This window comes from Jaculus jaculus, chromosome 8 (assembly GCF_020740685.1).
Source record: "Jaculus jaculus isolate mJacJac1 chromosome 8, mJacJac1.mat.Y.cur, whole genome shotgun sequence".
Classification (NCBI taxonomy): Eukaryota; Metazoa; Chordata; class Mammalia; order Rodentia; family Dipodidae; genus Jaculus; species Jaculus jaculus.
Window position 1 is genome coordinate 10,087,132 of NC_059109.1, and position 127,277 is coordinate 10,214,408.

Consider the following 127,277-nt stretch of genomic DNA (forward strand, 5'->3'; position numbering starts at 1 on the left):
CCAACATGCCCCATGACATGAGCGTGTTATCTTGGTAGATAAAGAGAAAGCAGGCCAGGTGACATAGTGACATATTCCTGGGATCTCAGCTTTTGGGAAAACTGAGGCAGAAAGATGAAGGGTCTGAGGCCAGCCACAGGAGGCTGAGAGATGTCTCAGTAGTTAAGGCGCTTGCCTGCAAAGCCCAAGGACCTGGGTTCAATTCCGCAGGACCCATGTAAGCTAGATGCACAAGATGGTACATGCGTTTGGACTGTGACACACCCATGCTCTCTCTCTCTCTCTCAAATAAATAAATAAAAATAAAATACTAAAAAGTCCTATTACTGGACCCACAAGTGTGTGAGCTTGTGACACTGCCACAAGCCTCCAGTGGTCCTTCTGCAAGGGTCCACCAAGCCTTCACATAGCCTTAGGGGGTCCCTCTCTCCGGTTGCCCCCAGCCCAGTTGCCCTACCTCCCGAAGGCTGCAGGCTGAGGGGCGCGAAGCAGTCAGGGGGGACCAGGATGAAGGGTGAGGGGCTCATAAAGAACTCAGGGTCTGGCCCAGGTGGGCAGGAAGCCCCTCCCGGCCCCCCGCTGCGCTCCTGGGATGGCTGCTCTCTGCAGGAAGAGGCGGCTCTGCAGTCCAAACATTGATTTCCTGCGGCGGGCCCAGGGCTGTTTTCTTTAGTGGAGCCTTGAAACCAGAGAGCTGAGCTGGCTGGAGGCAGGACCCAGGGAGGACTTCGCCGGGGGGCCCCCCACCCCGACACAAACACACCCCTCTTCACACACAGGCCCCTTCATACTCTCACCCATCCACACACCCCCCTTCCCATCTACATGTTCCACACACACCCCCTTTCACATACACCCCCCTTCCCATACAAATGCCCCTCACACGCCCTTTCACATACACACACCCCTTCACATATACACAGCTCTTCTGACACACTCATACACACATACTCCATGCACACACTGCACGTACGTACACCCCGTCACACTCACACACACACACACACACACACATTCCTTCACATCTATCCACCCACACACGCACATATACTCTCCTTCACACACACACCCTTCCACTCCCCGCTTCACACGCACACATCCCTCCAGCACACATGCCCTTTCGTGCACACAGCCCTTCACACACTCACAATCCGTGGAGTCACACTTGCGCTCTACACACTCACTCACCCCTGCACCACACCACGCAGACACCCGTACACCTGTCCACTCACTTATGGTACATCCCAGAGTCCAGGCTCGGTTCTGGGGCCACATCCACTCCCCCTGACCTCCTGCCTGCCCCACCTCCCCTCTCTATTTCCGGGGGTCCTGTCACCGCGCGAAGCTGATGGCACCCATCCCGAACGCCCCTACCCCATCCAGACAGCCTCCCCGGAAAGCTCCTACTTAAAGACCCCCCTCTTCCCCCTGGGACCTCGCCTTCGCGTCTCAGCCACAGGGGCCAGAGCCGGTGACAGTTCTCAGCCTGCCCCCCCCCCCCCCGTGGGACGCTAGGTTAGTCCCTGACCCTCTCGGGGAACTGCGAGAAGCTCAGCAGCTCCGCTCTCTGGGGAGAACCCAGGGAGCACCTGCATCTGATTTCCCTTCATCTTTGAGCAGCTGTCTGAACCATGTTTGTCCAGAGCACTTTCAAAAATATATATATTTTTTACTTGTTTGAGAGAGAGAGAGAGCAAGAGAGAGAATGAGCACACCAGGACCTCTAGCCACTGCAAACAAACTCCAGATGCATGCACCACCTTGTGCTTCTGGCTTATGTGGTTACTGGGGGATCGAACCTGGGGCCTTAGGCTTCGCAGGCAAAACTTTAACCACTAAGCCATCTCCCCAGCCCCCAGGCCACTTCTTGAAGAGGGTCCCCTAACCCTGAATTGTCCATACCCAGGGTGCCTTTCCCACATCTCTAAAAGGTAAAGTGACCCAGTCACCCAGGCCACCCAGATCACATGACTTTGGCCTAGCCAATCACAGCCCTCCATCCCCACAGTCAACCACCCTGTGATGAGCTTGTGCTTCAAACGGAACGGGCACCATCAGTTGAATTTAGGGCCTCTCCAGCGCCCAGACTGAGATGGTGGTGGGCAGACAATGTATGCATATACCTTCCCTTCCCACTCTGCCCTATAGTAATAAGGTCGTTACCCAGAAAAAAAGCAGGTCTAGAGCTGGTAGGAATTGGGGGATAGGGAGACGGCAACTGGGCCAAGAAAGGCGGTCAAAACCGCCGAGGCAATATGGTAATGGATGCCATCCCAGTTCCTCCTCATCCTCGAAAGCCAGAACTCAGAAAGGAGGGCCAGGGCTGGAGAGATGGCTTAGCGGTTAAGGTGCTTGCCCACAAAGCCTAAGGACCCATGTTCGGCTCTCCAGATCCCATGTGAGCCAGACGCACAAAGGTGAGGCCAGTGCAAGGTCTCACATGCCCACCGGGTGGTGCAAGTGTCTGGTGTTCGATATTAGTGGCTGAGGCCCTGGCATGCCGATTCTCTTTCAAAAAAAATTAACTTAATTTTAATAAAATTTCAAACAGGAAGAAGGATCAGAGGTAGGGGTCTGTCATCTGTGTTCTGGAAGCTCCTGCCTGGGTCCCATTCCTGCTTCTCCCATAAATCTGTGGGGAGGGGCGTCACTCATGGGGGTCACCATGCTGCTGGCTCAGCTAGAATGCAGTCCTTGTGCCTTCATAAGGGTCGGCAGCAGTTCACAGAGCCTCGGGAACCCTCCCCCAGCCTCACTACTGGCTCTTCTCCCAGGAGTTGGCAGAGGCCCCAGGACGTGACAGGCTATGGAAACGGGCAGGCTGGAGTGCCGCAGCTTGGTACAAAGATCAGTACAATCCAGTTAATGTGGGGGGAGGCCGAGGCATAGAGGATCACCCCACAAACAGCCCCTGCCTCTGTGGCAGCACCTCCAAGATATGTCACATGAGGTCCCTGAATGGTTCTGGCCAGGGATTCACCAGAACCTGTAGAATAGGAAGATGACACGGGCAAGAGGCTGGCAGATTAAAACAGTGGACACCGCTGTGAGGCCAGGCCACCACAGAAGGCTGTACCTGGCTGGTCAGAGTGCTTTGAACATCCCGTGCTTGGAGAAGAGAGAGAATCCATTTTGCATCGTGTTCCAGGAAGGCTGTCCGGGGCTACCGTAAGTCCGTGGATATCTTCCTGTTGTCACATCTGCTCTTGGTCACCAGGTGTAGATGGGTCCTTGTCTTGGTGTTGACCAGGTAGAAAGGGACACAGAGGACTGGAGAGATGGCTCAGCAGTTGAAGGCTCTTGCTTGCAAAGCCTGATGGCTCCAGGTTCAAATCCCCAGTACCCACGTAAAGCTAGATGCACAAAGTAGTGCATGTGCCCGGGGTTCATTAACAGTGGCAAGATGCCCTGGCGTGCCCTATTCCCCCTCCCACGCCCCACCCCTGCTTTCAAAGAAAAGGACACAGTTGATGAAGGGTTGTGACAAGTGACCACAATCCTTTCTAACTCCAACCAGCTCAACCGTGACAAGGACAGCGATCATCCACAGAGACAGAAACCCAGGAGCCGAGGGGAGATGGTGAGATGGAAAGAGCTAAGAAAGAGGCCTGGTGGAACAAGGGTGTGGGAGACGGGCTCTCGGGCAGGCCTCCGTTCCCCGCAAGGTCAGCCAGCATGGGCTGTTGGGGGCCGATGGTGCCCCTCGTTCTGGGTCCCTCCCTGGCGTGGAGCCTCCGCAGACCTGGGCAAGTCAGCATTAATTAGGGGTCCGGCTAATGGCTCGGAAGATTGGCCAGTTCTAGAGACACTGATGAATAGAGACCTTGGTGAGATTTATTCCTAATTATCTCATTTGTCTCCCCCCATTACTCTTTATGGCCGGGATTTATGGGACCATTAGGGGGGCCCAGCCAGGCCAGGGTGAGCGTCAGCCTTGAGATTCTCTCATAATAATAACAATAATAACGGGCACTGTGGCCAGATTGATGGAAGATTCGTCTTCTTGCCTCTCTCATCCCTGTCCTTGGGACCCCAGATACTCGCTGTCCTTATGCCCCGCTCTTTTCTGAGACACTGGTCTCCCAGCTCCGGGTTCTCATCCAACCTGTGGAGTTCAAGTCCCTCTCCCTGCCTGCCGCCCCACCCTTCCCTGGAGCCACCACCTAGGGGCTCCGGGCAGCAGCGGGGAGATTTTTATTTCGAAGGAGAAAAGGCCTCCGTTGATGACACATATAGCAAGCAGAATAAAACTCACACACCTGAACCTTAATACATACTGTCTCCTTAACCGGAAGTGCAGAGGTAGATGACCCCTCCACCATCACCACCACCAGGCTAACTGGGAAGCTGGTCTCCATCCTTACTCATGTTCAGAATGCCGTCCATGTCTCTCCTCCTGGTCAGAGTGGCTATTGTCCAAGCACCCTGGATTCACAACACAGCGTCCCGGAGGGGAGGTATTATCACGGTTTATTATCTATAATTATGGAAGTTGTCAATAAAAAAGAGGAAGTTTCTTTCCAGGCGTGGTGGTGCGTGCCTTTAATCCCAGCACTCGGGAGGCGGATCTTTCAAGGTAGCATCTCACTCTAGCCTAGGCTGACCTGGAATTCACAATATAGTCTCAGGCTGGCCTCGAACTTGTGATGATCCTCCTTCCTTTTCCTCCTAAATGCTAGGATTAAAGGCATGTGCCACCATTCCCAAACCCCCCAAAGTTTTTGTGTTCTTTTTATGGAGTGGGGGGTGGGTTTTGAGGGACGGTCTCACTCTAGCCCAGGCTGACCTGGAATTCACTATGTAGTCTCAGGATGGCCTTGAACTCACAGTGATCCTCCTACCTCTGCCTCCCGAGTGTTGGGATTAAAGGCGTGCACCACCACGCCCGGCTGAATTTTTTTTTTTTAAGGAAGAAGAAGAAAGAAATTTGTAGTAAGTTCAGGAAACATGGCATGTACCCAGCCTCAGCACCTATAAGAATCATTCTTCCCTTTTTACAGATAAGGAAATGACAGAGAGTTAATCTTCCCTTTTTCCTTTTTCCTTTTATTTTTTGTTTCAAACCGAAGTCTTTGTGTTATATTAGGCAAGTGTTCTCTCAGTGAGCCACATCCCCAAATCTTTTTCCACTTCAAAATAAAAAATGGTTTTTCAAGCTGGGCGTGGTGGCGCACGCCTTTAATCCCAGCACTCAGGAGGCAGAAGTAGGAAGACTGCCATGAGTTTGAAGCCACCCTGAGACTATGTACTGAATTTTAGGGTCAGCCTGGGCTAGAATGAGATCCTACCTCAAAAAAAACAAAAAAAAAAAAAATGGCTTTTTGAGGTAGGGTCTCTCTAGGTAAGGCTGACCTAGAACTCACTATGTAGTCTCAGGGTGGCCTCGAACTCACAGTGATCCTCCCATCTCTGCCTCCTGAGTGCTGGGATTAAAGGCGTGCACCACCACTCTCAGCCCCCCCTATTTTTATTGAAAGAGAGAGAAAGAGGGAGAGAGATTGGGTGCGCCAGAGGCCTCCAGCCACTGCATACAGACTCCAGATACATGCAGCTCCTTGTGCATCTGGTTTACATGGGTGCTGGGGAACAGAACCAGGGTGCTTTGGCTTTGTAGACAAACGCCTTAATAGCTAAGCCATCTCTCCAGCCTCCAGCTCCCACTTATTTTTTTTTTTAATTTTTATGCATTTATTTGAGAGCGACAGACACAGAGAGAGAGGCAGATAGAGAGAGAGAGAATGGGCACGCCAGGACCTCCAGCCCCTGCAAACGAACTCCAGACGCATGTGCCCCCTTGTGCATCTGGCTAATGTGGGTCCTGGGGAATCAAACCAGGGTCCTTAGGTTTCACAGGCAACCGCTTTACCGCTAAGCCATCTCTCCAGCCCTCCTGCTTATTATTTTGAGATAGGTTCTCAACAAGATGTCAAGCCTTGAACTCTCTCTTTAGCCCCTCATTCTCCCAAGTAGCTTGGGATCAGTGACCTGAGCCACCTAGCCCGTCAACCTGTACTGAGGAAACCTCCAGCCGAGTGCCACGTACGCCTGTTCCCAGGTCCCCTAACGCTGATACCGGGGCATGTTGCTCTTCGTCTGTCGCCTGTAGAGCAGAACGTGACTTGATCTTGGAGCCTTAGGTCCTGGGTCCTGATTTAGGCTTCCCGCGAACTTGGGCAGACGCTGTCTGTAACAGATGGCACTGTGTGCCCTGTGATTGTGTCTGATCTGGTTCATTCTCCACACTTGGTCAGTTTGGGGGAGGGGGACACAGGGTGGGGCAGGGCTCTGCTCCAGAGGTCTCAAGGCACCAAGTTCCTTTCAACACAGCGTCCTCCCACAGACCTCCCAAGGTTTAGTGCCGTGGTAACCACATTTCCAGACATCGTTCGAGGCCATCCTGAGACTACATAGTGAATTCCAGGTCAGCCTGAACTAGAGTGAGACCCTACCTCGAAAAAAATAAAAAATAAAAACAGAAATAAGAGCCTAGGGCTCATGTGAGATGTCTCTTGATTTATTTTTGTTCATTTGTTGTTTTTTTTCAAGGCAAGGTGTCACTCTAGCCCAGGGTGACCTGGAACTCACTCTGTAGCCCCAGGCTGGCCTCGAACTCCCTGTGATCTTCCTACCTCTGCCTCCCAAAGACTTCTGGGGCTGAAAGCGTGCACCACCACTCTAGGCTCAGACGTCTCTGAAAGAAGATTCCTGAGCAGCGTGGTGGCACATGTCCTCCTGGGAGGCAGAGGAAGAAGGATTGTCATGAGTTCAAGGCCACCCTGAAGCTACACAGTGAATTCCCTTTCATTTTCCTAACACGTTTCTGATTTAGCGGAAGCTCCTACAGCAGCCATGAGCTTTAAAGAGAACAGGTCCCACCGAGCTCTAGAAGAGGAAGTGCTGGAGAGGCGGCTCAGTGATTAAGGTGCTGGCTTGCAAAGCGTAACGACCTGGGTTTGATTCCCCAGTACCTACATAAAACCAGACGCACAAAGTGGCACATGCATCTGGAGTTCACTTACAGTGGCTTGAGGACCTGGCACATCCATTCTATTTTTTCTTTTATTAACTTCCATGATTGTAAACAATATCCCATGGTAATGCCCTCCCTCCCCACACTTTCCCCTGTGAAACTCCACTCTCCATCATATCCCCCCTCCCCCTCTGAATCAGGCTCTCTTTTATTTTGATGTCATGATCTTTTCCTCCTATTATGATGGTCTTGTGTAGGTAGTGTCAGGCACTGTGAGGTCATGGATATCCAGGCCATTTTGTGTCTGGAGGAGCACGTTGTAAGGAGTCCTACCCTTCCTTTGGCTCTTACATTCTTTCCGCCACCTCTTCCGTAAACATCCATTTTCTTTGTCTCTTCTATCTCTCTCTGCTTGCAAATAAATAAATAAAAATATTTTTTTGAGGCAAGCCCAAAAAACTGGCCTTTTTTTTTTTGAAAGAGAGCAAGAGTGAGAGCAATTGTGTGAGAGAGAACTGGCACATCAGGGCCTCCAGCCACTGCAATGGAACTCCAGACTCATGCACCACCTTGTGCGTTTGGTTCACATGGGATCTGGGGAGTTGAACATGGGTCCTTAGGCTTCCCAGGCAAGTGCCTTAACTTCTAACCCATCTCTCCAGCCCAAATAAAAATATTTTTAAGCCAGACATGGTATCACACTCCTTTAATCCCAGCACTCAGGAGGCAGAGGTGGGAGGATCACCATGAGTTCAAGGCCACCCTGAGAATACAGAGTGAATTCCAGTTCAGCCTGAGCTAAAGTGAGACCCTACCTTGAAAACAACAACAAAAAAAACTATAAACAAACAAATAATCTACCTCTACATGTCCACCCTGGAACGGTGGTAGAGTGTTTAGTATGTGGCCATTCTTTTAGTTTTTATTTATTTATTTATTTTTGTTTGTTTGAGGTAGGGTTTCACTCTAGTCCAGGCTGACCTGGAAATCACTATGCAGTCTCAGGTTGGCCTCAAACTCACAGTGATCCTCCTACCTCTGCCTCCCGAGTGCTGGGATTAAAGGCGTGTGCCACCACGCCTGGTTTATATGGCCTATTTTTTTTTTTTTTTTTTTTTTACTGAGGGCAAAGAGATGAAGACAGGGTCTCATGAAGCCCACACTGGCATCAAGCTCACTATGTAGCACAGGATGACCCTGAGCTCCCCGTCCTGTCTTGCCCCTCCCAAGTGCAGGTGTGACAGACATGGTCCTCCGCGCCCAGGTTATGTTGAAAGGCAGGACAGAAAATTTTAAAGTAAACTTAGTGAAGAAACAGCTGGTTGCTACAGCTAGGGGACAGCCTGAACTGTATATTCAGAAAGGAGTAAATCAAAAATAGGCTAAAAGATAGGCTGCGGGTGGCCCAAGATATGGGTTGGTTGGGTCAACCTAAACCTTGTGTCCCGGGAAGAGGATAAACAAAAATACAGTTGTTGTTTTTTTTTCAAAAATACAGTTTTGAGGGCTGGAGAGATGGCTTAGCAGTTAAGCGCTTGCCTGTGAAGCCTAAGGACCCCGGTTCGAGGCTCGGTTCCCCAGGTCCCACGTTAGCCAGATGCACAAGGGGGCGCACGCGTCTGGAGTTCGTTTGCAGAGGCTGGAAGCCCTGGCACGCCCATTCTCTCTCTCTCCCTCTATCTGTCTTTCTCTCTGTGTCTGTCGCTCTCAAATAAATAAATAAAAAATTTTTAAAAAAATACAGTTTTGAGAAAAACCAAAATAATAAAATAGTTTCCCAAGACAGCCTGACCAAGGACTTAAACTCTGGTTATGCACAAATAAGATATGTAGACATAACTGTACAAGCTTGGCAAATACCCTTGTGAAACCCCCTCCCCTTTCCCTTCCTTGCTAAAAACCCTATAAAAAGAAACACCCAATAGGGCTCAGGGTCGACTCCTCTGCCTCCTGCATGAGATACGTGTCGACCCCAGAGCTCTGGTTTCCTGAATAAAGCCTCATGCTTTTGCAGCAAGTTTGGTCTCCAGTGTGTCTTTGGGTGCGTGCTGTCTTGAGACTTGAGTGAAGGTCTCCCTCTGGGGGTCTTTCAATGTGATTGTCTTAAACTGCCTGAATTGCATTTTCGGATGTTTGTGGCTAAAACAATACTGGCTGTGAGAGGAATGGGACAGTCAACCCCAAATCTCCCTTTCTTGTCAAGGAATCCAGAGAATTGCCACACAAGTGACAGAAATCCTGTGCAAACTGACTTAAGCAAAAGAAGAAATCAATCGGCTCTCCTAGCCGGAAGGAACTCTTCATGAAATTAAAGCCAGTGCTTCAGTAATCACGTTGGGAGCTGGGGACTCAGTCAGGACTCTCTCTCTCTTTCTCTCTCTCTCCTTCCTCTGTCGCAGCTCCGGAACTCCCTGTGTGTAGGCCTCAGTGTTTCCTATGGTAGGCAAATCTTCCCATGTTGGTTCATGAAAAGACAAACGGGACCAGGAATCAAATGTATTGGTGACCCCAGGTGGAAAAAGTACCTTTCATGGATTAGGGAGATGACTCGGCAGTTAAAAAGGTGCTTGCTTGCAAAGTCTGACAGCCCTGGTTCAGTTCCCCAGTACCCACATAAAGCCAGATGCACAAAGTGGTGCATGCATCTGGAGTTTGCTTGCAGGGGCAGGAGGCCATTCTCTCTTTTTCTCAAATAAATATTTTGTTGTTGTTGTTGTTTTTCAAGGTAGGATCTTGCTCTTGCCCAGGCTGGCCTGAAACTCATTATGTAGTCTCAGGGTGGCCTCAAACTCAGGAATCCTCCTACCTCAGCCTCCCAAGTGCTGGGATTAAAGGTGTGAGCCACTATGCCTGACTAGCAATATTTTTTAAAGACTTTATTTATTTATTGTTATTTGAGTGGGGAGAGAGAATGGGTGTACCAAATGAACTCCAGATGCACATGCCACCTTGTGCAGCTGGCTTATGTGGATACTAGGGAATGGAACCTGGGCCCCTAACTTATATATATATTTGATTTTTCAAGTTAGGGTCTCACTCTAGTCCAAGCTGACCTGGAATCCACTATGTAGTCTCAGGATGGCCTCAAATTTGAGGCAATCCTCTTACCTGTGTCTCCTGAGTGCAAGAATTAAAGGTATGTACCATCACACCCAGCCTCCTATAGAAACACACACACACATATACATACATACATACATACATACATACATATATATAGGTTTTTCAAGATAGGGTCTCACTCTAGCCCATGCTGACCTGGAATTCACTATATAGTCTCAGGATGACCTCGAACTCTCGAACTCACAGCAATCCTCCTACCTCTGCTTCCCCAGTGCTGAGATTAAAGGCGTGCACCTCCACTCTCTGTCTCCTAAAAATAGTTCTAAAAGCATGCTTGCCAGTCGCTCTCTTAGACCACGTGCCATCCTGTGGGTGAATCATTAGTGCCAGGACCAGTGGACCTGACAAGTGGTCAGGCCTGGGTCATCTGCTCCACGTGGCTGGGAAGAACATCCACACTAGACACGGCTTGTGGGAGGAAGGGTTTCTTTCAGGCTGAGAGATGGAAAAGGAAGACTCATCAGTGGCGGAAGAAGCTGGCGCCCATTCATGAAGCCAAGCAGGGAGACAGCAGCCCACAGCCAGCCCCACAAGCAAGAGCAAAACCCGCAGCCAAGAGCCAAAGCCCGCAGCAAGCAGCCAGGACCCAGAACACACTTCCCGGCAGACCTTTGGCCTAGAATTCAGATCCGCCCCCAGTGACACTTAGGGCTGGGTCCCAGGATCCACCTCCAATGACACCTCCTCCAGCCAGGGAGCTGGTGACAAGCTTTAATAAAACCCCAGAGTCTTTTGGAGGCTTACATTCAAACTACCACACTCCCCAAAGAGAGCAGAAATCAAAGGGACAGGTTTGAGATAAAAACGGGAAGATGGGCTGAAGATGGCTTAGCAGTTAAGGCGCTTGTCTGCAAAGCCAAATGACCCAGGTTTGATTCCCCAGGACCCACATAAGCCAGATGCACAACGGGGCGCATGTGTCTGGAGTTTGTTTGCAGTGGCTGGAGGCCCTGGCATACCCATTCTCTCTCTCTCTCTCTCTCTTTCTCTGTGTGTGTGAGTCTGCCTTTCTCTCTTTCTCAAATAAATAAAAGTAAAAATAAAGTTAAAAAAAAAAAAAAGAAGAAGAAACGTGAAGAGATTCTGACATTTGGCCAGAGAGGCTTCTTTTGTGGACAATGGTAGTTACTGGGGAGACTCAGAACTCATCGAGGGGCTGCAGAGATCGCTTAGTGGTTAGGGTGTTTGCCTGCAAAGCCTAAGGACCCAGGTTTGTCCCTACCCCCCGCCCAGACGCACATAGTGGTGCATGATCTAGAGTTCATTTGCAGTGGCTGAAGGCCCTGGCATGCCTTCTCACTCTCTATCTAGCTGTCCCCTCTCTCAAATAAATACATAAAAATTAAAAAATGTTGCCTGCACAAAACCCACATAGTTCAAGGTCATCTTGGGACTACAGAGTAAGTTCCAGATCAGTCTGGTTAGAATGAGATGCTGCCTCAAAAAAAAAAAAACAAAAAAAAACAAAGAGATGGCTTAGTGGTTAAGGCACTTGCCTACAAAGCCTGAGGACCCAGGTTTGATTCCCTAGTGCCCACATAAAGCCAGCTACACATGGTGGCATATGTGTTTGGAGTTCATTTGCAATGGCTAGAAAGCCTGGCACACCATTCTCTCTCTCTATCTGCCTCTTTCTCTCTCATATAAATACATTTAAGCCAGGCGTGGTGGTGCACACCTTTAATCCCAGCACTCGGGAGGCAGAGGTAGGAGGATCACTGTGAGTTTGAGGCCACCCTGAGACTACATAGTGAATTCCAGGTCAGCCTGGGCCAGCGTGAGACCCTACCTCAAAAAATCAAAAAACAAAAATTAAAAAATAAATTAAAAAATAAATTAAAAAATAAAAATAAGCAGAAGGACTAATTAGAAAAAAGAAGAGATTCAGTGGAAAGGGAGGAGAAAAAAGAAGGTAGTGGAAAGGGATCAGCTGGGTATGGTGGCACGTGCCTTTAATCCCAGCACTCAGGTAGGAGAATCAGTGTGAGTTTGTGGCTAGCCTGAGACTACCTAGTGAATTCCAGGTCAGCCTGGGCAGGAACAACACCTTATCTCAAAAAACCAAAAGATGAAATAAAATTAAAAAAAAAAAAAGAATTGGGCTGGGGTGATGGCTTAGTGGTTAAGGCACTTGCCTACAAAACCAAAGGACTCAGGTTTGATTCCCCAGGACCCACGTAATCCAGATGCACAAGGGGGCGCACGCGTCTGGAGTTCGTTTGCAGTGGCTGGAGGCCCTGGTGCACCTATTTTTCTCTCTGTCTGTCTGTCTCTTTCTCTCTCTCAAATAAATAAATAAATAATTTTTTTGGAAGGTAGATGGCATTCACTGAGTTTTTCCTCTGGCCTCCACGTGCATGTGCACACATGTGCACCACCAGCCCCCCATAAACACGTATGCACACACATGCCAAATAACACTGGTCTGGAGAGATGGCTCAGCAGGTAACGATGCTTGCTTGCAAAGCCTTATGGCACAGGTTCGATTCCCCAGTACTCAGGTGAAGCCAGATGCAAAGTGGCACATGCATTTGGAGTTTGTTTACAGCAGCAGGAGGCCCTGGCACACCCTTCCTCTCACTCTCTCTTCTTGCAAATAAATAGATACTTTAAAATAATAATAATAATAATAATAACAGCATTATGGTGGACATCCTTGAAAAAGAAAGTCTTCATGCTCACGTTGGCAATTTTGTATTATTGGGGTAAATTCCTGTATCTGTATTTTCTCACCTGCAGAGTAGAGAGATAGCAACGGTGTCGGTGAATACATCTGTGTGTGCATGCGCACACACACAAGCAAGTGCTCACACACATCCTAGAACAATTCCCCGGCACAGCAATTCTGTTAGCACAAGCTGAATGGTTGCTAGGGAGCCAGTTGTCCCCACACCCTCATGGCGCTGCTGGCCAGTGGCTGCCGGAACTCAAGGACAGGAAGAGGCCAGCGAGCAGCGGGAAAAGACGGGGCGCAGACCAGGCTGGCTGTTACAAGCAGAAAACCCAAATGTTGTCATGACATAGTTCTCCCCCTCCCTCCTCCAATCCCCCAATTTTCTGCTGGTGGAATTACTGGCCAGTAATTACCTAGCAAATTAGAGAATCTACCAGAACCCCAATTAGGTACCTGAGGACATAAATGGTCCCTAATTAGAAAAAAAGTTGTCAAACGGGAGCAATTATCTCTGTTCTTCCTTTCATTTCCTCCCCTCCTCAAGCCAAACGTCCCTGCGTCCCCACCCCCATTGGACCCTCCTGCAGCAATCTACTTAGACCACTACCAGTGTCAGCCCCTGAGGTACCCCTAGAGTCTTTGCCTCTGTTCCCAGGACCCCCCGCCCCCACAAGGTGTTTCCCCAGGGGCCTATTTAGGAAATAGGACAGGACACTCATTTACCTCTCTGGTACCACGCTTGGGCCAGGGCGGTAGTTGGAATGTGATCGTTTGAATGTATGGCACCATAGACTCAGGTGGTTTATTAAAACTGAGCTTGCGGGCTGGAGAGCTGGCTCAGCGGTTAAGGTGTTTGCCTGCCAAGCCTAAGGACTCAGGTTTGATTCCTCAGAATCCAACGTAAACCAGATGCACAAGGTGACAGATGCGCCTGGAGTTTGTTTGCAGTGGCTAGAGGCCCTGGCACGCCCATCCTCCTCTCTTTTTTCCTTTCTTCTTTCTTTCTTTCTTTCTTTCTTTCTTTCTTTCTTTCTTTCTTTCTTTCTTTCTTTCTTTCTTTCTTTTTTCAAGGTAGTGTCTCGCTGTAGCCCAGGATGACCTGGAATTCACTATGTAGTCTCAGGGTGGCCTTGAATGAACACACAGAGATCCTCCTACCTCTGCCTCCCGAGTGCTGGGATTAAAGGCATGTGCCACCACGCCCAGCTCTCTGTAACAAAAAAATACAAATAAAATATTAAAAAAATAAATAAAATAAGAGCCAAAGGAGAGCTGGCTGGGAGTTAATAGGTGAGAGGAAAAGCCACCGAGAGCTATGCTATGCGGTCATCCCAAGTGCCTTCTTCGTGGAAGTTGGGGGCCTCACTCTTTAGCATGGCACAGGCAGACTGCTCTGCCCGCAGCCTCCGGACAGGAGAAGGGCAGCCAGGATGCCTCTGTACCCAGCCACCAGCTCCAGGCTGAGTAGCAGAGGCAGCTGCTACGGAAGGCCTGACAAAGCCGGCGCTTAGAGCTGCTGGAGAGTTCTGCTCAGTTTCTCTGGCCTGTCCTCAAGGGCTGGGAATCAAGTCCCAAGAAAAAGAGACTGGACATCAAGGTGGAGCTCAGCTGGAAGGCTCCTTCCTCTTGGCTAGCTGTCAGGACCCTGGAAAGACCTGTGCAGGCTGCTGGGAGAGAAAAGTCACCAATGGTCTTAACCAGGAGTGGATTTTCAAGTTTGACGGCTGGCCAGCCAGTCAAGCCAAATGTACCAGCTGGTGCAATGGTGGCGTGTCTGTTATGCTGGAAACCAACTGCTCTTTAATTGGACTTGAGGTCTGCTCTACAGGAGGAAATTCATGTCTGGTATTGAAAACCTAATGAAAGGTGTAAGGCTAGGGAGGTCATAAACCCTAGGGAGCAAACTCCTTTTTTTTTTGCAAACTACTATTGTCTGTCTAAATGGATATATTATGCTCACCACACTGCCTTCTAAATGACCTATGTTTATGTCCATTTATTCATGCTGGTTCTTTTGGCTTTGCAGGCAAGCGCTTTAACTGCGAAGCTGTCTCTCCAGCCCCAATAAACAAGCATTAAAAAAAAAATTTATAAGCTGGGCGTGGAGGTGCACGCCTTTAATCCCAGCACTCTGGAGGCAGAGGTAGGAGGATCGCCTTAACCACTGAACCATCTCTTCAGCCCAAGACCCTGTTTTAAAAATACAAAAACACAGCTGAGCATGATGGCACATGCCTTTAATCCCAGCACTGGGGAGGCAGAGGCAGGAGGATCACCTGTGAGGAAGTACCTTTAGGGCTGGAGAGATGGCTTAGTGGTTAAGCGCTGGCCTGTGAAGCCTGAGGGCTCATGTTCGAATCTCCAGGTCCCACATAAGCCAGACACACAGTGACACAAGCAGGCAAGGTCGTGCATGCCCACAAGGGGGCGCACATATTTGGAGTTTGATTGAAGTGGCTGGAGGCCTTGGCACGCCCATTCTATCTCACTCTTGCAATTAAAAAAGAAAAAGAAAACCAAAAACAATTATTTTCTTGAAAAAAAGAAAGTAACTTTAACCACTGACCCATCTCACCAGCCCGAGTAAGAGGCTTAATCACTAACACATGAGGTTATGGACGGCCTTTCATGTTTAAACTACCACAGGGGGCATAAGTCACTGATTCCAGAACAGGAGAAAGTGGGGGTGTCTCCATCCCCATTGTCTCTCCCTGAACCCACCTTCCATTCCAGCATGAGGGCTCTTTCAGGCTTCTCTGAAGAGGGGACTAATTAAACCTGAATTGACATAGCACTAATTAACTTCTTAATTACATGGAACCACATGATTAGCGACGCAGCAGATGCTAATTGTTCATTAGGAAACAGTCCCTCTCCCCGTCCCCGTTTCCCAGGCCCTGCGCCCACCCACAGCAGGCGGCAGCCCACCCCCACCCCAGAGAAGCAGCAGGGATGGTCTCGCTCGCTGTCCCTACCTGAAGTCAAACGTCCTTCCATGACAGTGATACAGATACGCCGCACCCTCCCCAGCTGACCGTGGTGGGGTCACTCAGGAGTATTTTTGCCTTTGAAAGTGATTAAAATGTAGAAATCCAGGGCTCGGTGGGTAGAGCGCCTTACCCAGCGTGCACAGACACCGGGCATGGTGGCACATACCTGTGTTCCCGGCACTTGGGAGGTGAAGGCAGGTAGAGCAGAAGTTCAAGGTTACATAAGACCCTGACCATCCCCCTCTCCCTCAAAAAAAGTAGGAACCAGATTTGTTTAATTTATTTGAGAGAGGGAAAGAGGCAGAAAGAGAGAGAAAGAGAAAGATAGGCATACCAGGGTTTCCAGACACTGCAAACGAACTCCAGATGCATGCACCCCCCACCCCACAGTGCATCTGGCTTACGTGGGTCCTGGGAAATTGAACAGAGGTCCTTTGGCTTATGCATACAAACACCTTAACCGCTAAGCCATTTCTCTAGCCCGTAGAGACCAGACTTTAAAAAAAAAAAAGATATATATATATATATATATATAAAATATTTATTTATTTATTTGAGAGAAAGCAAGAAAAGAGAGAGAGAGAGAATGGGCATGCCAGGGCCTCCAGCCAGTGCAAACGAATTCCAGATGCATGCACCCCCTTGTATCTGGCTTACGTGGGTCCTGGAGAATCGAACCTGGGTCCTTTGGCAGGCAAATGCCTTAATTGCTAAGATATCTCTCCAGTGCCTAGAAACCAGACTTTAATTTTTTTTTTTTTTAATTTTTTAGGTAGGCTGACCTGGAATTCACTATGTAGTCTCGGGGTGGCCTCGAACTCACGGTGATCCCCCTACCTCTGCCTCCTGAGTGCTGGGATTAAAGGCGTGTGCCACCTCACTCAGCTTTCTTTCTCTTAAGATTTATTTTTTTTCCTTTTTTATATATTTTTATTTATTTATTTATGAGAGAGAGAGAGAAAGTATGGGCATGTTAGGGCCTCTTGACACTTGGAGAAAATCTGCAGGCACATGTGCCAGGGTGTGCATCTGGCTTATAAACCACATTTTCTTTATCCATTGATCTGTTGATTTGACATCTTGGGCTGGTTCTATATCTTGGCTGTTGTGACTAGTGGCAGACATAAATAAGAATGACTTCAGGTATATAATCACGTCACGTGATAGCCTTGTTTTTATTTATTTATTTATTTATTTATTTATTTATTGTGTGTGTGTGTGTGTTTGTGTGTTGCACACACACCAGTCTCTTGCCACTACAGTTGAATGCCTGCCCTACTTGCTGTGGGTGGCTTAAGATTTATTTTTATTTATTTATTAGAGACAGAGAGAGGGAAAGAGAAAGGGTGAGTGAGAATGGGTGAGCCAGGGCCTCCAGCCACTGCAAACAAACTCCAAGTGCACGCATGCACCACCATGTGCATCTGGCTTACGTGGGACCCGGAGAATTGAACCTGGGTCCTTAGGCTTCACAGGCAAGTGTCTTAACTGCTAAGCCATCTCTTCAGACCTCTCTTAAAATTTAAAAAAAAAAATTTTTTAAATTATATAGACATATATATATAAATGCTGGATGTGGTTGCCAGCCTAGTCAGATTCCCCAGTAGGCCAATGGGGCGCACAGATATACCACCCTGTGCATCCTTCTAGAAGCAGCGGACTGACCCTACAGAGCCAGGTGGACAGACAGACATCTTGCTTCTCCCCAGACGGCAGTTAGCTGCTGTCCTCTTGTGCACAGCCATCTGGTCAGGCCATGGCTGAGTAACAGAGGCGGGTGTGGGTGGCCAGCTAGGGGTAGAAAGAAAAGGGACAATTACCACAGCACCCTCTTCTACTCAGTGTCCTGACTTGGACAGCAGAGGACAAGGACCCTCCCTCCCTGTCTTTCTGGGCTATGGTGGACTCCATCGGTTCCCATCCACGAGAATCCCCAGCTCAGGAGATTGAGGTGCCGTTCCCTCCCCAGTCTGATCAAAGAGGGAAAAGTGAAGGCCAGAGACTGGCACTGGCCTCGCCCCCACCAGCCGCAGGGATGCGGGGAGCTGATCTCACGTCCCCCGAGTCAGTGAGTAGCTCTGTCCAGACGGCGGCAGCACATGCCGGGAAGAACCAGCGTCCGTCAACGTGACCATAAAAGACAGCCGCCTGCCTGGCACGAAACCAGTCACCTCTATCCCGTCTCCCGGAGCCTGGGAGACGTTACAGAGAAGTAGTGACTTAAACTCAAGTGCTGGGGCTGAAAAGATGGCTTTGTGGTTAAGGCGCTTGCCTGCAAGGCCAAAGGACCCAGGTTCAACTCCCCAGGACCGACGTAAGCCAGATGCACAAGATGGTGCATGCGTCTGGAGTTCGCTCTCAGCAGCTGGAGGCCCTGTCATGCCCATTCCCTCCATCCCTCCCCCCCCCCCTCTCTCTTCTCTCTCATAAATTAATAAACTCGGGCTGGAGAGATGGCTTAGCGGTTAAGCGCTTGCCTGTGAAGCCTAATGACCCCGGTTTGAGGCTCGGTTCCCCAGGTCCCACGTTAGCCAGATGCACAAGGGGGCGCACGCGTCTGGAGTTCGTTTGCAGAGGCTGGAAGCCCTGGCGCGCCCATTCTCTCTCTCTCCCTCTGTCTTTCTGTGTCTGTCGCTCTCAAATAAATAAATAAATAAATAATTTAAAAAAAAATTAATAAACTCAAGGGCTGCTCTTACCGCTATCCTGACCACCTCCTCCAGGGAGACGGCTGTAGACACAGGACACTCAAAACTCATCAAAGGGCTGAAGAGATGGCTTAGTGATTAAGGCACTTGCCTACAAAGCCTAAGGACCCAGGTTCGATTCCCCAGAGCCCACATAAGCCAGATGCATAGGGTGGCACACGCATCTGGAGTTCGTTTGCAGTGGCTGGAGGCCCTGGTGCACACATTCTCTCTTTCCTTCTTTCTCTCTCTTTCTTTCTTTCTCTCTCTCTTAAATAAATAAATATTTTTTAAAAACTCATCAAAGCAAAAAATCAGATGGTACAGGGAGACCAACATGAAAGGAGACTTCTTTTTTTATTTTTTATTTAGTTATTTATTTAAGAGAGAGGGAGAGAATGGACACACCAGGGCTTCCTGCCACTGCAAACGAACTCCAGATGCATGTGCCACCTCGTTACATGGGTCCTGGGGGATCAAACCATGGTCCTTTGGTTTTGCAGGCAAGCACCTTAACTGCTAAGCCATCTCTCCAGCTCTAAAGGAGACTTCTAACACGCCCACCAAGGCTCAGGGAACATTGCAGAAGAGAAGGTAGAAAGATGATAAGCGCCACAGGGCAAGAAGGTATATCCCAAGACATTGTGATCCCTCTACCCACGCCCCACTGAGACTGACTGGTGCATTTTACAAATACGCAGTGAATACCAGCAACCCCACAGAGAAGGTCCGTCAGTGGAATGGGGGCTGAAGAGAGGGGACATGCATATATAATCCCATGGGAATATGACCAATATGTTCATACTATAAGGCTTATAATAGTAAAAAATAATTATTTTTTTTTTTAAAAGAGAGAAGGGCTGGAGAGATAGCTTAGCAGTTAAGGTGCTTACCTGTGAAGTCCGAGAACCCAGGTTCAATTCCCCAGTACTCACATAAGCCAGATGCACTTGGTGACGTTGGCTTCTGAAGTTCACTTGCAGTGGCTAGAGGCCACGTCGTGCCCATTCTCTCTCTCTCTATCTATCTGTCTGTCTGTCTGTCTGTCTGTCTCTCTCCCCATCCACATCCTTCTCCGTTACTCAGCCACGGCCTGACCAAATGGCTGTGCACAGGAGGACAGCAGCTAACTACCGTCTGCGGAGAAGCAAGATGTCTGTCCACCTGGTTCTGTGGGTCAGTCCGCTGCTCGCAGTAGGATCAACAGGGTGTCTGTGCACCCCATCGCCACCCCGGGGAAACCTGACCAGGCTTCCCTGGGATGAGATGATAAAGACAGGGCCACATACTTGGGGGTACAGCCTCAGGAGAGGGGGTGACATTCTAGAGAAATACAGGCCGGAAAGTGAAGAGCTGGGATGGGACTTAGCAAGCGGAGGCCTCAAAAGGCCACAGCGCTGTCATACTGTCCACCAGGCGACAGTGTGCCCGAGGCGGGAGCTGCAAAGGCAGGGCCGCAGGGGGAGGAAGGCTGGGGGAACCCGAAGGAGGAAGAGGAGGAGGTCACTGGTAAGGGGCAGTTATGTTGTCTAACTATGAAGTACTCTACCAATGGGAACCCAAACACTGAGGTGGGTGGGTGTGGGGTGTTGGGGAGGGGGACTTGACTTCTTTGAGAGAGTGCCCAGTGGATCAGCCTGTCCAATGAGGTCCTCAAAGGACGAGGTACCAGCTTGGGGATATCCGAACCTTGGTTTCCTGATCCCACAGATTGTTAGGCTGGGCTGATTGGGGGGCGGGGGGCAGAGATCAGCTCACCGTTCCCTAAACACCTCCTTCTACAATCCCATCCATGTTACCCCAAATCCTCTTTTAGTCCCCTTCTCCAGAGCCTGCCTAGCTCTAAGGTCCAAATGCTGGGTGACGTGGCCCTCCAGGTCCCTAGCTGGGTCAGCGTCCACTCTTGTGAAGGTAACTACAAGGCCTGTGAGGACTGGCTGTGGGTAGCATCCTGGTGTCCCTGCGGTAGCCACAGCCATCAGGTCACCCTGTCCAGATGTAGGGCCTGGTAGTCTCTGGAAGCAATGAACCCCACCTGGAATTCCCACCTCTCTTACCACCACCACCCCCTTTTGTTTTGTTTTGTTTTGTTTGTCCAGGTAGGGTCTCACTCTGGCCCAGGCTGATCTAGAATTCACTATGTAGACTCAGGGTGGCCTCAAACTCATGGCGATCCTCCTACCCCTGCCTCCTGAGTGCTGAGATTAAAGGGGTGAGCCACCACGCCCAGTTCTTTTACCCTTTTAGTCCCTGAATAAGTTACGAGTCTCTGTTTTCTTTCTTTTTCTCACCCTCTTTCTTCCTTTCTTTCCTTCTTTTTTTTTTTTTTTTGTTCATTTTTATTTATTTGAGAGTGACAGAGAGAGAAAGGGGCAGATAGAGAGACAGAGAGAATGGGCGCGCCAGGGCCTCCAGCCACTGCAAACGAACTCCAGACGCGTGCGCCCCCTTGTGCATCTGGCTAACGTGGGACCTGGGGAACCGAGCCTCGAACCGGGGTCCTTAGGCTTCACAGGCAAGCGCTTAACCGCTAAGCCATCTCTCCAGCCCCATCTTTCTTTCTTTCCTTCTTCCTTCCTTCCTCTTTCTTTCTTTTTATGTTGTTTTGTTTTTCAAGGTAGTGTCTCCCTGTAGCCCAGGCTGACCTGGAATTCACTACCTATATGAAAAAAGAAAATACCACGGGCACTCAATGCACGCACACCGACGTCGCACTTGCGTGCGCGGGTGTGCAGGGTGTGCGCTTGGAGCTCTGTGTGTTCACGGAGTGTGACACTACCACGTTTTGTGTGTGCGTGTGTGCGTGTGTGTGAACTCCGGGGATGCGCCCAGGCTTCGAGGTGAGCCTGGGGGGGGCTGAAGGGTGCAGACAGTAGTGGACTATCGGTGCTGCCCATCATAAGCAGGGAGGGGACTGAACCCCAAACCCTCATTCTGGGAAGTGCCAGCCTGAGTTGAGAAGCATGGCCAGGCCCAGGGGGTATCCCTGGCTGTCAATCCCCACCGTGGATGTGTGTTGGAGGGGGGGGGGGGCTCCTCCACTGGTGGTGCCTGAGCTCCGACTCTCCCACCAGACCCGCCAAAATACAGCGAGACAGCGTGTAATTACCAGCACTTACCGCAGCCATCACCCCCTCGCCCGCCGCGCGTGACACACGACCCGTCAGCCCCGCGTCGGCACCATTAAGGGGCCTCATTAGCATCCCGGCTCAGAAGCAAAATTACCCTCACTGCTCATTTCAAGATGTCATCAATTTTAATTTAGGGCCCAAAGATAGTACAATGGGAAGGGCCCTCCCCAGCCCGCCGCACACGGAGAAGGGGAGGGGAGGGGAGGGCTGGGGTGTCAGGGGGAGCAGGTGGAGAGGGGGCCCTGAGGGAGGAGAGGGACAGAGGCGGGCAGGGGGGGGGGAAATGCAGACAAGCAAGAAAGCGAGGAAAATGTCCCTCATCCTCCGGGAAGGATCCCACTGATGCCCCTTAAAAAGATGGGGGGGGGGGGCGAGGGAGCCGGGTAGGGTGGCGCACGCCTTTAATCCCAGCGCTCAGGAGGAGGCAGAGGTAGGAAGAGCGCCGTGAGTTCAAGGCCACCCTGAGGAACTCCAGGTCAGCCCTGGGCTAGAGTGAGACCCTGACTCGAAAAACCCAAAACGCCTAAATTAAACAAATAAGTAAATAAAATTGAAAAGGGGGAAAGAAAAGAATTGGGGACCTATGTGGGGCAGAGACCGTGACCTGCCTACGCCCCAATCACCAGCCCTCTAGGGCCACGTAGAGACCAGGGTGTCAGGAGCCTTGTGCAGAGTAAGAGGCGACACTTTAGCTCTTCCTTGGGCCTTTCTTTAATGCCCACGGCAACCTGGCAGGTCTGTATGTTACAATCCCGGGTAACAGATGGGGAAACTGAGGCACGGAGCAGCTCCATCACCCGGCAAGCCGCAGGGGAGCCCATCTTTAGCCGCGGGCGTGTTTGGCTTGGTTGCTAATCTGTGGAATGGTCGCAGGCGATGCCTTGGGGAGGGAGGAGGCGGAGGTGGAGTCACTGACTACAATTCCCAGCATGCCTTTCTTCCGCAGGGGCTCCCCCCACTCATCACACCTTTAACCTCTGTGTGTGGTCCCCCTTCTTCCAAGCACTGGGGCGGGGGGGAGGAGCCCTCCTGTCTGCCCGTTGGCTCAGTGTCACCTCTTGCCTTTTGCTGGCCGCACACTGAACCATCCCATGTCTGTGTCTCCATGTCCATTCTGGTCTAGCTCACAGAGGAATGGCCCTTAGCCATTTAAGGACCTCTAGAGCCCAGCCCGGACCAGGTTTCGGTGTGTGTGCTCTGGACTCCTCATTGGCCGGGTCCAGTGAGGCCCCTCTAGCCCAGCCTGCATCCCTGCCTTAAGGCTGATTGAAGTGTGTGTTGTGTGGGCGCCAAGGGACTGCAGAGGGCGCCCATTGTCCCTTGTTAATGGGTAGCTGGGCCTCACCTGCAGCCTGTCTCTGATGAAACCCGGTGCTGGGCCGTGAAGGTTGGCCATGAATGTATGACTGGGCACAGGAGTGAATGAACCACTCTCTCTGTGCTCAGATCGCTCCAGAACAGAAATCTAGGCTACCCCTCACCAGCCTTATAGTCATATGACCTCCCCTCCCCAGGTCCTAGGCACACGCCCACACCCGGGAAATAGCCACTTTCTGGGGCAGGAAGACCTCACGGGGTGCCCAGTAGCTCCTGTCAGTGGAGGGTTCTTCCAAAGGCCTAGCTTAGGGAACAGAGAGGTAAAGGAGATATTTCCAGCCAGTTCTGCCTGGAGGCTCTCCTCACTCAGGATGGGGCTCAGGCCAGATCATGCAGCTCTGAACTGGAGAAAATGGCTTAGCAGTTAAGGCTCTTGCTTGCAAAGCCTAAGGACCCAGGTTTGATTCCCCTGGACCCACATAAGCCAGATGTACAAGGTGGCGCATGTGTCTGGAGTTTTGTTTGCAGTGGCTGAAAGCCCTGGTGCGCCCGTTCTCTCTGTCTGCCCCCCCCCATCTCTCTCTCTCACACACACATAAAAAGATCGTGCAGCTCATGGGCCTAACTGTTCGTCAGGCCATCATCCCATGAGGTTTGATGACAGGACTGTAGGAGAGGGCAAATCTGGGGGCACGGGTTGAGGAATGGGGCATTGCCAATTGCTGTGCCCATTTCTGCCTCCTCCTAGGGCTAGCCAGCTGCCTCCCCCTGCTCAGCCTGGAGAGAGGAGAGCGAAGGACCTTTTCTCCAGCCCTGAATCAGGAAATTCACAGCAGCCAGCCTCACGGAAGACAGATCGCTCCCTTAATCACTCTGGAAAAGAACCCCAAGCCGATATAATATTATAATTAATTAATTCACTAAAAAGGTATTAAATTTCTCTCCCCCCCTGTGGATATTATCTGAATTCATTGACCTTTAGAAAAATCACCCTCTAATTGTAACCAGGTCCAAAAGCATTTGCAGCTCGTCCCTTTTACATTAATAATATCTTCCCGGACCTGGCTCTGGCTGCTTAAATATTGTATAAATTCCACTGCCCCCCTTGGAAAAGAGAGAGCAAAGAAAGAAAGAAAAAAAAAAAAAAGATGAGGCTGGAAGAGATGGGGGTGGGGCACAGGACAGGACCTTAGGTCTGGTGGCCTTGGGAGGTGAGGCAGCAGGGTAACAAAAGGGTCCTGTCCGGCTGCCCCAGAACATGGGCCAGGGTTCCAGAGGACAGGGAGAAGGAAACGGGCTTTGAGGTGGGGAAAGAGATGCCACTGGGAGCAGGAATATTGAAGTTAGGACTGTGTGTGTGTGTGTGTGTGTGTGTAAATCAGAGTATATGAGACTCTTATCCAAGTTAAAGGTCACAAAGAGTACAAATTCTGATTTAAAAGATTTTAGCTGGGGCTGGAGAGATGGCTTAGTGGTTAAGGTGTTTGTCTACAAAGCCAAAGGATCCCGGTTCGATTCTCCAGGACCCACGCAAGCCAGATGCACAAGGGGGCGCATGCCATCTGGAGTTCATTTGCAATGGTTGGAGGCCCTGGCGTGCCCATTCTCTCCTTCTCTCTCTCTCTCTCTCTCTGCCTCTTTCTCTCAAATAAATAAAATATATTTTTAAAAGATTTTAGCTGCGTGGATAACAAGAGTGCATGGTAGATTAGCATGCTGTGTCTATTGTTTCTTAACTGTTCCTTGAAGAATTGGAGTGTTATTTCTTTGAAGCCAGCTGTGGTGGTACATACCTGCAGTCCCAACACTTTGGACATAGACACAGGAACATCAGGAGTTTTAGGCCAGTTTGGGCTACAATGAGATCTTGGGAAAAGAACAATTTTGCCGGGCTTGGTGGCACACACCTTTAATCCCAGCACTCGGGAAGCAGAGGTAGGAGGATCACTGTGAGTTCAAGACCACCCTGAAACTACATAGTGAATTCCAGGTCAGCCTGGGCTAGAGCGAGACCCTACCTTGAACCTCCCCCAAAAAGAACAATTTTATTCTTAAGGGTGTATTTTAAATTTTTGCCAACCACCCTGTTAACATCTGAATGTAATGCTAACATGAGATATAACAGATAACCTAAGGTTTTGAAAATATCTATAATACATATTTGAGTGAAAAAAATAAAAAGAAATTTAGAGTCGGGCACACTGGCTCACACTTGAATCCCAGCACTCAGGAGGTAGAGGTAGGAGGACTGCCATGAGTTCGAGGCCACCCTGAGACTACATAGTGAATTCCAGGTCAGTCTGGGCTAGAGTGAGACCCTACCTCAAAAAAAAGGTGAGGGGCTGGAGAGATGGCTTCACGCTTAAGGCGTTTGCCTGCAAAGCCAAGGGACCCAGGTTCGATTCTCCAAGACCCACGTAAGCCAGGTGCACAAGGGGGCGCAAGCATCTGGAGTTTGCTTGCATTGGCTGGAGGCCCTGGCATACCTACTCTCTTCCTCCCTCTCTCTCTTTCTCTCTCTCAAAAAAAAAAAAAAATTTTTTTTTTAAATAGATAAGTAAAAAAGGAAGAGGAGGAGAAAAAAAGAAACTTAGGAAAAAAAAGAAAGAAAGAAACTTGGGGATGTGGGCTGGGGAGACAGCTCAATGATTAAAGGCACTGGTTTACAAAAGCTTGCTGGCCAAGGTTCAATTCACAATCCTCTCACATAAACCAGCACAAAAAGTGGCTCAGTAGTTGGTCATGGTGGGGCACACCTTAATCCCAGCACTTGGGAGGCAGAGGTAGGAGGATTGCCACGAGTTCAAGATCAGTCTGGGCTAGAGCAAGACCTTATCTGGAAAAAAAAAATTTTTTTTTTGTTTGCTTTTTTGGTTTTTTGAGGCAGGGTCTCACTCTAGCTCAGGCTGACCTGGAATTCACTATGTAGTCTCAGGGTGGCCTCGAACTCATGGCGATCCTCCTACTTCTGCCTCCCAAGTGCTGGGATTAAAGGTGTGCGCCACCACCCCCGCCCGACAAAATCTTAAATACACAAAAGAAATCAGAAATATATTGTTCATAGCAACAATAATCAACATTAAAAAAGAAAGGCGGGGGCTGGAGAGATGGCTTAGCGGTTAAGCACTTGCCTGTGAAGCTTAAGGACCCCAGTTAGAGTCTCGATTCCCCAGGACCCACGTTAGCCAGATGCACAGGGGGGCGCACGCATCTGGAGTTCGTTGGCAGAGGCTGGAAGCCCTGGCGCGCCCATTCTCTCTCTCTCCCTCTATCTGTCTTTCTCTCTGTGTCTGTCGCTCTCAAATAAATAAATAAATAATGAATAAAAAAGAAAGACTGGGCGTGGTGGCACACACCTCTAATCCCAGCACTCGGAAGGCAGAGGTAGGAGAGTTTCTGTGAGTTCAAGGCCACCCTGAGACTCCACAGTGAATTCCAGGTCAGCCTGGGCTAGAGTGAGACCCTACATCGAAAAACAAACAAAAAAATAAAAAGAAAAAAGAAAGAAAGAAATCAGGACCTTGGAAACGGAGGCAAAGCCAAGAGCCAGGTAGGACACGGAGATGCTGCTGTCCCCTCCCCTCCCCCACTGTCCCTGCAGGTGACTGGCAGATTCCCGTAGGACTCCAGTACTTGCCTTCTGTAGGAGCAGCAGGTACCAAGGAAGACAGTAACAGACAGACACAGGGACTGAAGGTGAAGACCTCCGGGGTCCCCCTTCCCAGCCCTGCTCTCCTGAGTTGGTGCCCCACACAGAACCTGCTGGAGTCACAGCTCGCTTGCTCTCTCTCCTCCTCTTTCTATCTTTTTTTTTTTATTTATTTGAGAGCGACAGACACAGAGAGAAAGACAGATAGAGGGAGAGAGAGAGAATGGGCACGCCAGGGCTTCCAGCCTCTGCAAACGAACTCCAGACGCGTGCGCCCCCTTGTGCATCTGGCTAACGTGGGACCTGGGGAACTGAGCCTCGAACCGGGGTCCTTAGGCTTCACAGGCAAGCGCTTAACCGCTAAGCCATCTCTCCAGCCCCTCCTCTTTCTATCTTTACCTGGGACCCTTTTCCCAGGCTGCATCTCACAACAGTTTGCACCTCCCCACCCCCGCCACCAGGCCAAAGACAGAGAGCATCCTCACTGAAACGAAAGGGCTTTCCAGCCCACTTCCCACTATGCCTTAACAAGAATCCCTCTCCCGTGGACAGCCCACCCCACCCCACCCCACCCCCGCACGTGAGGAGCAGGAGCGTCCACTTATTTGCCGGGGCTCAGTCATGAGCACCAGGTGGATGCCGACTCTGATGTGGGTCAGTCTCAGATACACTTCCTGGCAGCCTGTTGAAATGCTGGTAGTGGTAACTGGGATGGCTTTAACTAAAGTGATGGAAGACAGGACTCCCAGGCAGGCTGGAAGCCACCCAGGCAGAGAGCCTAGAATGTTCAACTCACTTGACTCCTGCCACCCCTGACAGCCAGAATATTGGGCAGCCACCAGGCCTGGCCCCAAGCGCCCCCGTGTGGGGAGAACTCCGCTCACGCTTGGGCCCTGTCCAATATGAAATCCAGACCATGGCCAAACCAAAGGAGCCCAGCAGGCAGGAAGCTATAAACCATGGGGAACACAGGTGGGGTGGGAGAGTGGGTGATCTTGTTATTGTTGTTGTTGGGTTTTTATTGATTTTTCGAGGTACGGTGTCATTCTAGCTCAGGCTGACCTGGAATTCACTAATGTAGTCTCAGGGTGGCCTCGAACTCACCGTGATCCTCCTACCTCTGCCTCCCGAGTGCTGGGGATTAAAGGCGTGCGCCACCACGCCCGGCTGTTGTTGTTTTTGAGGTAAGCTCTTGCTCTAGCCCAAGGTGACTTGCAATCAGTCTCAGGATGGCCCTCAAACTCACACAATAACCCTTCTTCCTCAGCCGTCCTAGGGCTGGCATTAAAGGTGTGCACCACCATGCCCGCCCCACGGGTCTTGAAGGGGAGCCTGATAGAGGTGGGGTGCAGGGTGATCTGGAGAAGCCATGTGAGAAAGTAGGGGGGACAACTCTCCACTCCACTCACCGAGGTGAAAATAAGGTTTCTCAAGGCACCTGGAGGACTGGCGAGGGAGTTCCTGGACCCCGATCCCTCCAAGGCCCTGCAACCCAGCCCGAGGCCCAGCTCAGAGGGGAGCTCCCAGCAGGGCAGGACCGAGGACGCCCAGGGAGACCTGTAACTAGAAGGAGGTACCAGCGTCCTGGCAGGCTCGAGCTCCCTGCAAGGTCATCCACGGCTCCATCTGACCTTGAGATTAATCCTGCAGCCCAGAGCCTCGTGCCCACACCGCCGCCGGGCCCCTTCTTCTCCCTTCCAACGTTAATTGCGCCAACATTGATTTGATCTCTTTTTCTGTGCAGGGGAAATTGTCCTCTTAGCCAGATTTTCACCCTGGGATTTTTTTTTTTTTAATTGGGTTTTCTTTGGCCTTTTTTTTTTTTTTTTTAAGGCCCTTTAAAGAGGAAGCCATTTTGGTGTAGAGGAACTGGGCAAAAAAAGAAAAGAAAAAAAAACCTAAGGAAAGCCCTGTCTGAGCGCCAAACTCATTTCCCCATCCTGAGTGAGAGCCTAACATTGGAGCAAAGGACACATTGAGGATAATGCCAGAGCAGACCCCACAGCCTGGGCCCATCTCCTCCGAAACTCTGCGGCATGGATCCCTTGCATCACTAGGAAGCTGTCCTACAGACCGAAACCGGAGAGCCAAGGCACCCCAGAGAAGCTGCCAAGGAGGGCAGACCGGGCTTAGGAGCAAGGCAGGCCCGCACCCCGCATCACCCCCCGCCTCCCGCCCCAGCGGGCGATGCGGATCAGCGGGGCTGCAGCGCCACCTCGCGGCCTCACGGAGACACGACGCCACCGTCTGCGCCCAGGAAGGGAGGGACCCCCCTGGCTAGAGTCTCCCTCTTCCCTAAAGGTAAAAAGGCTGAGAAGTCCAGGGAATTCAAGTTTCCTCTCTTCCCCACCCACCCGCCCGTGAAACCCCCTCCCGACCCTCCGGGGTGCCCTCAAAAGTCTCAATCCAGATGGGGTCCCGCGGGGAGGGGCCGAGGTGGGCACAGCATGGAGACAGGACAAGCTGGTACAAAGCACAGTGTTTACTAAAGGCACAAAGTGTGTGTGTTGGGGGGGGGGTCTGGAGAGGAGCTGCGCCTCCCAGCTGTGACCTTGCCCTCAACCCTGAACCCAGACCCCACCCCCTCTTCCGACCACCCCACTTCACCACCAGGGGAGAGCTGTTAGCACCAAAAGGAGGGAGGGGGTGGGTGCTCCACCTCAGGGGGAGGGGAGTACCAGGCGGAGGGGACGGGGGTGGCGGGCTGGGTGCTGAGTCCCACAAAGGCAGGCCTGGGCACCCCCAGATCAACTGCTGTCTCACAGAAGGCACTTCCTAAACTTCCTCCCCAACATGTCCTTCACGGGGGGGGGGGGCTCTTCTCCACCCACCTTGCTCTTCCCCATCGCGATCCACAGGGCTGCCTCTCTCCCCCCTCCCCCCAAATAAAAGACGTGTTGAGGCTGGTGGGCGGGGACTCTCCTGGCCCCACTGGGCTGCCAGGTAGATGCTAAGTCCAAACAAGGGGTGGTGGTGGGGGGGGACGGAGGCAGGACAGGTGGCTAACTGCACACCCAGAGGCGGAAGGGAGGTGCTCCACCCTCCCAAGTCCCCAGGCTCCGCTCCGGCTCCCCTGGCACACAGGGTGGGCAAGCCAGCGTCACAGGACGTCGCCCTCCTCCATGCTGAAACTGCTTCGCCGGCTGCTGGCCTTGGAGGCCTCGGGGGACATGGTGGAGAACAGGGGGTCGGAGGCCAGCGGCAGCAGGGAGTCGTCCAGGAGCATGAAGTCCAGATCCTTCTTGGACAGGTTGGGGAACGGGGAGCCATGTTCTGGCCCCAGGGGGTCAGAGTAGCCCGCGGGGCCCTCATCACCGCCACCGCCCCCAAAGCTCAGGCTGTGGCTGAAGTCCAGGTGATGAAATGGGGACTGCGGCTGGGCGGGTGCAGGCTGCGGGGCCTGCGGAGGTAGAGCCGGCATTGGCTCTGGGTCAGGGACCTCGGCCCCCAGCATCAGAGCCTCGGCGGGGCCCTCTTCACTGGGTAGCTCCTGCTTCACCACCTGCTGCGCCAGCTCTGCCATGTTCATGCCAGAGGGAGAGGTAGTGGGGAGGCCGTGCACTCTTGCTTGCATCTCTAGCTCCTGGGGAGGGGGAGAGAGAGACATCTCTGGGGCACATTCCCATAGCACCAGCAGGCACCATTGGTACCCCTCCCCACACCACCCTCCGTGTGCCGCCCAAGACCACAGAATGTCTCCGCTGGAGGAGCGCAGAGAGAGAGAGAGAGAGAGAGAGAGAGAGAGAGAGGGGCTGGAGTCGAGACCAGGGATTCTTTAAGTGACAAGTCGTAACTGATTAGTGGGTCGTAAGACCACTCACTATAGTGAGTCTTGACCGGTTCTCTCTCTCTCTCTGGCAAAAGTTTAAATTGAAATAGACTTGTCTAGACGAGACAGGAATAGAAATGATCAAAATGCATGGCATCTATTAAAGATGGGTTTTCTCTCACGAAACTTCCACTTTTCACTTCGAGGGTCGTCTGTCTGTGCTGGGTGTTAACGTCAACCGTGTCACCTTCCGCGAGCAATGGACGTCTAAACGCTTGCGGTCCGGTCCAACCATTCTTTGTCTAGAGGTCCAACGGAGCACATGGCCCTCTGCACGAGGCATGACTAACACTCACAGCTCACCCCAAACGCGTCCATGTCTGCGGGCCACTTTCCCGTGCCCACTTCAGTTTTGGTATACACATGTGGCACCAGACATGGCGGCACATATCTATAATCCCAGCACGGTTGGAAGCCAGCCTGGAACACCTAACAAGTTCCAGGTCCACCTGGGCTACAAAGCAAGACCTTATCTCAAAAGAGGGACATTTGGGTGGCACACGCTTTTAAATTAAACCCAGCACAAAGGCAGAGGTAGGAGGATCGCTGTGAGTTCCAGGCCAGCCTGAGACTACCATAGTGAATCCCGGGTCAGCCTGGGCTAGAGTGAGAGGCCCTGCCTCAGAAAAAAACAAAAACAGAAGGCGGGTTTAGTGGCACACGCCTTTAATCCCAGCCCTTGGGAGGCAGAGGTAGAAGGATCGCTGTGAGTTGAAAGCCAGCCTGACACTTTATAGTGAATTCCAGGTCAGCCTGGGCTACAGTGAGAGATCCTGCCTCAGGGGAAAAAAAAAAGCCAGGTGTGGTGGCGCACGCCTTTAATCCTAGCACCCGGGAGGCAGAGGTAGGAGGATCGCGGTGAGTTCGAGGCCACTCTGAGAGTCCATAGTGAATTCCAGGTCAGCCTGGGCCAGAGTGAGACACTACCTCGAAAAACAAAACAAAACAAAAAAGAAGAAGAAGAAGAAGAAGAAAAGAAAAAAGCGAGATAGTTGGCTTTAAGAGCATGAACCAGAATGAGGGTCTCAGACAGAAGCTTCCTTCCTCACGAGCATCATTCCCAGGTCTCCAGCAACAGGGGTGTGAGCCCCGCCCCTGGGGTCAGAAGAGGCCCAGGAAAGCCACGCTGGGAGCCCGACCTGGATGCGAAGCCACAGCTGCTTGTTGGTCATCTCCAGGCGCCGCGAGTGGCTCTCGAGCTCCCTGGACTTCTGAAGGTCTTTCTGCATCCTGCGGATGTAGTCCACCGAGGCCTTGAGGATGGTCCCCTTGTTCCAACGAACGTCCCTACAGCCGCCCAAACCGAGCAGAGTCAGAGGGGTCCGCCCGGGGGCGTGGTCATGGCCTCGCCATCATCCTGCTGGTTTCAGATCCTAAGCTACCTAGAACCCCCCCCCCACCACACACACACCTGACTTCCCACGTCATACAGCCAAGGCTGGCATATCATTGCCCCCAGGGGAGGCTGGTCTCTCTCACTCCGACTCTGGTTTGCCCCCAACCCACTTCACTAACCCTAAGAAGCTGCTTTTAGCAGCCTCCCATTCTCACAGCCCAACCTCCAAACCCATCTTCCTCTCTCCTGCAGACGCTACCCCTCCGCCAGGAAGCCCCCCCGGACTGCAGCTTCCCACGGGCAGGTCACCCCAGGTCCACCCCAGGCCCCTGCCTCTCCCGCCCGGAAACCTGCTCACAGGTCATTGGCCTTGGGGATCAGCATTCCCAACTCCTTGATGCGGTCATTAATGTTGAACCTCCGTCTCCTCTCAACTGTAAGGGTAAGATCCCAGAGGGCGTGGTCAAGAGGACGAGGCCTCACCTAGAGGGCCCAGTCCAGGGTGGGCTTCTCAGAGACTACCTTCGCTTCAGAATAAAGGGGGAACCCCACAGTCTAGGACGGTGCGGGTCAAGGTGTGCTCAGGGCACAGGGTCAATAGAATTCAGTGGTGTAATGCCGGGGACGTGGTGGCGCGCGCCTTTCATCCCAGCACTCGGGGAGGCAGAGGTGTAGGAGGATCACCATGAGTTCGAGGCCACCCTGAGACTACATAGTGAATTCCAGGTCAGCCTGAGCTAGAGTGAGACCCTAACCTTGGAAGAATTCAGTGGCGCAGGCTAGCAGCAGAGCAGAGAGCGGCTGGGCAGCAGACTCCTCCCTCTCCTATGCCCCCAGGCCCTGATCAACTGGGAAATTCATGAATTCCTCTACAAGCAGTCCCTCCCACCCTCCTAAAGAGGCCTCTTGGGAAGAAGGCAGAGATCACCCCAACTGCCTTGGAGCCCTACAGATGGCCTCTGCCCGAGAGCCGGCCGGAGCTGGGGACAAGGGTCTAGGTGAGATGGGGGCGGGCAGGACTCACTGAGGTTGTGATTGTCTTTCTTTTGCCTCTCCTTGGCCAGGGCCCGGCTCTCAGCATCTGGAAGCCAGAAAAGAGGAGAGTTGCTGGGAAGTAGGGAGACGAGGAGTTGGGGTGGGGGGCAGGGTGGCGGGGGAACCCCAAGGGTGCAGGAAGGAAGCCGCTGTACCTGTGAGCTCTCGCTTCTGAGTCAGGTCGGCCGGACATGAGCTGCTAGTGACACCCACCAGGGAGGCGGTGACCTGGGGGTCGCTGCTGTACACATTCAGGTGGCTGCTGGACAGGGGTAGCTGTCGGGGGAGAGGGTGGCTTGGTGAGACCCCTCCGGGACCCATGGTCCTAGGAACAGCTCTTCTTGGGGACACCAGGGGGGTCAGGACTCCTACCCCTCCCCAGGAATTCAGTCAGCAAGGTGGCTGAGAAGTCCTCGGAAGCCCAGCCCTCCGGGGCCCCTGGCCTGGGCGGAGGAGGGACCCAACCAATGAATACTACAGTGATGGGATTACGTCCCAGTCGTAGAAACCCTAGGGAGGGGCTCCGGTCAAGTTGGGAGTTTCTGGGAGGTTTCCTGAGGGCATGGAATTCAACTGAGCTGCAGCTTTAAGGAGAGGCTAGAAAGGCATGGCAGGCAGTGCTGAAAAGATCTGCCTGTTCCCACCACGGAACCACGCAGAGCGAGCCACAGGCCCAGACACCCAGAGTGTGCGCTGTGCACAGGGTCCACTGAAGGGAGCAGGCCGCTTGCATGGCCCTCCTTCCTGGCTCCTTAGCCTCTGTTAATAGGAGGCCTTGGGCTGGAGAGGTGGCTTAGCGGTTATGGTGAATGCCTGCAAAGTCTTAAGAACCCAGGTTCGATTCCCCAGGACCCACGTAAGCCAGATGCACAAAGTGGCACATGCGTCTGGAGTTCCTTTGCAGTGACTTGAGGTCCTTGTGCGCCCATTCTCTCCCTCCCTCCCTCTCTTTCTCTTTCTCTCTCTAACAAAAAAAAAAAAAAAAAAAAAGTTTAAGCCGGGTGCCATGGCACACGCCTTTAATCTCAGCACTTGGGAGGCAGAGGTAGGAGGATAAGTAAATAAATTAATTAATTAAAAATTTTTTTGGTTTTTCGAGGTAGGGTCTCACTCTAGCCCAGGCTGAATTCCAGGCTGGAATTCACCGTGTAGTCTCAGGGTGGCCTCAAAACTCATGGGATACTCCTACCTCTGCCTCCCAAGTGCTAAGATTAAAGGCGTGCGCCATCACGCTCCCCCTACCCCGCCTCAAAAATATTTTTAAAAAAATAGGTTTGGGGCTGGAGAGATGGCTTAGTGGTTAAGGCATTTGCCTGCAAAGCCAAAGGATCCCGGTTCAACTCTCCAGGACCCACATAAGCCAGACGCACAAGAGGGCACATGTAACTGGAGTGGTTTGCAGTGGCTGGAGGCTCTAGCATGCCCATTTTCTCTCTCTCTCTCTCTCTCTCTCTGTCTGCCTCTTTCTCACTCTCAAATAAATAAAATATACGTTAAAAATAGCAGGTCTGGGCTGGAGAGATGGCTTAGCGGTTAAGCGCTTGCCTGTGAAGCCTAAGGACCCCGGTTTGAGGCTCGGTTCCCCAGGACCCACGTTAGCCAGATGCACAAGGGGGCGCACGTGTCTGGAGTTCGTTTGCAGTGGCTGGAGGCCCTGGCGTGCCCATATTCTCCCTCTCTCTCTCTCCCTCTCCCTCTTCCCTTGTCTGCCTGTTGCTCTCAAGTAAACAAATAAATAAAAATAAAAAGCAGGTCTGGACCCAGTGGGCTCTGGCTGGTTCCCGCTCAGCCACTTGGCAGTATCACCAGGGCTGCAGGCATTGAGACTCCGTATCCTAGTAAGTAGAATCTTTCCCTTAGTGGCGGGCTGGGCCCCAGATCAGGGGTCATACTCTACACAGGGCAACTGACCCCCCCCCCCCAAAATGGGGTGAACTCCGCTGCTCCACCTGCTCAGGGCAAACTCCTGTCACCCCATCTACAGCTGTCAATTTTTTACCCTTTCTAATCTTCTGTACATACACAGCATATCTCTGTTTTGCAGCTGAGGAGACCTGGGGGGAACAGTCAGAGTGGCTGAGGGACTTCTCAAGGTCGTGACAGAAGCCAGGCGTCTAGATTCCAGGCCCAGATGCTTCCAATCCCCCACTCTCCCCTGCCTGGGGGACCTAGAGAGCGGTTATACCGCCAAGATGCTGTCAGAGGGCAGGATCCTGCGCTTGGTGGTCAAGTCACCTCTACGGAGATGCCAGTCCTCGTGAAGCCCACGTCCCTACCCCAGCCCAGGAGTACCGTGTTGGGCATCTGCATTTCAGGGTTGATGTAGCCCAGCACATTGTCCAGACGCATAATGTTGTCAATGACATCATCGAACTGGAAAAGAATAAAAGTCCATCTGAGAAGGGGGCCCACCTGGAGGGGGGCAGCCGCTGACCTGGAAAGCCCATGACAACACCTCACTGAACCTGATCAGGAGAAAAAGGGGAGGAAATGGGCCAGGGAAGGAAGGAGCCACCCTGCCCTAGAGCCAATCCTAAATCCACGCCAGGCTCTTCCCCAGGAGCAGCCCTGCCACGGAGTCCACGACACACCTCCTGCCCACAGCTGGCCAGTGCTGGGCTTTCATTCGGTGACCTGGTCCTCTCCCCAGCAGAGTTTGTAAATGTAAGGATAGTGACTCCTCTCAGATTGGGGCTCGCTAAAGACTCCCTCAGATCGGGGCTCCCTGAGGACAGGTCGTGACTCCCTCCGACTGGGGCTCCCTGAGGACAGGCCGTGACTCCCTAAGTCCTGGGCTCCCTCCATAAAGACAGGTCTACCATTTCTAACATTAGCCTGGGCTTCTCCAGGCTGCAGCCCCCGGCACCCCTCACTTACCTCCTTCTCGGGGTTGGAGCTGATTTGCAGCATGGCCATGGGACTGTTGGGGGCGCTGTTGCCGGCCGAGGTGGACAGCACGTGCCCAGCTCGCACTCCGGGGGAGGCCGCTGGCGGAGGCTTCGGAGAGCCCTGGGCAGGGCTGATGCGGGCAGCAAATTTATTGCCGTAGGTCTCAGACAGGTACTCCCGGACCTTCTGGTGCTGGGACTGCTGTAGGTGGTAAGAAGTGGGGTTCTCCAGGTAGGATTGCACCTGGGAAGAGAGAAGGCGGTGGCTCTGGTTGGCAGCTTGTGAAAGTCAGGGTGATGATGATGGCTTCCCTCAGACTGGGGCCATCCATACCTTTAGCACCTCCCCGGGCACGGGCGGTGGCGACTGGAAGTGGACGGGTGTGTTGATGGCCGGGGTGGGTGGCCCTCCCAACTGCTGCTGCTGCTGCTGCTGCTGCTGCTGCTGCATGTAATGCATGACGGCCTGCTGTTGCATGCGCTCCCGCTGCTCCTCCTGCTGGGCCTGCTCCCGCATCAGCTGCATGCGCAGCCCGATGCGCGACGCCATGGCGGAGGCTGGCACTGGCTCCCTGTGGGCAAGGGCAGACAGGTCCATGAGGCACGTGTCTTCCTCATAGTCCTGAGTCTTCGGGATGGGCTGGTACAACTGAGGCTGCTCCCATTGTATAGGAGGAGAAACTGAGTCCAGAGAGAAGGGGTTGGCCCAAGGCCACTGAGCAAGCTGGCCACCAAGGTGAGCCATGACGTCCAAGTTCCCTGATGGCTGGACTAGAACTGAAGATTCGCGTTTCCTCATTCGGTGAGACCTGGAGACAGCCTAGACTCTGTCTGTCATCTCTGCATCCTGACGGGGTTTTCTTTTTTTTTTAAAGATCTAGCCTCAGTTGCACCCTGCAGTGTGCCCCTCCCCAGCCAAGCCTGAACCACGCCTCCTCAGAAGGCCCTGGGGGGGCTTCTGCCCCTCCCCCCCCACTGTCCTCACGGCTCCTACTCCATCCTCTTGTCCCGCCTTCTGCCCAGAACCCTCCATGGCTTCCAGTACAGAGTAAAAAATCCAAGTCCTTATTAAGCTCTAAAAGCCGCCCCCCGCCCCCCCATGGTCTCCTGCTCCCCCTCGGTCCCCTCAGACATCTCCCCCTTGTTCCCATCTACTCCAGCCACACCTCCAGCCTCTGCAATCCCTCCAACACCCCAGGCGCGTTCCTACCTACCTCAGGGCCTTGGCACTTGCTAGCCCCGCCTCCTGGAATGCTCTCTCCCCAGATAACCATCAACAGCTCACCCCTTCACCTCCTCCAAGTCTCCAGTGCCCAGCCAACCTTCCCATGATAGTTCAGGACCACTCTTCAAACTGCAAACTCCTGTCCCCAACCACAGGGCCTTGCCCACTTCATTTTTCTCGTCACCATCTCGAGCGCTGTGCATTTTTTGCCTTATTATTTCACCCAGCGTGGGTCCCACACTTACGGAGCAACGCAAAGGCCCCTGAGGGCAGGCATTAGTCTGTTTGTTTACCACTGAACCTTCGGCCCCTAGCCCCTGGGACTTGAGAGCGGCTAAGCCAATGTGTGAAGAGGAGGGATATTATTCATGAACCAAGCATTGTGGATGCAACCACAGCCCTGAGCTCCCAAAGTCTACAACCCAGACCGTGAGAAAGGCAGTTAGAGCCCTGCACAGAAAGGGCCTCTTTCTACGGCCAGGAGCCTGGGACCCGCCAGGCGCTGTCCTCCACAGGGCAGGTGGGGCTGACGCCCTCTCCCCCCGCCCCCAGGCCTAGGCTGGAAGGTAGGAGGACAGAGTAAGCCCTGTAGCTTGACCCACTCTGTCCTCCGCTCACCGGTATGACCCTGGGCAAGTTCCTTGCCGTCCACGACCCTCCAACTCCTTGGGCACAAAATGATGACAGGGCTGAGAGGTGCAGAGTTTGGGGGTATCTGAGTCCATGAGGGTACTAGTTAGACAAAGTGCGTGTGTGTGTGTGTGGCTGGAGAGATGGCTCAGTGGTTAAGGCGCTTGCCTGCAAAGCCTAACAGCCCAGGTTCCATTCCCCAGCACCCACATAAAGTCAGATGCACAAAGTGGCCATGCATTCTGGAGTTCATTTGCAGCAGCTAGAGGCCCTGGTACGCTCATTCATTCTCTCCCATTCTGTGTGTGTGTGTGTGTGTGTGTGTGTCTATAGCCATACCTCCCTGAACATGCTCAATCTCGTCTCTGTGTCTCTCTGCTTCCAAAATAAATACGTTATATTTATAATTACATATGTATATATAATAATACACACACACACATATGTGTGTATGTGTGAACTCCAGATGCATGTACCATTTTGTGCCTCTGGCTTTATGTGGGTGCTGGGGAATGGAACCTGGGCCAGCAGGCTTTGCAAGCAAGAGCCTTTAAATGCTGAGCCATCTCCCCAGCCCCTGGTTGGACCTTTGGCAGGAGACAGTAGGCCTTGGTGGAGGAGCAAGGGCTTTCCAACCGGCTAGACACAGGCTTGAAGCCTAATTCTGCCACCTCTCTGCTGTGTGACCTTGGGCCTCATCTGTGAACACCTTCTACTTCTGAGGATGCAAGTGTTCAATGAAAATCATGTGCCCTACATAGGGGGCATGACAAGAGCGAGAGACCAAGTCAGTGCCTGACCTGCAGAGTGAGCCGATCTGCTTGGGCCCCAGGTTCCTGAGAGTGAACCCCAGACTTCAAGGAAGACAAAGGGAAGCAGCAGTGTGGGTATTGGGCTGAGTCTAATATGTGGGGACAGGGCTGGAAAGATGGCTTACCAGTTAAGGCATTTGCCTGTAAAGCCTGAAGACCCAGGTTCGATTCCCCAGTACCCACGTAAGCCACATGCACAAGGTGGCTCATGCATCTGGAGGTAGTTCGCAGTGGCTGGAGGCCCTTGGCACATCCGTATTTTCTCTCTCATAAATAAAGAAAAGTTAGGGACAAGCACTAGATTACAGACACGCTAGTAACCAGCATGTATTTTGAGCATTCGCTGTGGGTTGACTGTCTCCCAGCACTGGCACCTCAATCTTTTCACAGTTAACAGTTTCTTCATAGAGAAGGGGAAACAGAGGCACGGGGCAGGGCCCCATCCCAGGCAGCAGGTCCAGTCCATGCTCGGAGCTGGGGGAGAGGGGCTGACCCCAGCTGTACAGTGGGTTGAACAACCACTCATGTGTCTGTCACCCAAGAGGCTCCCTTAATAGTGACAAGCCCATCCACCCCGCCCACCACCCAGCAGAAGGTGGTCTTCACCGCACCTTCCTCCCTTCTCAGCCCCACCCGCCGTGGATCGGTGACAAGGCGACGCCCCTCCCCCCGCCCCGCACCCAGAGCAATTGACCCCCGCCCCTCCCCCACCCCGCTGCAGCTGCAGCCGCCGCCCACTCCGGCCACCCTTAAGCCAGCTCGCACATAGGGGCATCCCTGTCTCCATACTGCCATGCTCCCCACTCCCACTGCTCACACTGGCCTACAGACCCCCCGACTCTAACCAGCTGCGGCCCACACACCCACCCAAGCACCCAGGCGCCTCTTCCCTAGGGACCATCTGGCTTCCGTTGGCCCAGTAGGGGCCAGGGGGCCTGGCCGTGCCAGCCGGCTCAGGGAGGGCTGATGAGAAGGAGGCCCTTGTTCCTCTGACAAAGGGCCGGGCTCCTGGCCTGGCCCGGGGTGTTGCCTGCCGCAGGATGGTGCTGGGCCCCCCGCACGGCCTCGCCCTGGCTGCATCAGCCTCAACTGTCTGTCTGAGAAATGGGTTCAGGAGCCCCACGCCTCCCACGGGAACCTCTTGGCGGGACGCGCCAACAGTGAAGTCTGGGTGCCAGGGGATGGAGTGTGAACAAGCAAAAGACGCTTTTCCCCACCCTTAACCCTCCCGTGATCACAGCTACGGTACCCCACATCCTCACGGCAAAACTCCAGCCTCCCCACTGCACCAGGGAGGATCTGGGGGCCAGGACTTCAGCAAGATTGGAGGGTACGGCGGAGGACAGTCCCCAGAAATCCTGGCCTGCTGATTCCTGATTCCTCCCGCCACCAGGCTTAGCCCCACGCCCTGCTCTCCTTCCATGCTGGGGAGCCCTCACCCCTCCTTCCACCACTGTCTAGCCCAGAAAACCCAAGGGGAGTGACATGGGAGGCTCTAAAGGTGGGCGTCCCTCCACCTGGTTCCTTAGGCCCACAAAGGGCCCTCAGTTTACAATCTCTAGAAGAGAGGGCCCTGAGGCCCCACTGCAGGATAAAAGCTGTTTCCTACCCCCGGCCAGATACCACCTCCTCCTGAGCGGCTCTGTGGCCCCAGCGAGTCGCCACCCACTCAGCTCCCGCTGGTAACAAGTCCAGCCTCATCTGCGTCCCAGAACCCGCCAGCCGATATTCCTGATGCTGCTCCGACACCGGCTTCTATCAGCTGACTCTGCCTCAGCCCAGAGCTGAGATACGGGCTTAGTCACAACCAAACGGCTTTCCCAGGCCTACAGACTGTCTGCACTGGCAGGGTGATCTTGGAACCTCTCTCTCTCTCTCTCTCTCTGTGCCTCACTTTTCTGTAAATGGGAACCAATAAAAAGTTGTTTTTTTTTTTCCGGGCTGTAAAGATGGTTTAATGGTTAGGGCGCTTGCCTACAAAGCCTGAGGACCCAGGTTCAATTCCCCAGTACCCACGTAAACCAGATGCACAAGGCGACACGTGCATCTGGAGTTCATTCGCCTTAGCAGGAGGCTCTGGCGTGCCCATTCTCTCTATCTGCCTCTTCCTCTCTCTCAAATAAAATTTTTAAAAAAGTTTCACTGGGCATGATGGTACATGCCTTTAATCCCAGCACTTGGGAGACAAGAGGTAGGATTGTCATGAGTTTGAGGCCACCCTGAGATTATATAGCAAATTCCAGGTCATCCTGGGCTAGAGTGAGACCTTATCTCGAAAAAAAATTTTTTTTCTCCTCCTAGCAGGATTATCATAAGAATCCAAGGAGACACAAGACTTCAGGCATTCAAGAATTAGAAGGTTGGGATGGAGAAATGGCTTAGTGGTTAAGGCTTTTGCCTGCAAAGCCAAAGGACCCAGGTTCGATTCCCCAGGTCCCATGTAAGCCAGATGCACAAGGTGGTACATGCATCTGGAGTTCATCTGCAGCGGCTGAAGGCCCTGGCACGCCCACTCCTCTCTCTCTCTTCCTGCCCATCTCTCTCTCTCTTAAATAAATACAGAAAAATGAAATATGTTTTAAATATTTTATTTTTATTTATTTATTTGACAGAGAGAAACAGGGAGAGAGAGAATGGGTGCACCAGGGCTCCAGCCACTGCAAACAAACTCCAGACGCATGCGCCCCCTTGTGCAGCTGGCTTACGTGGGTCCTGAGGAATGGAACCTGGGTCCTTTGGCTTTGCAGACAAATGCCTTCACTGCTAAGCCATCCTCCAGCCCAAAAAATAAAATACTTAAAAAAAAAAAAAAAAAGAATTAGAGGGTCAGTCCATCCTGGACTGGTGTAGGTTCCCCTGACATTCATGTATACCTTAGTAAGGATAAGCTGCTTAGATCTTTTCCTAAAGAAAGTGATGGGGTGAGGAAGGAACTGTGGGGAGAAATCAGGAGAGAATCTCAGGTCTAAGAATGAACATACCAAAGACATAGTGATAAAAACAAACAGCAAAATAAAATGTCCAAGCTGGGTGTGGCGGCACACGCCTTTAATCACAACACTGGGGAGGCAGAGATAGGAGAATCACCATGAGTTCGAGGCCACCCTGAGACTACATAATGAATTCCAGGGGGCTAGAGTGAGACCTACCTCGAAGAACAACAAAAAAAATGAAGGTGCATCTCTGAGCAGGAGCCCCCCTAACCGCCCCCCCCAACCCTGTTCAGGGCAGTGATTGTTAAAGCAGATAAGGGCAGTGATTGTTAAAGCAGATAAGGACAGGCAGGAAAGTCAACTCAGTTTCCACTGTAAGCCTCCACACACGAATCACAAACCTGCGGAAGATCATGTGTGTATGCACACCCGCAAACGTGTGGTTGTTTTTATTTATCGTTGTGTTTTTATTTTATTCATTAGAGAGCGAGTGAGTGTGTATAGGTTTGCCAGGGCCTCTTGCCATTGCAAACAGACTCCAGATGCGTGAGTCACTTTATGCATCTGGCTTTCCATGGGTCCTGGGGAATCAAATCAGGACCCAGCAGGCTCTAATCGCTGAGCCATCTCTCCAGCCCATGTGCTTGGGTTTTTGTTTTGTTTTGTTTTTGTTTATCTGTTTGTTTTCGAGGTAGGGTTTCACTCTAGCCCAGGCTGACCTGGAATTCACTATGGAGTCTCAGGGTGGCCTCAAACTCATGGCAATCCTCCTGCCTCTGCCTCCCGAGAACTAGGATTAAAGGTGTGCACCACCATGCCCGGCTTTTTCAGTTCTTTTGGGATAGGGTCTTACTCTAGCTTTGGCTGACCTGGAACTCACTCTGTAGCCCAGACTGGCCTTAAACTCTTGGTGATCCTTTGTACCTGAGCCTCCTGAGTGCTGGGCTTAACAGCGTGTGCCACTACATCTGGCCTCATGTGGTTATTTTTAAAGACAGTGTCTTACTACATATATATATATATATATATATATATATATATATATATATATATATATATTTCTTTATTTATTCAGGTTGGCCTCAAACTCTTGATCCCCCTGCCTTAGCCCCCTACATGCTGGGAGGTGTATGTCATCATGCCCATCTTCCTGGGGATTTTTCTTTAAAGAATTAAACCCATTTATCTATTTGCATGCAGAAAGAGAGAGACTTATTTGCAAGCAGAGAGAGCTATAAGAGAGAAAGACAGAGAGCATGGATACACTCGGGCTTCCAGCTGCTGCAAACAAACTCCAGATGCATGTGCCACACTGCTTTATGTGGGCACTGGGGAATCAAAGCCCAGTTATCGAGCTTTGCAAACATTCATCACCAAGCCACCTCTCCAGCCCCTTCCTGGGAATTTTTCTGCCTTGCATGTGATCCTTTCAAAATTGGATCACAGGTGTTGGGAGCAGCTGGGAATGTAGTTCAGTTGGTAGAGAGTGTTTGTCTAGCACACGTGAAACCCTGGGTTCGATTCCCAACACCGCATAAACTGGGCACGGTGGTGCACACATACTATCCCAGACTCCTGCCTCTGCAGGAGGATCAGAAGTTCAAACTCAACCTCGGCTAGTGAATTTGAGACCAGCCCTGGAATACATGAGACCCTGTCTCAAAAAACAAACAAACAAACAAAAAAAAAAAACACTACTTACACAAGACCATCATAAGAGGAGGAAAAGATCATGACATCAAAATAAAAGAGAGACTGATTGAGATGGGGAGGGGAGATGATGGAGAATGGAGTTTCAAAGGGGAAAGGGTGGGGGAATTATCAAGGGATATTTTTTATAATCATGGAAGTTGTTAATAAAGATTTGAAAAAAGAACCAATAATAAAAAAAATAAATAAATAAAAATAAAAATAAAATGAGCCCAGGCATGGTGGCGCACACCTTTAGTCCCAGCACTCGGGAGGCTGAGGTAGGAGCATCGCTGTGAGTTCAAGGCCAGCCTGAGACTAGTGTGTTCCAGGCTAGCCTGGACTAGAGAGAGACCCTTCCTCAAAAAAAAAAAAAAAAAAAAAATTGGATTATAAAGCTGAAAGCCCAAATACCTAGACTCAACAGAAAAGCATCCTAGGATGTGATGTTCCCAGCAGGACTAAGACAGGAGCTCAAACTGGACACTGGACACCACCCAGCGTGCACTGAAGGAAAATGGATTAAGAGGCGGTGTGCAGGCAGCCAGGCAACAGGATACCACTGGGCCCCGAGAGCTGCCGGCCGAGGTTCTACCCGCCACCCACAGCTCTCCCAGACGTCATGTGGCAACAGGAGCCAGACTCAGGAATTCTTGGAGCACCGTCTGCGCACAGGAGGTTCAAACCAAGCACAGTGCGTATTCTATGCTAGAAGTCAGGATCCCATTAGCCTTGGGGGAGTGCCTGGGAGGGAGGATGGGGGCTGGGCGGGAAGGGGACAGGAATGTTCTCTAATCTGTTGCAGGTGTTGGTGAGACGAGAGTAACTTGTTTATGAACATCTGTCCGGCTGCTCACTTACAACCGTCTGTTTTTAATTTTTTTTTTTTTTTTACTAAATCACATAAGAAAGAAGACAGACCTTAAACAGTTTAAGACGTAAGGAAACTGGCTTTACCAACACCTCCAACCCAAACATGCTCATACCCTGACAGAGGCCTGTGGTACTAGGTACCTTTAGGATGGCTGCTGGTTTACTCCTTGACACAACCTCAAAAGCAATTTGGCAACTGGGCAGGTATACTGGAATATTCCTGTAATCCAAGTCCTTGGTAGGCTGAAGCAAGGAAGAGGGTGAGTGGGAGGCCAGCTTGGGCTACATAGTCAGTCCTGCCTCAAAAACACACGTGGGGCTGGAGAGATGGCTTAGTGGTTAAGCGCTTGCCTGTGAAGCCTAAGGACCCCGGTTCGAGGCTCGGTTCCCCAGGTCCCATGTTAGCCAGATGCACAACGGGGCGCACGCGTCTGGAGTTCGTTTGCAGAGGCTGGAAGCCCTGGCGCGCCCATTCTCTCTCTCTCCTTCTATCTGTCTTTCTTTCTGTGTCTGTCGCTCTCAAATAAATAAATTAAAAAAAATTTTAAAAAAAAGTTTAAAAAACACACGTGGGGCTGGAGGGATGGCTTGGTGGTTAAAGTGCTTGCCTGCAAAGCCAAAGGAACCAGGTTCAATTCCCCAAGACCCATGTAAGTCAGATGTACAAAGTGGCTCTTTCTCTCTCTCTCAAATACATAAATAAAATGTATTTTTAAAAACACATGTGGGAGCTGGAGAGATGGCTTAGCGGTTAAGGCGCTTGCCTGAGAAGCTTAAGGACCCAGGTTCAATTCTCCAAAACCCATGTAAACCAGATGCACAAGGTAGCACATGGATCTGGAGTTCATTTGCAGTGTCTAGAGGCCCTGGCGTGCCCATTCTCTCTCTCTCTAATAAATAAATAAAATAATTTAAAAAAAAACACACGTGTGCACATACACACACATGCACACAAAGGCAAGCTGTGTGTAGTTGCACACATCTTTAACCCCAGCACTTGGGAGACTGAAATAGGAAGAGAACCTTGAGTTCAAGGTTCAAGGCCAGTCTGGGCTACAGAGCAAATTTAGGTCAGCCTGGACTACAGTGAGATTCTGGCTCAAAAAAAGAAGAAAAAAAAAAAGGAAAGGAAAAGCAATTAGGCAATATATGTTGAAGTCTTAAGAATTGCTTACTAGCCTGAGGAAGTAATCTGAAATGCAGAAAATGTTTGCATGCCTTAAGACACATTATACATTAAAGAAAAATTGATGCCCTCAAGATGGCATGTGTAACACACACCCATAATCTCAATACTCAGGAGCCTGAGGCAGAAGAGTAGCCAGCCTGGGCTACACAGCAAGGCCCTGTCTCAAAAAAAAGGGGGGGCAGGGTTGGAGAGATGGTATGGTGGTTTGATTCAGATGTCTCCCATAAACTTAGGTGCTCTGAATGCTAGGTTCCCAGCTGATGGAGATTTGGGAATTAATGACTCCTGGAAGCAGTGTATTGTTGGGGGCAGGCTATGGGTGTTATAGCCAGTTTCCCCTTGCCAGTGTTTGGCACAGTCTCCACCTTTTGTGGGCCACAGGGTGATGTCCACCCCTCTGCTCATGCCATTGTTTTCCCCTGCCATCATGGAGCTTCCCCTTGAGTCTGTAAACCAAAATAAACATTTTTTTTTTCCCCACAAGCTGCTCTTGGTTGGGTGATTTCTGCCAGCAATGGGAACCTGACTGTAACAGATGGCTTAGTGGTTAAGGCACTTTCCTGCGAAGCCTAAGGGCCAAGGCTCGACTTCCCAGGACCCAGGTAAACCAGATGCACAAGGTGGCACATGCGTCTGGAACTCATTTACAGTGGCTAGAGGCCCTGATGTGCCCATTCTCTCTGTCTCTCTATGTGCCTCTTTCTCTCTCTCAAGTAAATAAATACATAAATTAAAAAAGTCCTGGGTTGGAGAGATGACTTAGCAGTTAAAGGCACTTGCCTGCAAAACCAAAGGACCAAGGTTTGATTCCCCAGGACCCACATAAGCCAAATGCACAAGGGAATGCATGCATCTGGAGTTCATTTGCAGTGGCTGAAGGCCCTGGCACGCCCATCCTCTCTCTCTCTCTCTCTCTCTCTCTGCCTCTTTCTCTGTCTCAAATAAAATAAAATAAAAATAAAGAAAAGCTTTAATCACAGCACTTGGGAGGAAGAGGTAGGAGGATCGTCGTGAGTTCGAGGCCACCCTGAGACTCCATAGTGAATTCCAGGTCAGCCTGGGCTACAGTGAAACCTTACCTCGAAAAACCAAAAAATAAAATAAAATAAAATAAAATAAAATAAAAGAAAGAAAGAAAGAAAGAAAGAAAGAAAGAAAGAAAGAAAGAAAAGAAAAGAAAAAAGTCTTAATGTCCAGCAATAGGACCTATAAAACAGGAGAGTAAATTATGTTATATGCCTCCAGATAGAATGTTCTGTCTAGGGCTGGAGAGATTGCTTAGTGGTTAAGTCTTTTACCTACAAAGCCAAAGGACCCAGGTTCAATTCCCCAGGACCCACGTAAGCCAGATGTACAAGATGGTACATGTGTCTGGAGTTTGTTTGCAGGGCTAGAGGCCCTGGAATGCCCATTCTCTCCTCTCTCAAATAAATAAATAAAATATCATTTGAAAAGAATGCTATGTCTACATCATAATAGGAGGAAAAGATCATGACATCAAAATAAAAGAGAAACTGATTGAGATGGGGAGGGGATACGATGAAGAATGAAGTTTCAAAGGGGAAAATGGGGGGGGGTATTACCATGGGATTTTTTTTATAATCATCGAAGTTGTTAATAAAAATTTGAAAAAAAAATTTTTAATACAATGCTATGTCTATAATAAATAGCATGGAGTTCTAAGAAGGACAAAATGCATGGTGCTCTTTAAAGAAGTCTCCCAGCCAATAAAAGGTTCAGCAGCTGATCTCTTTCATGTAGCCCACGGCCCAGAGGGTGCCCAGGCTGATGGAACAATCTGGAATCTCTAACAAGGGAGAAGCAGCTACCCTTCCTCAAAGGGCAGAGCCAATTTCCTGGATTCCCAGAAAAGCACATGCCTGCCTGGCGGCTGAAACCACAGCGTGTGAGCCCAGCACCAGGATGCCTGTTTAAACCATTTGCGACACGCACTCCTGCCTCCATGGTCGCCGTCAGAAGGCGTCTCTTCAAGTCAAGTCTGATACAAGTGGGTCAGTCATGGAGAAACAAATGAACAAACTTCTAGGAAGTCTCCCCGAATGGTGCCCAGGAATGGGGAGGAAACTGGGGACACCCCACCACCACACACACCCCAGGGGCTACAACTCTGGGAAGGGAAGAGTGGGAAGATCACAGGTTGGGATGTGTTTGGTCTTCTCTGAACCCCCACTGCCTCAGAAAGGCCTGCAGACCCCCAAGACGGCAGGAATGTTCACCCAACCTCCATGCCTCAGACCAAGGCCACCTCAGTGACGGACCCAGTCAAAGGTGGGTCGTGGCCACAGGATGCCGTGGGAAGGACAGAGGGCTTGACGTCAGAATGCTCACGTTCAAATTCCAGACTTGAGCCTGTCTCAGTTTCCTCAGTTGGTCAGCAGGGTTTTCCAGCCAGAATCATCCACCCCAAAGACTCAAAACCCTACGTGGGAATGCAGGGGGTAGGAAGACCTTTGCAAAGGTGAAAGTGTGGCCAAAGAGAAAGCCTGGTCACCACCCACTGTCACTCTAAGCCTACTAGCGACATCTCGGCGCAAGCACTTTCTTTCTTTCCTTTTTTATTTTTTTAATTTTTTTGTTTACTTTTATTTGAGAGCAACAGGCAGAGAGAGAAAGAAGCAGATAGAGCGAGAGAATGGACGCGCCAGGGCCTCCAGCCACTGCAAACGAACTCCAGACGCGTGCGCCCCCTTGTGCATCTGGCTAACGTGGGTCCTGGGGAACCGAGCCTCGAACCGGGGTCCTTAGGCTTCACAGGCAAGCGCTTAACCGCTAGGCCATCTCTCCAGCCCAAGCACTTTCTTTCTGTTTCTCTTGAGTTCCCTTTGGTTGTTGTTGTGCATCTGGGTTTATGTGGGCTCTGGGGAATTGAACCTGGGTCCTTGGGCTTTGCAGGCAAGTGACTTAACCGCTTCCTTTCCATGGCTCATACAGCCACAGCTGCATGGGCTCTCAAAGAGGCTAGAGGAGAAATGTACCCAGCAACCTGGGCTCTGAGGGGACGTGGAGAAAACAGGGTTACCCAGCACAGTGCCTGGCACGCTGAAGACACTAATGCAGACTATAATTCTATCATCTGGCCCCACAGCCCGCGAGCCATCACTGCTGACATGAAAGGCAGCAGTGGACCCTCTAAGCTCTTGTCATACTGAAGAGCAGTGAACTGAAGTCACCTGGTACATGGCTACTATGTGGCTGGATGGTCCTTGGTATCTGGGCAGAAGTGAGATCAATGGTATGTGCTTTCTCACATTAAGAAAAACATAATTTTAGGGCTGGAGAGATGGCTTAGGGGTTAAGGCACTTGCCTGCAAAGCCAAAAGATCCCCGTTCGATTTTCCAGAACCCACGATAGTCAGATGCACAAGGTGGCGCATGCATCTGGAGTTCGTTTGCAGTGCCTGGAGGCCCTGGCACATCCATTCTCTCTTTCTCTCTGCCTCTTCCTCTCTCTCCCTCTCTCTCTCTTAAATAAACAAATAAATAAATATTTTATTTTTAATAATAATAGTGATTGTAGGGCTGGGGAGATGGCTTAGCTGTTAAGGCACATGCCTATGAAACTTAAGGACCCCGGTTCAATTCCCCAGGACCCACATAAGCCAGATGCTCAAGATGGTGCATGCATCTGGAGTTCATTTGCAGTGACTAGAGGCCCTGGTGCGCCCATTCTCTCTCTCTCTCTCCCTTTCTCTCTGTCTCAAATAAATAAAAATAAATCTAAAAAGTAATAATTTTATTTATTTGAGGGAGAGAGAAGGTATTCCAGGGTTAGACACTGTAAACAAACTCCAGATGCATGTGCCGCTTAGTGCATCTGGCTTTACATGGATACTGGGGAATTGAAACTAGGCTGTCAAGACTTTGCAGAGCCTTTAACCCCTGAGCACTCTCTCCAACCCTGCTTTTTCACATTCATAGTGTTTTTGTTTTTGCAAGGTAGGGTCTCATTCTATCTCAGGCTGACCTGGAAATCACTCTGTAGTCTCAAGCTGGCCTCAAACTCATGACACTCCTCCTACCTCTGCCTCCTGAGTGCTGGGATTAAAGGTATGAGCCACCACACCTGGCTCATACTCATAGCTTTTTGTTTGTTTGTTTGTTTGTTTAAATTTTTATTTATTTGAGAGAGAGAAAACAAGGGAGAGAGAAAGAGAGAATGGGCATGCCAGCGCCTTCAGCCACTGCAAAGGAACTCCAGACACATGCAGCCCTTTGTGCATCTGGTTTACGTGGGTACTGGAGAATTGAACCTGGGTCCTGTGGCTTTTCAGACAAATGCCTTAACCACTAAGCCATCTCTCCAGCCCCACTCATAGTTTTTAAACTCAGAGTTTGGGTCTTTTCCTCCACCCCCCACCTTTCTTTTTTCTTTCTTTCTTTTTTTTTTTTTTTAAGTTTACAAGATGTCTTTATTTATGATTGTTATGATTGTTTACTTTCTTATTCCAGAGCTTCAATTCAGGTGCCTGAAACAAAAGAACCCTTTCAGTCTTATGTCCAGACCTCAATTTAAATGGTACTTGGAAAACACAACAGAATATCAGATCTTTAATTATCATCAAGTGATCAGTGAGAGAGTTCAAGCTGGGGTGATCATCATGTATAGCTGGGGTGATCATCATGTATTCTTTTTTCTTTCAAGGTAGAGTCTCACTCTGACCAGGAACTCACTCTGTAGCCTCAGGCTGGCCTTTGACTCATATGATACTCCTTCAGTCTCTAGAGTGCGGGGATCAAAGGCCACAGTGACCAGCTGGGTCTTCTCCTTTTTGTTAAGACATCCTTGATTCCAGCAAAAAAACACAGATTTAGCCAGGCGTGGTGGTGCATGCCTTTAATCCCAGCACTCGGGAGGCAGAGGTAGGAGGATCACCGTGAGTTCGAGGCCAGCCTGAGACTACAGAGCGAATTCCAGGTCAGCCTGGGCTAGAGTGAGACTCTATCTCGAAAACAAACAGACAAACAAACCCCCCCACAGATTTGATGAACTTTTGTAAGTGTGCAAGCCGATGCCTGCAGTCAGCGGAAGGCTCCTTCAGGGCCCGCCTCCAGGACCTCTCCAGGCTGAGAGTCACTGGTCTCCGGGACACCTGGAGGCTGTCATGCAGGACGTGGCCTCCTGCACCTTCCATGTAATGTCATCGTTCGGCCAAGCGGCAGTACTTAGCACAGGCCTGCCTGACCCCTGCGTGTGACCAGAGCAGGTCCAGAAGCAGTGAGTGGCATATGTGGCCTCCAGAAGGGGGGCTCATGTGGCTGCCGGGAACACCTACGCCAAGGTCACCCTGCGAACCTGCGGGGAGCGGGTCCAGGGTCACAGCTGCAAGACGGCGAGGCGGTTGTAGGTAGCCCCAGGCCCGGGTTTTTGTGTGTGTGAGCGCTGCCTTCTTTCGTTGTTTTTGTTTTCTTTTAAGGTAGAGTCTCAATCTTGCCCAAGCTGACCTGGGACTCACTTTGTAGTCTCAGACTGGCCTCAAAGTCACAGCGATCCTCCTACCTCTGCCTCACAAGTGCGGGGATTAAAGATGTGTGCCGCCACGCCCAGCAGAGCATTTTTTTTTTTTTAATATTGTATTTATTTATTCTTTAAGAGATACAGAGAAAGAGAGGGAGGGGGAGGCAGAGAGAGAGAGAAAAAAAAAAAAAAAGAATGGGCACACCAGGGCCTCTAGCCATTGCAAAAAATAAACCTCCACACATATGCATCACTTTGTGCATCTGGTTTACGTGGGTACTGAAGAACCGAACCTGGGTCTTTAGGCTTTGCAGGCAAACGCGTTAACTGCTATACCATCTCTCCAGCCCCCCAGCATACTTTTTAACTTATTTTCCTTTGGAGGCTGGATCTCTCTAAGTTGCCCTTCTGGCCTTGAACTTACTCTGTAGCTCAGACTGGCCCTGAACTGGTGATTATCTTGCCTCAAACTGTGGAGAAACTGGGATTCTACCATCAGGCCCAGCCAGGTTTGTTCTTAAGCCTCGGAACAGTGGGAGGAAGGGAAGGGAGAGCGGAGGGGAGGGCAGGGCACGGCTCCTGGTTGGTGGAGGCCCATTAACCCCAGGTCCCACTTACATACCACAGGAAAGGGTGTGAGGCAGCGTGCCAGCCTGAGGGCCCGGGGGGAGCTGGGCAACTGCCACCCAGGGAATAGCTTCAAAGGTAACCCCAGACCAGAGATGCCTGACTGTCTCGTGTGAGGCCTGCCCTAGGACCGTCACTGAGAATGGCAGGACAGGGTTGGGGGAGAACAAGTACTTCAAGACATCCCAGGGAAGGGAGATCAGAAAGCGTAAGGTCAGGGCCTGGAGGGATGGCTTAGCGGTCAAGGCGTTTGCCTGCAAAGCCAATGGGACCCAGGTTCGATTCCCCAGGACCCACGTCAGCCAGATGCACAAGGGGGCGCACACGTCTGGAGTTCGTTTGCAGTGGCTGGAGGCCCTGACGTACCCATTCTCTCTCTCTCTCTCTCCCTCTGTCAAATAAATAAATATAAATATAAATAAAGCTTAATAAAGCTCTGGAAAGGTAGCTCAGCCCTCAAGGTGCTTGCCTGCAAAGCCTAAAGACCCAGGTTCAATTCCCCAGGACCCACGTAAAGCTAGATGCACAGGGTAGCACATGTAGCTGGAGTTTGTTTGCAGTGGCTGGAGGCCCTGGTGTGTCCATTCTCTCCCCCCACTCTTTCTCTTTCTCTCTGCTTATAAATAAGTTTTTGGGTTTTTTTTTTTTTTTTTTTTGCTTTTTTTAAAGTTTGGGTCTGGCTCAGCCACATGTAGATGCAATCTCTGCTGGCCCGCCTATCTCTGTCCACCTCTGTCCATCCCATCCTCCATCCCCCCCCCCCCCGGCACCCTACAGTCTCTCTCTGGGTTGCAGTGAGGAATCTGAAGACCTTTCCCTGCACACCCTCCTCCTGGGCTGTCCATCATTCCTATCTTCCCTGTGTACACTATGGGTTTTAGCATTTATTTTTATTGATTTATTTAAGACAGAGAAAGAGAGACAGAGACAGAGAGAATGGGCGTGCCAGGGCCTCTAACCACTGCAAAAAAAAAAAAAAGAACTTCAGACGCATGCGCCACCTTGTGCATCTGGCTTACGTGGGACCTGGAGAATCAAACCTGGGTCCTTAGACTTCACAGGCAGATGCCTTAACCACTAAGCTATTTCTCCAGCCCCACTATGTTTTTATTTTTTCCTCTCTTGTTTACTGACCACCTACAAGACTTCCCAGCTACAAGGAAGCTTCCAGAAAAAAAAAAAAAAAAAAAAACCTACCTTTTGCATTTTCCAGAACCTCTATCCAGCAGCCTTCCCAGGACTGAAGCCAAGCTCTCAACCACGCTGGGAAGGAATCCCACCCACGCTCACGCTCACGGGTCCCCTGTCCGCTCGTTCCGCAAACACTCCCAAGGTCCTGCTTGCACGCGAGGCGTCACGCTCAACACGTGGCCCCCGTCAGGGGTCACCCTCCACAGGCATCTCAGGAGACCAAGAGCAGAAGAGAAAACCGAGACTTGGAATCAGCAAGTGACCTGTCCACGGTCATGACGCTGGAACACAGGGAGGCGAGAACCCAGGTCTGGCCGAGCAGACAGCGGGAGACCGCGGGGAAAGACCCTCTGCGGCTGTCCCCTGCTCTACCTGCTCTGCTCACCCCCCAGCCCCCAGGGACACAGGCCACCCTTAGTGAACCCTGGAGGGAGTCCCCTTTTCTGCTCAGTAGCCAGAAAGAGCTGTGGCCAGGAGTCCCGGGTGCCATCTGTCTCGATCTCACCCAGTGGCTAATGCCTGCGGGATCCTCTCTAGCTGTCAGACAGAAATGTGATGACGTGGATTGGTGGCATGGGACATGGGGAGTGTGGGTTGGAACGGGGCTTCCAGCCCTCATATGGCTTCCCAAGCAGGAAACGGGACCTGAGGCCAAGAGAGGGGCCTCTAAAAACAGCAAGGCAGGTGCCCTGTCCCCCATCTGAGCTTCCCTCAGTCCCCGCGCCCCCTCCCCCCGTGGTGACAGGATAGCCACGTTCCCAATGGTTGGTCACTAAGGCCCTCTCCAAGGAAGACCCCAGTGATGGGTCACTTTGCGCCACCGTGGGTTTGGGCCTGACCGTACGTGGACCCTCTGGAGTAGGTCTGCTCCGTAAGGGCTTCCCCAAGGCCCATGCGACGGAAGATCTGCAGGCCCAAGCCCCCGGCTGCGTGACCCTGAGGGGCCTCGGGTCCCTATGCGAGTTGGATGTGGCCCTTGGCAGGCTCGTTCTGGGCCCTGTCTGGCACACAGAAGGTTCGGGTAGCATGGGTATGTCTAGGGCACCATCCATCCCAGGACGGGCAGGCCCACATGCTGCCAGCAGGAGAGCCAAGACCCTCTTCTACCGTCACTTCCTGGTGCTCGGGAGCCCCCACTCCAGAGATGGGGGGGCCTCAGGAATCCAGCCTGTCTTCCCCAGGCAGGAGAGCAGTGTGACTCCACACACACACACACACACACACACACACGCACACACACACACACACACACCAGCCTCTCTGGCTAGCTGCTCGGGGCTCCTCATTGATCACAGGGCGGCTTCTCGGCCTGGGTTCGAGGCCTGACTCCAGGTCCAGCCACAGGCCCAGGGCGCCCCATATGTGCCCTCCTGAGCCAGCTCTCAAGGACGCTCAGGGGTGCAGCTCCCGTCCTGCTCCTTGAACCAGGCCAGGGTTTACAAAGCACCCCTGTCCCCCCACCGCCTGGTTCCTACCCTGCTCCACACCCCAGCGTCCCCCAGTGATTACCGGCACCCACACACACACGGCTTGTTGACTGTGAGGCCTCTCATCTGTCTAAGTGCTTAGCAACAACAACCCCGTAACGGCGGCACCCAGGCACTGGAGGAGAGAGGGAGATGGACGAGGGAGCACCCATGAGCCAACATAGCTGCATAGCAGCGCCACCCTAGAGTCCAAGCCCCTGGCATCTCATCACTTCCCATACTAGGACTAACCGCGCATGGGCCATCTCCCCCCGCTCTTTCTCCCCACTCCCCGAGGTAGGGTCTCACTCTAGCCCAGGCTGACCTGGAATTCACCATGTAGTCTCAGGGTGGCCTCGAACTTACGGCGATCCTCCTACCTCTGCCTCCCAAGCGCTGGGATCAAAGGCGTGCGCCACCACGCCCCGTCTAACAAGCCATCATTTACGTTGCTGACTTACTCTCCTCCGGACAACCCCAGCCACCCGTAACAAGAGATATTATAACACATCCCCCATTTTGCGGAGGAGGCGCATAGAGGCTTGAAAACTTGCCACACAGCTGATAGGTGACAGAGCTGAGCACCTGGTCTCCAAGCTCGGACACCCAGCCATCACTCACTCACACGTTTGCCACCCTGATGTCTGGGAGTGAGTCTGGAACAATCCAGGGGAGGCACGTGAGGGGAAAGATACCCTCCCCACAAGCCCCCGCCCCGATCTGGAATGGCTCTCCCTTCAGTCCTTCCTTCCCCTCAGAGGCTGTTGTCCCACCCAAGGGCCGTGCAGGGAAGGACCACCCCCTGCACTGTAGCCCTCCCACAGCTTCATGAGACCCCAGACTCCAGATATACAGCGGTCTCAGGGCTTGTGCTGTGAACCTTATCACACCAGATTTTTTTCTTTGCTTTTCGAGGTAGGGTCTCGCTCTAGCCCAGGCTGACCTGGGATTCACTATGTAATCTCAGGTGGCCTCGAACTCACAGCGATCCTCTTACCTCGGCTTCCTGAGTGCTGGGATAAAGGTTGGGCACCACCACGCCTGGTTCACACCAGAAATCAAATCTGGCTTTGCCTCTCAGCAGGCAGGGGCCTGACCTCTCATAGCTTCAGTTTCCCATCTGCGTGACAGAGGTCAAGCATGCCACCTTTCTCTAGGTGGGCGGGGGGCAAAAGGAGCTGAAGAGGGCTGGAGAGATGACTTAGCGGTGGAGGCGCTCACCTGCAAAGCCAAAGGACCCAGGTTTGATTCCCTAGGACTCACGTAAGCCAGATGCACAAGGGGGTGCATGCATCTGGAGTTCATCTGCAGTGGCTGGAGCCCTTGGCATGCCCATTCTCTCCCCCCCCCCCCCCTCTCTCTCTCTCTCTCTCTCTCTCTCTCAAATAAATAAATTATATATATATATATGTACATACATACATACATACATATATACATATATACTAGCCAGAGGCCAGCTCCACAAATGAACTTGAGCAAACAGACCTGAATCTCAGGCCCCGGAGGCCAGAACACGGCACTGCAGGCCACTCTTTGCCAAGGGGCCTGGTGCAAGAGGACACACCCACTCACCCATAGACACCACTGCACCCCTAGACACTCCCTGTTGAATGAACGCATGCCATCCCAGACTTACCTCCCAAAGACCAGCTCCAGCAGACAGCTGACGCCCAGGCGCACAAGCTCGGGGCACTGCAGGCCTAGACATCCACTCCTTCCTGCGCACTGCCTCCCCGCCCCCACCCCGTCACCTGCCTACACCCCGACTCCATCAGAGCAACAAGGAACCCAGGCCCTGCCGCTCCCTTGAAGTAGGCAAGAACCCCACAATTTTTCCTGGTCACCTGCCTCAGGGTCCCTCATCCCAATATGCGGACAAACACACACCAGGTAAGCTGGGGGCAAAAGATTTGAACAACAGAGTGACATCTGACTTTCCCAGGGTCCCCTGAGAGACAGCCACACACAGTGGAGGTTATGTCAGTCTGCCAAGTGTATGTGTGCATGAGTGTGTGCATGCACACACACACACACACACAATGGCCAACTCACACAGCCTCCAGCCCATAGTGTTAGCCTCTCTGGGACATCGCTAACCTCCAGCACCCCCTCTCCAGCTCAGATACCCACACACCACTGACCTTTTTCACCCCTGTAGGCTGGGCTGCTGAGGCCCCCAGGCTCATGTGGGCACCATAGAAACCCCACAGTACAAAGCCAGAACCCAAGAAAGAGCCACTGATTAGCTGGGGGAGGGCGGGTGGGAGGGAGGGGAGGTCAGCGGGGGCTGTTCTAGGGTGTGTGATTTCATAGGTCTGGAAAGGCCCTTGGCCCCAAAATATCTACCCTCTGGGTCCGGAAATCCCTCCCACCCCTCTGAGATTCACTGCCGGGAGAAGCTCCCACCTGAAAGATCCTACCCCGGGAGCGACAGCTGACAGCTGGCCCGAGAGTGGTGAAAGATGTACCCGGGAAGGGGAGGGTAGTGCCAGGGCCAGAAGCGCTGGGCAGAGAGGAGGGCCGCCATCCTGCCAACTCCCACCGGGAGGGGGTGCTCTGTCCTCCAACACCCATCCAGCGCTGCTCCCCAAGACAGCAGGCTCTCGTAGGCAGGGAGGAAGTCTGGCCAGGGGAGTTTTTAAGTGCGCCTCCTTTCCCCACATCCAGGCCTGGGGAAATCAAGTCCCATCCATCCCACCCGTCTCCCGCCCCCCCTGCCCCCGAGGAAACCAGAAGGGGGCAGAAGCCCTGAGAAAAGGAGAGGTGGAGGGGCCAGAGGGGAATTAACCAGCTTCCAAAATAGCACAGTTGGTTCTGCCTCGCTTCACCGGGTACAGCGTCTGGCAGCTTCTGCTTTCGATGTGACTCACGCCTGGTGGGGGAAGGATGGGGTGGCCAGCATGGGCTGAGGCCGCCCGGACGACCTCAGGCAGTGGCCCAGAACCCCCAGCTGAGACACTGCTCTCCCCCTCCCCCCCGCTCCATGTCCTGTTCTCCGCCATGCCCAAGAATAGTGTTCCATGGGCTGGAGAGATGGCTTAGTGGTTAAGGTTCCTTCCTGCGAAGCCTAAGGACCCAGGTTCTAGTCTCCAGGTCCCATGTAAGCCAGATGCGCAAGGTAACTGCATGCACCTGGAGTTCATTTGCAGTGATTTGAGGCCCTGGCATGCCCATTCTCTCTCTCTCTCTTGTCTCTAATAAATAAATAAATATAAATATTACAGGGCTGGAGAGATGCCTTAGCAGTTAAGCACTTGCCTGTGATCCCAGTTCGAGGCTCAATTCCCCAGTACCCAACACGGTGCATGTGGCCCTGGTGTGCCTATTCTCTCTCTCTCTCTCTCTCTCTCTCTCTCTCTGTTTCTCTGTCTGTCGCTGTCAAATAAATTAATTAAATTAAATTAAAAAAGAACATATTTCCCTTAAAAAATAAATATTACAAAAAGAAATGATAGGGCTCCAGGAAAAGACCAGGGTGTACCAAGTCCAGGGAAGGACATCACCCGGGTCCTGTCCCAGGCTAGTCCCCTAGCCCCTAGGCTCGTTATTGATATTAACTGTCAGACCCAGAACTTAGTCTTGCTCCTGCTCAACCTGGGAACAGTGAGTGGCCTCTCCATCTGACCAGCCAAGGAAGCCAGAAGACACGTGCCCTGAAAGCAACCCTCTCCCTACACCAAGAAGAAATGACCTCTTAGAGCACAGTTACACTGCAGCCCCCTCCCAGGGCCACATGCAGGTATAAGAACAACAAGAAGGAGCTGGTGATATGGCTTAGTGGTTAAGGCGCTTGTCTAAGAAGCCTAAGGACCCAGGTTCAATTCTCCAGTGCCCACCACATAAGCCCAATGTTCAAGGTGGCACATGCGTCTGCAGTTCATTTGCAGTAGGTGGAGGCTCTGGCAAACCCATTCTACCTACTTTTTTGTTTTTTTGAGGTAGGGTCTCACTCTAACCCAGGTTGACCTGGAATTCACTCCGTAGTCTCAGGGTGGCCTTAAACGCATGGTGATCCTCCTACCTCTACCACCCAAGGGCAGGGATTAAAGGTGTGTGCCACCACGCCCGGCCATTCTATCTACTTTTTTTTTCTCTCTCGCAAAGTAAATAAATAAAATATTTAAAAAGAAGGAGGAGGAGGAGGAGGAAGAGGGCTGTAAATATAGTTTAGCACTTAAGGCGCTTGCCTGCAAAGTCAAAGGACCCAGGTTGGATTCTCCAGGACCCATGTAAGCCAGATGCACAAGATGGTACACGTATCAGGAGTTTTCTTCAGTGGCTGGAAGCCCTGATGTGCCATTCTCTCTCTCCCTGCCTCTCTCTCTCTCTCTCTCTCAAATAAATAAATAAATAAGGGCTGGAGAGATGGCTTAGCAGTTAAGGCATTTGCCTGCAAAGCCAAAGGATTCCCAGTTCGATTCCCCAGGACCCACATAATCCAGATGCACAAGGCAGCGCATGTGTCTGGAGTGTGTTTGCAGTGGCTGGAGGCCCTGGCATGCCCATTCTCTTCTTCTCTCTCTCAAATAAATAAATAAGTAAAATATAAACAATAAATAAATAAATAAAAATTCAAAAAATAACTACAAGAAGATTTTTTTCTTGCAAAATTTATGTAAGTATTTCCACGTCTTTTTGGCCCTTAAACACCACATAAAACCGTTTCCCTTCCCAGGCCAGAGAGAGAAGCAGCGGTCTGGAATGGGGGTAGGGCGGCAGTAGCTCTGTCTTGCCCTGTAATTATCTTTCCACACCTTTCTGCCTCCTGCACAGCTCTGAGCCATTCTGCTTTCCCTCACACAGTGAGACCCGGTCAACAGCTCCTCTGTGGACGCAAGGTGTTTGAGCTCAAACCTAAGAGTGGATGGTGGGCTGGAGAGATGGCTTTGTGGTTAAGGCACTTGCCTGAGAAGCCTAAGAACCCAGGTTCGATTCTCCAGGTCCCACGTAAGCCAGATGCACAAGGTGGCGCCTGCGTCTGGAGTTTGTTTGCAGTGGCTGGAGGCCCTGGTGCACCCATTCTCTCTCTCTATCTCTCTTTCTATGTCACCCTCTCTCTGTCTATAACAAATAAATAAATATAAATAAAATCCTTGGGCTGGAGAGGTGGCTTAGTGGTTAAGGCACTTGCCTGCAAAGCCAAAGGATCCCGGTTTGACTCCCCAGGACCCACGTAAGCCAGACGCACAAGGGGATGCGTGTATCTGGAGTTCGTTTGCAGTGGCTGGAGGCCCTGGCGTGCCCATTCTCTCTCCCCCTCTCTCTCTCACTCAAATAAATAAATAAAATATATTTAAAAAAATTGTTTTAAAATAAAAAGAATGGATGGAGGCTCCACCCACCATGACCCCCACCCCCACAACTGCACAAATTCCCTCTGTGCTCTGTCTGTCAGCCCTCAACGCCAACACCTGGGCCCCAAGTGCAGCTACCTTTCTATGCTACAGGTGAGGGGTGATGTGATGGGTGTGCACCCTGCTCCCCGATGGGGGCTGGATGCACCCAGTCAGCGAGAATGTCAGCCACTGTCATTGTCACAGGAGTGCTGTGACCGAACAGTAAGGTGGAGAGCATGTGGCAGCTGGAGAGACAAGTGAAAGCCTTAGGGATTCATTCATGTGGAGGGACTATGCGGCCAGCCCTAGCCTGAGCTCCTGCCGTTCCCCAACTCCACGCCACGCCACGCCACGCCACGCCCTCTTTTAGTTTTTTTTTTTTTTTTAACTTATTTATTTATATGAGAGTGAGAGATAGAATGGGCGTGCCAGGGCCTCTGGCCACTGCAAACCAACTCCAGATGCATGTGCCACCATGTGCATCTGGCTTATCTGGGTTCTGGGAAGTTGAACCTGGGTCCTTAGGCTTCTCAGGCAAGCATCTTTACTACTAAGCCATCTCTCCAGCTTCACTCCTTATTTTAAAAAATATATTCATTTACTTAGGTGAGAGAGAGAGGAGATGGAGAGAGATTGGGTGTACCAGCCCCTTCAGCTGCTGCCGACAAACTCCAGACGCATGCACCACCCTGTGTATCTGGCTTACATAAGTTCTGGGGCGTCAAACCTGGGACCTTAGACTTCGCAGACAGGCGCCTTAACCATTAAGCCATCTCTCCAGTCCCAGTCCCTCTTGTAACTAACTCTCTCCTTCCCTGGGATCTCCAGGGCAGAGATTGCTGCGTGAGGCTGGAAGGGACGGAGTGAGCAGAGATGACGTAATCAGAGACGAAGCTACTCTGAGCAGGCATGGCAGAGCCTCTGTCAGGGACACACAGGAGTGTCCTTACAACACTGATGCCCCCTTGCCTCCCAAATCACACCCTGTTAGAATGGACACACAGAGGGAATGCACCAGCAGGAGCAGCCCCCATCTGCCGTGTGACAGCCACAGCCTTGGGAAAGAGCAGAGACAGTGAAAGAAAGGGAAGTGAAGCCCGGGGCGTGGGAGGCAGAGGTAGGAGGGTCGCTGTGAGTTCGAGGCCATCCTGAGACTACATAGTGAATTCCAGGTCAGCCTGGGCCAGAGTGAGACCCTACCTCGAAAAAAAAAAACAAAACAAAAAAGGAAAGAAAAGAAAGGGAAGTTTTCAAAATGACCACGACAATCACAGCCCCGGGCCACTAGATTGAGAAGGGGACTGATGGCCACAAGCCATGGGCCACACGCCACGTCCACACCTCTTTCTAGGAGAGGATGCGGCACCTGGGATATCTTCCCAGGTGAGTCCTGGTGTGTTCAGGCGCCGAGGGGGGTCCTGCCAGCTTCCTCTCTTCTGGGCAAGGAACCTCCAGTCTCTCCCAGCGGCTGTTGAACATAGTGTGGTGACCGGCCCAGTGGGAAGGGGAAACCAACTTGGAGCCAGGCGGAAGGGGGCTGTGGGATGCCAGGAGCCCAGCCACATGCTCTGGCCATGCATGGTCCCAAGCCTGCCAACCTGAGCACCACCACATTCCAGGACCCGCCTCGAGGCCGGAGTCAATGGCATTACCACCCCGCCCCCAAGACCTTACCCAAAGACACTCCAGGTCCTTGGCTGCGTAACTAGAGTCCGTGCCACGAAGCCCCTGTGACATGGGAGCCAAGGGCACACCTGGTCCCTAACCAGCTTTTTATTCACTTCCCCCACTTCCTACTGGCCCAGGTATCCTCCAAGGAACCTCTCAAATAAACAACATGGGCTGGAGAGATGGCTTAGCAGTTGAGCGCTTGCCCACAAAGCCTAAGGACCCCGGTTCGAGGCTCGATTCCCCAGGACCCACGTTAGCCAGATGCACAAGGGGGCGCACGCGTCTGGAGTTCGTTTGCAGCGGCTGGAAGCCCTGGCGTGCCCATTCTCTCTCTCTCTCTGCCTCTTTCTCTCTGGCTGTTACTCTCAAATAAATAAATGAAAATACACACACACAAAAAAAAATTAAAAAAAAACATACAGCTACCGTTGTGTGTACGTGTGTGTGCGTGCGTGTGTGTGTGTGCATGTAGGTAGAAAACAACCTCTGACTTTTTAAAAATATCTTATTTATTTATCTATTTATTTACTTGAGAGAGAAAGAGTCAGAGAGAAAGGGTACACCGGGGCCTCTAGCCACTGCAAACAAACTCTAAACACACGTGCCACCTTGTGCAGCTGGCTTTAAGTGGGTACTGGGGAATCAAACTTGGGTCCTTAGGCTTTGCAAGTGAGCGTCTTAACCACTAAGACATCTCTCCAGCCCTGACTTTTTTTTTTTTTTTTTGAGTCAGGGTTTATCATTGGTCTAAAACTCAACAATTAGGCTGGACTAGCTGGTCAGTGAATCCCTCTATTCCACTTCCCAGCCCTAGAATTGCAGGTGTATAACACTTTTTTTTTTGTTTTTTTAATGTGAGTTCTGGGGATCAAACTTGGGTCTTCATGCTTGTGAGGCAAACACTTCACCAATTCGGCTATCTCTCCGGCCCCGACAGCCACGTTTTTGGGTCAGCCAGCAGGCATTCTGACCTGAAATTGAGCAGCTAACTGACGTTTAGAAAGACTGCCCCTTCGATGTCATGCTGGGCCAGAGTGACAGGAGCGGCTGCTCTGCAGGCCTGACAGCCAATCTCTGGGACCTGGTCCAGCCACGTGCCGCAGCCAAATATGCGCCCAGTGTTTTCCTCCCTGTGGGCAGTTAGGACTACCCTCGGCGGCAGAGAGTCTCAATCTTCTCAGGTGTAAAATGAGGACAACATACAACTTGGAGAGTTTCTTTTTTTCCTTTTTTCTTTTTTCAGTTTTATTTATTTATTTGAGAGAGAGAGAGAGAGAGAGAGTCAGAGAGAGAGAGAGAGAAGGAGAATGGGCACACCTGGGCCTCCAGCCACTGCAAACAAACTCCAGATGCATGCACCCCCTTGTGCATCTGGCTAACGTGGGTCCTGGGGAATTGAACCTGGGTCCTCTGGCTTTGTTGGCAAATGCCTTAACCGCTAAGCCATCCCTCCAACCCGCTTGTTTTTTTTTTGCATTTCATATTTATTTATTTATTTTTAATTTATTTTTTATTTTTTTGAAATATTTTTTTTTATTTTTATTAACATTTTCCATGATTATAAAATATATCCCATGGTAATTCCCTCCCTCCCCACCCCCACACTTTCCCATTTGAAATTCCATTCTCCATCATATTACCTCCCCATTACAATCATTGTAATTACATATATACAATATTAACCTATTAAGTATCCTCCTCCCTTCCTTTCTCTACCCTTTATGTCTCCTTTTTAACTTACTGGCCTCTGCTACTAAGTATTTTCATTCTCACGCAGAAGCCCAGTCATCTGTAGCTAGGATCCACATATGAGAGAGAACATGTGGCGCTTGGCTTTCTTGTTTTGTTTTTAATAGAAGGTCTCATGTAGTCCTGGATGGCCTCAAACTTGCTATGTAACGGAAAACATCCTTGAATTCCTGACCCTTTTGCCTCCACCTCCCAAGTGCTAGGACTACAGGCCCGCACCACCATGTCTAGCTTTGGATGAATGGTTTAAGAAAAAGGAAGGAGGCCGGTGTGGTGGGGCACGCCTTTAATCCCAGCACTCAGGAAGCAAAGGTAGGAGGATCGCCGTGAGTTTGAGGCCAACCTAAGACTACATAGTGAATTCCAGGTCAGCCTGGGCTAGAGTGAGACCCAACCTCAAAAAAAAATAAAATAAAATAAAATAAAATAAATTAAATAAATAAATAAAAAGGTGCAAGAGAGGGTGGAGAGTAGTTAAAGGCACTTGCTTGCAAAGCCTGACAGCCCAGTCTCAATTATCCCAGTACCCATGTAGAGCCAGAGGCACAAAGTAATGTGTGTGTTTGGAGTTTGCAGCAGCAAGAGGCCCTGGTGCACCCACACATCTCATTTTCATTCATTCATATCCCCCATCTCGGTGTCTCCTCACAAATATAAAAAGAAAGAATAAAAAGGTGGAAGAGGAAAGGGAAAGTTTCATTGCATTTGAAGAAATAGAGGAAGAAAATAACCTGAGAGGGCTGGGGGCATGGATCAGTGGGTAAAGGCACTTGCTTGCAAAGCCTGAAGCCCGGTTCAATTCCCCAGCACTCACGTAAAGCCAGATGCACAAATTGACGCATACATCTGGAGCTCATTTGCAGTAGCAGGAGGCCCTGGCATTCCCGTTTTCTCTCTTCCCCATCCCTCTCTGCTCACAAATAAATAAGTAAAATATTTGCTAAAAAGAGAGAGAGGAAAAAAAAGAATCCTGAAGAATCAAGAAAGAAAATGGACTGAGCAACAGAGAGAGGTCATTTCCTTACTCCACAGCCTTCGTTGGCTCCCCACTGCCCTTTTGAAAAAGCCCAAAATGGGCTGGAGAGATGGCCTAGCAATTAAAGCGCTTGCCTATAGAGCCTAAGGAGCCAAGTTTGAGTCCCCAGTACCCAAGTAAGCCAGCTGCTTATGTATGTGTCTGAAGTTTGTTCACAGGGGCTAGAGACCCTGGTGTGCCCATTCTCTCTCTCTCTCCCTCACTCTCTCTCTCTCTCTCTCTCCATATATATATATATATATATATATATATATATATATATCTTTTACTCTCTCTCAAATAAATAAATAAAATATTTAAAAAGGAAAGAAAAAGCCCAAAATGCGCTTACAAGGTATTCAGCACTCCCCACCCCAAAGACGTCCCAGATACAGGCAAGGGGGGGGCCTCCCTACTCTCACCCCCAACCCGACCCGAGCGCTCAGATGCTCCCCCGGTTCCTCTCCCCTACCCTGTCCAGGCTCCTTGTCTCCAGAAGCCCTGTGCCAGGACCTCCCTCCTCCGCCAGGCAGCTCATTCTGATATCACCCTCCTCTGGTTACCACAGCAGAGCCATCCGCTCCAAGCCAAACTTTGTGCCTGGCACAGGAACACAGGGATGAATGAGCTGGGGTGTGGCTCGGTGGCAGAAAGCTCGCCCAGTGTGCATGAGGCCCTGGGCTCCATCTCCCAGCCCCACAACAAACAAAAGCCAAACAAAAATAGCAAGGCAGCCCGGGCCTGCCTTTGGGCAAACATCATGAGCTGATAGCGTGCGTGGTATCTCTTCCAGGATGCCACCAGTAACTCCTGTACGAGGTTCCTGAGGGCTCCATCATGGAGTTCTTCCCAAGACTAGGATTCAACTGAGACGCTGGGCCACCAAGACGTTTCTGCCCAGCTTGCTAGCTTCCCAAGACCTGTCACAGGATATAGGGGTGTGTAGGGGCGAGCCAGCCTAGGCGAGCCCTTCCAGCTCCTGTCTTCCCCTCTCCATACACCAACTCAGCGTCTCACTAACTCACAGTCACTGCAGAGCGATGCCCTGTCCCTTTGCTAAGAGCACTCGGGTTGTACTGGGAAAGAACTTCAAGAACTGAGACAGACAGGGGAGCTGGGTGCAGTGGCGCCCACCTTTAACCCCAGCAGCTCAGGAGGCAGAGGTCGGGGGATCGCTGTGCACCGGGGACTACCCAGCAGATGCCAAGTCAGCCTGGGCTAAAGATGGACCATGGGAAATCAGAGAAATAAGCAGGGCGTGGAAGGTGAACCAGGAAGCAGACCTCGCACGGGGCACGTCTGGGGACCCTCGCCTTGAGCTTGGGCGTGAGGCAGAGGTGAGGGGCACCCAGCTTGGAGCTGGGATGCCCGTGTCCACTTCAGAGGCCCCTTCAAGCGAGAAACATGAGGAGGTGAGGCAGCTCGGGCCAGGCTCTCAGAATAGAAGCATCAAGAGGCAGCGTGCCCTGCCTCCGAACACAGCCTGGGCTGGTGAAGGTTAAGGGAGTCCAGGCTGGTCTGTGGAGCTCGGAAGAGGTGTCCGTGCCCAGCCCTGGCCATGCCTCACATCTACATCTTTTTTCCCCTACTGGGAGGCATGGGGGACATACAGTAGAAACAGAGGCATGCTCTGGCTATCTAGTCACTGGGACCATCTTTGATCATTACAGCATTTTATTTTTTATTTTATTTATTTACTTTTGTTTCTCAAGGTACAGTCTTGCTATAGCCCAGGCTGAACTGGAATTCACTCTGTAGTCTCAGGGTGGCCTCGAACTCACAGTGATCCTCGGACCTCTGCCTCCCGAGTGCTGCGATGAAAGGCATGCGCCACCGCGCCCGGCCGTGACAGGATTTTGCACAAGCAAACGGAGGCCCCTTCCCACGCTAGGGGAAGATCATTTATTTGTTTATTTATTTACTGTTTTTCAAGGTAGGGTCTCGCCGTAGCCCAGGCTGACCTGAAATTCATCATGTAGTCTCAGGGTGACCTCAAACTCTTGGTGATCCTCCTAAATGCTGGGATTAAAGGCTACCAGGCCCGGCTGAGATAAATTCTTTGAACAAAACCTGCTCTGCTCTCCGCAACGGGCTGGGGGAAGAAGCTATACATTCTCAGGAGCCCAGTTTAGAATCTAGGGAGCAGCGTGGGGGCTCAGGAAGCCTGGGTCCCAACCCTAGGGCCGCTCCTCATTGGCTAGGAGGCCTCAGCATGTTTTGGGCGCCCTCACTGCCCCTAGCTCTTACCTCCCAGAGGGAACAGGTTTCTCAAGTGCCTCCGAGGGCATGGCTCTACCCCAGGCCTCTCTGCCCCCATCACCAGTGCCCCTCCTTCCTCCTCCCCAGGGAGCTAAAAGGCTCAGGCCCTGGCAAGGGCTGCTGAGGAGCCGACGACGGAGCCACTGCTGTCGACAGAGCCTGTGCCAGGCCCACGATGGCAGGCATGAGGCCCATACACACAATGGGGCAGTGTGTGCACCCAGCGTCACCCTGGTGCGGAGCTAGGCAGGCCGGCATCTGGGCTCAGGCCAAGAATTCATTTCCCTGGAGGGAGCCGCCCACCCCTTGAGGGACAGCGTGGCTGTGTACATGGGGCTCAAGAGTGGACAGTAAGCGATCCGTCCAGTCCAAGCAAGCAGGGGACAGACAAGGTGGTGGGGGTGGGGGTGCGGGAGGGCGGACAGACACAGGGGATGGAGGCTCCTGAGTGTCCCCACAAGCCCCCTGCCGACCTGTGAGGGGTTCTGGATTCATTGTGTAACACGAGGTTGCAGCCTCCCCAGTGGACTGGAGAAGGGCTACAGGAGCCAAGGGAAGGGACAAGAGAGTGGCAGCAAGCTTTGCCCCGTGCAGAGGGCCTCCCTGCTCCCCCGCCCCCGCTCCCCGAGGCTTGAGGACATGTGAACTCTCTCCTCTGCAGAGGTTGAGGCACACAGGACTTCTGGATGTCCAGTCCGCCCTGGTACCCTAGGGAGTAGCTGGCAAGTCTCTGGGGGAATGAGCCACCAGCTGGCTGTAGACAGGATGAGGGTGGATGGGAGGTGGGTAGGTGGATCTGCCCGCTCCCTTCCCTAGCGGGTGCCAACCACAGTGTCCCAGCCTGGACCTCGACAAGCTACTTCCTGTGGGGCAGGGGTTGCCTGGTCCCTGGGTTCCGGGGTTTGATGCCCTCCTGGTCCCCCCACACTGTCTCCTCTAGTTGCAAGGGCTGTAGGGAACGGCAGCCATTTCCCCAAGGGAGGAGCAGGGGAAGAGAGAAGATGGCACGTGTGGGCAGAGAGGGCACGGAGGAAGTCTGATCACCTAGAGCTTGGGCTGTGGTCAAGGTGGGGAGGGCCCCTTGGCCGAAGTCACTTTCCAGTCTCTTCAGAGACTGGGGAAGCACCTGCGGCAGGCACTCAGGGCCCCTCCAGGGTGCGAGGGAGGTGTCCACTCTCTCACACAAATGGGCAGCGTCACAGGCTGCCGCCTACACTCCCCAAAGGTCGCATGCAAGTCACAGTGACAGCCCTTGTCCAGCAGACACAGTGGGATGACCACCCATCCCCTAATGGCCAGGGGACCCTATTGCCCCTGCTAAGCAACAGCTGTCAGCTCCTATATGGTGATATGTCTCAGAGAAGCCTAACTCTGAGGAGTCCTGTCAGCCAAGACTGCCTCACTAAATCCTGCTCTGTGTGTGTGTGTGTGTACACACACGTCTTGTTGGGGGAGAGGGTACGCACCATGCTCAACGTCCACCCCAAGAAATTTCCCATGCCAGCTGGGCGTGGTGGTGCACACCTTTAATTTCAGCACTCAGCAGGCAGAGGTAGGAGGATCGCCATGAGTTCGAGGCCACCCTGAGTCTACATAGTGAATTCCAGGTCAGCCTCAGCTAGAGTGAGACCCTACCTTGAAAACCCAAAATAAAAAAAAAAAAAAGAAAGAAAAAGAAAAAAATTGCCCATGTGCTCAAAGAACAAAGACTAGCGCCAATGGGACCTTTCATCCAAATCTTTCTTTCTTTTTTCTTTTGGTTTTTCAAGGTAGGGTCTCACTCTAGCCCAGGCTGACCTGGAATTCACTCTGTATTCTCAGAGTGGCCCAACTCATGGCGATCCTCCTACCTCTGCCTCCCAAATGTTGGGATTAAAGGCATGCACCACCACACCCGGCTTCCAAATCTTTTTTTTTGCTTGTTTGTTTTTCGAGGTAGGATCTCGCTCTAGCCCAGGCTGACCTGGAATTCACTCTGTAGTCTCAGGGTGGCCTCGAATTCACAGCGATCCTCCTACCTCTGCCTCCCGAGTGCTGGGATTAAAGGCATGGCGTTATATATTTATACATCATTTTATCAGGTGCCTTTCTGACCCAGTACCACCCCTCCTGTCTCCAGAGCATCCCAGCCCTGAAGAAACAAGCCCTACTGTGTCCCACACCTCAAGGGACCCAAGTAGATGGCACCCCCCAGAGTCACCACGCAGGGGGAGGTCACAGACCATCAGAAGACAAGGGTCCTGGGAAGTCACTCAACACAGAGCCCCAGGCTGATGGAAGCAACGGAACCTCATTTTCAGACACAGCCTACACGGAGCCCTGATAACTAAGTCACAAGCAGCATGCAGCAGCTCCCTGCGGAGATGAAATGCCGGGCCCTAGGGGGGCGCCCCCATGCCACACAGTTGCCAAGGCACCTCCCAGATTCTGAGAAGAATTTGAAGGCTACAGCTTTCTTCTTTTCCCTTGTTTAAAATAACCTCCCCCCCACACCGGAGGGGGCTAGAGAGGTGGCTTAGCTGTTAAGGCATTTGCCTGCAAAGCCAAGGACCCTGGTTCAAGTCCCCAGGACCCACATTAGCCAGATGCACAAGGGGCGCACGTGTCTGGAGTTCGTTTGCAGTGGCTGGAGGCCCTGGCGCGTCCATTCTTTCTCTCTCTCTCCTTCTTTCTCTGTCAAATAAATAAATATAAATAAAATATTTTTTAAAAAGCCCCCCAGACGAAGTGAGTGAGGTGGGCACTGTGTGGCATCAACATCAAACATCAGCGAAACTGATCGGTACAGCTCCCAGGGCAGGAAGACTCAGACCTGTGCACATTTGGCCCCGTGGCCCAGGTATTATAGGCAGGATCTTGCACATTCAGCAATGGATGTTCAGAAAGATTAAGTGACTCAACTGAAAGTGGCAAAGCCCAGATAACCACCCACGGATGTGTGGGACCCCTTGCCACCGCTAGGCCAAAGTCACCACCGTCATGATACTTCTTCTGAACCCATCCCAGCCTTCATTTGATCCAGAGAGAGGCAGAGACCAGGACTGGAGAGATGGGTCAGTGGTTAAGGCGCTTGCCTACAAAGCCTAAGGACCCGGGTTTGATTCCCCAGCTCGATTCCCACATAAGCACGTGGTGGCGCATGTGTCTGGAGTTCATTTGCCCTGGCGTGCCCATTCTCTCCCAATTTCTCTAATTCATTAATAAATTAATTAGATAAAATGTTGAAAAGAAAAGCAGAGAAGCCTTAAACCAAACTCACCCTGAGATGATGTGTATTGTCAGTTTGTCAGGACCTATGATCAGTTGTGAGGGAATTTTAATTAATTAAGGGGGGAAGACCCGCTGTGTTAACTGTGGGTGGCACTGGTCCCTGAGCCGGGGTCCTGGGCTGCAGACAGAGGAGAGCTGGCTGAGCAGCAGCGTTCCCGCCTCTCTGCTTCCTCACGTCACCGAATGGGATCCGCTGCCCCAAGCCGCTTCGGCCGTCCCTGCCCTGCCATGACGAACTCTAGCCTGGAACTCCAATCTGAAATAAACTCTGTCCCCATTAAACTGATTTTTAAAAAACATTTCAAGCCGGGCGTGGTGGCGCACGCCTTTAATCCCAGCACTCGGGAGGCAGAGGTAAGAGAATCACCATGAGTTCGAGGCCACCCTGAGACTCCATAGTGAGTTCCAGGTCAGCCTGGGCTAGAGTGAGACCCTAACTTGAAAAAAAAAATACATATCATATATATATTAAATATTTTAAAATATATTTATTTATTTATTTGAGAGAGAGAAAGAGGCACAGAGAGAGAGAGAGAATGGGCGTACCAGGGCCTCCAGCCACTGCAAACAAACTCCAGATGCATGCGCCCCCTTGTGCATCTGGCTAAAGTGGGTCCTGGAGAATCGAACCTGGGTCCTTTGGCTTTGCAGGCAAATGCCTTAACTGCTAAGCCATCTCTCCAGTCCATATATATATATATATATATATATATATATATATATATATATATTTGTTGTTGTTTGTTTGTTTGTTTGTTTTTGTTTTTTGAGGTAGGGTTTCACTGTAGTCTGGACTGACCTGGAATTCACTGTATTCTCAGGGTGGCCTCAAACTCACATCTATCCTCCTACCTCTGCCTCCCAGAGTGCTGGGATTAAAGGTGTGTGCCATCATGCCCGGCTTAAATATTTTTATTTATAATTTATTTGCAAGCAGAGAAAGAGAGAGGAGTCAGACAGCATGGGTGCATCAGGGTCCATCCACTGCAATAAATCCAGGTGCCTATCACCACTTAGTGCACCTGGCTTTACGTCGGTACTGGAAAATCGAGCCTGGGTCGTTGGGCTTTGCAGGCAAGTGCCTTAAGCGCTGAACCATCTCTCCAGCCCTCTTAAACTGATTTTATTTTTTTCAAGGCAGGATCTCACTCTAGCCCAGGCTGACCTGGAATTCACTGTGTAGTCTCAGGATGCCCTCGAGCTCACAGAGATCCTCCTACCTCGGCTTCCCGAGTGCTGGGATTAGAGGCATGCGCCACCACATCCGGCTTAAACTGATTTTTGTCAGGTATTCGTGACAGTCATCCCAAAGCATCTAACACACACCCAGCGGGCACAGGAAACCCTACTGTCACTCCTAATGCCACCACTTCCTATTTGGGTGCTTCATGCAGTATTACCTTACTTAATCCTCACAATACCCACTTCCATCTCAGAGTGTAAGGAAACTGAGGCACAGAGAGGTTGCAGAGTCGCCCACAGCCAGTGAGGAAGTAAATCGGAGCCAGGACCCCACCCCAGGTAGTCTGGCTTTACAGAGTCTCCTCGCCAAGCCACTGTGTTCCATCTCTCCCTATGACACGTGCCACCTACTCCGTCGGTGGCGGTGACTCCCCCGGGCAGCCTCACTCTGGGGCCTGCTCCATCCTCTGAGGTCCCTTCCCTCTCGGCAGGAGTTAGAGGCTGACTGGATCCTCTCTGAGCTACCTGGGAGAGCCTGTGGCATGGCCTTCAGTCCCCATGGATTACAGCTGATGACAACTCCACCCCGCCCCCGCCCCCGCCCCAGCCCCTAAGCGCTGGAGCCAGTGAAGATGACCAGAAAGCAACAGAGCACCTGCTGCATGCCCAGCTCCATGCCAGGGCAGGCGCAGGGCATAGGAGACCACCCCTGCTCTCCTGCAGCCCCTCCAGCGGCGTCCGCAGGGGTCTCCCTGCCACCCCCACCCCCTCCACACTGGCTGCACCCCAAGCTGGCAGCACTTAGAACCAGGGCTAAAAATAGAATCCGTAATGAGTCAGTGCTAAGAATAAACGGGCAAACAGCCCTCTGGAAGAGGACACTCTGCCAGGGAGGCGCCATCTCCTCCCTCTGCCCACCCAGCCACCCCCTGCATCACCCTCAGTGGACCTGGAGGAGCCCTTCCCCTATAGCGGGGGGGGGGGGCAAGCAAGGCATGCCCACGTCTTCCTCCAGCATGGGCCAGTGGCCAGTCACCCCGCCTGAGCGCTGAGATATATCAAAAGCTTGGGAGCTGCAGAGGTGCCCAGCACAGAGGTAAACTGAGGCACCAAGACGTGAATTTCCTCCCTCACTCTAACACCAACTCTTATAAAGGCACAAGGTTAGAGAACCTGGCTAGAATATCGCCTCACGTGTGAAGTGGGTCCCCAGTGCCGATCAGATGGGCCCTCTCCAGGGTCCATCGGGGAATGGAGACCAGACAGGAGCAGCAGTGCACACTACAGGGCAGATGTCACACTGGACATGAGTCCAAAGGGGGCTCAGCCATCTAGATCCCACAGCTGGGGGTCTCCTTCATGTCCTTATGGCCCCTAGAAATTCTAAGACTTTGAGACTCATGCACCTTCTCAGAGGGACTGAGAACCCTCAGAAGACACGAGGAAGGGATTTCTCACACGGGGAGGAGCCTTGGGCCCAGAGAACAGAAGTTTGTTGGGAAGCCCTGCAGCCAAGACAAAACCCTAGTGCCCACACATCAGCCTTTGAAGTGTCTCCCAGGAACCACAGGCCCGGAGCACGGGACACACTCTCATGCCTGGAGCCAGAGGGAAGGAAGGGGCAGGAAAAAGGCACGGAGCTCTGCGCACACACACTTCTCTATGAAGAGAGGAAGGAAGGAGATCCCAGGCAGACCCGATCCTGGCATCAGAGCCCTGGGCCCAGTCGCAATGTTCTTACATATAACCACATTTGTATAACCACATTTGGCCTTCCTCCAGGTTCTACCTAGGAATTAGGGCTTTAGACATCAGGACTTTGATGTCACGGGGCATTTCATGAGCACAAGGAGAACGGAGACCATGACCATTAGCATGTCAAAGGGTTCGGTAAGTCTAGCAATGAAGTCCCCTGCCCCTTATTTTCCTCATGCAGGGGAGCGCAATACCACCGAGCTACGCTCATCCTCAGTTTTCTTTAAATTTTTATTTTTATTCATTTACTAGAGAGAATGGGCACGCTGTGGCCTCTAGCCACTGGAAACCAACCCCAGACACACGCGCCACCATGTGCATCTGGCTTACGTGGGTTCTGGGGAATCCGACCCGGGTCCTTGGGCTTTGTAGGCAAGCGCCTTAACCGCTGAGCCGTCTCTCCAGCCCCACAGCGTGCATTTTGAAACTGCCAAGAGCAGAGCTGGGGAGACGGCTCAGCGGTTAAGGCGCTTGCCCGCCAAGCCTGACAAGCCATGTTCAACTCTCCAGGTCCCACATAAGCCAGGCACACAAGGTGACCCAAGCGTGCGGGATGGCACGTGCACAACCAGATGGCGCAAGCGTCTGGAGTCCAGCTGCAGTGGCTGGAGGCCCTGGCCCACGAATTTTCTCTCTCTCTCTCTCTCTCTCATAAAAAATAAAAATAAGTAAATAATAAAATAAATAAATAAAACTTAAAATGTCCACTATCTTGTTGCTTACTGTGCTCAGTGTACTGTGAAGATCCTACAAAAAAGAGTACTATTTTTCCTGTCTTTGAGGTCCCCATGTCCCTCATGAACATCATCTGTTTCCTTCATTCCTATTTTCTTCTAGGCTTAATTTAATTTTTTTTATTTATTTATTTGAGAGACAGAGAGAGAGAAGAAAAAAAAAAAAAAACCAGTCAGGTTTTTCAAGATAGGGTCTCACTGTAGCCCAGGCTGACCTGGAATTCACTATGCAGTCTCAGGGTGGCCTCGAACTCACGGCGATCCTCCTACCTCTGCCTCCCGAGTGCTGGGATTAACATGTTTATTTATTCATTTGCGAGGGGGAGAGGGAGAAAATGGATGTGCCAGAGTTTCCAGCCACTGCAAACAAACTCCAGATACAAGTGCCACTTTGTGCAGCTGGCTTTACATGGGTACTGGGGAATCAAACCTGGGGCATTAGACTTTGCAAGCAAGCATCTTAGCCTGCTGAGTCATTTCCCCAGCCACTGCTCCACCCCCCTTTTCATTTTTTTAAATTAGTTTTGTATTCAGTGAATGCAGTCAAGTTGGTACCATTGTTAGCTTCCTCTCCCCTCCGCAGGGACCCTCCTTGTTGGGGAATGCGGGTCGTGCATTGTGGGGTCCTGTTTCATTTTTGATCCCCACTCTCCTGAACCTGCTTGCCTATCACACTCTAGACAGAAAAAACAGGGTAGACGCGACCTCACCAATTCGAATGCTCCAGGGGGCAATGGGGACCATGATAACTTGAAGCAGAGCCCTGTAGTCAGCCAGCAGCCCTAGAAAGTTCTAGCAGCCCAAGGATTGCAAAAGGCTAGCTCTTCGGTTCCAGAGGTCTACCTTCCAGGCCACCCAGGAACTCCGACCCTCGCTGATCCTCAACTATCTGATGGAAAGGGGTGAGGAAGGGGTTAGCTGTGTAACCCTGGATCTCTGGAAGACTATATGCCCAGGAGACTCAGCCCAGAATGTTCCAGTGGGTCACCAGTGAGGGCAGGAGAGATGGTGAAGTGGACAAGAGACTTTGCTGCCCTTCCCTCATGTAAGTCTCACAACGCGGCCCTCTCAGGAAGGCACCCAGGAAGAAACCGAGTGTCAGAGGCATCCCGACACTTCCTGCTAATAAGGGGCACCACCCAGATTTGAGGGGCAGCCTGCATCCTGAACCCATGCCTTCAACCCAGCTGTGCCACTCACTAGATGACCAGATGACCTCAGGTCAAAGACACAAGTGCTCGGCCGGGGTCTCAGTTTCCCCATCTGTAAAACGGGACGATGAAAAGATGATCTAGGGGTGGATGTGGTTGCTCACACCTGCCATTCCAGCCCTTGGAGAAGGTGGAGGCATCACCAGTTTAAGATAATCCTTGCCTCAGCCAAAAAAAAAAAAAAAGGTGTATTAAGCAATTGTGAAGGTTAAATTTGCCAGTACACAGAAGTGCTTAGCACAGTGCTTCTTGCATACAGTAGGTGTTCAATGTATGCAGCCTTCCATTAAGCACCACTTTGTTCTATGGAGCCCATGCCTAACGCTCTGTGTTCAACAAGCTGCAAGCCACTTACAGCTTCCTGGAAACTGGACCCTCCCAGTCGCTCCTAGGCCTCTGCCCTAACATACACCTCAATCTGGGGTTCCTAAGGGGACTCAGTGCAGGTGGGGCTCTAGAGATTGGGGGGCTGCCAGACATGGTCTCACCATCTAGGGCCTGGCCACCTTCACTCAAGTCATGGATATTCCCAAGGGCCACGGTCACAGGCCTCTCCCCACGGCTCCTCCCACTGTCCTCGGTCACGGGGTGAGGAGAGAGGAGGTGGGAGGGAGGGGGCTCCCCAGAACAGACAGCTGATGTCCTCGTGATCTGCCCCAGTCCCTCCCAGCCCCAGAGACCACAACAGTAACCCACCAATGGCTGCCACACTTCCTGCCGCGGGTCGGTGCACCCGGGATCATAGGAAGGACATCACCGGGTTAGGGTACCCGCTCTGCAGATGAGACACCCCCAGGGAGGGCCCGACTGGATTAAGCAATGGGCCGGGCAGGGCCCTAGGAAGTAGGGAGGCTTCTGCCCACTCCTGGAGCAGGGCTCAGAGCTGAGTGCCAGCCACTGGCCATGGCAATGGACAAGAGGAACATTCCAGAGTTTGTGGAGCCATGGGAATAGGAGGAAAGGGCTGAGCACCCCATCTCAACCGTGGTTCCTGCAAGTGGGGCGCGGGGGGGATGGGCATCTGTAACCCTGAATCCTTCCTCTACCTCACCCCTCCATCCCGGAGAAACGGACAACACCCACTCAGCTCTTGGCTCTAACTCACGTGGCCAGGCCTTGTCCTGGTGGCCCTCCACCCACAGGAGTTTGGCTGCTTCTTGAAGGGTTCATTAACTTCTGGACCCTCCATAGGAACCAGTCTCCTTTCAACACCCCCACCCGACGCTACATGCATCTCCATGAAGCCCATTGTAACCACCACCCCCTACTCTCTGCTGTGAAGAGCTGGGACCTCTGACCCCCAGCCAGACTGTCGGGTTTTAGGACAAGACCAAAAATAAATAAATAAATACGTAAGCCTCTGCCCCAGCAGGGATGGGTGGGCCTTGAATATACATACTCAGCACGTTCCGCACAAACCCTGCACAGGAGGGAGGGAGTGGCCCCAAAATTTGCAACCACGACTCACAGAAAGATGCATTTCATTTGACCTTGGAGATTTCTACACAGGCACCCACAAGACAGCGATCTCCAATACAGCTCTTGTTCATACTGGGTACTAACACATTTGGGTATTCTCTGTTCTATTCATTTCTTTTTTTTCTGCTTTGCTTTTTTGTTTTTCAAGGCTTCAAGGTAGGGTTTCACTCTAGCCCAGACTGACCTGGAATTCACTCTGTACTCTCAGGGTGGCCTTGAACTCACGGTGATCCTCCTACCTCTGCCTCCTTAGTGCTGGGATTAAAGGTGTGTGCCACCACGCCCAGCTGTTCTATTCCTTTAAATTTTTATCTCATTATCATTTTTTATTTTATTTTTATTTATTTACTTGAGAGAGAGCGAGAGATACAGAAGTATGCAGGTATGGAGAGAGAATGGGCACGCCAGGGCCTCCAGCCAGTACAAACGAATTCCAGATGTGTGTGCTCCCTTGTGCATCTGGCTTACATGGGCCCTGGGGAATCAAACCTGGGTCCTTTGGCTTTGCAGGCAAGCACCTTAATCACTAAGCCATCTCTCCAGCTCTCATTATTATTTTTTAAACTGTAGGATCCGATTATTTTAAATTAAAAAATTTAGTTTTATTTGAGAGAGAGGCAAATAGAGAGGCAGAACATGAGCACATCAGAGCCTTCGGCCACTGCAAACAAACTCCAGATGCATGTGTCACTTTGTGCATCTGGTTTATGTGGGTCCTGGGGAATCGAACCTGGATCCTTGGGCTTTGCAGGCAAGTGCCTTAACTGCTGAGCCAATTGTCCAGCCCACCTTTTCATTTTTATGAGACTGACACGGTACCTACTGCACTAATGAGGCACCTCCTTTTTATGTTTTAAAAAATGGGACTGGAGAAATGGCTTAGCGCTAAAGGCCCTTGCCTGCAAAGCCTAAGGAACCAGGTTCAATCAATCCTATAGTACCCATGTAAGCCACATGCGCCTGAAGTTCTTTGAGGGGCTAGAGGCCCTGGTACACCCACCCATTCTCTCTCTCTCTTAAAATAATAAAATAAAATAAAACAAAATTAAAAAAAGAAGGATTAAAAAAATGTTCCTGATGGCAAGAATAGGGACCAAACAGTGGCCTGATCCACAGTCAGAAAATCACCCACCCAAGGCTATCTGTGCAGCCACGCCCGTAACCCTCTCTACAACAAGCACCCAATCACAGCACCCTTTGTCAGACACTCTGGGCTAAGCATGTTGCAACACTAAGTCACCTCCTCGTCGCCGTCACTTGAGCAGGAAAGGGCTATCATTACCCTTGCTTCAAGTCAGAGGGAACTGAAGGTCGGTGAGTGGCTCCCAAAGAGCTGAGCAAGCCAAGTGTGGCTGAAGTCGCGCAGGTACCACACGGCTCACCATCAAATAACCACCTACAAAAGCCGGGCGTGGGTGGTGCATGCCTTTAATCCCAGCACTCAGGAAGCAGAGGTAGGAGGATCGCTATGAGTTCGAGGCCACCCTGAGACTCCATAGTGAATTCCAGGTTCAGCCCAAACTACCTCAATAATAATAACAATAAAATAAAATAAAAATAACTACCTAGGTAGATGACTTGTCAATGTCACACAGCTAGAAGGCTGAGGGGCCAGGATTCCAACACTGAGAGATGCTCCGAGCCCGTAACAGAACTGGCATTTGCTATGGCCTAGGGTGCACCCTGCGATTTACATGACCTTCTCACTAGAAGCTCCAAACAAGCCTTGGGAGATGAGGAAACCCCGGCCCAACTCTGGCTAACTTCTGATTTCTGGTCATGCCTACCACCCAGCTCCTCCCCGCCCCCCCCCCCCCACCCTAGGCTTGGCACTTCCCTATATTCAAATCTGCATTCTATTGCTTGTTGGCTCCCAGCCTAAGCCAGGAAACTAAGGCAGGCAGATCACAGGAGACATGCTTCAAAAGAAAGTTATGGATCCAAAGGAATCGTCTCATTTCCTTAGAAGTACGTGCTCAACCATGTTTATTGATGCTCAATTTATAATAGCTGGGAAATGGAACCAGCCTAGATGTCCCTCAACTGATGAGTGGATAATGAAGATGTGGCACATTTATACAATGGAGTTCTACTCAGTGGTAAAGAAAAATGAAGTTATGAAATTTGCAGAAAAATGGATGGATCTGGAAAGGATTATACTAAGTGAGGTAACCCAGGCCCAGAAAGCCAAGCGCCACATGTTCTCTCTCATATGTGGATCCTAGCTACAGATTGGGCTTCCGCGTGAGAAGGAAAATACTGAGTAGCAGAGGCCAGTGAGTTAAAAAGGAGATATAAAGGGAAGAGAAAGGAAGGGAGGAGGGTACTGAATAGGTTGATATTGTATATATGTAAGTACAATGATTGACATGGGGAGGTAATATGATGGAGAATGGAATTTCAAAGGGGGAAGTGTGGGGGGGGGAGGGAATTACCATGGAATATTTTTTTATAATCATGGAAAATGCTAATAAAAATTTTAAAAAAAGGAAAAAAAGAAAGTTATGGGTTGGAGGGATGGCTTAGCCATTAAGGCCAGCCAAAGGGCCCGGGTTCAATTCCCCAGGACCCATGTGAGCCAGATGCACATGGTGGTGCATGCGTCTGGAGTTCATTTTGTAGTGGCTGAAGGCCCTGGTGCACCCATTCTCTATCTACCTCTTTCTCTGTCTCTCTCAAATAAATAAAATAAATCAATAATTTTTTTTAACAGGCTGGAGGGATGGCTTAGTGGTTGAGGAGCTTGCCTATAAAGCCAGAGGACCCAATTTGGAATCCCTAGGACTCATGTAAGCCAGATACACAAGGTGGCGCATGCTTCTGGAGTTGGTTTGCAGTGGTTGGAGGCCCTGGCACGCCCATTCTCTCTGTCTCTTTCTCTCAAATAAATAAATAAATGTTACAAGGGCTGGGCACGATGGCTCATACCTTTAATCCCAGCACTCAGAAGGCAGAGGTAAGAGGATTGTTGTGAGTTCAAGGCCAGTCTGAGACCACAGAGAGAGTGCCAGGTCAGCCTGGGCTACAGTGAGACCCTATCTTGAAAAAAAAATTTTTAAATAATAGAAGTTCAAAAGTAGTTGGGCTGGAGAGATGGCTCAGCAGTTAAGGCACTTGTCTGCGAAGCCTAATGACCAGAGTTTGATTACCAGAACCCATGTAAAGCCAGATGCACAAAGTGGTGCATGCATCTGGAATCCATTTGCCATGGCTGATGGCCCTGGCACGCCCACTGTCTGTCTCTCTTCTATCTCCCTCTGCTTGCAAGTAAATTACATATATATATATATATGGCTAGAGGGATGGCTTAGCAGTTAAGGCACTTGCTAGCAAAGCCAAAGGACCCAGGTTCAATTCCCCAGGACCCACGTAAGCCAGATGCACAAGGTGACAAGGTGTCTGGAATTCGTTTGCAGTGGCTGAAGGACCTGGTGTGCCCATTCTATCTCTCTCCCTTTCTCTCTTAAATAAATAAATTTTTAAAATATCTATCTATCTATCTACTGATCGATTGATCTATCCTGGCACTGGGCATGGTGATGTGCACCTTTAATCACAACACCAAAAAAAGTAGTAAGGGGGCTGGAGAGATGGCTTAGTGGTTAAGCACTTGCCTGTGAAGCCTAAGGGCCCCGGTTCGAGGCTCGATTCCCCAGGACCCACGTTAGCCAGGTGCACAAGGGGGCGCACGCGTCTGGAGTTCGTTTGCAGTGGCTGGAGGCCTTGGTGTGCCCTCTCTCTCTCTCTCTCTGCCTCTTGCTCTGTCCGTTACTTTCAAATAAATAAATAAGCATAAAACAAATTTTTTTTTAAAAATAAAAGAAGTAAGTGGTGGGGGGTGGAGTCACGCCCTTCAGTGGTATAGCGGTAAGTTGTCCATGCTCCAATAGATAAACCCCGCTTATGCTCAAGCAAGCAACCCTAATTTAACTCAGTGGATCACAAAAAAACAAACAAACGAAAACATGAAAGTTGGGAAGAAGGGATATAGCTGGAGTGAGATGGAGATAAGGAAGGGTGAATATGCTCAAAAGGCATTACATCCTTCTATGTGTGAAAGTGTCGAAATAAAATGAAATTTAAAAAGTTTCCTGAGCCAGTCCAGCCAAAGGAGGGGGGCTTTCCCCCCTACCTTGAAGACTGCCCACGGGCTCACACAGGGCTTAAGAGAGGAGCCCCCCCTCCGGGTGCTCCTGGGGGTGGGGCCTGGAACCACCATGCCTCCCCCTCATCCCCAGTCCGGTTCCTCATTTTCTCGGGTGCTCTCTGTCACCCAGCCCCCTCCAGCTCAGAGAGGAAGTTACTCAAGGAGCTGCATATGTGGCCAGGATTACTCAGGGCTCAGAGGCAAGCGTGCTCAGGAAGCCCTTCTCACACACACACACACACACACACACACACACACATACACACACACACACACACACAAGCCTACCACAGGCTGACCTGCTCCAGCCCCCCAGGCCCCTCCCCGGGCTCCCAGCCCTGCCCTCCTCCCGGATGGAACAGCAGCTGCCCCACCTGAGGGCACCTAGAAGGAGAGACACTGAGGAGAATTTCATCACCAGGCCCAGTTCCTCCAATCTGCACCCATCCTTCGCCCAGCCCCTCCCACAGAAAGAACTTCCCAGCTCACAGCCTGCCCCACTGGTCACACACCTGCGGCCTTGGCCTTGGGCCTCCAGGCACTCCAGCCTCTCTTGGAAAGGGAGGCCAGATGTCATCCAGCCAGGCTCTGGGGAGTCACCATGCTCTGCACTTGTGGGAAACTTTCCTTGCTTACCCATGTGATTTCCAGGGCTCCCTGGCCACTTCTTCAGAGGTGCGACAGAGCCTTCGCCGAGTGCTTCCGTCTCTGTGGTGAAGGGACTCGTGCGATTTTTGTTTTGAATTTTTAAATATATTTTATTTATTTATTTATTTGAGAGAGAGAGAGAATGGGCACACCAGGGCCTCCAGCCACTGCAAACGAATTCCAGATGCATGCGCCCCCTTGTGCATCTGGCTTACGTGGGTCCTGAGGAATTGAACCTGGGTCCTTTGACTTTGCAGGCGCACGCCTTAACCACTAAGCAATCGCCTCCAGCCTTTTTATTTATTAATTTTAATGTTTTGTTTTTTATTTTTATTTATTTATTTGAGAGCAACAGAGAGAGAGAGAATGGGCACACCAGGGCCTCCAGCCACTGCAAATGAACTCCAGACGCATGCGCCCCCTTGCGCATCTGGCTAACGTGGGTCCTGGGGAATCAAGCCTCGAACCAGGGTCCTCAGGCTTCACAGGCAAGCGCTTAACTGCTAAGCCATCTCTCCAGCCCTGTTAATTTTTTTTAAATATGTCTTATTTATTTGAGAGAGAGAGAGAAAGAGAGGACTCGTGTGTTTGATAGGTAACTCTCCTGTCTAGAAGGACCATGAAGCTGTCATCAGTCACTCCCGTCTCAGGGTGGAAGAGTTCACTAGGCCCCTTCCTGACACAGAGTGTTGCGGGGGAGGCTGGACCGGCTATGACTCCTGGAGAAGCCAGTGAGATGAGGAGAAACCCCAAAACAAGGAGGTCAAGAGGCTCGGGGAGGCCTGCCAAGACTCTTGCCGTTCCCTGGGCTAGAAACTCCAGAAGGGGGCTGGAGAGATGGCTTAGCGGTTAAGCGCTTGCCTGTGAAGCCTAAGGACCCCGGTTCGAGGCTCGGTTCCCCAGGTCCCACGTTAGCCAGATGCACAAGGGGGCGCACGCGTCTGGAGTTCGTTTGCAGAGGCTGGAAGCCCTGGCGCGCCCATTCTCTCTCTCTCTCCCTCTATCTGTCTTTCTCTCTGTGTCTGTCGCTCTCAAATAAATAAATAAATAATTAAAAAAAAAAAAAAAAAAGAAACTCCAGAAGGAACGAGAAGGGTGTGCGGAGCCCCCAACGCTGCTCTGGCCCTGCAGCAAGGCCTCAGATAAGGAGCCTGATAAGCGTCTCTTATCACTCCCACAGCTTTGGACTCCCAACTTAAGGACAAAGTCAGAGCAGTTTTGGCCAGGGCCCCCCACCCCTCCCAGGGATCCCAAGGGAGCTCCTGGTTTCCGTAGTCCCCGATCGAAAGCCTGGGGCCCTCAGGGCGGCGCGTCCAGCAGCCACTTGGAGAAGGAGGATCAAGGGACATCAGTCAGCTGATGCCTCCGGCTCAGAGGACAGGGACACAGTGCCCCGAGGAAGCGCAAGTATGAGAAAACCCTACCTGCCCAGGAACACAGTGGCCTCAGGGGCCCTCGCAGAAATGATTCCCCAATACCCAGGTCCTCATCCAACCCCAACACTCCCAGGCTGATGAAAGCCCCACGAAGGGGAGAGACAGTCACCCCAACACCCACGTTTCAAAAGAAGAGGCCGAGGCAGAAGGCACGTAAGCGGCTTCTCTAAGGCCATGTGGCAAGCCATAGCAAATCTGTTTCCTGCCTCTTTCCCTACATCCCTTTCTCAATCTCAGCACCGCGGACACTTGGGGCCAGGCAATGCCTCGTTGGGGAAGGCATTCTGCGCATCTTGGGACGTTAGCAATTCCCCTAGTGTCATCAGGCCCTGCCAAGCGTCTTTCAGGGCTATCAAACTACCCCTGGTCGAGGACCACCTGCCCTCGGAGCAGGTAAAAACCGGGCACCTGCCAATTCCAAAGGGAATGGTGGGCCAACTTGCTGAGGGGTCTGACTGCAGATTCGCCCCTCCTCCCCTGCCAGAATAATGAGGAAAACGTCTATACATGTTCAGTACAGGTTTGGGGGGTTTTTTGTTTGTTTGTTTTTTAGTTTTCTGAGGTAGGGTCTCACTCTAGCCCACGCTGACCTGGAATTCACTATGTAGTCTCAGAGTGGCCTCAAACTCACGGTGATTCTTCTACTTCTGCCTCCCGAGTGCTGGGATTATAAAGGCACATGCCACCATGCCCATTTAAATATATATACATATAATTTTTTTCTCAAAAATGTGCATGCCTTTAATCCCAGCACTCAGGAGGCAGAGGCAGGAGGATCGCTGTGTGTTCAAGGCCACCCTGAGACTATTCCAGGTCAGCTGAGCTACAGTAAGACCCTACCTCCAAAAAAAAAAACAAATTGTTTTGGGGCTGGAGAGTAAGGCACTTGACTGCAAAGCCTAAGGACCCAGGTTCAGTTCCCCCAGGACTCACATAAAGCCAGATGCACAAGGTGGTACATATGTCTCTAGAGTTAGTTTGCAGAGGCTGGAGGCCCCGGCATGCCCATTCTCTCTCTATATCTGCTTCTTTATATCCCTCTCAGAAAAATTTTAAAAAGTGTTTGGGGGCTGGAGAGATAGCTCAGCAGTTAAAGTGCTTGCGTGCAAAGCCCAAGGACCCAGGTTTGATTTCCAGTACCCACTTAAAGTCAGATGCACAAGGTAGCACACTCGTCTGGAGTTCTTTCATTGACGAGAGGCCCTGGAGTGCCTATTCTCTCTATATATTTGCCTTTCTGTCTCTCAAATAATATATATATGTTTTAAGTGTTTTTTGTTTGTTTTTTTTTTTTTTGTTTTTTTTTTCTGAGCCAGGGGCTCATGTAGTTCAAACTTATCTCAAACTGGCTCTGAAGTCCAGGCTGGCCTTGAATTCCTGATCCTCCTACTTCTATCTCCCAAGTGCTGAGCTGTCAAGTATGCACCATCCCTCCTGGCTTAGTAATTAATTTTTTTTTTTTTTTGAGACAGGGTCTCATGTAGCCCAGGCTGGCCTTATACTCTATAGAACTGAGGATGACTGTGAACTTCTGGTCACCCTGGCTTCACATCCCAGGTGCTGGGGTTTACAGGCATTAGTTACTTTCTGTGCCTGGTTGGAGGTGGTGCCAGCAATCAAATCTAGGGTTTTGTGTGTGCTAAGCAAGCACACTACCAACTTGAGCCACAACCTCAGCCCTCACATAGTTCTGATCAGAAGTTAGATGAATCCTCAGAAACAGGACTCATGGATAGAGGACCAACTATGTACACCAATGCACGAAACACTCTATACATGCAAACATATGCAAAAATAGATTTAGGGCTGGAAAGATGGCTCAGCAGTTAAGGCGCTTGCCTGCAATGCTACAGGACCTGGGTTTGATTCCCAGGACCCATTTAAGCAAGATGCACAAGGTGGTGCATGTGTCTAGAGTTCATTTGCAGTGGCTGGAAGCCCTGGCATGCCCATTCTCGCTTTCACTCACTCTGCTTCTTTCCCTCTCTCAAATACATATATATATGTATATGTGTGTATATATATATATATATATGAAATAGATTTAGGGCTCAGCTGTTAAGACGCTTGCCTACAAAACCTAATGACCTGAGTTTGACTCCTCAGTACCCATGTAAAGCCAGATGCACAAAGTGGTGCATGCTTGTGGAATTTGTTTGCAGTGCCTGGAGGCCCTGGCACACCCATTTTCTCTCTCTCCCTCTCTTTCCCTGGCTCTCTGCTCTCTAGCCCAAGTTGACCTAGAACTTACTCTGCGATCCCAGGCTGGACTCAGATTCACAGTTATTTTCCTACTTCTGTCTCCCAAATGCTGGGACTAAAAGCATGTGCCACCACATCAGGCCAAAGAAAAAGACAAATTTTTATAAAATGTGAATTCAGGCCAGAGAGATGGCTTAGCAGTTAAGGCACTTGCCTGCAAAGCCTAAGGATCCAGGTTCGAATCTCCAGGTCTCATGTAAACCAGACACAGAAGGTGATGCAAGCACACAAGATTGCATATGTATGCAAGGTGGCTCACACGTCAACCTGAACTAGAGTGAGACCTTACCTTGGAAAAAAAAAAAAAAAAAAAGGCCAGCCTGTTGGGCTTGTCTCAAAAAAAATTATTTTTATTTGTATTTATTAGAGAGAGAGAGAAGACATGCTAGGGCCTCTAGCCACTGCAAACGAACTCCAGATGCAGGCACCACCATGTGTATGTGGCTTATGTGGGTTCTGGGGAATCAAACCTGGGTCCTTAGGCTTCACAGGCAAGTGCCTTAACCACTAAGCCATCCCTCCAGCCTTCAAAAAATTTTTTTAAAGAATGAGAACTGTAACGTTGTTTGTACCTGTGACACACTCACCAGCATGACAGAAATTAGTCTGATAACACTGAGTGCTGCCAAGACTCCAGGGCACCAAGAACATCAAAGAATCACCAGGAACAAGCAAATTGGCACAAGCAGTTAAAATAATCAGTGAAGGGGCTGGAGAGATGGCTTAGCGGTTAAGCGCTTGCCTGTGAAGCCTAAGGACCCCGGTTCAAGGCTCGGTTCCCCAGGTCCCACGTTAGCCAGATGCACAAGGGGGCGCACGCGTCTGGAGTTCGTTTGCAGAGGCTGGAAGCCCTGGCGCGCCCATTCTCTCTCTCTCTCTCCCTCTGTCTTTCTCTCTGTGTCTGTCGCTCTCAAATAGATAAATAAGTAAATAAAAATTTTTTAAAAAATTTAAAAAAATAATAATCAGTGAAGGGCTGGAGAGAAGACTCGGCAGTTAAAGGTACTTGTTTGCAAACCCTCACAGGCCAGGTTCCATTCCTCAGCACCCACGTAAAGCCAGATGCCCAAAGTGGCACATACGTCTGGAGTTCCTTTGCAGCAGTGGCAAGGGGCCCTGGCATCCTGGCTCACTCTTTCTTTCTGTCTGTCCCTCTCTCTGACTAAATAAATGATTTTACTTTATTTATTTTGGCTTCTTAAGGTAGGGTCTCACTCTAGCTCAGGCTAACTTGGAATTCACTATGTAGTCTTAAGGGTGGCCTTGAACCCACAGCAGTCCTCCTACCTCTGCCTCCCGAGTGCTGGGATTAAAGGTGTGCGCCACCATGCCCGACAATAAATAAATATAAATTTAAATATATTTTAGTTATTTAGTTGAGAGAGAGAGAATGGGCATGTCAGGGTCTCCAGCCACTACAAACCAACTCCAGATGCATGTGCCCCCTTGTGCATCTGGCTTACGTGGGCCCTGGAGAATTGAACTGGGATCTTTTGGCTTTGTAGGCAAACAGTTTTATGTTTATTTATTTATTTAACAGTGAAAGAGGGACAGAGAGAGAGAGAGAGAGAGAATGAATAGGTGTACCAGGGCCTCTAGCCAGTGCAAACGAACTCTAGACGTGTGCACTCCCTTGTGCATCTGGCTAACATGGGTTCTGGGGAATCAAACCTGGGTCCTTTGGCTTTGCAGGCAAATGCCTTAACCACTAAGCCATCCCTGCAGTGTATACCCAGCGCACGAGCAGGCCACTCTAGTTCCATGCAGTGAAGAACAGTGTGCACAGTTTCTAGGAAGCACACCCAAGATATTCCTTTTTTTAAAATTTATTTATGAAACAGAGAGAATGAGCGTGCCAGGGCCTTTAGCCACTGCATACAAAAATGTTTTCAAGCCAGGCGTGGTGGCGCATGCCTTTAATACCAGCACTTGGGAGACAGAGGCAGGAGGATCACTGTGAGTTCAAGACCACCCTAGAATACATAGTGAATTCCAGGTCAGCCTGAGCTAGAGTGAGACCCTGCTTTGAAAAACAAAACAAACCAAAAAAAACTTTTAAAAAAGTGACTCTTAGGCTGGAGAGATGGCTTAGAGATTAAAGCACTTGCCTGTGAAGCCTAAGGACTCAGTTCGATTTCCCAGGACCCATGTGAGCCTGATGCACAAGGTGGCGCATGTGTCTGGAATTAGAGTCCCTGGTGCAACCATTCTCTCTTTCTCTCTCTCTCTTCTCTCTGCCTCTTCCTCTCTCTCAAATAAACAAAACCAGACATTGTGGCCTTTAATTTAAAAAAAACAAACAAACAAACTTATTTACAAGCAGAGAGAAATAGAGGAGAAAGAGAGAAAGAGAGAATGGGCATACCAGGACCTCCAGTTGCTGCAAACGAACTCCAGATGCATGTGCCATTTTGTACATCTGTCTTTACATGGATACTAGGGACTCAAACCTGGGTCCTCAGGCTTCATAGGCATGCGCCTTAAGTGCTAAGCCATCTCTCCAGCCCAAAAGTCACTTTTATACATGTACATGTATGTTCCTTTCAGCAACTGTTGTATTTCTCAAAATGAGGAAGAGAGCCAGGTGTAGGAAGATCGCCTTAAGTTCAGAGCCAATCCGACCTGCAGAGTGAGACACAGGCCAGCCTGGAGTGGAGTGAAACCTTACCTCAAAAAAAAAAATTTTTTTTAATTAAATGAGAGAGATGAGCTGTTGGCTCAGTGGGTAAAATACTTGCTATGGCAGTGTGTGGATCTAGATTTTGGATCCCAAGAGCCCATGTCAAACTAGGCTCGCCTCAGTAGCCGTCCTACAGCAAGATGGAAAGAAGGGAAGGGACAGGAAAATCCCTGCAAGGTGATTTAGTCCTGGCTGCCTTAAACAGAGGAGAGACCCTGCCAGGCGTGGAGCCGCACGCCTTTAATCCCAGCACTTGGGAAGCAGAGGTAGGAGGATCACGGTGAGTTCCAGGCCAGCCTGGGACTACATAGTGAATTCTAGGTCTCCTTGAGCTAGACGAAGACCCTGTCTTGAAAAAACAAAGGGAGAAAAGAAAAAAATGGAGAGGGCTGGAGAGATGGCTTAGCCGTTAAAGGCCTTGGCTGTGAAGCCTGAGGGCCCAGGTTCAATTCCTCAGGACCCACGTAAGCCATACGCATGACGTGGTACTTGTGTCTGGAGTTTGTTTGCAGGAGCTGGAGGCCCCAGTGGACCCATTGTCTCTCTCTCTCTCATAAATAAAGAAAACATTTAAAAATGAGGGAGAATTAACAAAAAAAAAAAATTGAAAAGAGAAAAAAAGAGGGCGAAAAGGATGAGATATAAATAAATGGTAAGAGAAGTTTTAATATTTTCTTCCTACACCTGGCTTTGAAAAACACTATAATTAGGCCCAAAACTGGATAATAACCTATAATTAGTCATAGGCCTGTGACATTGCTTAGAGTCCTCTATGGAGCCCCCTCCCAACCACCACCTCGTCAGGCTGGCCCAGGCTGCTGTTGGAGGTCTGTGAGCCAACCAGAGCCGGCCACCATAACCTCCCTCCTCTCCCACGCCGACCAGAACGTTCCAGCACCAAACACTTCTTCCAGGATGAAAGCGCTGGCAGCATCATCAGGCACCTGCACACCTGTCGCACCCTAAGCTGGCACCGCTCTTCTAGGCCCCTGGCAGCAGGACTCACTCTGGGTCATCCTCTGAACATGTGGAAAAAGAGAAGAGAGGCAGGAGAGAGAGAGAGAGAGAGAAAGAGAGGGAAAGAAAGAGAAAGAAAGAAAGAAAGAAAGAAAGAAAGAAAGAAAGAAAGAGAGAGAGAAAGAAAGGAAAAGAAAAGAAAAGAAAAGAAAAGAAAAGAAAAGAAAAGAAAAGAAAAGAAAAGAAAAGAAAAGAAAAGAAGAAAGGAAAAGAAAGAGGATGGAGGGTGGCGTGAGTGGAAAACAGAGCAGAAGAGGGCTGGAGAGATGGCTTAGCGGTTAAGCGCTTGCCTGTGAAGCCTAAGGACCCCGGTTCGAGGCTCGGTTCCCCAGGTCCCACGTTAGCCAGATGCACAAGGGGGCGCACGCGTCTGGAGTTCGTTTGCAGAGGCTGGAAGCCCTGACGCGCCCGTTCTCTCTCTCTCCCTCTATCTGTCTTTCTCTCTGTGTCTTTCGCTCTCAAATAAATAAGGAAATAATTTTAAAAAATGTTGAGTAGTAATAAAAATACCCCCCCAAATTAAAAAAAAAAAAAGAAAACAGAGCAGAAGAGAGAGACAGACACAATGAGCTCCATTAGTCCAGGTGTGGTGGAAGCAGACGTAGCTGGGGGAGTGAGGGGAGCAAAGTGGGAGAGAAGGTCCTGGAAAGGCGGGGAGTGGATGCGCTGGCCGCGGGCTTCAGGTGTCCACACTCCCGCGGCCATAGGGCTTCCAAGCAGCAGGTGGGTGGCCTGGGGGCCTCCGTTGCCACTGGACAGCCTCTAGAACTCCTAGAAGGAAGGACTCTGTCCAGGAAGAAAGCCTCCTGGGTTTGCAGAGGTGACCCAGGTGAGAGGAACTTTCCAGGAGAAACAAGCCTCCTGGGCAGGCGGCAAGAGGACCCAGGGCGCAGTGGAGCAGCTGGTCCTGGGGGCCCAAAGGTGCGGGTGGGTGGAGGTCTCGCGCCACAGAGTTTAGAGACCCCCCCGGGAGCCCGCTCACCAGGGGCAAGGGCCAGGAGTTGCCACATTCATGATTCTCTAAAAAAGTTATTTTATAATTTTGTTGTTGCTGTTTTTCAAGGTAGGGTCTCACTCTAGCCCAGGCTGACCTGGAACTCACTCTATAGTGTCAGGGTGGCCTTGAACTCATGGCGATCCTCCTACCTCTGCCTCCCAAGTGCTGGGATTAAAGGCGTGCGCCACCGCGCCTGGCTATTTTTTAAATTTATTTATTTGAGAGGGAGAGAGAGAGACAGATAGAGAGAATGGGCATGCCAGGATCACTAGCCACTGCAAACGAACTCCATACATATGTTCCACCTCGTGCATCTGGCTTACGGGGGTACTGGGGAATCCAACCTGGTTCCTTAGGGTTCGCAGGCAAGTGTCTTAACCATTGAACCATCTCTCCAGCCATTATTCTATTTTCTTTTATTTTTTTTGTTCATTTTTTATTTATTTGAAAGTGACAGAGAGAGATGGAGAGAAAAAGACAGACAGAGAGAGAATGGGTGCGCCAGGGCTTCCAGCCACTGCAAATGAACTCCAGACGCGTGTGCCCCCTTGTGCATCTGGCTAATGTGGGTCCTGGGGAAACGGGCCTCGAACCAGGGTCCTTAAGCTTCACAGGCAAGTGCTTAACCACTAAGCCATCTCTCCAGCCCCATTATCCTATTTTTTAAAAAATATTTTATTTATTTATTTGCAAGCAGAGAGATACAAAGAGTGAGAGAAAAGGAGAGAGAGAGAGAAAATGGGCACACTAGGGCCTCCAGCCACTGCAAATGAACTCCAGATGTGTGCACCACTTTGTACACCTGGCTTTACATGAGCACTAGGGAATTGAACCCAGGTCATTAGGCTTTGCAGGCAAGCTGCTGGATCATCTCTCCAGCCCAGGAGTTATTTGAGTCTATCCGCCTGTCTTTCTCTGTCCTCTGCTGAGATGCCCGGGCAAGGTTGGGCTGTGTTCCGTCCCACCTGCCCATTTGGCAAGCATGGAGCTGGACACCGGTGAGGCGTCCATGGCACCTCACGCCGGGTGACCCTGGTGAAACTGAAGTCTGAGCTGCTGGGTTTCTAGGTCTTAGGCTTCAACGTCCTCTTACCATGTATAGAAAGCGCCAGCCAGCTGCTAAGGCTCCAACCAGCCTGGGGCAAAGCCAGCCAGCGCCGCCCTCCCCAGACAGCTGAGCACACCTGGCTAGAGCCGGGAGGGGAGCAGGGACAGTGGGAGGGGAGGGGCGGGTGGACAGGATAGTGTGTCACCTCCTGGCCACTCTGCAATCCCTCGGGGACTCAAGGGGGCTGAGCAGGTGCTGTCCCCAAACCAACTATAACAAGCCAGAGGACAGGCTGTGACTTCCCTTGGCAAACAAGCTGGTGCCCCCCCGACAGAGACCCACTAATACAGCCAGGGGGTGGGGAGGAGATGGGGAGCTGCAAGCCGGGGAGACTGGGCCACCAGAGGGACAGGGCCAGGATCGCTGTGGCAGAGAAACAGGCCAGGAGAGGGCAAGGCAGAGGTACAAAGCTCAGGTCCTGGTTAAACTGTGAATTTGACCCTGGTATTGTTTTTCAATCTTTTTAAAATTTTTCTTTTATTATTATTATTTATTTGAGAGAGAGGCAAAGAGAAAATGGGTGTGCCAGGGCCTTCAGCCATTGCAAATGAACTCCAGACACACACTCCACCTTGTGCATCTGGCTTACGTGGGTCCTGGGGAATCGAACCTGCGTCCTTTGGCTTTGCAGGAAAGTTCCTTAACTTTCTCCAGCCTTTTCTTTGTCAAATATTTTATTTATGTGTGTGTGTGAGAGAAAAAGTACACCAGGGTCTCTAGCCAGTGCAATCGAATTCTAGATGCAGGCGCCACCTTGTGCATCTGGCTTTACATGGGTACTGGGGAATCAAACCAGGGTTGGTAGGCTTTGCAGGCAAGCACCTTAACCACTGAGCCATCTCTCCAGCCCAACAACCAGGCATAAATGTCAAAGAACCAGGCATAGTGGAGCACACCTTTAATCCCAGTACTCGGGAGGCAGGGGTAGGAGGATCGCCATGAGTTCAAGGCCACCCTGAGACTCCATAGTGAATTCCAGGTCAGCCTGGGCTAGCGTGAGACCCTACCTCGAAAAACAAAACAAAACAAAAACAAACAAACAAACAAAAAGTCAAAGAAGCTAAAGAAGACAGACCATGGCAATCCATTTATTAGGTTCTCATTTCTGGACATATGACAGGGGCTCAATGTGTGTTTGCTTATTCATTCCACAAAGCTTAGGCCAGAGAGATGGCTTAGAGGTTAAGACACCTGCCTGCAAAGCCAAAGGACCCAAGTTCGATTCCCCAGTACCCACATGAGCCAGATGCCCAAGGTGGCACATGCATTTGGAATTGGTTTGCAGTGCCTTTCTCTCAATAAATAAATAATAATAAAATGAATAAAAATTTAAAAAAAAAAAAACGAAGCTTGACCAGGCATGTACTATGTTGAAGGTTCTCTTCCAGGAGCTTGAGTTCCAGCATGAGACAGATCATGGGAAAAAAATTTTTGTCTGGGAAGAATGAGGTTAGACCCAGGCTTACACGTGTGTATGTGTGTGTGTGTGTGTGTAAGAAATCTGATTCAAACAGTGCGCCCTCTGCGGGGGGGAGAGAGGTAAAGAAAAGGTGGACGCTCGCTCCTTTTTTTTTTTTTTTTTTCCCCAACAATGCCCCTGGGATACAGCCGCTTTAGCCCCATCACGTGTTCTGATGACCTTCTAGGAAGAGCTGTCCCTTCCTTCACTCTGAAGCAAGCAAGCCAGCCGACACGCAGTGAGTATGGGCACATCAGGACCTCCCGCCACTCACTGCAAACAAACCCCAGACGCGTGCGCCACTTTGTGTGTACTGGGGAATCGAACCCAGGCTGTCAGGCTTTGCAAACAAGCACCTTTACCCGTTAAGCCATCTATCTATCTCTCCAGGCCCTATTTCTCCAGTTCTTACAATGAGGAATAGGATGCTAGAAACTTACTTATCTGGGGCTGGAGAGATGGCTTAGCGGTTAAGCGCTTACCTGTGAAGCCTAAGGACCCCGGTTCGAGGCTCGGTTCCCCAGGTCCCACGTTAGCCAGATGCACAAGGGGGCGCATGCGTCTGGAGTTCGTTTGCAGAGGCTGGAAGCCCTGGCGCGCCCATTCTCTCTCTCTCTCTCCCTCTATCTGTCTTTCTGTGTCTGTCACTCTCAAATAAATAAATAAATAAATAAATAAATAAATAAATAAATAAATAAAAATACTAAATGCACATTTAGAAACTTACTTATCTGACAATGGTGTTCAGTGGAAGGGACCACACCCAGCTCCAAAACTGAGCTTTAACCATTACTTCAGGGGATTCTTTTTTTATTTGTTTTGTTTTTTTCAAGGTAGTGTCTTGCTCTAGCCCAGACTAACCTGTAATTCACTATATAGTCTCAGGTTGGCGATCCACCTACCTCTGCCTCCCGAGTGCTGGGATTAAAGGCACGCACCACCACACCTGGCTAGGAAATTCTTTTTTAAAATCAAATCATTTATTTGTGTGTGTGCACATGTGTGCACGTGTGTGTATGTGTGTGCATGCCACTGCAAATGAATGCCCATCTGTCTTGAGAAAGAGAGAGACAGACAGAAAGAGAGGGTATGGCCCAGTGGGGTGGCGCACGCCTTTAATCCCAGCACTCGGGAAGCAGAGGTAGGAGGATCACTGTGAATTTGAGGCCACCCTAAGACTGCATGGTGAATTCTGGGTCGGTCTGGGCTAGAACAAGACCCTACCTTGAAAAACCGAAAAAAATATATATGTTATACATATATAAAATATCAGAGAGAAAGAGAACTGACATGCCAAGGCCTCCAGCCACCTCAGTAGAACTCCAGATAAGTGTGCCACCTTGTGCACCCGACTTACGTGAGACCTGGAGAGTTGAATCCGGGTCAGGCTTTGCCAGCCAGCACTTTAACCACTAAGCCATCCCTCCAGCCCTCATAGAAAGATTTTCTTTTTTCGGTTTTTCAAGGTAAGGTCTCTCTCTAGCTCAAGCTGACTTGGAATTCACTATGTTGTCTTGGGGTGGCCTCAAAGTCACGGCAACCCTCCTACCTCTACCTCCGGAGTGCTGGGATGAAAGGCGTGAGCCACCATGCCCAGCTTCAGAGAAAGATCTCGGTTGGAGGGTGTGCTAGGAGAAAGCACCTGGATGAATCAGGATTGTGAGAGGGGCACATGACGTAGCTTTCTAGACAGGGAGTCTGTTGTAATTCTGGATCATCCTCCACAATGTTAGCTCCTACTTTGGGATCTCCATTGTATATGACGTAATTGCCAACAGGGTGGCCTGTCCCCAGCAAAATGGGTACGACATGAAGAGAACGGCCTTAGACCTCACTTCTCCTCTTCCTTACACCCGTGCTTAAGAGCCGAGATGGGACCGGAGTGTTGATCAGCCAATCAGCCCAGCCCGTAGAGCGCTTACTTAATACGCGCAAGGCTCTGGGTTCCTCAGCAGACGACCCCCCCTCAAAAAAAAAAATAAGAAAAGAAACACCATGGGACAGAAAGACAGGATGCCCTGCCCACAGTTTCTACCCATCTGACTTCAGATCTCCCCCACTGACCTGCCACCCCGCCACCAAGCATTTCCAGTGGGCATGATAAGCTTCTCCCTCCACCCCTATCAGCAGCACTTTATCTCTGCCCTCAGGGACGTCAGGGCCAAGGGGTCGGGTATTTGAGGGACTGCATGGAGGGGGAGGATGAGCAGTAAGGGGCTAAGGAAGAGTCCCAGTGGGAAGAGGGGCAGGACAGATATTCCCCTGAGGAAACATCTGGCCGAGAGGGTGTAGGGACACCCTAAGCATTGTCACGTTCCCCATCAGTATTTTGTGCAGTTAAATGAGAACAGGCTGGGGGAGGGGGGAGCAGTGAGTTGTGGGGGAGCCAAGGGCACTGAGTCTGCAAAGCCCCTTGAAAGATGGCATTATTTTAAATATTTTATTTATTTATTTATTTATTTGACAGAGAAAGAGAGAGAGGGAGAGAATGAGCGTGCCAGGGCCTCCAGCCACTGCAAACAAACTCCAGACACATGCGCCCCCTTGTGCATCTGGCTAATGTAGGTCCTGGGGAATCAAACCTGGGTCCTTTGGCTTTGCAGGCAAATGCCTCAACCGCTAAGGCATCCCTCCAGGCCAGATACTATTTTTTTTATACATATTTTATTTATTTATTTGAGAGAGAGAATGGGTGCGCCAGGGCCTTCAGCCATTGCAGACAAACTCGAGATGCATGCGCTCCCTCATGCATGTATATAGGAAGTTGGAGGCCAGCCTGGTCTATGTGAGACCCTGCCTCAAAAGAAAATTATTGCAGGGTGTGGTAGCAGTCTGGGCTAGAGTGAGAACCTACCTCAAAAAACAAACAAAAATATATATGTTATTTTTACTAATTTTTTTTACTTTTTATTTTATTTTACTCTTTGGTTTCTCAAGGTAGGAACTCACTCTAACCCAGGCTGACCTGGAATTCACTCTGTAGTCTCAGGGTGGCCTCGAACTCACAGCGATCCTCCTATCTCTGCCTCCCCGAGTGCTGGGATGAAAGGCGTGTGTCACCACGTGCCCAGCAAGTATGTACTTTTTAGGTGTGGAAACTGAGGCACGCTGGGGCTGAGCAGCTTACCCTGAGTCACACCCTGGTAAGGCGTCAGAGCTGGGACTCGGCCTTATAGCCCATCGTGTGGACGATTATCCAGATGAGGCAGCACTCAGCCCAGAGCTAAATACATGATGCCCACATGTTGGGTATGCGCCAACAAGCCTCCCAGCTGTTTTGCCAGGGCCAGCCTGGGTTCCATGGACTCCATCAGTGGCCCAAGTCCTCCATGGCCCACACTCGACCCTTTCGGAAGGAAAGTCGAATGTCTGTGTACCCCCGGGGCACAGAGACCTGTAGAAGATCTCCACATGTGATTGGGGGGCGAGGTTCACCCAGGCCAAGCCAACGAGGACCTGCCTCTGCCACACAGAGGATCTGCAGGGTCTCTGGGCTCCTGGGGCACTCATCTTGGGACTTTCTTAGCCACAGGCTGCACAGCCTTTCCCCCACATGTGATGGATGAAGCAAGTACTCTCTGAGGGCGTCAGTGGGCGGGGATGCTGCCCATAGCCAAAGCCAGGCACCCTGAAGGCTGTCCCTAAAGGATGCTCCCTCCTCTGCCAGAGCCTGACTGAACTCATTCCCTCCCCTGACCAAGCAGGATGAGATCTTCCAGGGGCCCTTTGGGTACCTATGTTAACAAGAGCTAGATGTGGTCCTGAGGCAGGAGACCTTAGGTAGGAGACAGAAGGTTCCAAACCCCCATACCACACATCCCTCCACACATACCATTTTATTTTTTGTTTTTTGTTTTTTTTCAAGGTAGGGTCTCACTCTAGCCCAGGCTGACCTGGAATTCACTATGGAGTCTCAGGGTGGGCTCGAACTCACAGCGATCCTCCTACCTCTGCCTCCCGAGTGCTGGGATTAAAGGCGTGCACCACCACGCCTGGCCACACAGAACTTTCAAAGAACGTTCTTTTTAAATATTTTTATTCATTTATTTGAGAAAGAGAGAGAGAGAGACAGGATGAGTGTAGCAGAGCCTCCAGCCCCTGTAAACAAACTCCAGACATATGGTCCACCTTGTGCATCTGGCTTTACATGGGTACTGGAGAAGAGAACCTGGGTCCTTTGGCTTTGCAGGCAAGTGCCTTAACCTCTAAGCTATCCCTCCAGCCCTTCTTTTTGTTTTTATTTTTTTTTTTTAATTTTTATTTATTTATTTATTTATTTGAGAGCGACAGACACAGAGAGAAAGACAGATAGAGGGAGAGAGAGAGAATGGGCGCACCAGGGCTTCCAGCCTCTGCAAACGAACTCCAGATGTGTGCGCCCCCTTGTGCATCTGGCTAACGTGGGACCTGGGGAACCGAGCCTTGAACGGGGGTCCTTAGGCTTCACAGGCAAGCGCTTAACCACTAAGCCATCTCTCCAGCCCTATTTTTTGTTTTTTTTAAGGTAGGATCTCACACTAGCTCAGGCTGACCTGGAATTCACTCTGTAGTCTCAGGGTGGCCTCAAATTCACAGCGATCCTCTCACCTCTGCCTCCTGAGTGCTGGAATTAAAGGCATGCACCATCATGCCCAGCTGTTTTGTTTTGTTTTTTTTTTAACTTTATTTCTTTGCAAGCAGAGAGAGAGAGAGAGAGAGAGAAGACAGACAGAGGGAGAATGGGCACGCCAGGACCTCTAGCCCCTGAAAACGAACTCCAGACGCGTGCGCCCCCTTGTGCCTCTGGCTTACCTGGGTCCTGGAGAGTTGAACCTGGGTCCTTTGGCTTTGCAGGCAAGCGCCTTAACAGCTAAGCCATCTCTCCAGCTCCCCAGATGTTTTCTTTTAATATTTTATTTTTTGTTTATTTTTATTTGTTTATTTGAAAGTGACAGAGAGAGAAAGAGACAGATATATATAGAGAATGGGCGCGCCAGGGCCTCCAGCCGCTGCAAGTGAGCTCCAGATGTGTGCGACCCCTTGTGCATCTGGCTAACGTGGGTCCTGGGGAATCAAACCTCGAACCTGGGTCCTTAGGCTTCATAGGCAATTGCTTAACCGCTAAGCCATCTCTCCAGCCCTTAATATTTTTATTACTTAATTTATTAATTAATTGATTTATTTATTAGGTAGAGAGAAAGAAAGAATGGGTGTGTCAGGGCATCCAGCCACTGCAAATGAACTCCAGACACATGGGCTACCTTGTGCATCTGGCTTACATGGGTTCTGGGGAGTCAAACCTGGGTACTTTGGCTTTGTGGGCAAGTGCCTTAACAACTAAGCCATCTCTCCAGCCCCCAGCTGTTTTTTTTTTTTAAAATATTTTATTTATTTGCAGGCAGAGACAGAGAGAAGACACACACATAGACAAAATAGGCATGCCAAAATAGGCAAATGAATTCCAAATGCACGTGCCACTTTGTATATCTGGCTCTGCACCAGTACTAGGAAACTGAACTCAGGTCATTAGGTTTTGCAGGCAAGTGCCTTAACCACTGAGCCATCTCTCCAGACCCTTTTAAAGAACTACTGACAAACACTGACACAGTCTTCCTTAGGGATTAAAGACATGGATTCATGTCAGTTGGACATGAGTTAGAACCCCAGTCCTTCCACATGCAAGCTAACAGTGTGATGAAAACAGTGTTCCCATCTTGGTTCAAGGAGTTAACACACAGGAAATGTTGGTAACTAAGTTTTATTATAGTCCAGTTCTAGTATAGCACAAAGACTTGAATATTCCATTAATCTAGTATTGTATTCTGTTTTTTTTTTGTTTTTTTTTTTTTTTTCAGTTTTTTGAGGTAGGGTCTCATTCTAGCCCAGGCTAACCTGGAATTCACTCTGTAGTCTCAGGGTGGCCTCGAACTCACAGCCATCTTCTTGCCTCTGCCTCCCGAATGTTGGGATTAAAGGTGTGCGCCACCACACCCAGATTGAGTGTTGTATTCTAATTTATTAATTTACTTGTTTATTATTTTTGGTTTGGGGGAGGTAAGAATCGCACTCTGGCCCAGGCTGACCTGGAACACACTCTGTAGTCCCAGGCTGGCCTTGAACTCACAGTGATCCTCCCACCTCTGCCTCCGGAGTGCAGAGATTAATGGTGTGTGCCGCCATACCCGGCTATATTCTTCTTTAAAAAATATTATTTTTATTTATTTGCAAGCAGAGAGAGAGAGAGAGAATAGGGTCGCACCAGGGCCTCCTGCCACTGCAAACTGCAGATGCATGCGTCACTCAGTGCATCTGGTTTCACGCAGGCACTGCGGAATAGAACCCTAGCCATTGGGCTTTGCTAACAAGCACCTTTAACAAGTGGGCCATCCCTCCCACCCTCTAGTGTTGTATTCTTTTTTTTCTAATATTTTTTATTTATTTATGAGAGAGAGAGAACGGGCGCACCAGGGCCTCCAGTCACCGCAAACGAACTCCAGACGCGTGCGCCGTCATGCGCATCTGGCTTACGTGGGGGTACTGGAGAATTGAACCTGGGTCCTTAGGCTTCACAGGCAAAGTGCCTTAACTGCTAAGCCATCTCTCAAGCCTTTTTTTTTTTTTTAAGTATTTTTATTTATTTATTTGCAAGCAGAGAGACAGAGATGTGAGAGACAGACAAAGAAGGGGCGCGCCAGGGCCTCCAGCCGCTGCAAACGAACTCCAGATGCATGCGCCACCTTGTGCATCTGGTTTTACGTGGGCCCTGGGGAATCAAACCCGGGGCGTTAAACTTGTTAAACTTTGCAGGCAAACGCCTTAACCGCTGAGCCATCTCTCCAGGCCCTAGTGCTGTATTCTTGTTACACCCTCACAGATGCACACCTAAGCAAGTCACTGACACTGAAGGGGGACCTAGATCCTTCATTCACATAACCACAGACATAAACTGGCATCCATGACACAAACCCCACACACAGATCTGGACATGAAGGATACCACCACGTACTCACCAGGTACCAGGCTCTGCTCTGCCCTTAGTCCTCACAGCTGCCTGCCAGGCGCTGGATTTCTATTCCTTTCTTTTACAACACATGCATAGAGGCTGGCTGCGTCCTCGGATGGGGACACTTCTGGCTGTGGCACCAGGAATGTGAACTCCCTCCCCGCGCCCCCCCCCCCCGCCCCCCAGAGGAGGCCAACACAATTTCCAGTGTCATCTCCAGGGCAGCCCCAAGCTGGGCCCCAAGTGTCAACTGCCCTCCATCCCCAGGACAAAGGCCCAACCTGGCTTTCATGCCAGACGCGGTTGGGGGAAGCCTCCGCCCCCTGCAGTAACCAAGTTGTGACTTTAAAAAGGAAGAGACAAAAGTAAAACGGGGGGGGGGGGGTGTCAGGCTGGGCCACTCCCTGTGGGGGCAGGTGCTAAGTAACTCTATAAACCCTGGCTAATGATGCAATTATAGCCATAAACAGAACCCAGGAGGGATCAGGGCCAAAAGCCGGACCCGCAAAGGGCAGCCAGGCTGAGTGGGGTGGGGTTCCCTCCCACCTACTTCCCAGCGTCCAGGAAATGGGGTCGGGAAGGGGTCCTCACTGTTGACGGATGGATAAGCTTTGGCACCGACCAGTCCCGCTGGGCCTGAACGGGCTTCGGCCTGCCCTGGCCCACTCCCTGCCCACCTCTGACTGTGAGTCACCGGGGCCATCAGCCCTCTAAAGTCCAGTCGGCGCTCTTAATGGATTTAGTGCTCACGCAAGATATCCCTTGCCCATTCTCTGTACCCCTTCCACGGGACCTGGAACCAAGCGGTGACCCTCTGGCTCCGCCTCCCCGTGTAAACAATGCCGCTTCCCCTCCGAGAGCACCAGGAGCGGGAGGTGAGTCACCAGAAAGACCCTTATCCTTCATTATCCCCTCAGCTGCCCCCAACACACACACCCCTTCTCCTGTCCCGACAGCCGGAAGACAGGCAAAAGGAGCCAACAGAGTGGTCAGTTATCTCCAGGGTTGGGGAAACTGAGGCACGGTCAAAGCATAGCGGGCCCCTTTCCTTTCCACCGCATCTCCTGGGCTGGCCAGTAACTTAACTACAGCTGGCTGGCTCTCTCCAACGCTGCTCAAGGGCAAGGGCCTTGGGGGGGGGGGGGTGGAAGGGTGGGGGACAGCGTGCCCCCAGGGGTCAGCGCGCCAAGGAGCCGGGGCCTCTGTGTCCCCAACTTCACAGCATGTGCACCTGGCCGTCCTAGAGGAAACCGGAGACCAGTCCCCATCTCACCCCCGCCGTGGGCCTGAGTGCCAGGTCTAGGCCAGCGAAATCTGGGCCAGGGCGGGTTGCAAAGGGGCCCCAGAGGCCATGTCCCCAGAGGCTGTGTGTCCCCTTCCCAGCTCGATCAAACACCCGGGGGCTCCGGGTTGGGAGATGGGGCGGGTGGTAATGAACCCACACTCTGCACCCCCCCACCCCAACACACACACACACACACACACACACACACACCCTTGTGAACTGCGCGCTCAAGTTCAATCCTGAAACTCGGCGCGGAACGGTCCCAGCAGGGCAGCAGGCGAGAGGACAGACGGCTGGAGCCGGCGGAGGTTGGGGAAGGGCGCCTCGGTGAGGGGCAGGAGGAGAATGGAGGGCGGGACCCGGGCAGAGCCTGCGCTGGCACCGACCAGCGCCGCCCGGGCGCCCTCCCTTCCTCCCCAGGGCGAGAGGCTGGGGCGCGCCAGGCGACTGCGGCGCGAACCTGCTCGCACAGCCCGGAGCCGCTCGGGGCAGCCGTGCGTGAAGCCAGAACCCCGGAGCCCGGGCGGGGGACCAGGGGAGGCGGGGAACCGGGTGGTCACCGGCTCTGTCCCCTCGAGGTGGTGGTGGTGGTTGGTGGGGGGTGGGGGGAGATCGAGAGCCCGCGCAGGGTCTGGGGAGGGTGGAGAGGGGTCCTAGCCAGCCTGGAGGGACTGGACGGCGCAGACATGGTGGGGTGCTGGGGGCGGGAGGTGGGGGGGGGAAGCCAGGAGAAGGGGGCGTGTTTTCCGGGATTGGGGACTGAGACGGGGGCGGGGAGAGAGGAGACGCGGGGAGGACGACTCGGGAAGGGAAGTGGAAAGCGGGGTGTGCGGAGGATGCCCTCCGGAGTTGGGGTGCGCTGGGGTGGTGGGATTATAATGCAAGCGGAGAAGCCTGCTAAGGCCACCACCACCAGGGTTCGGGGACAAGGGGCGGCTTCTTCAAGGGGAAGGGAGGGAGGGAGGGAGGGACGGGACTTCCACCCGCACCCCTCCCCTCCGGCAAGCAGCCCAGCCCCCCCGGGGCGTGGCGCCACCCCGGCCCGCCCACTCTCTGGGACCATCCAGGCTGGGCCTGGCCCCGGCGGCCTCGGCCCCCGCACACCTCCCCGGCCTCCGACTCCCTCTCGTTGCACCTCCCGCCGCCACCGGAGTGGGTGGGTGACCCACCGCTCCGCAAGTGGTGCAAAGGCCCAGGGTGTCCCTCAAAACTTCTCGCAAGTTCATTGCCACCCACCCCCTGGCTGCTTCCCCCCCGACTTCCCTCGGCCGGGAAAGGCCCCAATGCCACCCCGGCCCCTCCCGCCCGGTTACATAAGGTTCTCCGAGCAGCAGTCCTCCCACCCCCCTCCTCCTCCTCCCCGGGACCCGGAGCCTGAAGGGAGGGGCCCGAGGGGCTCCCCGGCTCGGCTCGGTGCAACGCCGCACGGGCCACACGCCGGTGACACCCCCCCCCTCCGCCCCGGGGTTGCACCGACTGCAGGCGGGTGACGGCGCGGCGCGATCGGTTCCTGCTCCCCAACCTGCCACCAGCCCCCCCACCTCCGCCACCCACCACCCGCTCACCTGTCCCCCGGATCCACCGAATGGGAAACTGGGGAGCTGGCGGCGGGGATCCCCGGCCCTCTGCGAGACCCTCAAACCACCACCACCCTCCCCTCCACCTCCCCGGGTCCCGCTCACCTCGCTCTGAAGGTCAATCTGTCCGCCGTCGGCGCCCAGTGGGTTCCGGCAACTTGTCCCAAGTTCGGGTGCCCAGCCCGCCCGTGAACTTTGCAGGCCTCCCGCCCGCTCCGGAGCTCCTCCTCGGGCTAGGCGCCACCAAAGAGGTCCAGCCCTGTCCGCTCTTCCCGCTGCCGTCGGCACCGTCACCGCTCCCAGCGTCCCGCCCGCCTCCGCTGTCACCTAGCCCCGCGCACCCGGGCACCCGGGGCTTCGCCTGTCACTCCGTCGTCCACTTCCCTGCTGCGCCCAGCAGAGGGCAGCACCCGCCCCTTAGCCGGGTACCGCGAAGGCCTCTGGGACACGTAGTCCTTGCCGCCAAGCCCGGAGTGCACGCCGGGACTTGTAGTCCCGTTGGGCTGTGCCAAGGTCCGCGAGGTGTTGACATGTGACTTGGAACTTTTCTTCCCCCCTTTTATTTATTTTATTTATTTTTTTTTTTAGTATCAAAACATTTACTGAAAGATTTCAAAATTTTCAAAAATGTTATAAAACATGAGTAGCTACAATAAGGCACAACAAATTATTATGCATTAGTCTTTTTATTTTTCAGTACACAGGTAAGGCAAAAGGGAATGCCTACAAGCTTATGAGTAATGTGCTTATTAGGTTCTTTTATACATTCTCTTATTTGGCCCCATTCATAAAAAATTACCCTGGGGTTAGAAATAAAGACCAAAAGGGAGGAGAGGGTATTTAACATATTGCTATCATGCTAGCCCATTACCCTTCAAGCTCACTTGATGATTGCCAGACTCTTAAGAAAAGTAGTTTTTTGTGACCCGCAGTTCAACAGCGTAAAGAACCTGCAATGTTAGAGTTTGATTTGTAGAAAAGTAATAAAACATGATAATTTATATTTTTCTTCTAGTAGAGAAGTTTATTTCTAAGGTCATGGTTTTATTTCCTTGCAGGACACTAACCAGGTTTATGTCTTATAAGCAATCTCATTTCACGAAGGCATTCTCCACTGATTACTGAAATTCAAGTTTTTCCTTTTCTCTGCAAATTGCTCTGTTGTTCTGATGATGAGTTAGCTGAAACCTAGCTTATGCATTTACATAAGGATTATGTTTTTAATGATTTAAGAATTTGTGACTTGACAATCATCAACCACAGAAGGTAGGTAGCATATCCTCATCTTCCAGAGGAAGAAATTGAGTCCCAAAGAAGGTGTGCTACCTGCCCAGATTATAAAGTGACATTGAGTCCCAGAGAAAGTATGCTACTGCCCAGATTATAAAGTGGCAGTGATTTTTAAGCCCATTATAGAACATAAACTAGGGATTTATACATAGACACAAAATTTGGGTTTCAAAAACATCTTCAAAACTTAGTTTCATCTACAAATATTTATATGTTTTAATTATACACATGAGAGCTGGTATCAAAAAGAGCTAAGTCTGGATGACCTAAACCTTACAATTCAAACAGAAATTGAAGAGATTGACTATTAATTCACTTTCTTTCAATTCTAAAGTTTTTAAAACTGGTATTTTTGAAAGTATTTGCTCATAGAGTATATGAAATGAAATACTATCATTAAGGTTGGATATCCCACTGTCTTGCTGATTTCCTTTGTGGTCACAAAGACACTCAGCAAACTTCCAAAGGTGCTGTTATGAAAGTCCTTAAGACATGAGAATACCTACTAGACAGCTAGTGTGACATTTTATGAGCGTATCCCTACAGAACACAAACTTGAGATCTTCCTGAACAAATCTGACCAGATAATCAGCCCATCAGTCGCCTTTGTCCCTAGACTAGTAGAAAACAGAAAAACCAATAGCTTTTGAGTTATTCAAGTGTTGTGGGTGGGCAAACCACAGCTACTAACAACTTCCATAATTGTAGACACTAACCCATGGTAATTCCCTCCCTACCCCCACTCCCCATCATGTCCCCTCCCCCTCTCCATCAGTCTCTCTCATTTTTTGATGTCATGATCTTTTCCTCCTGTTATGAGGGTCTGTGTAGGTAGTGTCAGGCACCATGAGGTCATGGATACCCAGGCCATTTTGTGTCTGGAGGAGCACGTTGTAAGGAGTCCTACCCTTCCTTTGGTTCTTACATTCTTTCCACCACCTCTTCCACAATGGACCCTGAGCCTTGGGGGTGTGATAGAGATATTTCAGTGATGAGCACTCCTCTGTCACTTCTTCTCAGCACTATGGTGCCTTCTGAGTCATCCCAAGGTCACTGCCATCTGAACAGAGAAGCTTCTCTAACCAAAAGTGAGAGTAGCATTAACATATGGGGGTGAACATTAAGAAAAATGCTTACCAGGCAGCTTGATAAGCATAGTATATGCATTTAGCCAGACACTAGCAAATGTTATACTCCTAGGGTTCATGACTACCCCTGTTGTAAGTTTTCAGTATCAGGGATGTATTCCTTCCCATGGAGCGGGCCTTCAGTGCAAGTGGAGAGCAGTTGTTTCCCTCACAATGTGCCACTATTGCATCCATTGGCTCATTTGGCCTGACTGGCCATATTTAAGGCTTGCAGTGTCCAGTGTTGAGTATCTCCATTGGTGATTTCTCTCTCTCTCCCATTGAACTGCATGCAGCATGGCTCTTTCTAGCTTTCTGTCAGCTGGTCTATATGGAGATTTTCAGCTCAGCTCCAACAGGATTTCTCAGAGATCTTGGCAGCTCAAGTAGGTGGAGCCTTCAGCAATAGGGTCTCACCAATCTGTTCCTAGCGGGAAACCAAGAGCTTCAGCAATGGCCTATACTGTTTAGGGGGTATCAATGACCTCTCTGGCCAGCAACTCAGTGGAAGGTATCCCATCCCTGGCACTGAAAATCTACTAATAATCTATGGCTTCTGAGTGTTTCATTTTCCAAAAAGGTAGGTTTCCATATGACTTATTTATATCCTTAGATTTTGACTAGCCCTCCCTCCACCTTTCCTTTACTCAATCTCTTCCCCTGACCTCACTTAGGCCTTTTCACCCCCATTAATCTGTTCTTCTACTTACATATATACAATACCATCCTATTAAGCCCCCCTCCATCCCTTTCTATCCCCTTTCTAGCTTACTGGCCTCTGCTACTGAGTTTTATTCCTACTCACATAGAAGTCCAATCATTTGCAACTAGGATCCACGTATGAGAGAGAACATTTGGCTTTCTGGACCTAGGTTACCTCACTAAGTATAAACTTTTCCAGATCCATCCATTTTCCAAAAAATTTTAAAGCGGTCTGTCCTCAAGGAGGGGCCAGTAGTAGGCTCTTTGCCAGGGTCCCAGACACTGTGATGTTGTCATAGAAACCTCTTGGAGGGCTGGAGAGATGGTTTAGTGGTTAAGGCACTTGCCTGCAAAGACAAAGGACCCAGATTCGATTCCCCAGGACCCACGTAAAGCCAGATGCACAAGGGGGTGCATGCATCTGGAGTTCCTTTGCAGTGACTGGAGGCTCTGGAGCGCCCATTCTCTCTCCTTCCCTTCTTCTCTCTCCCTCTTTCTCTCTTTCTCTCTCTTAAATAAATAAATAATAAATTTAGAACCTTCTTGGAGGCAAGCCTATTTCTCTCCGGTTTCACCAGTGGTGCACCAGGAGATTCCCCACCACCACCACCGCTGAGTTGCCTCCAACAGAGGGAGGAGTTCCCTCTTACTGAGTCTTCCATGTAGGAAAGGATTGGAGGACGAGCCATTTGTTTGTTTGTTTGTTTGTTTGTTGTTTCTTTGAGGTAGGATCTCACTCTAGCTCAGGCTGACCTGGAATTCACTCTGTAGTCTCAGACTGGCCTCCAACTCATGGCAATTCACCTACCTCTACCTCCTGAGTGCTGGGATTAAAGGTGTGTGCTACCAAGACAGGTTTAAAATATTTTTATTTATCTATTTGCACTCAGAGTGAGAGAGAGCACAAGTGAACCAGGCCATCTTTGCCACTGGAAACACACATGCACCACTTTGTGTATCTGGCTTTACATGGGTACTGAGGAATTGAACCTGGACCCTCAAGCTTTGCAAGCAAGCACCTTTAACTGCTGAGCTGTCTCTCTAGCCCCATGATGCAGTATTAAACCAAGTGGAGTTTATTAAGAAAAGAAAAAGAAGGGGGCGGGAGAGATGACTTAATAGTTAAGATGTTTGTGTGCAAAGCCAAAAGACCCAGGTTCAATTCCCCGGGACCCACATAAGCCAGATGCATAAGGTGGAGTTTGTTTACAATGGCTGGAGACCCCGGGAGCCCATTCTCCTCTCTTTTTATCTGCCTCTTTTGCTCCCTCTCGAAATAAATTAAAAAAAATTAATTTAAAAAGGAATTAAATTTTGGGTTTTTTAATTTTATTTATTTATATGTTTGTTTGTTTGTTTGACAGAAAAAGAGGGAGCGGGAGAGAGAGAGAGAGAGAGAGAGAGAGAGAGAGAGAGAATGGGCGTGCCAGGGTTTCCAGCCACTGCAAATGAACTCCAGACATGTGCGCCCTCTTGTGTATCTGGCTAAAGTGGGCCCTGGGGAATCGAACTTGGGTCCTCTGGTTTTGCATGCAAGCATCTTAACCCAGCTTAGAAATTTTTAATATAGACTTAAGCATGAGGGTTAAGAGAAAGAGAGGTGCTCACGGAAAGAGCCAGGCACACCTGAAAGCGTGGGTGTGGACATCTCGGTGGCCTTTGCAATAGTCACCAGTGAGATTTAGTGAGTTCTGAAGCTATTATGGTCAAAGGATGGCGAGACAGAGATCACGGATGGTTCTTGCAACTCACGTGACAGGACTACAATTGGTGAGGTGAAACTGTCACACTGACGCAGGAAGTTAGGCTCTCTTCACTGAGATTTCCAGAAGATGTCTAGCAGAGGACAGAGGCCACTCTTGAGGTCTTAAGCCTGGCCTACTTAACATTCTTTTATTGTGGTTGTTTTCAGGGAAGGGTCTCACTCTGGCCCAGGCTGAGCTGGAACTCACTCTGTACTCCCTGTCTGGCCTTGAATTTGCAGCAACCCTCCTACCTCTACCTCCTGAGTGCTGGGATCAAAGGCGTGCACCACCACTCCTGGCTATAAAATTCTGTTTTGTTTTATTTTTAATTTTTTTATTTTTATTTATTTATTTGAGAGTGACAGGGAGAGAGAGAGAAGGTGAAAGAGAGAGAGGGAGACAGAATGGGCGCTCCAGGGCCTCCAGCCACTGCAAACGAACTCCAGACACGTGCGCCCCCTTGTGCATCTGGCTAACGTGGGTCCTGGGGAATCGAGCCTCGAACCGGGGTCTGTAGGCTTCACAGGCAAGCGCTTAACTGTTAAGCCATCTCTCCAGCCCTATAACATTCTTAAAAGGAATATTGTCTGAGCACACACCTTTCTTTCCAGCACATGGAAAGCACAGGTAGGGAGCCCTGCGCTGAGTTCGAGGACAGCCTGGGACTACACAGTGAATTCCAGGTCAGCGTGGGCTAGAGTGAGACCCTACCTGGAAAAAGCAAAAAAAAAAAAAAAAAAAGAAAAGAAAAGAAATATTGTCTGTATGTTGGCAACCTTCACAGCAAATGTTGTTACTTGTGCTACAATTCTTTTTTTTTTTTTTTTTGAGAGAGAGACAAGTTATATTTACAGACACTGTTGCCAAATATATGGGTTATCTATGATCTACATGCATAAACCTCACAAACATAACGCTGAGCCAAAGACCACCCCCAGAATATTGTGCCACAATTCTTGATTCTCTGGTGGTGAGAGACCTCAACTAGACTTGAGTGAGGGCTCTTTTTCTCTCATGTCCCCATACCTGTCCCTGTCTGTCTATCCTGCCTTAGTTTAGAGTAGGAGGCGTGACCTTGACCTTTGATCCCTGACCCTGGGCAGAAATGGCAATGTTGAAGTCAGCCTAGTGAAATATGAAGCTTGTGCTACCAGCCCTGGTATGATTTTTTTTTTTTTTTATTATATGGGGTGGGGGGTAAGTAGGGTCCCGCTCTATCCCAGGCTGGCCTGACATTCACTAGGTAGTCTCAAGGTGGCCTTGAACTTATGGCAATCCTCCTACCTCTGCCTCCCAAGTGCTGGGATTAAAGGCGTGCGCCACCACACTCGACTTCTCCTTCTCTCTTCTTTACTTTTTCTTCTCCATCTCTTCTTCCTCCTCCCCACAACATTTTATCCCAAGTTACTGGAGGTTTGCTTGGAAGCCCCCAAGGAGTGATGGGAATGAAGTTGAGAAGGTTAAACCTGGTGCTGGGCTGGTTAGAGCAAGTGGACCGGCTTTCCATATAATGTAAACAGCTATCCCTCCTGTTCATAGTTGAGGCCAGCCTGCTTTCAAATACAAGTCCCAGGGATGGGGGCGGTTAGCTCAGTAGTTAAAGGCTTGCAAAGCCTGCCAGGCCAGGTGCCGTTTCCCAGTGCCCACAGGTAACCAGATGCACCAAGTGTTGCATACATCTGGGGTTCATTTGCAGTGGCAAGAGGTCTTTTTTCTCTCTAGTAAAAAACTAATAATAATAATAATTATAATGGGCTGGAGAGATGGCTTAGTGGTTAAGGTGCTTGCCTGTGAAGCCTAAGGACCCAGGTTTGATTCCCTAGTACCCACATAAGCCAGATGTACAACGTGGCTGTGGTGGTTTGATTCAGGTGTTCCCCCATAAACTTAGGTGTTCTGAATGCTAGGTTCCCAGCTGATGGAGATTTGGGGATTAACGCTTCCTGGAGGGAGTGTATTGCTGGGGGCGGGTTTATGGGCTTTATAGCCAGTTTCCCCTTGCCAGTGTTTCGCACACTCTCTTGTTCCTGTTGTCCACCTTATGTGGGCCAGGGGTGATGTCCACCCTCTGCTCATGCCATCATTTTCCCCTGCCATAGTGGAGCTTCCCCTTGAGCCTGTAAGCCAAAATAAACCTCTTTTTTCCCACAAGCTGCTCTTGGTTGGGTGATTTCTACCAGCAATGCGAACCTCACTGCAACAGTGGTGCGTGTGTCTGGAGTTCGTCACAGTGGCTAGCGGCCCTGCACACCCATTGTCTCTCCATCTGCCTCTTTCTCTCAAGTAAATAAATAAAATAAGGGCTAGAGAGATGGTTTAGTGGTTAAAGCACTTGCCTGCAAAGCCAAAGGACCCAGGGTTTGATTCCCCAGGACCCATATAAGCCAGATGCACAAGGAGACACATGTGTCTGGAGTTCATTTGCAGTGGTTAGAGACCCTGGCACGGCCCATACTTTCTCTGTCTGTCTCCTCTTTATCTCTCTCTCTCTGCTTGCAAGTAAATAAATAAAATATAAAATAAAAGTCCCAGGACAAAGAAGGCTGAGTAAAAGTACAGTTAGCTTCAGTCTTTGGCAGTATCCACCCTCCCCCAGAAACATCTGGCTTCCCCAAGGATCTGTGAGGAACCCAGGCACCAACATCCTTTAGGAAATTCCAACTAAAATGGACAGGTGGCTAGTTCTGGATGGCATCAGTTACCTTGCTAGTGAACGTGCCTGTGGCCCTGAGGTCAGTGGGAGTACATGGGGGGGGGGGCTTAGGGAGGGGTTGATTAATTAATGCGCAAAGAGAAGAGAGTGAGAAAGGAAGAATGGGCAGGCCAGGGCCTCTTGTCACTGCATTCGAACTCCGGATGCATGTGCCACTTTGTGCATCTAGCTTTACATGGGTCTCCGGGGTTGGAACCTGAGCCGTTAGGCTTTGTAAGCAAATGCCTGTATCAGTGGAGCCGTCTCTCCAACCTACATGGGGGAGCTTTTGAAAGTGGGTCGTTCTTTTGCCCATCACACAGAAAGCCCCTCGTGCCATTCCACTGTCTTCCCTGTCCAGAGGGAAGTTGTGAGTGTACGGCAAGCTTTGACGGGCACAGGCCCATCCCCAAGTCTGGCCTCGGGCTTTACTTCTCTCAGCATCTCAGTGACCCACAGGGACACCTGTGGCCACTGAAGTCAGTCAGAGTGAAATGTTCCCTGAGTCTGTCATCATGTCCTGAGACCAAGGGTACCTTACAGACCACAACTCTTGCCCACTCCCCTTACACCCAGACACAGAGACAGACACACACACACAAAACCAACAGGCCGTTCAACATAGAGAACTATTTATTATTAGAGAAAGTCTGGGGTTTGGGACTGGAAGACAGAATGAAAAGGGGAACCCCTCACAAGGTGGGGGCCTGGGAGAAGGAGACGGGGCTGCAGGTGGCAGGTCTAGGCGAGAGTGGCAAAGCCCACCCTGCTGTTGCCCACATCAAAGATGGCATAGTAGGACCTGAGGAAGACATCTCCGAGGATCCAGAAGGGCTGGCCATCCTGGACCAGGGGGGTAGACTGGAGGCCAACCATGCAGTAGTCACCCTCCTGTCGGACAGACAGACAGCTCTCATTCGTTTGCCCATTCGCGTGCGGGATACTGACCAGCCCTGAGCCCCAGTCAAGGGCACCGTTGCAGTGCCAAGGAAGTTGAGGATGCCCTCGGGGCTCATGGCACACAAACAGAGCTCCAGTCGGTGAATGACTGGAGGTGAGGGGTTTCTCTTCCCGAGAGCTCTCCCCACCCGACCCCCACTCCTGATCTGCAACAGTAGTTTAGTCGTTCAACCGGGATCCAAACCTTAGCTTCGCCCCAACCAGCTGGGTGTCCTTGGCTCAGTCACTTAACCTCTCATAAGTCAAACGGAAATGAGGTTCCCCCCTCACTGAATGCTACGACCATGGAGCCAGCATAAATAAAAATGCTTTGCAATGGCTAACTCTAGTGAGCGTTCAACCCCAGTGCCTGCCTCCACGAATTCATAATCATTGATAATGGGTGACTACCTCCCCCCCCCCACGGGCTTCTGTGTGGGAGAAATGAAATCAGAACTGCAGTAGGTTGAGAAATGATGCAAGACCAGGCTCTGCCTCGCCCACCCCCTCGCCCCCGTTCTTCCCTCCCCAAACCTGGTGACTCCGTCTAGAAGGAGGGGCCAGTACCAACCTGGATGATGTAGTAGGAAGGCAGCAGAGGGAACTGAACACCATTGAGGATGAAGTTGAAGGTGGGCAGGCTGCTAACGCTGTCGCAGTTCACGAAATACTGCAGAGAGCAACAGGACCCAGCTATCTCACCACCCACCGGACAGGACCTACCAAGCCAGCTGCCTCAGCACCCTCGAGCCCAGGCCCACACCCCCAGCCTGCTTTGCAGTGGAGGGCGCAGCTCCCAGGAAAGGCCTAGGCGAATGGCACCGGCATTCCACGTGAGGACTGGAAGAGGGATTTGAGATCTGAGGCCCCCCTCTACCCTAGAACCTTCCACTTGCCTGGAGATTCCCATGGGGAGATTGAACTCTCACTCCCTCTCTGCCAAGTGTCTTTTTAAAACTTAGAAACTGGGCTGAAGAGATAGCTTAGTGGTTCAGGCATTTGCCTGGAAAGCCCGAGGACCCAGGTTCAATTCCCCAGGACCCACATAAGCCAAATGCAAAAGGTGACACATGCGTCTGGAGTTCGTTTGCAGTGGCTGGAGGACCTGGCATGCCCACTCTCTCCCTCTCCCTCTCTCAAATAGGTAAATAAAAATATTTTTAGAAATAAAATAAAAGCCGGGTGTGGGGGCACACGCCTTTAATCCTGGCACTTGGGAGGCAGAGGTGGGAGGATCGCGTGAGTTCGAGGCCACCCTGAGACTCCATAGTGAATTCCAAGTCAGCCTGGGCCAGAGCAACACCCTACCTTGCAAAACCAAAAATTAAAATAAAATTAAAGTTGATCATGAATATTCTGTCTGGGCTTTAGAAGCTGATAGAAAATGTAGCCCATCAGCGCCCACCTCCCCAAAGCTAGTGGGCATGGGACCATTTGGGAAACCCTTTTGGTGGGCTCAGCTCACTAGAGGAGTCTGTCCCTGTGGGGATGGGGGAGATCTGGATTAAAGGGCTGTCCCACACCACTCACTTGCTTGGCCCCACAGTCCAGCTATTTTGCTGTAACCCCCAAAGCTCAGAAGAAATCTGTCTGTAATAACCACCACCCCCTACACACATGCCCTCAGCCCTAGGCCTCTAGGCCCTCATCCAACCACGGCCCCCAAAAGTTCCAGGTTCTCGCCCGCTCCGTGTCTTGGGTAGCTAAAAGCGTGGAGGTGAAAAATCCAGCCAGCCTCGTGTTCCCATAGGGAAACCATTAAGCGCCCTTGGGCTGACCTCACCCGAGGAAAAAGTCATCCCCCCAACATCACACATACCTGTCCATACTCTCCTTCCTCAGCCCCTATGGCCTGCAGAAGGTCACTCAGGTAGGCCTGAGGCAAGGTGAGCAGGGAGGTGCCTGTGTCCACAATGCCTTGGCAGCCGTCAGAGCACCAGCCAGACTCCTGGTCACCAATGAAGAATCTGACGGTAAGAACATGGCAGGACTCAGTCCCTGGTAGATTGAGGCAGCCAGGGTGACTTCTCACCGGGGAGACACAGAGCCCAAGTGCTTCTACAGGAGCTGCCGAGGCCCGTCCAGCGGGTCCTCTGCTTCCCACCAGCCCACAGTCGAATCCAAGGACGCCCGAATGGCCACGGGCTCTGCTTCTAAAGTTTCAAGCCAGTCCCTAGAAACACTGAAAGCCAGGCCCATAAGGTTCATGACAAGGACTCCGTGTCTGATCTACGTTAGACATTGTAATCGACATAGACACGAGTAACCTTGGAGCACAGGACCCTCGAGTTTGGGATTCATTCCATGTCCCGCCCCAGCCCCTCTCCTCCAAGGCCTCCACACTCTTCAAAAGGTCCGCTGTAGCCGGGCATGGTGGCGCACGCCTCTAATCCCAGCACTCAGGAGGCAGAGGTAGGAGGATCACCATGAGTTCGAGGCCACCCTGAGACTACACAATGAATTCCAGGTCAGCCTGGGCTAGAGAGAGACCCGACCTCCAAAAACAAACAAACAAATAAAAAGAGGTCTGCTGTGACTTTTGGAAGAACAGGCCTCTGGGGGGGGTTTCCACTGTGCCTGTCCCCCTCCGGCAGTGTGAGTGTGTGTGTATGTGTGAGACATAGGGTGTCTTGAGACCCAACGAAGGAAGGCCACATCCCCAAAGTGCTGGTACACACTCACCCCTCAATGTTAATCTGCCAGTAGAGATCCTGAGTGAGTGGGATCCAGGAGATCTCACCAACATACAGACTGTCATCCACGCCCCCAAAGACAATCTGTCCTCCGTTAGAGCCCTCCTGGCTGGAGGAAACAAGAAATAAAAAGGTAAGTCAAGCAGTAGGCACACAGCTCTGCAGCGAGGGGGAGATGGCTCAGCTGTTACGGCCCTTGCTGGAAAAGGTGACAACCTGGATTCAAATCCTGGGTACCCACGTACAGCCAGATGCACAAAGTGGCGCATGTGTCTGGAGTGTGTGGTGGCAAGAGGTTGTCTCTCTCTTTCTCCCTCCTTGCCAACAAATAACCAAAACTGAAAATAAAATAGCCAGGCACGGTGGCGCACACCTTTAATCCCAGCACTCAGGAGGCAGAGGTAGGAGGATCGCCGTGAGATCAAGACCACCCTGAGACTACATAGTGAATCCCAGGCCAGCCTGAGCTAAAGCAGGACCCTACCTCAAAAAAACCAAACAAGTAAAATAAAATGAAGTTCAGTGTTCAACAGTCACACAGTCACCTTCAGAAGGAAACAGAATTCCTTATGTGACTGTAGACTGAGACTCCCTGAGGATGGAGTCAAGTCTCCGCTCAGATCAGGGCTCCCCAAGGTCAGGATAGGTCTCCCTCAGAATGGGGCTCCTTGAGGACAGACCGTGTGAACTTGAGACCTGGGTTCCCACATGACAGAGCTCTGTCTTCCTCAGACTGGAGGTCCCCAGTGACAGGCCACGTCCCATCAGATTAGTGCTCCCTGAGGACTCTCTGTCTGGAGACTCCCCCACCTTTTCTCTTCTCTGCCTGTCACGTCATGCTATTGAGAGGACCTGTCCCCAGGAACCTTGCCCAAGCTCAGTTTTCTACAGGAACTGGAAGGAAGTAGGAGTTTTCACAGAGGGGAGTGAAAGAGTTTCCATGTTGTTCCAGAAGCTCTCCCGGCAAGACAGCCCCAGTTGAGAGGACAGGGCTGAGTTCCCACAGGTCACTCGTAGAATAACTGTTAACAGAGGTAGAAAATAAGTCAGCAAAATTAAAATGAAGGCGCCAGCCTTCGGGTTCAGGGGAAAGACAGCCACAGACAGGAGATGGGAACTGTCTCTAGAAGGTAGCTCTAACTCTGAAGAGAAAGAAAGAGAAACGTGAGGCCCAGACGTTTGCCTGCTTGTGTTTGCTGGAGGGATAAGGAGTGGTTAGAAGTCAATTGCGAGCCTAGACTGGAAGATTCCAAAACCAGCTGGAACAATACATCAAAGGAGTAGAAGCAAGACAATACTACACAAAAGAGACACAATGTGGAAAACCGGTCTGAACAGGACCTCACTGGGACCAGGGGCAAAGCAGGTTGACAGGAGAAGTACTGGAAGAAGAGAAGCAATTTCCAGAGCCCACCTGGAAAAACTGGAGTGGATGGCGCACGCCTTTAATCCCAGCACTCAGGAGGCAGAGGTAGGAGGATCGCCATGAGTTCAAGGCCACCCTGAGACTACATAGTGAATTCCAGGTCAGCCTGGGCTACAGCAAGACCCTATCTAGTGGAGGGGGAGGAAAATTGGGTAGTGGAGAAATGGCTTAGCAGTTAAGGCACTTTCCTGTGAAGCCTAAAGGACCCAGGTTTAATTCTCCAGGTCCCACCTAAGCCAGATGCACAAGGTGGCACATGTGTCTGGAGTTCATTTGCAGAGGCTAGAGGCCCTAGCACGCCTGTTCTCTCTTTCTCTCTCACTCTCTCTCTCTCTCTTTCTCTCCATCTATCTCTAATAAATAAATAATTAATAAAATTTTTTTTTAATATTGGGGAAAAATTGGGCTGGAGAGATGGCTTAGCAATTAAGGAGTTTGTCTGCAAAGCCAACGGATTCCAGTATGATTCCCCAGGACCCACGTAAGCCAGATGCACAAGTGGGCACATGCATCTGGAGTTCGTTTGCAGTGGCTAGAGGCCCTGGCGCACCCATTCTCTCTCTTTCTCGCTCTCAAAAATAAATAAATAATAAAAGATTTTAAAAATTAAAAAAATATATATTGGGAAAAAATTGGAGTGGACAGGAGACAGATGCAAAAGTGGAGGGCCCAAAATTCAGAAGCCTGAGAAAATTCTAGAGCAGGCCTGGCCCAGCCTCCATTGGAGGGGCAAGAGGAGTGGGCCCCTGAGCTGGCGGCACGGGAGGTCACTGCTCACCTGCCGAGGTAGACGCTGAAGACGGGACTGGAGAGGGCGTTTTCCTGCAGCATGCCCTGCAGGGCAGTGGTGGCGCCTCCTGCAGACAGGCTGGGGAAGGCCAGACCCATGATGCCATCGAATTTCGCGTAGACAAAGTTGGTCCCAGGCTCGTTCTCACTCAGGCCAAACTCCTGGTTGGGGACCTGGATGCCCTGGACCTGGAGTCAGGAGTAAATGTGCAGGGGTGGTGATTAAGTCAGATTGCATCCACATCCCCCAGGCGCCCCTCTCCCCGAGGTCTCTCCAAGTTCCTCACCTCAACGCCCCCCTACCTTTTTCATTTATTTATTTATTTATTTATTTATTTATTTTTTATTAACATTTTCCATGATTATAAAATATATCCCATGGTAATTCCCTCCCTCCCCACCCCCACACTTTCCCGTTTGAAATTCCATTCTCCATCATATTACCTCCCCATTACAATCATTGTAATTACATATATACAATATCAACCTATTAAGTAGCCTCCTGCCTTCCTTTCTCCACCTATTTATTTTTTTTAATGTTTCACAAGACTCACCTTGCCTTCCAAGGAGCTTTCTCTCCCATTACCCGCCACACCCGCCCTTCCCCTTGCCAAAGCCCTTGTCTTGTGGCTCCGCAAGCGACTGCTTTTGAAGGCAAAGGGCCGCGTCACACTGGACCATCATGGCCTCCCCAGTGCCCGACACACAGGATGGCCCGCGACAAGTGTCACAGCTGTGAAAGGACCAGGCTCTGCTGTACTGGCTTCCTCTCTTACGCTCAGAAGCACGGCATTTTTAATCATATTTCAGGCGTGGTGGCGCACGCCTTTAATCCCAGCACTCGGGAGGCAGAGGTAGGAGGATCGCCGTGAGTTCGAGGCCACCCTGAGACTACAGAGTTAATTCCAGGTCAGCCTGGGCTACAGTGAGACCCAACCAAAAAAATAAAATAAAATCATATTTCTGGAGTTCCAGCTAAAGCTCCATCCCCCGCCCCCCGACACACACACACACACACACACATGCGTCACACTTCCCTCGCCCTGGAGTGGGACCATTACTCACGGTCAGAGTGTCGTAGCCGAAGAAACCAGTGAGGCTGCCGGTACCGTACTGCAGGGAGAATGTCTGCCCGTCGGTGAAGTAGGTGGAAGACTTGCTGGGGTTGAAGCGGGGGTGGGTGGCTGCGGGGTGGGGGGCGGCAGGACATGGAAGTCAGCTAGCGAGTGGAGGGAGCTTCTTTTTTTTTAAATAATCATCGTTCCTTCTTTAAAAAACTTAAGTTTAATTTATTTCATTGAGAGAAGAAGAAGAGAAAGAGAGGAAGGGGCAGATAGTGAGAGAACGGGTGTGCCAGGGCTTCCAGCCACTGCGAGCGAATCCCAGGTGCACGTGCCACCTTGCGCAGCTGGCTTACATGGGTACCGGGGAATCGAACCTGGGTCCTTAGGCTTCACAGGCAAATGTCTTAACGGCTAAGCTATCTCTCCAGCCCTCCTCTTATTTTTCACTCAGCCTCTGCTACGCACTCAGGCTTCAGCACCCGCTATGCCCAGACCACCATGTTGAGGGTGTCAGCCGAGGCTCCTAACATTGGATGACCCATGAGAGCTGACCAGTTGTGGCCCTAAATCCCCCTCTTACTTCTAGGTGCTTGGAATGCCTTAGAGCTATGGCCTCCTCAGAGGCAAGGTAGCCTAGACTCCACCTCTACGTTCCTAGTCCCAGCAGAGGCCTGGCACACACTTCGTCCAGTGAAGAAGTTTCTAGATGTCCCTTCTCCCTACCCCCACCCCTGTCTCTACCATGTCAAGAATCTGACTGTGGGGCTGGGGATATGGCTTAGCCGTTAAGGCATCTGCCTGCAAAGCTTAAGGACCTAGGTTCGATTCTCCAGTACCCTTGTAAGCCAGATGCACATGGTGGAGCATTGTGTATGGAGTTCACGTGCAGTGGCTAGAAGTCCTGTCGTGCCCATTCTCTCTCTCAATAGATAAATAAAAATAAAATATTTTTTTTTAAAGAAAAAGAATCTGGCTATAGCCAGGCATGATGGTGCACACATTTAATCCCAGCACTCAGAAGGCAGAGATAGAAGGATCTCTGGGAGTTCGAAGCCAGCATGAGACTACAAAGTGAATTCCAGGTCATCTTGGACTAGAGAGCAAGACCCTACCTCAGAAATTTAAAAAAAAAAAAAAAAAGAACCTGGCTATAACAAGATCTTAAGATCTTGAGATACTATGGGATGTAGCCAAAAGGGGTCCCTTGGACCAAATGTCAGGACCCAAACCTCAATGCTTTGGCAGGGATAAAGATAGCCTCAAGAAGGTGACCTTCGCCTGCATGTCCAAACAGGGCAGGATGAGATCACATGCAGCATGGTCCCATCCTGTCCCTTCGAGACACTTGGTAAGAACTTCATGAGGTTCTGAAGAGATGGCTCAGTGGCTAAAGGTGCTTGCCTGCAAAGCCTAATGACCCGAGTTAGACTCCCCGGTACCCATGCAAAGCCAGATGCACACAGGGGTGCATGCATCTGAAGTTCATTGGCAGTGGCTAGAGGCCCTGGTGCACTCATTCTTTCCCTCCCTCCCCTTTCTCCTCTCTCTCTCTCTCTGTCTATCTGTCTCCTTGCAAATAAATAAATATAATATTATTTTCTTTTTCTTCGAGATACGGTCTCATTCTAGCCCAGGCCGACCTGGAATTCACAATGTAGTCTCAGGGTAGCCTTGAACTCACAGCAATATTCCTACCTCTGCCTCCTGGGTGCTGGGATTAAAGGTGCGCACAACAACTCCTGGCTTAAATATAATATTCTTTTTTTTTTTTTTTTCGAGGTAGGGTCTCACTCTAGCCCAGGCTGACCTGGAATTCACTATGGAGTCTCAGGGTGGCCTCGAACTCATGGCAACCCTCCTACCTCTGCCTCCCGAGTGCTGGGATTAAAGGCGTGCGCCACCACGCCCGGCAAATATGATATTCTTAAAGAACTTCATGAATACAGGTAGAATGGAGTAACATAGAATGGAATAGAGATTGTGCTCGAGGATAACAACAGCATTACTCTAACTGATCAGAATGGGTGGGGTGGGATAAAATGGAGTGGATGAGGTAAACCAGCATATGTGAAGAACGCAATTTTTTTTTTTGCATCGAAGGTAAAGAAACCACCCAGCCCCAGGCCGGCCGCTCGCCCCCTGGCTTGGGTATGCTATGAAACCACGCATGTGCTTATCCATGCTCAGTCTTCAGTTCCGGTGGTGGGGGGAGGAGTGTGAGACCCCCTCGCCCCCCCCCCCCCAGCACTCACTGCAGGCCAGGCTCCGGCAGTAGACGGAAGGCACCCACAGGTTGGAGGAGCCAGTGTCGAAGAGGACCAGGAAGTTCTGGGGTGGAGTCCCAATGCTGATCTCCCCAAAGTAGGCAGCCTGGGAGAAAGGACACCGGGCAGATGGTTAGCTCCAGAGCAGGGCAGACCATCAGCCAGGAGGGATCCAGGGGCCCAGCCTCCCCGTGGAGAAGCAGTGAAAGGGCCAGCGACTAGCCTCCAGCCCCCACTGAAAACCCAAGCCTCTCTCCACACCTGTCCCGAACCCTCAAACCCTCCGTCCCTGTTTGCCCAGGGCCACCCAAAAGCTCTGAGGTCGATAGAAGGTCTCACCCCGCTCTCTGCCCTGTCCCCACCCACAGCAGACCTTGGAGAAGGAAGCAAACCCCAGGATAGGAAATAGATCCCCCCACCCCTGGGGGGGCTTCTCGGGGGGTTGGGGGAGGCTTACATCCATGTAGGCTATGGGCTCATAGAGCACGCTGTAGTCTCCGAAATTGCCGAAGTGGTACTTTTGGCCGGGGTCATACTTGTGGGTTTTCAGGTAGTCTCCCAGCACACCATTCTCCTTCATGGTCTGACGGATGGTCTTAAATTTCTTCAGGGGGACTCTGCACACAGCGATGTATCAGGACGGGGCGCCCCCTTCTGTCTCCTCCCAGATTTCTCCCGGCTCCCCCAACTGTGTGCCTCAAGCTGCCTGCCACTTTGTCCCTGCACATCTATTGGGTCATTCCTAGTCTCCATATCTCCTTCATTCTGTTTTCATCTTCCTCTCTCCTTCCCCCCCCCCCCTCCAGGTAGGGTCTCTCTCTCTCTAGCTCAGGCTGACCTGGAATTCACTATGTAGTCTCAGGGTGGCCTCAAACTCACAGCGGTCCTCCTACCTCTGCCTCCCGAGTGCTGGGATTAAAGGCATGTGCCACCCCGCCAAGCTCCCCTTTATTTTTTTAAATATTTTATTTTTTATTTTGCATTTGAGACAGAGAGAGAATGGGTGCACCAGAGCCTGTAGCCACTGCAAATGAACTCCAGACACATACGCCACCTTGTGCTTCTGGCTTACATGGGTCCTGGAGAATCGAACCTGGTCCTTAGACTTTGCAAGCAAGAACCTTAACAGCTAAGCCATCCCTCCAAATCTCTCTTCATTTTGTCCTCCCTTTTTCCTCTTTTCTCAAAAATCTCCCCAAGCTGGGCATGGTGGTGTATACCTTTGATGCTAGCACTTGGGAGGCAGAGGTAGGAGGATCACTGTGAATTTGAGGCCACCCTGAGACTACATAGTGAATTCCAGGTCAGCCTTGGCTAGAATGAGACCCTACCTCGAAAAACAAAACAAGGGGGTGCATGCATCTGGAGTCCGTCGGCAGTGACAAGAAACCCTGGTGTGAGCATTCTCTTTCTCTCTCTCAAATAAATAAAATATATATTTAAAAAATATTCTTAAAAAATCTCCAGATGGGGGCTGGAGAGACGGCTTAGTGGTTTAGCACTTGCCTGTGAAGCCTAAAGACCGTGGTTCGAGGCTCAATTCCCCAGGACCCACGTTAGCCAGATGCACAAGGGGGCGCACGTGTGTGGAGTTCGTTTGCAGTGGCTGGAGGCCCTGGCATGCCCATTCTCTCTATCTGCCTCATTCTCTCTGTCTGCCGCTCTCAAATAAATAAATAAAAATAAACAAAAAGAGTTTTTTTTAAATCTCCAGATGGGCTGGATAGATGGCTCAGTGGTTAAGGTGCTTGCCTGAAAAGCCCAGGGACCCAGGTTGAATCCTCCAGTAACCATGTAAAGCCAGATGCACAGAGGGGTGCACTCATCTGGAGTTTGTCTGCAGTGACAGGAGACTCTAGTATGCCAATGCTCATATTCTCTCTCTCTCTCTCTCCTTGGAAATAAACAAATACAAATAAAATATTTAAAAACATTGGCAGGGCACGGTGGCACACACCTTTAAACCCAGCAGTTGGGAGGCAGAGGTAGGAGGATCGCCATAAGTTCGAGGCCACCCTGAGACTATGTAGTGAATTCCAGGTCAGCCTGGGCTAGAGTAAGACCTTACCTTGAAAAGCCAAAGAAAGAAAAAAGAAAAACTGCTCCTGAGCTGGAGAGGTGGCTCAGCAGTTAAGGCACCTGCCGGCAAAGCCTGACAACCTGAGTTTGATTCCCCAGTACCCACGTAAAGCCAGATGCAGTGGTACGTGCGTCTGGAATTTGCAGTGGTTACACACCCTGTCATGCCCATTCTTTCTCTTTCTCTCACTCTCTCCCCCACCTCTGTCTCTGTTTTACAAATAAATAAATGGATAAAATTTAAAATAATAATAATAAAAAAAGGCTGGAGAGATGGCTCAAGCAGTTAAGACACTTGCCTGTGAAGCCTAAGAACCCATGTTCAACTCTCCAGATCCCATGTAAGCCAGACGCACAAAAGTGAGGCAAGGGCAAGCGTCTGGAGTTTAATTGCAGTGAGTGGCTGAGGCCCTGGCATGACAATTCTCTCTCTCTGTCTAAAAAAAGTTAGGGGGGGAGGGGCTGGAGAGATGTCTTAACAGTTAAGGTACTTGTCTGTAAAGCCAAAGGACCTAGGTTCAATTCCCCTGATGCACAAGGTGGCACATGCTTCTGGAGTTTGTTTGCAGCTGCTACAGGCTCTGATGTTCCCATTCTCTCTATCTGCCTCTCTCTCTCTCTCTCTCTCTCTAACACACACATATATACATACATGTTTGCTTTTTGTTGTTGTTTTCAAGGTAGGGTTTCATACTAGCCCAGGTCTCAGGGTGGCCTTGAACTCACGATGATCTTCCTCCCTCTGCCTCCTGAGTGCTGGGCTTAAAGGCGTGCGCCACCACACCGCTTTTTTTTTAAACAGAAAAGATTGCTCCTTTCTGTGGGAGAAGCCCCACCTGCCATTCAGGGACTGCCTGAGCTGGTAGGCAGTCTTCCTCTGTTTCAGGACTGTGCTTGTCCCTTTCTCTGGAAGGTTCCTGCAGGGAGGACTGTGTCTCTTCCTCCTCTGAGTCTTGCACACCAGCCTCCACAGCCTTCCCTTCCTCTAGCAAATGGCCAGTTCATTAGAGAGCATCCCCAAGCCCAGCCGCCTCTTGCAGGGCTCCAGGTTCCCCCCGAGACTCCCTAAGCTACCCGCCAGTCCCCAGACCCACCTGATCAGCGCTGCCTCCAAGAGGGGCAGGCAGAGCAAGACTGCCACCATCCACTTCATGGTGCCGATTTACAGCTGGTCTTGGAGGAAAAGCTACTCCAAGTTCGACCGCTGGGGTAGAGTGCCGATCTGAGTCTCCCTCCTTCTTTTATACCCCCCACGAGCTAGCCCAGCCCCTGCCTCCCTGCCCTGGGTAAGCATGACCCCCCCCCCCCGGCAAGCCAGGGTGTCCATTGGGCACCATGTATCAGTTGTTTCTGTGTGTTTTTCCTTCGGAAGCATGCCCACAACCCCTTTCGTCTTATTGACTTTTTTTAATTCAAGCAGGAAAGGTTAGGAGGCCCAAGTTGATAAGGGTACAAAGTTGCCGCAAAATGGAGTGGCAAAGATTATACACGTTGTCCAGGAGCCAAAGATCATGATGTGGGCATTTGGGGGATAAGGGCCTGAATGAGGGATGGGGGATCCAAAGGCAGAGTTTCTCAACGTCGGTGCTAGTGACATTTGAACACAAATGATTCTTTTCATTGGCGCAGTCCTATGGTCACAGGGGCCTTAGGGGTACCCCTGTCTTCTGCCCACTAGATGCCATGAGCAGACCCTCAGTTGTAACCATCAAAATAATCTCCTAGGCTGGAGAGTTTGCTTAGAAGTTAAGGCACTTGCCTGCAAAGCCTGAAGACCCAGGTTCGATTCTCCAGTACCCACATAAGCCAGATGCACAAGGGGGCGCATGCGTCTGGAGTTCGTTTGTAGTGGCTGGAGGCCCTGGTGCGCCCATTCTCTCTCTCTCTCTCTCTCCTTGCAAATAAATAAATTAATTTAATTTAATTTTTTAAAAATCTCCTCTGTCCACTAGGAAGGACAAAGACCGGGAGAACTGCCACTCTGTAGGTGATGGGCTTGGAAGTCTGACTCAAAAGTCCTGGATGCCAGCACCCCTCCACCAGATCCTTGGGAGATAGAGTTCAAGGATTCGTTGTCTGGGGGGATTCGTTGCCAGTAACTAGATTGGTTGGTTTGGAGCATGGTGGCAGAGAAACTGAGGAGGGTGACACCGTCAATGTGAGCAACAGTAACGTGGTGGCAGCTGAGGTCGGCATTGTCTCAGACACTTTGCAGGGTGACAAGGGGGGCGCTTAGAGGAATCCTTGCCCTAACTCAGCACGTGCCCCGAACACAGTCTCCACACCAGCTCGGTGGCGGTCCTCGCACAAACAACAGAGACCCGAAGCAAGGAGTGTCCCTCGCCACTATCTTCACTGCTTTCCTTCTCCCACCCACTGTCACCTGCCCCTCTCTCTGTGACAGGAGGGGTGCTAGGGACTGGACCTAGGGTTCCATACACGCCAAGTACCTCCTCCACTGAGCTATATACTGGCCCTTCCTTCCTTCCTGCCTTTCTTGCTCTTTTTCCAGGTAGGGTCTCGCTCTAGCCCAGGCTGACCTGGAATTCACTCTGTATAGTCTCAGGGTGGCCTCGAACTCACAGTGATCCTTCTACCTCTGCCTCCCAACTGCTGGGATTAAAAGTGTGCACCATGATGCCTGGCTTTTTGCTATTGTTGTTGTTGTTGTTGTTTGGTTGGTTGGTTTGATTTGGTTTGGTGTTTTGGGGTTTTTTTAATTTGTTTTTATGGTTTGGCTTTTCAAGGCAGGATCCCGCTGTAGCCCAGGCAGACCTGGAACTCACCAGGTAGTGGCGCTCTTCCTAGCTCTGCCTTCTAAATGCTGGGATTAAGGGCATGTGTCACCATGCCTGGCTTTTGCTCACACTTCTGGCCTCCTCAGGTCTCACCCTTCATATCCTTTGAGTCCCCAGCCCTCATGTGGCAAGAATCTTTTCCCCTGGGGAGACATGAACATGTGTCTTCACCCCAAATACTCAGATGGCCCACCAAAGTCCAACTGCCAGCACCAGGTCAGTGAACCGAGTTGATTGGGGCCATTTGCAGTTGCTTACAGGAATGTGGAGCTCCAAAGCAGCCCATCTGATGGGGCACCCCATGTCAAGACTTCTCCTTGAACGCTCGTTCCTGAGCATCAGGATGCGGGCTTCCTTACAGAGCGGCCGCACCCCAGAGGAGTGTCACCCCACCTGAATGACAGCTCCCCTCATGGCTGATTCCAGAAGCTCCTTGTCCCTGTCCAGGAGGAGGATGAGACCCCAGAGCAGCACTTTGGTGGGGCTCACTTTTTTGCTTTTTTGAGGTAGGGTCTCACACTAGTCCAGGCTGACCTGGAATTCACTCTGTCGTCTCAGGGTGACCTTGAACTCACAGGGACCCTCCTACCTCTGCCTCCCGAGTGCTGGGATTAAAGGCGTGCGCCACCACGCCCGGCTGTTCCTTGACCCTCCACATACTCTTAGCTCCTCCTAAGGTCATGAGACCTCGCGTACGATTGTACACAGGTGGTGCAGGGAGTACCTGAGATACAGGTGGCGATCTGAGGACCCTCCCCATGTCTTCTCTCATGACATGTGCCAGCTGTTTGTTTTTCTTCTTTTTTTCTTAATATTTTATTTATTTATTTGCGAGAGGAAGAGAATGGGTGCGCCAGGGCTTCCAGCCACTGCAAACGAGCTCCAGACGCATGCGCCACCTTGTGCACTTGGCTTATGTGGGTCCTGGGGAATCGAACCTGGGTCCTTTGGCTTTGCAGGCAAATGCCTCAACCGCTAAGCCATCTCTCCAGCCCCCAGCTGGTTTTTGATAAAGCTGGCAATATTTGTTCACTGCTTTCAATGCAGAGGTATCTTGAAATACAACTCACCTATGTGTTCCCCACTTTCACTAACATCGCTCTCTGCCTATTTATTTATTTATTTATTTATTTTTGGGTTTTCGAGGTAGGGTCTCACTCTAGCCCAGGCTGACCTGGAATTCACTATGTAGTCTCAGGGTGGCCTTGAATTCTCAGTGATATTCCTACCTCTGCCTCTTGAGTGCTGGGATTAAAGGCATGCACCACCACACCCAGCTCTATTTATTTATTTATTTATTTAAACGAGAGAGCAGGATCAAACAAGCCAATCAAAAAATGGGCTATGGAGCTAAATAGAGCATTCTCAAAGGAAGAAATATGAATGGCATATAAGCATCTAAAAAAATGTTCTACATCACTAGTCATCACGGAAATGCAGATTAAAACTACATTGAGATTCCATCTCACTCCTGTCAGATTGGCCACCATCATGAAACAAATGATCATAAATGTTGGCGGGGATGTGGAAAAACAGGAACCCTTCTGCACTGCTGGTGGGAATGCAATCTGGTCCAGCCATTGTGGAAATCAGTGTGGAGGTTCCTAAAACAGCTAGAGATTGATCTACCATATGACCCAGCTATAGCACTCCTAGGCATATATCTGAAGGACTCATCTCATTTCCTTAGAAGTAAGTGCTCAACCATGTTTATTGCTGCTCAATTTATAATAGCTGGGAAATGGAACCAGCCTAGACGTCCCTCAACTGATGAGTGGATAATGAAGATGTGGCACATTTATACAATGGAGTTCTACTCAGCAGTAAAGAAAAATGAAGTTATGAAATTTGCAGAAAAATGGATGGACCTGGAAAGGATTATACTAAGTGAGGTAACCCAGGCCCAGAAAGCCAAGCACCACATGTTCTCTCTCATATGTGGATCCTAGCTACAGATGATTGGGCTTCTGCGTGAGAAGGAAAATACTTAGTAGCAGAGGCCAGTAAGTTAAAAAGGAGACATAAAGAGAAGAGATAGGAAGGGAGGATGGTACTTAATAGGTTGATATTGTATATATGTAAGTACAATGATTGAGATGGGGAGGTAATTTGATGGAGAATGGAATTTCAAAGGGGAAAGTGTTGGGGGGGAGGGAGGGAATTACCATGGGATATTTTTTTATAATCATGAAAAATGTTAATAAAAATTAAAAAATAAATTTAAAAAATAAAATAAAATAAATAAATAAAAGAGAGAGCAGGGCTGGAGGAATGGCTTAATGGTTAAGGTGTCTGCCTGCAAAGCCAAAGGACCCAGGTTCGATTCCCCAGGACCCATGTTAGCCAGATGCAGAAGGGGGCACAAGCATCTGAAATTCATTTGCAGTGGCTGGAAACCCTGGTACACCCATTCTCTCTCTCCCTCTGTCAAATAAATAAGCAAATAAAAATATAAAAGAGAGAGCAAGGAGAGAGAGAGAGAATGGGCATGCTAGGGCCTCTAGCCACTGTAAAGGAATGTCAGACGCACGCACCACCTTGTGCATCTGGCTATATGTGGGCACCGGGGAACTGAACCTGGGTCCTTAGACTTCACAGGCAAGCGTCTTAGCTGCTAGGCCATCTCTCCAGTTCACTAACACCCCTGTGTATGTCCCATGCTCAATACAATCTCCTTGAAGTAGACCAGAACTGGCCAGTCAACACAGCCTGGTAAAACTCCACCATTGGGGGTGAGTGGGGTGAAAAAAATTTCCCTGCCAACACCCTCTCTGTCACCTCACACCCCACATTCGGGGCTCTGAATAGATTTATCGGTCCCTAGCGCCCCAGACGGAGAAGTCCAGGGCCAGCCATGCCGGCCACACCTGTCATCCAGTGGGGATTTTCCACTACCACCGCCCAGCGGGGAGTTCTACCTCCCCAGGGCCTGTGAGGAGAGAGGAAATGGAGGGATGAGGCCACTGCCTGGACCTGGCACAGACAGGAAGACCCCTGACTGTGTTTTCAAAGGCCACCCAGCCCCCCTTCCTCCCTGCAACTCCCAGAGACACAATGGAGTCCGGGTGAGGGCGAGTCAAGTGAAGAGTGTAGGGTCCTCACGTTGAGAGCAGGAAAGGGCTGGAGGGATGACCTAGCGGTTAAGGTGCTTATCAGCAAAGACGGAGGACCTGGTTTCAATTCCCCTTTACCCGGGTAAAGCCAGATGCACAAAGTGATGCACGAGTTCTGGAGTTATTTTGTGGCAGCCGAAGGCCCTGGCATGTGTCCATTTTCTCTCTCTTCTTTCCGCTATCTCTCTCTGCTTGTAAATAAATAAAATTTAAAAAGAAGGAGGAGCTAGAGAGATGGCTTAGCAGTTAAGGCATTTGCCTGCAAAGCCAAAGTACCTGGGTTCAATTCCCCAGGACCCACGTTAGCCAGATGCACAAGGGGGCGCATGTGTCTGGAGTTTGTTTGCAGTGTTTGGAAGCCTTGGTGTGCCCATTCTTTCTCTCTCTCTCCCTCTTTCTCTGTCAAATAAATAAATATAAAATCTTTTTTTAAAAAAAAGAAGGAGGGGCTGGAGAGATGGCTTAGCGGTTAAGCGCTTGCCTGTGAAGCCTAAGGTTCGAGGCTCGGTTCCCCAGGTCCCACGTTAGCCAGATGCACAAGGGGGCGCACGCGTCTGGAGTTCATTTGCAGAGGCTGGAAGCCCTGGCGCGCCCATTCTCTCTCTCTCCATCTGTCTTTCTCTCTGTGTCTGTCGCTCTCAAATAAATAAATAAATTAATTAATTAAAAAAAAAGAAGGAGAAGTAGTAGTGGTGCAGGAAAAAAAGATATTGAATTCCTGGAATTCTCCCCAAATTCATGGAGTGCCCAAAGTTGAGTGAGACCTATCTAGCATGGACCTCCAGGAAGCTTTCCTTACCCGCTCAGACCCCAGGAGTCCTCCAGGCTGCCCTTCCCCAAGCCCCAGTTACGCCCCATCTGACCTGCTGACAAGGATACCCCGACTTGGATGACGGGCCCTGGGGGTCTGCAGCCTTTGCCTGCCCAGGCTGACACGCTGACCATTCTGCCAGTCTCTTCAGAATCCCCAGGGGTATCAAACGGCTTAACCTCTAAGCCAGCCCTGAGGCCCTTCTTACCCATGGCCTGTCCTACTATCATCTACCCTCTCATATCTCGAAATCTCCCCACCCCCCACCCCACCCCCGTCTCTCTCCCTCCCTGAGACAGGGTTTCATGGAAACGGATACCAGGCTGTCCTCAAACTTGCTATGCAGTGATGACCTTGAACTCCTGATCCTCCTGCCTCCGATCTCCTGAATATGGGAATGACCAGTGTGTACCACCAGCTCCATTGAGTGTGTGTGTGTGGGGGGGGGGTTAGTATGCATGTTTGCGTAGGGAGGAGTGTATGTGTGTGTGTGCATCTGTTTGCATGTATCAGTAGCTCAAAGGCCAGCATCAGATGTCTTCCTTTAGGGTCTCCCTGTAGCCCAGGCTGACCTGGATTTCACTATGGAGTCTCAGTGTGGCCTCGGACTCATGGTGATCCTATTTATTACCTCTGTCTCTCAAGTGCTGGGATGAAAGGCGTGTGCCACCACGGCCCACCTGCTCTCCATCTTATTTCATTGAGACAGTCTCTCACTGCACCTAGAGTTTACCAACTCAGCT

General features: G+C 50.9%; 2 protein-coding genes and 1 non-coding gene across 3 annotated transcripts; all 3 read right to left on the reverse strand.

Annotated features, from left to right (window-relative positions):
* Nucleotides 1–29,008: 29,008 nt before the first annotated feature.
* Nucleotides 29,009–101,339, reverse strand: Tfeb (transcription factor EB). Its single transcript, XM_004649508.2, has 9 exons — nt 101,108–101,339; nt 35,964–36,201; nt 35,619–35,873; nt 35,034–35,114; nt 32,897–33,017; nt 32,731–32,787; nt 32,065–32,140; nt 31,510–31,657; nt 29,009–30,124 (listed from the first exon to the last, which is right to left on the reverse strand). The coding sequence occupies exons 2-9, from the start codon at nt 36,177–36,179 to the stop codon at nt 29,642–29,644; spliced, it is 1,437 nt and encodes a 478-aa protein (XP_004649565.2). The 5' UTR covers nt 36,180–36,201; nt 101,108–101,339; the 3' UTR covers nt 29,009–29,641.
* LOC123463190 lies at nt 49,535–49,610 on the reverse strand. The gene has a single exon (XR_006638786.1). It is a non-coding gene; the product is annotated as a small nucleolar RNA SNORD81 (small nucleolar RNA).
* Nucleotides 101,340–109,299: 7,960 nt separating the features above from the next.
* Pgc (progastricsin) lies at nt 109,300–120,965 on the reverse strand. The gene is made up of 9 exons (XM_045157760.1): nt 120,907–120,965; nt 118,191–118,350; nt 117,722–117,839; nt 115,471–115,589; nt 114,395–114,594; nt 112,180–112,299; nt 111,317–111,464; nt 110,069–110,167; nt 109,300–109,449 (listed from the first exon to the last, which is right to left on the reverse strand). Exons 1-9 carry the CDS (start codon nt 120,963–120,965, stop codon nt 109,300–109,302), a joined length of 1,173 nt encoding a protein of 390 aa, XP_045013695.1.
* Between the last annotated feature and the right edge of the window lie 6,312 nt (nt 120,966–127,277).

Excerpts from the sequence above, each read along its gene's own strand:
- Pgc (XM_045157760.1), bottom strand. The coding sequence starts at position 120,965 with ATGAAGTGGATGGTGGCAGTCTTGCTCTGCCTGCCCCTCTTGGAGGCA. Across the intron at positions 118,351-120,906 it reads TTGGAGGCAGCGCTGATCAG|AGTCCCCCTGAAGAAATTTA; the intron begins GTGGGTCTGGGG and ends CGCTGTGTGCAG. Across the intron at positions 110,168-111,316 it reads AGGAAGGAGAGTATGGACAG|TATTTCGTGAACTGCGACAG; the intron begins GTATGTGTGATG and ends TGCTCTCTGCAG.
- Tfeb (XM_004649508.2), bottom strand. The coding sequence starts at position 36,179 with ATGGCGTCGCGCATCGGGCTGCGCATGCAGCTGATGCGGGAGCAGGCC. Across the intron at positions 35,115-35,618 it reads GCTCCAACCCCGAGAAGGAG|TTCGATGATGTCATTGACAA; the intron begins GTAAGTGAGGGG and ends ATTCTTTTCCAG. Across the intron at positions 33,018-35,033 it reads AAATGCAGATGCCCAACACG|CTACCCCTGTCCAGCAGCCA; the intron begins GTACTCCTGGGC and ends CTCCCCCGACAG.